General features: G+C 37.6%; 11 protein-coding genes across 31 annotated transcripts in view; 6 read left to right on the top strand and 5 right to left on the bottom strand.

Annotated features, from left to right (window-relative positions):
* The window catches only part of mtnr1c (melatonin receptor 1C), a 20,098-nt gene extending 19,571 nt beyond the window's left edge, over positions 1-527 (bottom strand). Inside the window, exons 1-2 of one of the 2 annotated variants that reach the window (XM_079606878.1) lie at positions 418-491; positions 1-122 (exon numbers count right to left, since the gene is read on the bottom strand). The exon at positions 1-122 is cut by the window's left edge and continues 123 nt beyond it. In XM_079606878.1, the coding sequence (XP_079463004.1) occupies positions 1-73 (73 nt within the window). In that variant the 5' untranslated portion in view covers positions 74-122; positions 418-491. The other variant, XM_079606877.1, reaches the window with a different exon arrangement.
* A 4,475-nt stretch (positions 528-5,002) lies between these two features.
* On the top strand, positions 5,003-11,296 carry LOC306995339 (uncharacterized protein). The gene is made up of 7 exons (XM_079606883.1): positions 5,003-5,094; positions 5,187-5,521; positions 7,628-7,786; positions 7,881-7,979; positions 9,432-9,502; positions 10,148-10,278; positions 10,531-11,296. Exons 2-7 carry the CDS (start codon positions 5,386-5,388, stop codon positions 10,763-10,765), a joined length of 831 nt encoding a protein of 276 aa, XP_079463009.1. The 5' UTR covers positions 5,003-5,094; positions 5,187-5,385; the 3' UTR covers positions 10,766-11,296.
* Positions 11,297-11,856: 560 nt separating this feature from the next.
* Positions 11,857-21,001, top strand: nono (non-POU domain containing, octamer-binding). Of its 2 annotated transcripts, none has more exons than XM_079606861.1 (10): positions 11,857-12,045; positions 12,797-12,944; positions 13,042-13,235; positions 14,095-14,396; positions 14,483-14,578; positions 15,051-15,247; positions 15,921-16,105; positions 19,991-20,021; positions 20,260-20,339; positions 20,434-21,001. In XM_079606861.1, exons 2-10 carry the CDS (start codon positions 12,797-12,799, stop codon positions 20,524-20,526), a joined length of 1,326 nt encoding a protein of 441 aa, XP_079462987.1. In that variant the 5' UTR covers positions 11,857-12,045; the 3' UTR covers positions 20,527-21,001. The 2 variants fall into 2 exon arrangements, with proteins under 2 accessions (XP_079462987.1, XP_079462988.1); XM_079606862.1 differs by having other exon boundaries at positions 11,916-12,045; positions 20,437-21,001.
* An 8,375-nt stretch (positions 21,002-29,376) lies between these two features.
* casp22 (caspase 22, apoptosis-related cysteine peptidase) lies at positions 29,377-32,417 on the top strand. Of its 4 annotated transcripts, none has more exons than XM_079606873.1 (7): positions 29,383-29,515; positions 29,874-30,194; positions 30,427-30,443; positions 30,572-30,680; positions 30,933-31,422; positions 31,511-31,664; positions 31,920-32,057. In XM_079606873.1, exons 1-7 carry the CDS (start codon positions 29,509-29,511, stop codon positions 31,935-31,937), a joined length of 1,116 nt encoding a protein of 371 aa, XP_079462999.1. In that variant the 5' UTR covers positions 29,383-29,508; the 3' UTR covers positions 31,938-32,057. The 4 variants fall into 4 exon arrangements, with proteins under 4 accessions (XP_079463001.1, XP_079462999.1, XP_079463002.1 ...); XM_079606874.1 differs by having other exon boundaries at positions 29,396-29,515; positions 29,877-30,194; XM_079606875.1 differs by lacking the exon at positions 30,427-30,443 and having other exon boundaries at positions 29,377-29,515; positions 29,874-30,199; positions 31,920-32,417.
* On the bottom strand, positions 32,398-35,271 carry tnfsf10l4 (tumor necrosis factor (ligand) superfamily, member 10 like 4). The gene is made up of 5 exons (XM_079606880.1): positions 34,870-35,271; positions 34,646-34,777; positions 34,483-34,528; positions 33,256-33,342; positions 32,398-32,832 (listed from the first exon to the last, which is right to left on the bottom strand). The coding sequence occupies exons 1-5, from the start codon at positions 35,041-35,043 to the stop codon at positions 32,429-32,431; spliced, it is 843 nt and encodes a 280-aa protein (XP_079463006.1). The 5' UTR covers positions 35,044-35,271; the 3' UTR covers positions 32,398-32,428.
* A 969-nt stretch (positions 35,272-36,240) lies between these two features.
* On the top strand, positions 36,241-53,843 carry aifm1 (apoptosis inducing factor mitochondrion associated 1). Of its 2 annotated transcripts, XM_079606839.1 has the most exons (19): positions 36,241-36,484; positions 38,233-38,357; positions 38,857-38,956; positions 39,154-39,180; positions 42,392-42,805; positions 42,914-42,979; positions 43,599-43,753; positions 45,350-45,480; positions 45,635-45,725; positions 45,873-45,957; positions 46,051-46,127; positions 46,933-47,041; positions 47,918-48,025; positions 48,148-48,236; positions 48,372-48,512; positions 48,707-48,849; positions 51,914-52,038; positions 52,220-52,410; positions 53,284-53,843. In XM_079606839.1, exons 1-19 carry the CDS (start codon positions 36,397-36,399, stop codon positions 53,353-53,355), a joined length of 2,337 nt encoding a protein of 778 aa, XP_079462965.1. In that variant the 5' UTR covers positions 36,241-36,396; the 3' UTR covers positions 53,356-53,843. The 2 variants fall into 2 exon arrangements, with proteins under 2 accessions (XP_079462965.1, XP_079462966.1); XM_079606840.1 differs by lacking the exons at positions 42,392-42,805; positions 42,914-42,979 and having other exon boundaries at positions 36,262-36,484.
* Positions 53,844-56,316: 2,473 nt separating this feature from the next.
* Positions 56,317-69,728, top strand: glra4b (glycine receptor, alpha 4b). Of its 2 annotated transcripts, none has more exons than XM_079606855.1 (10): positions 56,317-56,522; positions 57,868-57,995; positions 61,506-61,573; positions 62,220-62,443; positions 62,564-62,646; positions 62,733-62,870; positions 63,294-63,508; positions 65,980-66,138; positions 68,289-68,393; positions 69,117-69,728. In XM_079606855.1, exons 1-10 carry the CDS (start codon positions 56,452-56,454, stop codon positions 69,402-69,404), a joined length of 1,479 nt encoding a protein of 492 aa, XP_079462981.1. In that variant the 5' UTR covers positions 56,317-56,451; the 3' UTR covers positions 69,405-69,728. The 2 variants fall into 2 exon arrangements, with proteins under 2 accessions (XP_079462981.1, XP_079462982.1); XM_079606856.1 differs by having other exon boundaries at positions 56,317-56,537.
* Positions 69,729-70,379: 651 nt separating this feature from the next.
* rpl36a (ribosomal protein L36A) lies at positions 70,380-73,526 on the bottom strand. The gene is made up of 5 exons (XM_079606891.1): positions 73,242-73,526; positions 72,695-72,800; positions 72,539-72,606; positions 70,968-71,090; positions 70,380-70,461 (listed from the first exon to the last, which is right to left on the bottom strand). The coding sequence occupies exons 1-5, from the start codon at positions 73,296-73,298 to the stop codon at positions 70,441-70,443; spliced, it is 375 nt and encodes a 124-aa protein (XP_079463017.1). The 5' UTR covers positions 73,299-73,526; the 3' UTR covers positions 70,380-70,440.
* A 259-nt stretch (positions 73,527-73,785) lies between these two features.
* Positions 73,786-118,030, top strand: sptbn4a (spectrin, beta, non-erythrocytic 4a). 3 transcript variants are annotated; one of them, XM_079606833.1, is made up of 22 exons: positions 73,786-73,872; positions 74,946-74,982; positions 75,293-75,399; positions 93,163-93,313; positions 102,522-102,818; positions 102,907-103,110; positions 103,793-103,882; positions 104,901-105,179; positions 105,945-106,075; positions 106,672-106,876; positions 107,177-107,422; positions 107,513-107,647; positions 108,218-108,462; positions 108,625-108,763; positions 109,660-109,744; positions 109,837-110,027; positions 110,124-111,088; positions 111,802-111,862; positions 112,768-113,021; positions 113,678-113,848; positions 114,607-114,649; positions 114,740-118,030. In XM_079606833.1, exons 4-22 carry the CDS (start codon positions 93,191-93,193, stop codon positions 115,085-115,087), a joined length of 4,212 nt encoding a protein of 1,403 aa, XP_079462959.1. In that variant the 5' UTR covers positions 73,786-73,872; positions 74,946-74,982; positions 75,293-75,399; positions 93,163-93,190; the 3' UTR covers positions 115,088-118,030. The 3 variants fall into 3 exon arrangements, with proteins under 3 accessions (XP_079462959.1, XP_079462960.1, XP_079462958.1); XM_079606834.1 differs by lacking the exon at positions 74,946-74,982 and having other exon boundaries at positions 73,839-73,872; XM_079606832.1 differs by lacking the exons at positions 73,786-73,872; positions 74,946-74,982; positions 75,293-75,399 and adding an exon at positions 92,639-92,948.
* Positions 118,031-118,215: 185 nt separating this feature from the next.
* Positions 118,216-125,642, bottom strand: LOC306995325 (uncharacterized protein). 12 transcript variants are annotated; one of them, XM_079606850.1, is made up of 19 exons: positions 125,306-125,370; positions 123,666-123,692; positions 123,513-123,539; positions 123,338-123,364; positions 123,166-123,192; positions 122,755-123,051; positions 122,484-122,536; positions 121,718-121,808; positions 121,287-121,484; positions 120,595-120,795; positions 120,275-120,468; positions 120,142-120,175; positions 119,984-120,027; positions 119,837-119,888; positions 119,571-119,615; positions 119,412-119,441; positions 119,094-119,287; positions 118,965-119,001; positions 118,307-118,819 (listed from the first exon to the last, which is right to left on the bottom strand). In XM_079606850.1, exons 1-19 carry the CDS (start codon positions 125,307-125,309, stop codon positions 118,740-118,742), a joined length of 1,662 nt encoding a protein of 553 aa, XP_079462976.1. In that variant the 5' UTR covers positions 125,310-125,370; the 3' UTR covers positions 118,307-118,739. The 12 variants fall into 12 exon arrangements, with proteins under 12 accessions (XP_079462968.1, XP_079462972.1, XP_079462973.1 ...); XM_079606851.1 differs by lacking the exon at positions 123,666-123,692 and having other exon boundaries at positions 119,559-119,615; positions 125,306-125,642; XM_079606852.1 differs by lacking the exon at positions 123,666-123,692 and having other exon boundaries at positions 125,306-125,642.
* A 1,142-nt stretch (positions 125,643-126,784) lies between these two features.
* LOC306995331 (uncharacterized protein) lies at positions 126,785-132,633 on the bottom strand. The gene is made up of 7 exons (XM_079606863.1): positions 132,397-132,633; positions 130,091-130,118; positions 129,658-129,990; positions 129,463-129,542; positions 128,929-128,989; positions 127,868-128,311; positions 126,785-127,786 (listed from the first exon to the last, which is right to left on the bottom strand). Exons 2-7 carry the CDS (start codon positions 130,107-130,109, stop codon positions 127,470-127,472), a joined length of 1,254 nt encoding a protein of 417 aa, XP_079462989.1. The 5' UTR covers positions 130,110-130,118; positions 132,397-132,633; the 3' UTR covers positions 126,785-127,469.
* Between the last annotated feature and the right edge of the window lie 10,152 nt (positions 132,634-142,785).

The following is a 142,785-nucleotide window of genomic DNA, read 5'->3' as shown; positions in this document are numbered from 1 at the left end:
TCCTGGATGGGAGGCAGTTGTTTCCCCGGGATAAACTATCCAGACAGCTCAAGTTCGCCTTCATCATCGCCATTCTTAGGGACCGGTGTAATGACACATTAAAGTTTCTCCATTGAGGCACTCTTCAAGGAAAAAAACAAAACAAAAAACAAAGTTGGCGCGAACAGGTATTCTCGTACACGTTCCCGAAAATATAACCAACCCATTCCACTTATAAAATGTCACTGAGGACTTAAGAATCGAATGCAATGTAAAATCCCCTTTTTAACTTCCATCGCACGATAGGCTATATATGTCACAGAAGAATCCCTGTGAATTTCCCAGTAGCTCCCATTCAATTCAATTGCATGTTTGGTCGTCGGTGCATTGTCAGCCCCACAGTTATCTGGATTGTCACCTCGGATCACAGTGACTCACACACACACTCCGGGCTGTTTGCTCAGACGCCACACACATCACGGCACACAGACATCAGCGGCGGTCTGCGTCGCATCCCCGGCGCCCGGAGCCTCTAGTCTCAGTCAGCTGTTCAGAGCCAATCTGAGCAGCGATTAGCGTAACGAGTTGTGGATTCAGTCCAGAGTCAGACCACCACCTCTGCGAACCGTTAAAGCAGGTTTATAAATAGGGGATTTTAATATGCATAATTATGTAATAGCCTACTTGTAGCTATATTAAATACATTTATTTTGGTTATCCACCAGAAAAGATTGGCTAATTAACAATTAGTCACGGCGCATTTTTCCATCTGGGGCTAACGAAGCGAACTAAGGTCGCGACTGGCGCTGGCTTGAAGAGGTAACTATAGCAACAGGATGCAGTTTGAGCCATTTCAGAGGATGTGTATCATACATCGAAACTTATTGCCTTAACTGAGCACTTAATGTGTAAAAATAAATAGTTTAAGACGTTTGTCTAAAAAAGAGAACTTTTGGATAGCCACGCCAAAGGCCAGTTTAGACAAACCTCCACAGTCCACAGACACAGACTGTGCCCACAAAATTAGCCTACTTAAATTTTTGAATTAAAAAATTATACTTAAAACTGATAAAGTGGCAAAATAATGAGTGCAGATTTTTTTAAAGATCATGTTTAAAGTCACCATAACCAAAATTGACAAATTCTTTGATTATGCAATCCACCTTATTTTTCAGGTAAGAGCAGGCGCAGCCATTTGTAATTTTAATGTGTCTGGCTTATGGTTTCACTCACTTCCTGTTATTTTTAGCTGTAGCCAACAAAACAGCTCATTATGCTGCTTGGTAGCCTACTGCAAACTGGTATTTCTTAACATATTATTTTAATGTCGTGTCTTAATTAAACACGCTGGTTTGTAGTGCAAACAGTTTTACAGTTTACTGCACTTTGATATATTTTTCTTGTTATTTCCCTATAGCGGCTAATAAATTTAAAGTCTTGCCTTTTCAGACAAAACATTACTTCCGTGTTGAAAAATAAAGTGGAGAGTGGTGCAGGTATGATGTCACTTTGTAGGCCTAAATGCAGTTGCCAGAAGTAAAAAGCTAAAGGAAACGAACACCACGGTCCCACGACTTCAACATCACCACCACAATCTTCCGACAACTCTTTCAGTTGTTGTCTAAAAGCTTGAGTTAGAATAGTTTATAAGAGCACAATTATAAGCATAACAAGGCGGTAAAAGCAGACTGAGTTTACCTGTTCGGCATGATGACATAGGGGTGAATTCAGGTTATTGGGGACACTTTTTCCAAGTCATCTCACTGGGAAAAAAAGTGTCCTGACCACACTGAATTTATAATCTCCCTGACAGCCTCTGTAGTCCCATTTAGCCACTTGTTAGCAACTGCCTTTTTCAAGGCATGTAACAGCTTAAAAAAATCACAAGTGGGGTAATAATACTGATGTATTTTATGTCATAGAATAAAATGTGAAAGTATTTTGAGCTTGTGTTCACCACAGGCCTTATTTCAGCCATTTAACCAAAAACCCATTGACTTTGGGACGATGGAACCTGAAGTGCTAAAATGTGAACTTGTTTACGTATTTTAGCCTAAAAATGTATGCAAAACCTGTAATTAAGTTTACCCATAGGGATTTAAAAAAAAAATCCGTTAAAGAGTTATGCCATGAACCAAGAGAATCAGATATGAGGTGAATCACAACAAAAAAAGGTATTTGAAGGTCAGACAAAATAAGATAGCTGCTTTAGTGAGGGAAAGAACTGCTATCCCATTAAGCATTGTGAACAGCATATCAAATTAAAAATGGAGAAACATAAAACTACTCATTTACAAATGTTGATTTAATTTATTGCAAAATGCATACCTGTTTTTCTTCTTTCTCCTATTTGTTCTTATAGCTCCCATTCGCTGAGATGGAGCAGTGATGAAATGTTGTTGTTGTTGTTGTTGTTGTTGTTGTTTTTGAATGATGTCCAACAAAATAATCTGCTTCACACAAGTAATCAACCCTGAATCTCTACAACCAGCCACCCACACAAACACACACACACACAGTGACACACTTGCTGCTGCAGCATTTTAATAGGCTCATTGTTATGTGTTGATTTAACAAATTTACAGATGTGATTAATGAGAATGCAACAGCCAAGTCGACCAACAAGGGCATGCCACAAATAAACAGTGGCATCCTGACATGGGAGCGGGCACAGCTGAACACTAAACAATCTGTAGCTAAAAATAATCATCCACAGTCAATCACATGTATATTTACATTCACACTGCGGGGTAACAATGATGTCAGTGTACAATATGGTGAGTTAAAAAGAGTCTGAGCTTTATGGGTAATGGTTGAGAGAGGATATTCTCAATCACTGTAGTACCTTCTAGGAAAATAAAGTTAATTATTCTGTAATGCAAAAAAAGGCAGTGAAGCAGAGGACAGTCATCAACAGCCATGGGCTCATGCCTGTAGGTGTCTGGTGTCTTGTTTACAATCCTATGCCATACATTTCTGTCTTGTGCAAAGTGCCTTTACTGAAGGGATGTTCCATGGCAGTGTACAATGTCATCAGTCAATCCTCAATGGAGTTTTCCGGTTCTGTCAAACCAGCATTTTAGTCATCTTGCCATTCCTCATTCTGCAAATGTGTCAGAACAGTCTCAGCTTTCTTTGAATAAACTCTGATTTTTGTAATAAAGATCTTCATTTGTAAGTCAATTACCAGATTCTTCCTTTATCTGTTTCTTTCAGGTTGAATGCTATACTCTTGAATATGTTTTTATATTTTATGTTTCACACACACACACACACACACACACACACACACACACACACACACACACACACACACACACACACACACACACACACACACACACACACACACACACACACACACACACACACACACACACACACACACACACACACACACACTGTTAGAAAAAAACAGTTTATACCTTATTTACCCCTAAAAGGTTCAAAATCTGATGCACCTTTTACCGGTTTTAGGGGTTGTCTTTTTAAAGGTAACATTTTTGTTCATTTGTGGCAGTGTTCTAAATTCTAATATGTGTTTAGAACATCTAGTTCTGTCATGCAATAGAAAACACGAAATTCAGCAGAAATACATTAGTCTATTTAACGGAGGCCATGCTAAAGAGCTGTGCAGATAAACCTCACTCTCCTCCTGGCCACAGGAGGTGACTGATGCTTGAGGCAGGGGTTTTTAGCGTCCTTGTTCGAGCGCCCAGCTCCCATGCTGGAAACGCTGATTCGAATCCCACTTGGAGCGGTGCGAGTAGAACCAGGCGGGTTAAATTAGTGCCGTGACCTGAATGGGAGTGAGGTTTAGGGGGTAAGTGTAATTGAGGCCAGCTAGTAAAGAGCTGTGCAGATAAACCTCACTCCCTTGGTCTCTAGAAGCATGCCTCCCATGCTGGAAACGCCAGTTCGAATCCCGTCCTGGTTATCCATCAACAGAGATTTGATCAAACTTACCAAAGACTATAAAACTTTAAGCCCACCGAAACAAAGTGAAGAGACGATCAAAGGCCAACATCAGAAATACTGCCAAGTTTCCAAGTGTGAGGCATCCACTGCCTACGCTGTAAAAATAGTTGTATAGAAGTCTCTTTGAACAAGATACACAAATGTCATTTTAAATATAGAAGCAAGAAGGAAAAACAGCTTAGATAGATAGATAGATAGATAGATAGACAGACAGACAGACAGACAGACAGGCAGACAGACAGACAGACAGACAGACAGACAGACAGACAGACAGACAGACATGAATAGAACAGATTTTTAAAAATGACCACATTGGAAATGAACGTGAGACGAATTTCATAGTGAAAACTTTTGATCCTGCGGTCAAACAAAATCTTACTGAAAGCTCTTTTTCTTTTTTTTATTAGGCTCATTTTTTGAACACAACTTGTTTAGATTTATAGCTTTGATTTTCTCACAGTTTTCGAGTAAAATATGTTTTTGAAAATATATAATTATGTAGGCTAACTTTTTTAATGTTCACTTTTTAAATCTTCACATCAGCAATAATCTGCCAAGTGTCGTCTAGTTTGAAAAGAGATCAAACTTAAGTCTGTGCTCTAAAAAGCATTCAAGATTTACGACAGTTTAAGTTGGAAATTAAATGTTCAGGTCTATGCTCAAAAAATATAATTTAGCGTAAATATAATTTAGTAGCCTACCATATCTTTTAAAATGGAAAAAACATTATCGAACTAAAATATAGTACATTCATTTAATTGAAATAAAAATAATAATTTTGGTAATTTTTGACCGACATGCGAAGAGCACATAATAATAAACAAACATAAACAAAACAAAATATAGCCTAAACAAACAAACAAATTTATTAAAATAAATAAAACAATTACCAGAACATTTCCTGGTACATAAACCAAACGTTCAATATTACATTAATATTAAAATAATGTAATAAAATAAAATGTCGAATTTGAATTTTTAGAAAAACATTTATAATACGCATGCACGTGGTGAACGGCGCAGCGCTTCTGTATGGCTGAAGGAAATTGTAAATAATACATTTACAAACTATACAGACTAACATCCCGCATAGGTTAAATTAGTGTGTACTCCTTCTGAAGGATCACCTAAGATTCAGTATGCTCAAATTAATTAAGAAATAATATGCATTTACTCGCTTATGTTATGTTGTGTAGTGTTATATGCTAGCCCTACTGTATGTTATGCAGGCAAGCCTGTCCTGTGTGAGCATGCGCACTACACTGTGTTGCGTAAACGCGGAATCGGCTGTTGTCAAGAAACTGTTTAGATGAGTTATATACAGTCTTTGGTTAAGTCCTTGATCATTTTCTAAGCAAAGTGTCCTTGTGTCTACATAACCCAGTTCTCATCAAACCAATCTGATTCCGCTACGTTAAGCATTCAAATATGAGTGACGAGGATGAAAGAGCCAGTAAGATGAAACGAAAAACTGGTCCGGATGATTCAAAGGCGCCTGAGAAGAAGAGACAGAAAACAAAAGACAAAAACGAAGAAAAGAGCAGCGCAGTCCAGAAATCACGCGGTATCTATCTATCTATCTATCTATCTATCTATCTATCTATCTATCTATCTATCTATCTATCTATCTATCTATCTATCTATCTATCTATCTATCTATCTATCTATCTATCTATCTATCTATCTATCTATCTATCTATCTATCTATCTATCTATCTATCTATCTATCATCACACAGTGACAGTAGCGTTTGTGAAACTACGTTTATGAACTACGTTTTTACATCTTCCATGTTAATGAAACAATTTGCCTTACATTATTTTTGTGTTTATTAAAATACTATAGGCTACTTAGTGAAAAAACAAACGTCCTCGCACTTTCAACTGCTTACCCAACCAGCTACCATGTTTTTTCTTATTATGTATAGTTGACTGAGACAGAAACAGAACACATTTCACAAACATTTGACAAACAGAAATGAAATAATAAGTCCCTGAACACAGAGCAGGGTTCAGTATCAAAAGTTGCTGTGAGTAAGTAGTCAGTCAGTAGGTGGTGTTGTCCCAGCAAACATGCCAGTGTGGGCACTGTGGGTAAGTGTCGATTTTCTGTGGGATAGTGTGGCCAAGGGTAAACCCTTTTAGCTTGCCCACAGAAAACCCACACAGGCCCCCATGAAAACTCACTGTGGGGCCACCATGAGGGTTTACTACTGTGGGCAACCCACCATAACAGTTGTACATGAGTTACAACAGTTAAATCATTGTTTTAAGATTAGAAGCTCAGGTCAGGGTTAATCAAACTTTTTTAACGATCCCGTAAAATGTCATAAATGTCATTACATTCAACAGTACAAACTGCGCACAGTCAACAACAAGATGTAAAGACAGTACTTGTCTTGTTCTCCCAGACAGAATAAAGTCAGACAGACCAGTACATTGCATTAACACCATTAGACCTCAATAAATCACAGCACTTATATATTAATAAGTTCATAAATAACATTATATCAATGAAGCTTGCATCTTTAAAAATACATTCATGGAACCATAAAACTGACTATTTAATAATAAATCAGTGTATGATGGATAACGTGGCCACCAGCTGCTTTAGGTCGTACAGTGCATCTCATCTTCATGGACTGAGAAAGATTTGCCAGCTCTTGCTGTGAGATGCTTCCCCACTCTTCCACCGAGGCATTTGCAAGGATGATCAGCTGTCCTTCCTGTCTCCCTGTAGCACTGTCTTAGGCGTCTTACATTACGGACAATGACATTGCAGTTTGTTGCTCTGTTCACACCTGCAGTCCTCACGTCTCCCTGCAGCAGGAATATGGCATATTCACACAGGTGATCAGAGACCTTGGGCATCTTTCTCCTGGTGTTTTTCGGAGTCAGTAGAAAGGTCTCTTTGGTGTCGTAAGTTATTGGAACTTAATTAACATGAATTTTTTTCGCCTGTAAACTGTTAGTGTTTAAGGACTGTTCCACAGGTGTACATCTGTAAAGCTTATTTGGATTTTACAACATGATCTATAAAATACACAAAAGGGACTGAAAAAGAGTTTAATTTTGCAATTTAATAATAATAAAAAAGTTCAGTAGTTAGGCGACTTGGAAGTCTAGTAGCCCCTCTGTTTTTCAGTTCATTAAGTGCATCATCCGGGTATTTAAAGTGAAAATTTTATTTTGGGGGGAATTTTCAGTGTGAACACAACTCGCACTATTTATACCACAAAATGGCATAGAATAGTGCATACGTATGCAAACTGGGTTGCACCTAATGCCTCGCACTGAAACTTTACCAACTAGCTGTTGGACACTGTTACTTTGTGCAATATTTGATCTCATACCTAATATGCATTTTTTACTGACGATTATTTTCTCATTAAAAACCCTGGTCAGTGAGTTTTGGATTGTTTTATAGTCACAAAATAATGCTAAAACAGTGAATAAATTATATTTTGAAAATATACTTATATATATATATATAGGGTACTATTCTATGGATATTGAATATGTTATGTTCTTGACTAACTATTTTTGTATTTTTCTTTCTCATAATTTGCATATTTTACATGGCTGTTTCAGAGATCAAGGCTTTTTAGGTCAGCAACATTATTTCGTGTTGAGAGACTGTGTTTTGTAATGTGTTTTTCTCTGATCTTCAGCTCCCGATGGTAAAGCTGACTCTACAAAAACTAAAGTGAAGCTCTCTGGCAAAGACAAGGACAAAGAAAAGAAAAAGAAGGATGAGAAAAACAACTCAGATGATGGCAAAAATACTTCTGAAATAAAGAGAAATGAGAAAGGACAACTTGTGTTTGAAGGTGAAGTTAAGAATGTTTTGTAGTATAGTTTTGTCATTTATTCATTCATTCACTCATTTTTTTCCACTATCTTTTCATTTCTCTGTTGTTGCAGACTACCCAGAGTTCAAACCTAACATGACTCCCAAAGAGGTTTTACAGGCAGGCAGTTTTGGGGGTACCTATTTCAGGCCCATCTACTCCAGTATCACAAGTACGTCTCATAATGAATTAAGTTGGTTTAATTGAATTTCAAAACATGCACAGTTCCTTTAAAACATAATTATCCCTTTGTACTTTTTAATGATTTTTTTTTACTGTGTATACACAAGCCACTACAAAGGTAGATGGTCAAATAAATGCAGCAAACTGCTGGGAAAATACAGCTTTGCACATCTGGGCATATTCAAGAAAGATCCTAACTTTAGACTCCTATCTTATCTGTTTGGTAACCATGGCACTTTCAGTTTGAACCTCATTTAGGACAAAAGCTATTACAGAATGACATTTCTAAAGTGCTTAATCTTATCTTAACTATGGAAAGGAAAAGGGTATTACAGAAGCATCCCAACTAAAAAAATCATAAAAGCTTTCATTACACAAAAAAATCATAACTTCAATGGTGTCCTAACTTCAAAATAATTTGAAAGCCAACTTTAAAAATCACATAACAATAGCCATCTGGAATAGCCATTCCATTTCAATTTCTAGAGTTTACTTCTCAGCAGTTGTTTGTGCATCATTGGTTGCTTAGTAACAGACCTGAGAGTTAATTATTCGCGATTATTCGCGAGAGCGATTTAAGGTTTCCTAACTACAGATCAGATGAGATTTTGTAAGATAGGATAAGAATCCTAAATCAAGTTAAGATTTGCTTCTGTGATACGAATTTGTGAAAAATCCTAAATTAACTTAACTTAAGACTTAAGATAGAAAGTTTCTGTAATATGCCCTGGCCAATAGACTTTTGACCAATTTGTGATTGCAAAACCGCTTGAAGGAATAGTTCACCCAAAAATGAGAAGAAGGTGTTTTGAAGAATATAGGTAAGCAAACAGTTTATTGACTATCATAGTATGTTGGAAGAAATACTATGGAAGTCAATGGTGTCCCATAACTGTTTGGTTACCGAAAATCTTCAAAATACCTTTTTCTGTGTTCAGCCGAACAAATAAACTTATACATGTTTGGAAAAACTTGAGTGTGAGTAAATTATGCCATAGAAATCAATACAGATATTCCAGAAAATTAAAGATTTGGACTGACAGTGTGAACATAGCCTAAGTATTTACTTGGAATGATGGTGAATACTTACAGAAATGTATAATTTTTAACTCCAAATGCTTTTGACCAATTTGAAGAAATCAATTTTCACTTGGACATGATCAAATGTTAGATCAAGTAGAAATAGATCAAATTATTTACTGTGTACTTTCCTCTTAAAAAGTTTGTCACATTTACTTGTGACTTGATTCAGACTTGAGCAAGGGACACAAGAAAATACTTTTTTTTCTTCTTTTTTTACGTTTCTGATTGCAAAGGCACTCCACATGTCCTTTTGGAGGCAGTGAGGTTGGTTATGTACTCAAATGTGTCGCAATTATTATGCATTCAACTGTAAATGTTGAAGTATTGCCAGATGTTTTTTTTTTTTTTTTTTTTAAAGAGAAACATTACAAAGATGTTTGTCAGGAGCTTCCCGAAGACTGGTTGGATGGACTGAACATTTCTAAACAGGTGTTATTCTTTACGATTGCATTTTAAACGCTTTTGACAAAATTAACGAAGATTTTATTTTGAGTGTCTGTAGCAGATAAGAGCTGAATGTACTCCCTGTGTGTGTGTGTGTGTGTGTGTGTGTGTGTGTGTGTGTGTGTGTGTGTGTGTGTGTGTTTGTTTGTGTGTTTTATTCAGTTGACTAAATTTGCCCCAGATGGAGCTCTTTGTGATCAGTTCATGAACTGTTTTATAATACTGTATTAATACTTCTTTTTATAACTATCATTGATATCATTTTTACTGATCTACTGTTATTTTTTTTGCGGTAAGTGTCTTATGTTGTCTTAGCTGTGTATTATATTGTGTATTATCCCCTTAGATTGAAGCTCAGGGCTATGAGCATGTGATAAGAGATTCTCACGTAAAAGAGAAAACCATGAAATCTTATTTAGCCACAAGACCTCGCTTGCACTTGATAAAAATGAATGAATAGTTGATAACAGTTAGATTGCTACAAGCTAGCAAACGCCATTTATGATTTTCAAAAACAGCATATTCAACTTGGAGATACCTGTTGTATTTGAGATATAATTTAAACTTTTGTGTATATGTTGTGAGAAGTTTTGGTGTTGTTGTTTTTTAAACGATCTGGGTTTATTTCAGGTGGCTTCATCAACGTACAGGGAAAACGTGAACACCTATAAAGTAAAATGTGGAGGCAGTCTAGAGATGTGGGAAAGCAGTGGGTGGATCGTGACCCAGGATCCATACGGCTGGTTCCAGTGGTACTGCAGGCAAGAGCTGCTGCAACTCACTTTACACTACTGTGTGAATCCAAATACATGCATGTTGGGACCATTGAAGGGGTGACCACTATTAGAAGAAGACAGCACTAAAAGCTAAAAGTTGTCCTAAAATATATTCTTTACTTGAGCGGTTCCCCTCACCTTTAGTCTGCATAGGAAATATATTAAATCTTAAGATTCAAAGCTTTTATTTATTTATATCTTTATCTTTTACACATTCATGTTCTGTCTTCCCAGCAGGTTTTACCAGGGCAGACGAACAATGGATGATGCACGGCAGATCAGTCGCTGGGCCAAATGTGCAGGAATCAAAGGTCGGTGGCGGCAAAATCTCATCACAAAAGTGGTCCGGTCCGGTTGTGGTTATGACAACTCCAGTGTTTCCCCGGTGGTCAGACAGACTCTGCAGCACTGGGGCTACAAACTCACCCGGGAGGACTATAAGGAAGGAGCAAAGAGAGTTAAACTCAAATAAAATTAAGCGACTTTCAAATCGGCCTCATCCGATTTAACACAGTGCAGAATGGTGTGGATTTAGCTGGCTTTATTGCATGGGCATAAATTTACATATCTGATTAAATAATTGTTTAGGTTTTGTTGGACTGAGGGACTTGTTTAGCTGAGTAGACCTGTGGTAATATTACTGCTGTGTTTGGTTCCCATTGGACATGGTTTCTTTAAGCGGTTTTGGTAAATAGAAAGGTTGTAATTCTTTTCTTTTTTTTGGATCCAAAGTAAAAGCAGACGTTAATCCTTTTCCCCTGTGGCAGTTGTGTTCAGTTTTATACCAAATGTGTCCTGGAGGAATTTGAAGAATGGAGCTGCGATCGGATCTGGACATTTTTTAAATGAATTTATTGTGACAGTAATTTGTTTTTCTGGGTTTATTTTTAATATATGCTGTACATGCTTATGTGATGTTTCTTGAGAGTGTCATATAAAAACATATCTTTCCAGTTTGTCATATGTGAATGCAGTTTATTAAAGGAGCTTTTTTGTATCTGTTCTTTTTTCTCTCTTTTTTTGATGTCTCACTACACATTATATAGTTATGTTTGTAGAAGTAGCCAGGTGTATGTGGGTAATTTCTGTTATGCAGTACAATTTTATGTCCTCATCATATATGTATTGATATATTAGATATTAGTTGATGTAATAGATGGATATCATATTAGGTAGCTTTTCTTTTACCACAATATCTAAATTAAGTGAACATGATTTCACTACTTGTTATTTGATTCGGCTCACTTTCTGTCCTATTAGATAACATTTCAGAAATGTATATAATATTATGATAATCAAAAAAAAAAAATAGAAGGTTAACAAATATATGAAGCATTGTCAGTTAACGTCTTAGTGAATAAAAAATGTGTGCACTGGTTCATAAATATTTTTATGAAACCGACACTGGTTTTATTGATTGCGCTTTCTCAACACTGGGCGGCGCTAGCCACTTTCAATCAATGTTTTAATCTTTTATCAATCCACGCCGCTCACTAACTTGGTTTTTCCTCTCGTCATTTCCTACTGTTTAAAAACGACGACAACCAATGAAACATTTGTAACATGTAAACGTCATTTTCTTGACGTAAAATCGACCAATCGAAAGCAGCAAAGCCTGCGCCGGAAAACCCAGCGCCAGCCAATGAGCAGTTAGAGCAGTCAGCACGTTGAGGTGTACGGCGATCCGCCCTTCTCCTCTTTGTGATCAACGCTGCGTGTGTTACCGAAGCGGATTAAAAACACGTATTGAAGGTATTTAGACACTTATATTTCTCTGATATTATCTGCATATGATGCATGCTTTTATTCCCGAATGAATGTTAGTGCACATCAGCTGGAGATTAGCCCGTGCTATTCGTTGCGTTGAGTGTTTGGCCGGCTCAGGCTTCACTTTGAAAACCCATAAACGCTCATTAATAAAGAAACCAGATAAGTATTAATCATGTATACATGCATGCAGTAATTCACAGTCATTATTAAAAGTAATTCAATCTTAATTTATGAAATCTTAACAGCGAACAAAGAAGTCATTAGCGAAGAATCAAACAATTATTGAAAACAAAGACACCAAATTGCACCCGCAAATAGTGAAATCACACTCTTAATGAAAATGTCTATTAAAAAACAGTTATTAATTAAGATATTAACTATTAAATATACATGAATTAATAGTCAATTGAAATAACATGACCAATGATCAAGCCCTGTTTGTGTGATTTTTATTTTATTTTTTTAGATTATGTAATGTAATCAGATTAACTATTTGTTGTTTTTCATTGTCTCCTGTTTGTGTTCAGATTGTATGCCTAACGTAGATTAGTATGCCTAACATTTCACTGAATGATGCTAAAAGAATGAAAAGATACTGCAATATCAGTGAATCCTCTTTACATTAGCAGAACAACATCCATCATGGCTTTTAAACTTTTGAATGAGTATTGTTCTTATGTTTTGGAAATCATCTTCTTTAAAAGTTTGTATTGATGATCCCTGTTTTTAAAAGATGCAAGGAAACAGAGGACCACGTTCAGAGCAGCAGAATCATGGCCCACCCCGACAGCATCCCAACCCCCAACAAGAGCAGCAGAGGAAGCCCTCAGGAGCCGACAGCAATGGACAACACACTGATGCTGGAGAGCAGAGTAGCCCGAGTAAGCAACATTTTTACACAACACTGCCACAGCTTTATCATTCGCACAGATCTTTGGCTTTATATTGAAGTGCTGACTGAACTTTTCTCTCCTACAGATGATGCTTTCACTATAGACCTGCAGAACTTCAGGAAGCCAGGAGAGAAAACCTACACACAGAGGAGTCGGCTGTTTGTGGGGAACCTGCCCACTGGAACCACAGAGGATGATGTGGAAAAGCTCTTCTCCAAGTATGGCAAACCTTCTGAGATCTTCATCAACAAGGAACGAGGCTTTGGCTTCATCAGGCTGGTGAGTTTGACGAGCCATCACCCAGCCGTCTCACCTATCGTTAGAGGTTTTGCTAAATGTGTTATATTGATATGTAAATATATCCACGTAACAAAGTACTATTTAAAGTTATTGACACTTTAAAATAAAGTGTGGTTAAGTCCAGAAAGCTGCCTCTCAGCATGCAATCCAGAATTCAGTTCTCTTTCGTGGCTGATTGTTAAAATGTCTATCGTGTGGAGTATTTATGTAAACAGAACATAAACGGTTGGGTGAAATCCTGATATGTGTCAGTATGTTAGATCTATGCATCAGGTCTTAAAGTGACAGCAGCCTAATAAACCTGCTGCCGTTTGTCATTGTTAATCAAACAACAAAAGACAAAGAAAGTCGCTTGCTGCTCTTGACTGAATATTATTTCTAACTTCAGAAAACAAATTCTATTTAATTTATACATACTATGCAGTTTTATTCTTACTTTTTGATTATATAAATAAACCTACTGTACCTGAAAGTTTGATTGAATTGTACTATTGAATTTGTCCTGTTGTTTGTATTTTGCATCTTGGTTCTTATTTTTAATTTTTAAACCTACTCATTGTGAAATAAGATTTTGGTCGTATCACCCACCCCTAGAGACTGTTGTTTTTACTTTCAATAACCTTGACCTGACAAAATGTATTCATAACTAAAACTGCATTTTGCATGGTCAGTCAATTAACCATGTTTGATATTTTGTTTAGCTAATAAATTGACTTAAGATCATATTTCTATTATATAATAAGATCATACATTTTCCTTTTTTCAATGACGTATCAGTTCTCAGACAGCAAATAACCAATGCAACATTAACCCTGACTTTCTGCTTTCTGCTCATTAGGAAACGAAGACGCTTGCGGACATAGCAAAAGCAGAACTGGACGACACCGTCTTCCGTGGTCGTCAGGTCCGTGTGCGCTTTGCCACGCATGGCGCTGCACTGACGGTTAAGAACCTGCCTCAGTTTGTGTCCAATGAGCTTCTGGAGGAGGCCTTCTCCATGTTCGGTCCAATCGAACGGGCCATTGTCATTGTTGATGACCGTGGCAGGCCAACTGGGAAGGGCATTGTGGAGTTTGCCAACAAACCGTCCGCTAGAAAAGCTCTGGACCGTTGCGGAGATGGAGCCTTTCTTCTCACTGCGTGAGTCTGTTTCTACTGCTTATCATTAATACACTGCGTTAATGGTAGTTGGTTTACTTAAGTTTGACTTTCTTTCCCAAACTCAGATTCCCCCGGCCTGTTACCGTTGAGCCGATGGATCAGCTTGATGAGGATGAGGGACTTCCTGAGAGACTTATTAATAAAAACCCAATATTTCACAAGTGAGTTTGTTCGTTGTGTCATATGCATTGTATTTGTAAATGTTAATGCATCACCAGACTGTTCACTGCATCATTATCCATGTTTCCTATGAGCATGGAAGACTTGGAAATATTTAGCATAATGTATTTTTTCAGGCATGGAAAAAGTTATAGAAATTTACAAAGTAATGGAATATTTTATTTTTCTAGATGTTCTCAAAACTTGTGAGTACTACCTTTTAATTATTCACACAAAAAAAAAGTTTTAATCTGTATCATGTAAGTATGTAAATGTAAGGTAAGTGTTCAAAAGGGTGTGGGGATTTATGACTTTATAGTTTTACATTCTAATAAAAAAAAGTGTTAATCAGGGGAACAAAGCGAAAAGGTCTCTCCCTGTTATTTACTTGAGGTGATGACCAATGGACTGTGCATTATCCAGCTTATTACACAGTTTTAAAAATAAACGAACATGTATTTTTCTGTCCATTAGAGAGCGTGAGCAGCCGCCCCGGTTCGCCCAGCCAGGTTCGTTTGAGTACGAGTATGCGATGCGCTGGAAGGCCTTAATGGAAATGGAAAAGCAGCAGTTTGACCAGGTTGATCGAAACATCAAAGAGGCTCAAGAGAAGCTGGAGACCGAAATGGAAGCAGCACGTCATGAGCACCAAGTCATGCTGATGAGACAAGGTGAGCACACTCAGATTAACATCTTTTGGAGATAGCAAACCTAGTAAACTTTCGTCTTCAATCATCTTTCAGAACAGGTATGCCCAAACTTTTTTGACCTAAAATATTTACTTGAATTACCCTGTGATGTTTTAAGTTAACATATCAATCAAATTAACAACACATTTGCATGTTCATGGTTCTCTGGTGTTGGTTTAATGGTCACGTGACCTTTTTTTTTTTTTTCTTCATTTGATCTAGAAATTTTTATTATTTGTTTTTCGTCATCTTGCAAACCTCCTGCATTTCTCTCACGAATCCTCACATGTTTTTTCACCCCACTACATCACACTAACCCCCCACCCCTGTTTTTACGTTTGGCTTGAGGTCATGGTGCAAAGGACCCTAGGTTAAAATTACTCCGAACCATCCCTTTAAGCACTGATGATACCCATTCAGAAAAATGTCTTTGGCCATTGTGCCAGGTCTTGTCCTGCTTTTTGTGTGTCCCATCATGAGCGTTGTTAAAAATCACATCTCGAGACACCTTGCACTTCATCTCGCAGTTTGTGAAGCCTATTTAAATGGCTAGTATTTCAGGCAACCTACAGACAGACTGTTTTGAGAATGTAGATTTGCATATCCCTAGTCAGCAGTCACACTGCAGTTGGTTACGTCTCTCGCTCTGCTTCAGATCTCTTGCGCAGACAGGAAGAGTTGAGGAGAATGGAGGAGGCTCATAGCCAGGAGGTGCAGAAACGGAAACAGATGGAGCTGCGTCAGGAGGAGGAGCGACGGAGAAGAGAGGAGGAGCTCCGTGCCCACTCCGAGGAACTGATGAGGAGGCAGCAGGGGCAGGGAGGAAACTTCTCTGAGAAAGTGAGTCCGAATTTCCTGAGGTTTCCGCACAGTAGTGTCGTAACAATCAGTTTGATCAATTTCAGTAGTCGGTATCAATTTCTGTACCATAGCAAAAACTATTCTAACTATTTTAAATTAGTAGTTTATCTAACTATTTGAAAATAAAAATATTAAAATTAGTTAATTATTAGTGTTAAGTAAATAATGCATTTAAAAATTAGCATGTAGCCTTGAAATGTTTTAAAGGGTTAGTTCACTAAAAAAATGTTTTATTCTGTCATCATTTACTCACCTTCATGAAGACCAGATCTAGTTTTAGTTTAAAACCTATTTTAATCATTCTTTTTTAATCTCTTTCTTGTCATGAATATAGCCGGGGTAGCTGGCATGCCTATAAACAAACAAACTCACCCTCATGTCATTTCAAACTCGTAAGATTTTCGTTCATCTTTGGAACACAAATGAAGATTTTTTTTTTTTACAACACGTTTAACAAAAGAACATAACATACACTTAACAAACATAACATAACTTAGTCAAATCCCTCCCCCCTCACAATAACCCTGGCAGTTGGTAAAAAAGATAAAAAATAATGGTCTTTTCAATGAAATCTGAGAGATTTCTGTCCCTCCATTGGCAGTCTATGCAGCTACCACTTTCCAGAAAAGTAGTAAAATGTTAATGCAATCCATGTTACTTCAGTGATTTAACCTAAATTTTATGAAGCAACGTGAGCAGGGTATCTGCAAATTTTTTAAAGTCAAATTTAAGGCTTTTTAAGACTTTTTTAAGACCTGAAGAAATAAAAATTAATACCGTACATTAGGGGTTTGCAATATTAACAAAAATATATCTCGATATTTTCAAAGTTTTGTTGATAATAATCAGATGATATTTCACTGATTTTGTACTGGTACCATGGCTGGTTTAGGCCTGTTTTTGACAGCAGGACTCACAAAGATATTCATATTTAACATATTCTATCTATGCAGTGGTCAGTTCACAGTAGTGACTGAAATAAAAAAAATATTAAGGGGCAATATTTGCCACCTTAAATTGATTTCCAGGGGCATTTTCACCTAAATATGGAAATTATTTCTAAACGTATTTAGAGGTATGCATCACCTTTTATGTCAAATTCTAACATTCAAATTAAATTCTATTAGAATAAGACCGTACCACTGTCAAATTAAATAATTAAATTAAAAACCATCCTTGCAGTGCAGAGGTGACACAGAAGCGGCATCCGAACTGGCATTACTATATTTACACTTAATTTGCAATTGCATAAATAAAGCTATTCAATATTTAAATATGAAATATTTTATAATTTTAACATTTTAATTAAAGGGTAGCCTACTTTAAATATGCAACTAAACCCGCCAGTAGGTGGCAGTAAGTCACTGTCTTAATAAGCGAGTTGTTGGAGTCATATTCAACCGATTTGTTCAAACGGCCGATTCATTCATTGAATCAAATGATTCGTTCAAAACGCGGATTTCAGTTTTTTAAAAAGAATCGCTGTCTGTTGGACTACAGTTTCATTATAAAATTCTCGTCGGCGAAATAAAGGGGGAAACAAACAATATTGACAATATAAAAAGTAACACACAATGTTAACTTTATTGTTAATTTAACTGTTGTATAAAATAAATAGCACATTTGCAATTGAGCACAGGAAAACGGCACTCTTGCTCGTGATATTCTAATATAACAACATAATATAATAAGACAAAAACTAATTTGGGGACATACCTATAACTGCACTGACACATCACGCAGTGAAAGCAAGCATGAGAGACAAATACGATGTCAGCTCGAACTCGCGGTGCCTCGTACGTAACGTTATATCATCATAGTTCATAGACAATCCTAAGCACAAAGAATGAACTTACTATTGAACTGACATTTACTCGTTCTCTTATCCTCTCCTCTCGCGTGCAGGAGACAGACGCAGGCTAATACGCTGCCGTAAATGACGCGAATCGTCATGTGAACAAGCAAATCCACAAAGATAGAATAATAAAAAATAATACGTACGCTAATTAGATAGTTTTCATTTGGAAAGCATTTAGATACGTCGTCAAAGTGTAATCTAAAATTTAAGACCTTTCATAGGTAAAAATAAGACTTTTCATAAGTAAAAATAAGACTTTAAGACTTTTTAAGGCCTTAAATTTTAAATATCGAATTTAAGACTTTTTAATACTTTTTAAGGATCCGCGGGGACCCTGGTGAGCGTTTTGTTTGCACAAAAGAAAATATTCACCACTTCATTTACAAAATATTGACACGCATTGGAGATTAATATTTTGTACATAAAGTGGTAGTTTTTTTTGGGCACAATCAAAGCACTCGTGTCACTTCACAAAACTGAGGTTAAATCACTGCACGAAGATGAACGAAAGTCTTACGGGTTTGGAACAACATGAGGATAAGTAAATGATGACAATTTACATTTTTGGGTGAACTGTCCCTTTAAATAAAAAGATCAAATAAAAATCTTTATTGACATGTTTATTGTTTGGTTGTAATGACACATTTTGCGAGTGAAAAACGCTAAGCAAAACGTTGTTCACATGCTCAACAAACATATCTATGATTGGCTACAATTCTCAACGCTGTAAGAAGAAACCTGTGACGCTCTACACAGAGCTCTCACAAAATTGGATGGGAGCGTTTAAAGAAGCCACCTAACATGTTCTGGATTGACCCGGTATTCGGAACTACCAGTACTGTAGAAAGGCTGGATTTGTTACGTTTAACATTCAAGTATCGACTTCGTACCAAAGTACCGGTACTTTTGACAACCCTATGCCAGTTTGTCTGCATTTTAAGTTCATCAGGGTTCCCACGGGGTCTAAAATTCTGAACTTTAAATTTAAGGCCTTAACCTCTTAAAAACGGTCCGATTTTCATCCGAGGTCTAAAAAAGGTTTTACCCTCCTTCATTTCCAGAAACGCTGTTTATTACAAAGTAGAAAGTTATTTCCTATGGGGACAGCCAGTTTTCAAAGGCTCTCAGGACTTATTTTCACTTTAACCCCTGCGGCGCTCGCAAGCTAGCCTACCAGTAGCTCGTGGCCTGATTGGAGGTAGCTCGCCATGGGGCCGTTCACATATCGCGTCTTTTGCTCAAGTTCGTTATTTCAAATGTAGGCGTGCGGCAAGCGCGCTCATAATGGAAGCGATGCGGCTGTTTTTTCCAGGCGGAGCAAGATAAAAAAATCTCAACTTTTCAGGATTCCGTAAGCGCACCGCAGGTCATGTGACAAGAACCAACCAATCAGCTTCACCCTTTCCGTAACAACATTGAAAGCTCAGTCAACATGAAGGATCAAGGGTGCACGTGCACCCAAACACTACGGGTGTTTATCTCTTCTCCGTAAATAAATCTTGTAGCAGAGCTACAGCAAGCATTTATCGGTGGTGGAAATCCATTAGCTACTACAACTTTGTCGTTGTGGAGAGCGCAGTGCATGGTTGCACAGCAACTACAGACGCCACGGGAAAATTGGAATGAATTTAACTATTAATAATAAAAGATAAGCTAATGTGCATTGTAAATGTCAGTAATTTATCTTTTTTGACTCATTCTTTTATGAAAAAAAGGCTGAAATATGTAAGGTGAATTGTCAACTTTATTTGAACTTGTACATGTTAGTAGACAACATGTTGCAAGACACTTTAAAAAAAATCTGGTCATCGTTTTTAATGTTATTATTTTAACGTTTTTGTAAACAAAAAGTGCATATTGATGCTAATTTTATTTGCTGGTTGATGCGTCATGTAGGTCTTAAATTTCAATCTTTATGGTCTTAAAATGTCTTAAAAATGTCTTAAGTTTGACTTACTGAAACCTGCAAGAACCCTGATTCATGAACTGTATGTTTGCTGTTTCAGAGGGATCCAGACATGAGGATGCAAATGGGAGGTAAGAAATAGTCACTCTACACACATAAAAAAAAAAACATCTTTGAGTGTCATAGCAAGGGCTTAAAGATCCTGTTCTTTCACCCTACTTTAGACTTAGAGAATTTGTGTGGTAAATCCTTCCATGATTTGTCTTTTATTCATTTTTGTTACTATTGATAGATTCTCACTTTTTGTCAATATTTTTAATGAATTACCCATGTGAGCCTAACATTTCTCTTTCTCTCTTGGGCTGAAAGGTCAGGGAATGGCTATGAACAGGAGCCCGATGGGTGGAAATCCCACAGCAGCAGGAGCTGCCGGCATGGCTTCCAGTGAGGTACTACAGATCTCTCAACATACACACAGTGACAACTTTCAGGGCAGCATGCAAAGAGTGCAGTGTTGTAAGCTGCTTTCTCTCTCTCTTTCAGCAGGGGTCTGCCGGGAATCCAGGTGGTCTTCCTCTTCCTTTCCCTCGTTCTGGACCTATGGACTTTGGGCCCAACAAACGCCGCAGATTCTGAGAACACCAGCCAAATGTCTTTCCTTTTTTTTTTTTTTTTTTTTTACACACTGTAAAATATTTTTAAGTGCAGATTGTGGTTTTGTAGAGCCTGGGTATGCATTTCACTTTCACAAATGAGTTTGTGTAGGCTAATGTTTTAAACAGGTTAAAGTATAAGTTTTAAGTTGCTCTGTATGATCTCCCATCCCCAGCAGGAGCCTTAAGGGATGTTTCCAGAAACTGATTGAGCCCAGTTCTGGGATAAAAGACCTTTATGCTTATGATTTCTTGCTGAAGAGTCTTCATCTAGGATCAAGGGTTTATCTGTGCATGGAAACAACTCCAGGGTGGACATTCAGCTTTGTATAGCCCTATTTTCTTCTTTTTTATTATTAATTCCTTTTCTAAAGTAGAGATTAGCTTTTGTCCGTCTTGTCCTCTGCAACGCTTGCCTTTCTAGTCAACTTTAAATAAATTCACAACTACATGTTACATACATTCCAGTGTTACTGGCAGCATTCTTGGATTTGAATTTGTCTTTGTACATGAGAGATGTTACAAGGAAGAAATTGTAGTTTCAAAACGGATGTCACAAAAACACTCATTATGCATTTGCTACTACCAAGATTAAGAGGACAGGTTGCTGTGTGACCCTGAATACAGTTTACGACTTTCACTGAACTATTCATAGAACGGCTACCATTGGACTCGCTACTAAAAGTATTTGTCGGGTAGTGGCATGTCAATATTATGCATAGTATTACAAAAAATCACAAGAGCGCTTGATTAAAAATATATATATATATATATTTATTTTAGGTCATTTCTTTTAAAACACAACATTTCTAGTTGTTAAATATTAGAAGCTTTTGGATATTGTTCTTGATTTTAGAGGGTTTTGTTCCTCCCCAAAATGAAAATTGTAAATTTACTCTCCTGTTCCAAACCTGTATGATTAACTGACTTTTGTGGAACACTAAGGAGTGTTTTTAAAGATTTAACTGGTCTTTTTTTAATGACTGGAGCATTCTTATATGTATGCAAACGCACTACAAAAATAGTCCAGATACAGCTTTGTTCTCTATACAGTAGTGGTTGAAAGTGATGTCTGGAGGTGATTGGTTTGGGAATTTGTTTTTAATGACCCTACAAGTTTTATCAAACTATGAGGAAACTATTGTATATTTTTAAATATGAGGGAAGTTTATCATAAAAAGGAGGTGAACTACAGCAGCAGGTTTTAATTTTTTCAACTAAAAAAAAAAAAGGCTTTAAAAACAAAGCTCACATGAAAAAGCATACTTTGACTGCAGCCATACGTTTTTAAAGGTATAGTTCACCCCCCAAAAAATAATAATTTACACATTGACAGTTAAGCAAATTGTGAAAAGAAAAGCGAAAGAAACTGAAAATTCTCGGGACAGCAGCATGTGTCCAAATTTTAATCTTAACTGTTCTATTTCATCAGAAACAATCTGAAAACAGGGTTTTAAGTGTAAAATACCAAACTTTTAAGCATGTTTGCTTGACGTGCGAGAACCAATGAGGTTCATTCTGGTGTTATGCAGCACATTTGAGCTTCTGCAAGAACCAATGAGGTTCGTTCTCGTGTTTGACAGCAGTTTGATTTATTATCTCTTTATGAACTTTGTGAAGCATCAAAGTGGTAGTTGTAGCTCACTGATTCTTGAGAGTCGGGACAAAACACGTTTTAAAAAACTTTTTTTTTAAATACACACTATATCAATTATAGTTATACGTTTCTGCAGAGAAAGGTCTTAGCTATTTAACCATGTAAAGGAACAGGTTCTAAATAAAAACACATTTTAAACAAATTTACATGTTTCCCTTCAGAACTGGATTTGTGTCAACTCCGTCAGACACACTAAAAAGTAAACAATTTAAATTCTTCCAATCCAACAAGAATCTAAAGTTATGAAGTATATTGTAATAGTGTTTAGTTACTCTGATATGTAAACAAAATACAATATATAAACTTAAGTTGTGATTTCACACTATTCTGAAAACTCAGATTTCTAAATATTTGCATTTTCAAACTTTGATTTTAATTTCAATATTGTAAAAACAAATTCCTTAAATAAATAAAACCTAAGAGGATGTAGATCAGATGGTCCTTTATTACAAAAACAACACCAACTGAAGGAAGAATATTTTTTTCCCAAAAAAATTAACAAAAACATACATCCAAACGTCGAAGATCTGACGGTGTTGACGAAAAACTGACGGTGTTGACGAAAAACTGACGGTGTTGACACAAAATGTGTGCATTGCTGATTATTGAACAGATGTGCTCTTTAAACACTACTACTAAAACTACTCCTTGTTATTAGAGTATTGAACTTACTGTAAAGCAAACTATAATAAACATATTGCACATACACCGTTTCCAACTATTTTAAATTAAACCGTTTCCAACTATAAAAAACAAAAAAAAACAATAAGGGAAACCAGGGGCTACCCTCTGCCGTGATAATTTTTTTTGGCCATATCGCCCAGCCCTACACTGGCTTCTCATTTGTCTATCTGTCTCTATATATATAAATATATATATATTAAAGTGCTGGCAAAGTTACACGTTACACAATAATAAGCAGACCACTGCCTGCCCATTCTCTACAAGTCAGATGCGTATGGTTAAATAATGTAATGCATGCTATGTATGTGCATTTATGTGTAAATAAAACCCTGAAATAACAGTTTAACCCTTCACTATATTCACAAATAATATTATATTCGCACATTAAGAGGTTATTGGTGGATTTGTCAACTCCGTCATCGTACAGGTCAACTCCGTCAGACATAGAACCTGACGGAGTTGACGTCTGACGGAGTTGACGTTAGGGCATGTATTTTCCACCAAAACATGTATTGTACACTGCAGCTAGGTAGTTTTTCCTCAGTTGCTAGCTGTCCCAATAACCTCACTAAAATGCTTAAATTCAATCCACTCTGGTTTAAAAAAAGTATCTTAACAGAAAGATGGTATTGACATGGTGCAGCTGTGACCATAGGAATATTGACATTGTTTGTCTAAAATATAAAAAAATGTAAAACGTACTAGAGCATGTGTGGTGGTGCTGCATTCACCACAGGCAGGGAGATGAAAAGGGGTCCTCAGGAATATAGCTGACCATGCTATTTCCTGATTTAAAGAGCTTTATGAAAAAATCTGACGGAGTTGACAGAAACTGAGGACACAACTTTAATAGGCAGATTTCTATGGAAACTATTGTTTGATGTTCACTTCATGCATTGTTTTTTATATGTATACCCCTTATTTTGTATTTGATATATATGTTTTCACAATTGTAGAGCTTTTTTAAAGTTTTTTGGGATGGTTAATGTTGTGACCTCTTGCTGAGGACAAGTGCAATAACATGGACCTTCTACATGGACCTGTAGAAAACCTTCAAATTTTCCCCAAAAAGATAAAAAGTTTATTCTAAAAATCAGATAGGTATATACAAATCCTTTAGATTTAACTTTGTAACTATGCCAATCATGATGAATTTCTTAATTTTTGCTATAAATTAGACTTTTCTATGTGGGACATGTTTTGTCCCGACTCTCAAGAATCAGTGAGCTGCCAATGGAGGGACACAAATTGCTCAGATTTTATAAAAATATATATTTTTATAAATAATATATTTGTCCCGAAGATGGGTTTGCAACAACATGAGGGTGAGTAAATGAAGATATATTTTTTATTTTTGGGTGAACTAACTAACCCTTTAATATTTCGTTGGTACTCTTTTGAACGAGTTTATAATTTCTTTCTATGACCTGGGAAAAAAATATATCCGCATAATTTGGCATGTTTCATTATCACAAATAAAACAATTGACTCAAAGCACAACTACGCATACTAACTTTTACACATTTTTAATAATTTTGAATAAAGGCTGAAGATTTTAGTTGTGGCCACTATAGCCATGTGTTTTCTAAAGCAGTGATTCTCAATCCTTGAAGTGACATTAATAAACATTTAGTCACTCAGAGGTGTTGTAGCTGGTTAAGAAACGCACCCAGACTACTACCGGTTTTATCAACTTTATCACAAAGCTCGAAAAGGTCCTCTTAAATTCAGAGTTTCGATGCACAAGGACAATAAATCCCACAAGCTTTCGTCCACCTGCTCTGTCCTGAGACGGTCAAAAAAAAGTGTGTTCTCCATATCCCTCCTCCATTTCACCTGACTTCTAGAGTCTGGCTGCCTGTATACCTGTATACTAACTATAGGCCTACTACACACTCCACCCAGTGTCAAAAAATGTAATTACAACAAACATAACAGATCGGGGCGGGGCTGAACTTGTCGCCCTGCCCCATTCCTGGCTACTCGCCTACTCCGATTGGTTCAATCGTCTTTCACAGGCATACATGATAGAAAATGTGGTCTAGGAGTATGTCATTTAAAAATAGAAAATTTGTGCAGTTTCAGAAAGCATTCAAATGCACAATGTAACTAAGTCGCAAAAATTAAGATGGTCTTTAGGCTAACGCACTACTACGGCCTCACAACATTTTTAAAAATAAATTGGTTGTTGAATCAGTTGTTGTTGGACGAAAGTCTTTTTTTGAACGAAATGAGGGTGAGTAGCCTAATTAATGACAGAATTTGAATACAAAAATATTCAAATACCCCCTATAGGTTTACTTTCCACTCTGCTGTAATGCTGTACAATTTTGTTTTCAATTTATTTTAATTTACAGAAGTTATGTGTTAATGAATTAAAAGTTAAAGGGGTCATGACATGAGAAACCAAGTTTGCCTTGATCTTTTGGTATATAAGAGGTCTTGTACCATTAAAACGTCCTGCAAGTTTCATAGCTTAAGACGTCCTCCCCATTATAAACGAATCATTTATTTAATCAAGCTCTAAATATATGGAGTTTCCTTTGTGTCTTTATTATTCAATCAAACATACTGAGTTTGAGAGTAAAACGAATTATTTTGTAATTAAAAAAATTAAAAGATTGCAAAAAAGTCTTCTTAAGGCTCAAAAATAAATAAGTTGATAAAAGTATTTGCAGTGCATGTAAATCTTTGAAAACCTTTATTTTTCTTTGTTCATTTCGAACACTTTTCATCACAAATGCACACATTTTGCTCTCCTTTCTGTGGTCTTTTTTGCAGGTCTAAATCTTTTGCTTTCGCTGCCGAAAGATCCAGACGTCAGGGAAAAATAGATGCACTTTATATTTTGCGGACGTCCCAGTCACGGCAGTGTTGTTAATTTAAGCGTTTGTGATAATGACTGTTTTGAGAACAAATCCCAAAATGATGCTGGCTTTGCCAGAAAACTGTTGCTCAAATAAGTCCGTGCCGACTATTCTGGGCTCAACAACGACGACGCAACTTACTTTTTATCACTGGCTAATATAAACACATTTGTATAAGAGAATCTTGAAAATATGTCGCTTTTCTAGTAGGCCTACATGTGATAGAAAATTAAAAATGTTGCCTTTATCAATCTTCAAAGATGGCCTGTGCATGCATTTTTGTCCGTGGTACACCCTATCATTTAATTGAAATTAGTTAAATAATGTTAAACTGTTAGCATATTAAGCTATAGGATAATTATGCAACAAATCCGTTTTCAAGTGTCTCGGGTTACAATTTTGTTATGAATTCAAAATAGTTTCACGTTCCATGTGGACACGGGCTGATCCAGTCTTCGTTGTTGTGGTGATGGTTCATTTTCCTCTGATTCCTCATCTTGATTCTGGCTCAAACATATAAGGTTTTATCATTGCAAGAGCCATCGCTTCGCAGCATGCATCACCCGCTATTAAACAGTTGCGCCGAATCAGCAAATGTTCTGGCAGGGACGATAATAATTAATGCATAGGCACTGACATTAGCCAATCATAACAGTGGGCGTTAACACTGAACTCTTAAAGGGGAAACACCCCCAAAACAGACTGTTTGAATCAGAGGATGAGAAACAGGGTGGGAAAAGGTCATAAATCACTACATTTAAAAAAAAAATGTGTAAAAAAAAAACTATAGTAATACTATAATTTCACCTAAGGGAACATAATAAAAAAATTAAAAAAAACATGTCATGACCCCTTTAATATAATTATAATAAATAATAAAAAAAGATTCAAATTCCTGACGTTTTAAGAGCTAAATGTTCTACACAGATCTCACTCTTTTTAACTGGTATACATTTACATGACTTTTATAGTCATTTGTGATATAAGCCTATACTGGATAAGGATTTTTTTTACAAACATTTTACGTTAATAACTTACTACAATTATTTTCAATACCTTTAATAACAAATTGAACAAATATTTTATTGTAATTTCTCCCCAAGAGATTTTAGGGCTTGCTAATTAGAAAAAAAAAAATCTTTCAAAAAGGGTCATAGCGACCTCTCATTATAACAAACAGGCCTAGGCTATAGTAGGCCAATTCTAGATGAATTGGCCTTTGCAGCCCGATCTCATGAAAATGCGTATCTATACCACGAATGTTATTTTCTCGTGCCATTTATACGCCAAAAATAATTGTTGCGTGCATATGATACGCCCTTTTTATTGTGTGTAATACGCACGCACTCCACCCCTAATCCTACCCAAGGGTTTTCAGTGCAGCATATGCACGCAAAAACAAAAAAAACAAAAAACATTTTGGCGCATAAATGGCACGAGAAATAACATTCGTGGTATAGATAGGGTGAATTGCCCTAATGTGGGACACTGCCTAATGTGGGACACCTAAGCTCTAGTGTTTGTAGGTCCCACACAAATACATGAATGACAGTGAAACTATGGGTTAGAAAAAGCTGTGGTGTCATGTTATCAAAATCACATGACCTATCAAATGTCCAATCATATTTGAGGGTGGAGCAATCATCAAACAGGAGACACCTTGTGTGAAGACCATCCGAAGGTTAATGACATAGAGTTTTAACAAATTTGATATTAAGGAGTTAAATACATTTTAAACAAAGCAATCCTGCTACTTTTTAGCCTAATATGCTTATGAAATGTTTGTCCATCAAAAAATAGTGGAACTTTGTGTGCATAATCTATATATTTTATATTTTTATAAAATTTCCTAGTGTCCCACATTAGGAAATGTGGTTTCCAAATCCGGGACAGCATGATCAGCCTAATGTGGGACAGTACTTCAATGAGTCAAAAATGTGTGGTGGGGCATGATTTGTGGGACAAACATGGTAATTTACATGGTTTTAGTCTTGTAATGCAATATTTGAATACTGTTAATGCAGATTTGTACAGTCATGTTTATTTTTTTATTCTTTTTTCCTTTTTTTGTGTGTGTGTGTCTCTCGTCCTATCTCTCTCTCTCTCTCTCTCTCTCTGTGTGTGTGTGTGTGTGTGTGTGTGTGTGTGTGTGTGTGTGTGTGTGTGTGTGTGTGTGTGTGTGTGTGTGTGTGTGTGTGTGTGTGTGTGTGTGTGTGTAAAAGGTAGGTAGTTGACTTAAAAGGAAAAATAGCGCTGAATTTAATTTAAAAACGCAGTAGAAAACCAATAAAGCCATTCCACTTTATTTTATGCATCTGATTAATTCAATGAAATGTATTTCAGATCACAATGGCAAAGGTGAGAAAGACAGGGACAGATTGTCAGATGCAGAAAGAAAGGCAGAAGCAGGGAAAGGATAAGTTGTTAAGTAAACCGAACTAGATAATAAGATGTATTATCGGTCTGATGATGTTCAGTTATCCATGTTTCATCCATCCATAACCAAGAAAATTATTAACTAAGATTTAAGAGAGAATCTAAAATAAAATAAGATTTTACTATTCTACATATATCAATGTGATTTTTGGTCTTTTATCATAGATTTTTAAGTGTCCCATATTGGGGACACAACTGTCCCACATTACACTCTTAAAAATAAAGGTGCCAGGAAGAACCAAAAAGGAGGTTTCACAGCGATGCCATAGAAGAACCTTTATTGGTTCCTCAAAGAACTTTTCACTGAAAGGTTCCATGAAGAACCTATTTTTAAAATATATGCTGTAATCGTTTTGATGGTGATTGATGGTGAAGAACCCTTTAGCGCTACAAAGAACCTTTTTTGCAATGGAAAGGGTCCTTGGATGTTAAAGGTTCTTCATGGAACCATATACCCCAACAAAGAACCGTTTAAGAACCTTTATTTTTAAGAGTGTAGGAAAGCTGCAGATTGTCTCAGACGACTTGCAATAAGAGCACTAATATGTCTATAATTTCTCTTATGAATGGGTTATCTGAATTTTCTCTTTTGATTTGATTAGGAAACATACTGGGGTTTTTAAAAAAGTATTGGGTGTGGATTTAATGTTTTGGTTACACATCGCAATATGTCACAGAAGTCTGAAGTGCAGAAAATGTCCCACATTAGGGCAATTCACCCTACATAAGATCGTGTTCCGAATGGGATTTTCCATTCCACTGTGCTACTTGCGCTTCCATAAATTGTATTTTTTTTTTACAGTCTATGACTTAACACCATAGACTGTAAAAAAATAGGACGAGTCTCGAGCACAACTTGATGCTTATTGGCTACTTTCTGTTATAGCCTAGTGTCTGTTTGTTTTCGTCTGGAATGCGATATGCAACTGCAATCGCTCATGGACTGGGCAAGTGTCTACTGTCAATTTATTATGTATGAACTGACTGTTTGTTCTTTATTGTGCTTGGGGAAGGCCCTATATAAATTAAACCTATTATTATTATTATTATTTTTTTTACGTCTCTGGTAATGCACATTAATGCACATTAATGTGCATTAACCTGTGAAATAGCCAGGTTAACTATAGTAAAACACACACACACACACACACACACACACACACACACACACACACACACACACACACACACGTACGTTTTTTGCCTATATAGCAACAGCCACGTCATTTCCTCGCTACTTCACGAGTTCCTCGCTAAACTTCACGAGTTTCTCGCTACATAAAATAGTAGGCTATTAATACGACACATTTTATACGACAAAATGGCAGGTAAGATTAATATAAATAATGTATGTGTGTTTGAAAACTTAATTTGTTTGTTATAGGCGTATTTTTAAAGAAATCGCTGCACAAAAATGAAATGAAAAGTGAAAGTAAAAAGACAACGAATTGTTGTCAATTAAAGAAAACTCGAAGCCCGTTTCCAATTTATGTTCAGATTTAAGGTATTTAACAGACTACTATTCATAACAACTGAAAATAATTGTATGCAACAGATACAATATGACATTCAGAAATTTGAGAAAACATAGGCTATAATATACATTGTAGGCTATATGCGACAACAATTAGTCTATAATTTAATTTAATACAGAAACATTTTACTTAACAAAGTGCTTTCCTTTAGAAGAAGTCTTAGAAAACTGTCGGATTCAACTGAGGGATGGTTTGACCGAGGCTGTTATCAAAAGTTTGTTGGATGATCTTCGGGCAGAAAATGTGCTAGGCACTGAGGAGATTGAAGAAATATTGCAGAAGACCAAAACGCGAACTGATCAAGCTCGTGATCTGATTGACTCTGTGAAGAGAAAGGGGCGGAAAGCAAGTGAAATTCTGCTCAAATGCTTGGAGAAAAGAGACGAGCATTTATACAAGAGCTTAAACATAGACCGCCATTTAGCAATTCAAGAAACAGGAGCGACCTCTAGTCACATACCTATAACTACAGGTACGGTTTCATGAATTATTCAAAAAATGTATTTAGCCTTTACAAAAGTTGTCATGTTCTCTGTCCAATTTTACAATTTTAATGACGACTTTTTCATAATTAGTTTTTCTTAAAATATGTTTTATAGTCAAACTTTGTAGCAATGATTACCTTAAGTGAAGCATATGGAAATGAAAAATATTTAACTTTAAGATACTGACATATCTTACCCATACTCTCTCTCTCTCTCTAGATAAACCAAAAACGACGGTAATGAAGTGGAGCAAGCTATATGCAGCATTTTCCCTTGATTTAATTTTTTCCACAAATTATAACATTTTGAGACAGATTTTATTCTTGAATGTTGGATGTGCTCTGTAACACCTCTTTTGTTCTAGGATGATGTGTACAAAATGGACAGTAATCCACGTGGACTTTGCCTAATTATTAATAACAAGAACTTTGAAAACCCAAAACGAGAACGAAAAGGATCCCAAAAAGATGTTGGTAGGCAGTAAATAATTTTTCATGTTTGATGTTTATGAACCACAAAACACTTATTCACATATCCTTTTTAGAAGAGGCACTAGGAGATGCTTATTGGTTGTGTTTTTTTTTTGTCCTCTTCATTTTCTTTCTTTCATTTGTTTTTGTCATTGATCTGGTTCAATGTATGGTCATCTATTTTATTACCTTTACCATATACTTGTATGTCTTATACCATATACTTTTTTTGTCTTTCTTTTATGTATTTCTCAGATTCTCTGGGGAAATTGTTTAAAAAATTGGGCTTTCTGGTTGAAATCAAGGAAGATCAGACCGCATCTGAAATAAAACAGCTCATGATCGATTACAGTAAGGATGCCCGTCATGCAGACTGCTTTGTCTGTTGCGTGATGAGTCATGGAGATGAGACGGGTGTCGAGGGATATGATGAGCAAACATGTCCCCTGAATGACATCACCTCCCCATTTGATGGAGACAACTGCACCTCTCTTATTGGCAAACCTAAAGTCTTCTTTATACAAGCATGTAGAGGGCATGAGATGCAGAGTAAAGTGCTGGTTGCAGATGGTTCTAGTTCCAGTCGTATCCAGAAATCTGGTGAGATTTCATACAGCATTGCCAAAGATTCAGATTTTCTGATTGCCATGTCCACGGTGTATGGATATTTGTCGATTCGTGATTCATACAATGGATCATGGTTTATACAGTCCCTTTGCAAGCATTTAGAAGAGGGAAGTACACGGTAAGCTATCCACTACACTGGCCTTTTTTTCTATTTTAAGTCTGTTATCTGGGTTTATATGTTAAATTGTTTCTTCCTTCATTTTTAGAGACCAGGACATCTTGAGTATCCTCACTAAAGTAAATAATGAAGTAAGCCGTAAAGAGGGCATTATTAAAATCAACAACGATGAAATAGATGCAAAGATGACTCCGCAGCCCAGTTTCTCTCTGACAAAGCTTCTGGTTTTCAGAGCTCCCAAGGTCAGAACTTAATCCCGTTTTTTTTTTAATATCATAACAGACATCGGTTACAGTGTGCTGTGTAAATTCAAAATTGAATATTGTTCTGTTGATGCATATTCTTAAACTAGAATTCCATATGTTCAAAGTAGCCTTGTGGTTTCTGTGCATTGTTGTGGTGTGATATTTTTAAGTTCTATCTAAATTTGCATTGATCACCATTTAAAAATAAAAAATATTTATAAGATCGAGCTTTCTCTTCATTCCACATACCAGGCTGCTGCTTCTAAATAGAAGAGATCACCTTCATCTTTCAGCTGCAGAAGAAGAATACTAGCCATTGACATTCCAGAGAAATTCAATGACGTGGATAGAGAGAATTTCTACAGAAATCACCTTTGTTTTCCCATATTTGTTAAATGAGATTTTAAAAATGTTTTGTCATGTACCACATTTAACCATGTAAACAAAAATAAGTGAATGATTTTATTATTAAGTGTCAGGAATATGAGTAATATTATGCCTATAACTGAATTGATTACATCTAATTCTCACGCTTGAACTTTTCAACAGGACTGATTATAATTATTATGTAAGACTATAATATTACATGGTCTTTTATTTACAATAAACAATCTATTAAAACTTTTTTTAAACACCTTTATTTAACATTGATGTGGACAAAATAAACTGTTATGCATCTCTATAATATACATACATTTTTCATGGGAATCAGGGAATGGATAACATTAGCAATAAAGTAAATCAAAATGCTGCTGTTTCGCTTAGTTAATCATGAATGCCCCAAAGTAAGTGGCTTCTTGAGGGAAGCGCACATCGCTTATGTTCAGCACATACAAGGAGAGCCTGTCGCCTTTTTCTAAGCGGAACAGCGCCCCCTGGTGGTTGGAATAAAGCTGTACACCAGACTTTACACTCACACAAGGAGTCACTACGGCTTTTGCGAGCATCACTGGTCGTGGATAAGATGCTGTCTTCTTGTATAAGAATTGCGTAAAGTGCATACTCTGTCCTAATTGTGTTTCGAAATTAACCTGAGAGAAAACGAAGTAAATTCCGTCGTGTGGCACCACTATTTCTCCCTCGGGGCTCAAGCTCATTAACCCTTCCTGACTGAATTGGCCATTCATGTTGTCCCACTGGATACGATCCAGTGCAGGTCTTTCGTCTGCTGAAAGTAGAGAGAAGAATTTTGTGATAATTAGCCTATTAAACTTAAGCGCATTAGCCTATATTTGTTGTAGCCTAAAAAGTGATCAGTTGACTAAACTTAAAAAAGTGAGGAAACCCGCTGCTTTACTTATTATTAAGTAAATAAACTTCATGATTATAGAAAAAAAATAAGTCATGTAAACTTGACAATTCCACATAACTTAATTTTTTTTAAATTATGCATGAAATTAATTTACTTCATTTTAGTTGACTTAACTTTTTTTTTGATAGTAACTTTGAACTATATAAAAAAAAAACGCTTCAGTGCGTCTGCGCACTGGCTGAAGGTTAACAGGTTAAGTCAGCTGATCACTTTTTACAGTGTTATACAATCTTGTAAAGTGTAAACAATGGATTGTTACTCTGGGGAAGATCCTACCATTTTTATGAAGCCTTTGGTATTGTTTAAGCTCTTGTTTTGCCCCGACATGCACCGCTGGTTTGAAAATCTCAGTGATGTTGTGTTCTGTAAAGTCCAAGAACATACTCTCAATTAAATTAGTCACTTTGTCTGATTTCGAGGCAATTGAATCAGATCTCCTAGAAGTAGATGCCTCAATTCTTCTGGTTCCCAACCAGAATGTATAATGCAACCATATATGGTCCCACTAACCCAAATAATAAGAACCAAATTGCTTACCGCAGCTATGCAGATGACACCCAGATCTACTTAGCCCTATCGCCTAATACATTGATGAAATTAACAGTTAATTAACTTTTCAGTTAAAACAAAGACAGACTGAAGTCATTGCATGTGGAAACAAAGATGAAATTCTCAAGGTGAATTCATACCTTGACTCTAGGGGTCAAAAAACAAAGAAATCAAGTCAGGAATCTTGGTGTGATTTTGGACTTGGACCTTAGCTTCAGTAGTCATGTCAAAGCGATAACTAAATCAGATATCATCTCAAGAGGTAGATACTTAGGTTTTCAGTCAAGAAACTTGTTCATGCTTTCATCACCATGGGTGGACTATTGTAATGGACTCCTTAACGGCCTTCCCAAAAAGACCATAAGACAGTTGCAGCTCATACAGAACGCTGCTGCCAGGATTCTGAGCAGAACCAGAAAAACTGATCATATCACACCAGTCCTCAAGTCTTTACGCTTTACACAATTTTCCAAATGGACTTTTAAGTATTACTTGTTTATAAATCACTCAATGGCCTCAATACATTGTAGATATGCTCATTGCTCATCGAATATAAACCCAACAGATAACTCACATCATTAGGATCAAGTCAGTTAAATAACAAGGGTTCACGCAAAGCAAGGCGAGTCTACTTATGCCAGTTCTAGGAACCAGCTTCGATCAGAAGTGCTCCAACAGTAGCCATAGACTCAAAACACATCTGTGCATTTACTGAAAAACATTTTAAATCAATGTCTTTTTTTATTGTCTTTATATTTCCTACGCACTTGATTATTTCTTTGGCTATAGGGCTGGTTGGGAGAAAGGAGAGTGATTTGAGGATGCACACTCAGACGTGAGTGAAAAAAGACACCAGTACCAAGGTCGCAGGCTGGTGTGTAACAACAGCTGTTGTATGAGCATGCAATAATAGCAAACAACAATCATTTAAATAAGTCAATACATTTGTTTTACCTCTTAATGTTCCCAGTACATCATTTTGTATGTCTAGCAACAGCCTCTGTTCAAAAAGAAATTTAGACTCTTAGTATATAACATAGCCTAATGTAATAATCTTACATGTATATATTACTCCGTTTAAAAAAATGTATTCATGTTTTGAAGCTGTTTTAAATACCTGTCGTGCAGTTTGTGTCAGTTCTTGATTTAACAAGTCACAACTTGCGATTCCTGCTTGATCTGCTGGTTGGGTGACATCTGTGGAGAGACAGTGGATTGGATACCCTCCATCTCTGCCTGTTTCACGAGTCTTTAAAGTCAAACAAACAAAACTTACTAAACAAATATATATATTACAACATGTTTATAGGTAATAATTTAACGAAAAACGATTTAACTCACTCTGTGAATATCCTCGCAGAAGTCATAAAGAAGAAAAGCTGTGATAAACGTCTCGGTGCTTAATATTAAAGTCAAAATCAAGAAAAATATGTACTGCCCTTTTGCATTTTTCTTTTCAGATGTGTTTTCGTCCAGCTGGCAATAATTGGGACTGGTTGGTAGGTTTGATGTCATGTTCCGACAGCGTTTTACAGAATATTCGCATGACAGAAAGAGCAAGTAGCATTTCCTGTCGTTTCCTGAGGGAGTCAAAGGTCTTGGAGCTGTTCAGCGCTCTTCCGCATGAAAAGTGTGTTTTCCCTACTAGGCCTACTACTATATAAAAAAAATGTTTTCCCTGCTGGAAAGTCCCGCAGTCACAGCGCCGCCCCGCTTGATCAGCCTGATTGAACGAGGATCTGAAAACTGAGGTGAGTTTGCGATGATGTAGCCCTATAGGCTTGTTCGTGTTATTTTTCTTAATTTTTTAAGATTGCTACTAAATCTTTCCCCGCTATACAAATCCAGCTAACAAATATGTTCTGCAAGAACATTCTGCAAATAGGTTATGAAAACCTTATTTCTGAAAGTTTCTGAAAACGTTTCTTTAAAGAAAAAAACGTATTATTTTTTTCGGGGAGTTTGGGGTGTTATGCGAACCTTTTGAAGGTTTTATTGAAATTCTATTGAAATTCTTGAAACATTTAAAATACATTACACGACCGCCCACATAAAACGTAGGCTATCAGGGGAAAAAACGTTCAAATGAATGTATATATTATTTGTTCTAACATTATGAAAACATTATGGCCTAACGTTATATCAACGTTAAGAATGTTTGTTAACTGTGAGAAAACCTTCCCAGAACGTTCTCAGAACCCCTTTTAGCTGGGGATGCCTGCAACTGTGCGTGTTTCCAGTAGAGGACTTCCATTCACTGACTCACATGAGGTTTTTTTTTTTTTTTATCTATGGAGTAAACAAAAACAATAAAAGTCCTAAATACTACAAAAAAAGAAAGAAAAAAAGAAAGAAAAAAGAACTCCAATTACTGGACATGACAGCTTTCATATTTTGGGTGTTTAATGTCAGATTAATTATGTTCTGTTCGAATTTCAGGCTGTAGGGCAGGCTATACGTGATTTTTTTTATGTGATTTTTTTTGTTTTGACAAATGATTCAAAATCATTTAGAATCTATAAATGTCTGAAACGCTAGATAAATAATAGAACGTTTAAATAGAAAAACGCGTCGTTAAGGCGTACCTTACAAATAGCCAATCGTCTCACGCTGAGGGCTTAGCCATTGAGAGCGCTGGAGTGACGCTATGAAATTTTACTAGACAGAAACACTGACCAATTACTTAATTATTCGTCAGTACTACAGCCAATCAGTGCAGAGAGGGGGCGGGACGTGAGCGGAAACCGGAAGCGCTTGCTGGAGCTGTGTGACCTGAGAAGGTCTCCGGCCTTGTGCAAAAGTTGCACGGTGAGCGTGTGGCTTTGAACCTCTCCAGGCTGTCTTATTGAAAAGCACAGCAGAGCCGCGATGTTTAAGTGCAAGGCAGTGTGGAATAAGCTGGCTCCGCTGGCCCGGCCCTCATCTTCTTTGTGTCTGCAGAATGCGCGGAAATCAGGCAAGTTGAGATAAACGGAAGAAGTCTGTGGCTCAGCAAATCACCTGTGAACCTCATTTCAGTCTAGCAGACCAACGGCTTTCACAATTTCTATGGAAACACAAGTCTAGGCACCGGTAGGATAAGCGTTTATTTCACCGTGTGGATAAGCGTTTATTTCACCGTGTGGATAGTCAAACCAATAACGTTAAATCACACTGAGTTTAATTGAATAATGTTAGATAAACAAAACAAGAAGTGTAATTTAGTGCTATCTGCGGTCACACACAGCGCATATGTTCAAACACAGTTTCAGCAAAACTCTATGCGGCCATTCTGTAAAAATTATTATTTGGCACGAAAATACTTTATGGGTCAATGCAGAAGAGCAAGTCTTGCCGTAATTTTTGGCCCAAGGTCGTTGAACGTCAAAGTCTGCCTCTCATACATTTTTGGCTCTGACAATGACATCTCCATTCCGCTGTCATTCAACTTGTGAATTGTAACTTACTGCAGCAGTATTATGGTTATGAAGATCTTTGTGATGAAATCTGAGAGCTTTCTATGCCTCCATTGACAGCTACGTAACTGACACTTTGACGCTTCAAAAAGTTCATAAAGAGATCGTAAAACTAATCCATATTAACATCAATAAAATTTTATGAAGAGACTCAATCGCTTTAGATGATGAACAGATTTAATTTAGGCTTTTATTCACATAATCATTGATTGATTAGCGAACATGAACATAAGCTCAACTCAACCGTGCCTGCTTGACACACGAAAATAAACTTCATTGGTTTTTGCTGAAGTCCAACACCTTACTGGTCCTCGCAGGTCAAGCAAACATGAATGAGCTTCCGTCTACCGCACAACTGATGTGTCAGTTGATGAATGCTTATATGAATAAAAGCCTAAATTCACTCTGGTCATCATATAAAGTGATTGTGTCTCCTCAGAAAATGTTAGACTAGACCACTCAATTCATATGGGTCAGTTTTATGATCTCTGTATGAAGTTTTTAAAGCGTCAAAGTTTCAGTTGCGTAGCTGTCAATTGAGGGACAGAAAGCTCTCAGATTTCATCAAAAAGATCTTGATTTATGGTATGTTCCGAAGATGAACGAAAGTCTTATGGGTTTGTAATTGGAACTACATGATTAATTGATTGAACTACATGAGTAATTAATGACATCATTTTCTATTTTTGGGTGAACTATCCCTTTAAGATAATGCTGACTGTATACTACTATCCTGCATATTACACGGATACTTATCAACTAAATAAATTAGTTTTATTTGGTTTTAAATATAGTTTTTTTTTAAGAAAAGAGATGAATAGTCCCTATTCCACATTAAAATATATAGGCTAGTGTCCGCTGATGTTTTTTAAAAGACATCAAAGAAAAACTGGGCAAAGTGGGCATCATACACTAGACTAAATGACTGAGAATCATACACTGAAGGCTGTTACACAACTTTTGCCCTTGTTTAATAATTTAAGGCATTTTAAAGTTTTCATCGGCCGTGCGTCAAGGAACAAGGCACATGTGAGTTTGTTGTGTTCCGAACGACTTAAAAAGTCTGTCTGTGCGTGTTCCTCAGTCGTTAAGCTCTATGGGAATAGTAAAAATGGCTTCCTATGCGTGTGAAGATATTTTTATTCTGGAGTTCGTGAAGATATGGATAACCATATGTATATTTGATTTAAGTGTTACATCAGTACAAGGAGTTTGAGCAGAATTTTTGTTTTTACGATTGACTTTTCAGTGCTGAGACATGGCAGAAGGCTGGAAATGGTTCAAAAAGCCCAGATGTCATCAGGGCCAACAGGAGGGGAAAACACTCTGTATTACGTCCTGTTTGGAGCAACATTTCTTGGGGCGGGAGTTTATGTAAGTACCCATTTATTATTGGATTCTTTATTGACAATATAACGAAAATTTATTTCTAGCTTAATTGTTTAAATTTTTACTGATATTCAAATCGGTACTGTTCTTGTGTGGGTTGTGGTTAGTTTGTAAATTGTAATTTTTTTATTAAGTATTTTCCAAAGTATGCTCAAGATAATTGATATACAGATATAAATAGCATTTCTTTGCTATGCTCCACCAGTTAAACTACATTCAGTTGTTTTAATCTGATTTTAGAGGTGTGCCATGAATATAACTGGTAATCATTTACATGTAGCAGACTTTATCACACAAGATACTGATGCGAACTGCACTTTTTTCTTCATTGTAGTAAATAATGTTGTCATTTCAATCATAAACGTTCTCACATTTTTTTTTTGTCCTCACAGCTTTTGTTTTCCAAATGTTTGTATATATGATGTTGATTCTCATATTTGCAGAGTTCAAAATGAGTGTTGTTTATTTGTTTGTGTGTTTGAAGACATACCGCACTATCTCAGGGGACAAGGAAAGATATAACGAGCGTATGTCAGAAATTGCCAGTAGGCATAAACAAGAGCCACAAGCAGCTGAGGCTGTAGGTAAGTCATTACACTAATCACATGTAGACATGAATCACTGGTCTCATTTAATTAGCAGTTATCAGTTGTTTTTCAATTCATATATTTTCATCTTAAAGAGTTCTTGATGTGTGCCTGGTCTATAGTCAACTTATTTCTTAACATATAAAAAATGTTTTTTTGCTTTTAGTTTAATTCAGTGGTATGTTGTCTTTCAGCTGAAGTTGTGGCAGAATCAAAAGAAGGTGAGAGGTTATTTCTATACACTGCTGTATGTGCACATTCACACACAGCCTTGCACACAGAGCACTACAGTCCATTACTGAAGCTTTAGCTTAAATATGTCAGTTATCGGATTACTTTCTTATTTGAAAGTTTTTAAAATTCTAATTTTGATTGGAAAACAGATGAAAACTTGAGAGAACCAATACTGTTGTGCTCTGAGGTATCATGGCTCTGGGTTGTATTTGTCTATGTTACTGGGGCACACATGGGAATTAACATGCACACAATGTCCTGTTCATGCATGATGACACAACACTTCCATTAGGAAATGTGACTTGGGAATTCTTAACTCTGTTTAGTCTGAAAAATTGATTAACAACCTGAACATATTAAATGGTATATTATATTCTATTATGTACAATGATCAAGTCAGCTCCTGGTTGCATGTTTAGTGTCTTCATTTTGGTATGTGCATAGCATAACATAATATTGCTTAACTATCTTGGTTTTATCCGAGTAAAATCAGTCGATTCAGTAAAAATAATATAATCTGAAAGAGGTCATATCAAACATTTTATTGTTTTATAATTTTTTCTGCACTTCAGTTCCACTTATAATTTTAGTCAAGGTTTGTTTAGGTAACATCATTCCTAATTTAGTTTTTCCAATTTCCTTTTTTACTCCAAACATAAAATGTTGAATATTGCTATTTGAAATTATTTAAAACATGAAAAGATATTTTAAATGTGAAATTAAACAGCCAGTAGGTGGCAGCAAGTCACTTAATGAGTGAGTCCATTGAGTTTCAACCGATACCCTCATTCACTATTCCCTACATTACTCCACTAATATAGTCCAATTGTGGGGGTGAATGAAAACGAGTGAGTGAATTCGGACACTGAGTGCCACTTTTTCATAGTTTGTGCTTGCTGTTTAATAATTAATTGAAACATTGCACTGGCAGCTCCAGTAGTAATAAAAAGATTTAAAGCAACAATTATGATATTATCGCAGACGAAATATATTGCGCACCCCTATTCTCTAAGGACTCTGTAATGTTGTGAAACATAATATTCACGTGGCAGCAGTAGTGATGAGAGAACACGCTTGAGAAACACTTTAGAGAGGAGAAATCAATCTACATATAAAATATTGGAAACAAATTATTGGTCACTTTCTAAATAATAAAAGTATAGCGCATCTACTAATAATTATATACTGTATAAAAAAGTTTTTGACCAATGCAAATATGTATGCATTGCGATACAAATGCCAACTTGTGTCCAATATCGATGCATCACATCATTAACTTTTTTTTGCCCATGCACTGATGCGAATCGATGAATCTTACCATCCCTAATGCATATACACTACCATTCAAGTAAGATTTGTTTTTTAAGTAATTTTTAATTGACAGTAAAGAATTTTACATTGTTACATTTCCATATTAGGCAGCACAACTGTTTTAACACTAATAATAATAATAATAAGTGTCTTCATAATAGAATGATTTCTGAAGGATCACGTAACATTGAAGACTGGAATAATGATGCTGAAAATTCAGCTTTGTATCACAGGAATAAAAAATTAAAAAGTAAAAAAACAAAGACTTATTTTAAATTGTAGTAATATTTCACAATATTACTGTTGTTACCGCATTTCATATAAATTCAATATCAAATAAATGCATCCTTGGTGAACATAAGACTGGTAAAATGTACGTGAATTGTCACTTTCAGTTATGCATGCTTGGGACACTGCATACTGCATGTGACTGTCTGTTTAATGTTCCTATTAACTGTCTTTTTACTTGTGTAAATGTCATCTTTAGCTCTCCTAATATTTCTGCATCATATATGCACCTGCCTCCAAATAACCTTAAATAAACTCTAAATAAGCATCTGCCAGGAATGGTAAATGTAAACTGTTAGCTATCTTTAGAATTGTCACCGTGACCTTCCACCTCTGCTCATACATGGTGAACTGTCTCCTCTATATCAAGTGTTTGACTCTGAGCATTTGTTTTTGTGTGACTGCCATGTGGGTAACTCCATTGACGTTCCTCACCCAACCAATTGACTATCCATTGTTTTTATTCTAAATTTCATTACTGTGCTTTTTCGATTTGAGAGGTTAAAATTGTACAAAATGTATCCGTTTTCTTTCTGCCGTTGGGCCAAGATTGGTTGGATTGAGGTGATGTTCTATGAAGTTCTTTCATCCTTGATGGATATGCCTGAGGCTCTTCTTCATCGTGTCTTTCACTTGTCAGTGGTGTATTTTGCTTCACACAATGTCTGTCACCAACCAAACATTTCCACCACAAGAACACCACTATCTTTGTCTTCCTTTTTTGTTCGTCCTACTAACTCTTAGATGTTTTGAAGAGAGCTGTTCTGTCTTGCTTTAACTACTTTATTCCTGTTAAAATAGTTGGAACGATTTTTAGATGGCTTGACTATATCCATTTGTCTGGATTGTCTGTCTTGTCCTCTGCTGGCACAATAAAGCTGAAGTTTTGGAGAAACTCATCTTCTGGAACTTGTTTTGAAAAAAAATCTGTTAATGCGCATGTTCCTCATAAGTTTCTGTTGGACTTTTTGATTGGCATCGACAAATTGACCCAGCCTCAGAATCAACTATCAGCTACAAGTGTTAAAAGAAAAATGGCAAAGAGGAGCTTTGAGTTTTTTTGGAATAATAATCTTGGAATGAGTTTAATGTAAAGATAATGAAGTCTGAGAGAAGATTCCTGAGATTGGATGCACCTAATGGTAACATGGTAGTCCTCCATAACACGTGAGGATCCTGTCATGGAATGTCACACAGAAAATTTTCCAACTAAGGAAGGAAGTGGATGAAGACTCGTGACACCTTCATGTTCACCCATAACTATTGTCCTTTTCCTTATGTTTTAACCCTCTTCTGACAAATTCATTCCTGATCCTGGATCCTTCATTTTTCCTTTTTCACCAGAAGAACTGTACTCGTACAACCTATCAAAGCTTGAAAGTGTTAGGATTCAGAGCAATGAAAAATGCTAGTTTTTTAAGTCCGTTATCTACTCATAATCCTGCTTTAGATGTTGTAGCACCTCTGGAATCCATCCCAGAACCATCTCCAGAGCCAGTTTTAAGTAGTAAGAGCTGAGGAAGATGGAGTGGAGGATTGTTTTAGTGCATCTTCTGTCTCAGTCAAACAATCTTGTGTTTTGCTCGTCTGTGGCATTAGCGCCTGTTGCTGAAGAACCAACTCCAATAGAACCTTCTGTTGAAGAACCTCCGGTAACCGAAGCTATTGTGGAGACCCCTGAAGCTGAACCGGTTGCAGAAGCTCCCATCACTGAGCCTGTTGTGGAAGAACCTGTAACCGAACCCATTGTAGAAGCTTCTATTCCGGAACCCATCGTAGAAGCTCCAGTAACGGAACCTGTTGAAGCCTCTGTAGCGGAACCAGTCATTGAAGACCTTGTAACGGAACCTGTTGAAGCCTCTGTAGCGGAGTCGGTCATAGAAGTCCCTGTAACAGAACCTGTTGAAGCCTCTGTAGCGGAGTCGGTCATAGAAGTCCCTGTAACAGAACCTGTTGAAGAAGCTCCAGCAGTTCTACAGAGTGAAGAGCCCTTGGCTCCTGTAGTTGACAGTGGTAAGATTGACACATCTGCATGGAAATCCCGGATTTTTTTAAGGAGGAAAATGTATTATTTGGATATTGAGGTTAACATCTTTCCTCTCCTCTAACATCGTGATTAAGAAATCGAGCCCACACCTGTAATCATCGCTGAGCATGTTCCAGAGGCTTCATCTGTTTCTCAGAGTGGTAAGAGAGTCCAGTTTTGACTGGATGGGAATCAGTTCTGCAGTATAAACATGTTACCGATAAAATATACTGACAATTACTTCATTGACACATATGGACACCTATTCAAAACTTTCTATTACAACACCTTTTTATGGCTACATATGATCTTTTTTGAGGAGTTTGACTAGATCGTGTCTTGGTCTGTCTTTGGTTGGTTATTTCCATTATCAATGAGGATCATTTGTTTTTCTTGTCTATATAAACCACATTGTCCTCACTTCTTTTCAAGGCCTTATCTTTTTTTTTCCCCACTCAGCCCATTTCATGCTTTGAACGTTTGTTGTGTCAAAGTGTGACTGATTTAATGCTAATGGCTAATGCTAATTGTACTAGGTCACACACTTATGACCAATTTGCAGCTGTGTTTCCAGATTATTCAAGGTATCGTTTGCACTAATATTACTATAAAAATGCTAATCTCTCCCCTCATCTAGCCCTGTGTTCCTGAGATCACTCACGTATTATTGTACAGATAATGTTAAGCGCACTCACATGGCTAATTCACGATTCTTGTCAAGTTATTCATAAACGCTTGTTTGTGTATGTGTTTGTACTAAATTTGTTTTTCTTTAACCAGCCGCAGATCTTGAGCCAGCTTCTGCTGCTGTGTCCCTTGAACCCACTGCTGCTCACTTAGATGTCCCTGAACACGCTCCCTATCTGCTGATTGGTGGAGGCACAGCTTCATTTGCTGCAGCTCGGTCCATTCGGGCACGTGACCCTGGTGCCAGGGTGAGTCTGTCAGTTTAGTAGTAGTTTGGCAGCATTAACTCTCAAGTATTGTAATCATAAATACTTCATCAATACAATCACTTAAACGGGTTTGCCAAGAACCCCCAAATATAAGGATGAGGGACCTTGTGTGAGGCTTCCTTTCTTAAATATAAAGACACATTTTCCTGTATTAATAGCAGTAATATAGAAAATGTGATATGTAAAGACAACAAAATTAAACCATCGTTTTCAAAATTGAATAAAATGCTTTTATATTGTCATTGTACTAAAGAAATCTGTTAAAATATCTGGAAAATATTGACTTTTTATCCTTTTAAGGTGTCAGCGTGTCTTAGATGAACTTTAAAAAAAAAAAAAAACTAGTGATGGCAGTAGAATAATCACAATGAATCAGTTAATCTGACCAGTATTTGGAAAGCAGAAAGGGTAATATAATCAAATGGTGAATAATAGAAGCATCAAGTTTCATTAAATGTATTTAAAGGGGTCATGACATGAGAAACCAAATTTGCCTTGATCTTTTGGTATATAAGAGGTCTTTGTACCATTAAAACATCCTGCAAGTTTCATAGCTTAAGACTTCCTCCCCATTATAAACGAATCATTTATTTAATCAAGCTCTAAATACAGCTCGTTCTGGATACATGGTAAGAAGTGACGTCACGGTACGAAGTGACGTACCAGCGTTTGCATATGACCGCCTCCAGCCCAAGACAACTACGCTTTAAGTGCAAGACAACTACGCTCATTTCGTATCATTGTCGCGCCCGCGCGCTGCGTGCCTCACAAGTGTTCAGTCGACGGACAGCGAGTGGGTCTGTGTACAGGGAAATTACGATGCCACGCAGATGTGCTGTTCCTGGCTGTGGACAAACAACATCTTTGAATACGCTGCGAAAGATCCAGACGTCAGGGAAAAATGGATGCCCTTTTTTTTTTTGCGGACGTCTCAGTCACGGCAGTTTGTTCTATACATTTGAAGGATGACTGTTTTGAGACTTTGTTTTGAGAACAAATCCCAAAATGATGCTGGGTTTGCCAGAAAACTGTTGCTCAAAGATAAGTCCGTGCCGACTATTCTGGGCTCAACAACGACGACGCAAACTGTAAGTAATGTATTTAAAACTTTAAACTACTTTTTAAATACGCGGAATCCGCAAATGTTCTGGCTGGGGGCGTTAATAATTGATGCATAGGCACTGACGTTAGCCAATCATAACAGTGGGCGTTAACACTGAACTCTTAAAGGGGAAACACCCCCAAAACAGACTGTTTGAATCAGAGGATGAGAAACGGGGTGGGAAAAGGTCATAAATCACTACATTTTAAAATACTATAATACTATAATTGCACCTAAGGGAACATAATAATAAATTTAAAAAAAACATGTCATGACCCCTTTAACTAATATCTTCGGTGCACAAGTTTACATACATTTTAAGAGCCCTAAAAATACATTTTGTGGATTCTTTTATTTTTCTTCCAATTTTAAAAATAATAATTACCGGTATAAACCACAGATGTGCACATTCTAATTCCCATCTGCAAAACATATGTATTAAAGTGTGTGTGTCCTGTGTGTGTGTTATAAAGGTGTTGATTGTAACAGAGGAGTCTGAAAATCCCTACATGAGACCCCCTCTCTCTAAGGAACTCTGGTTCTCTGATGACCCCAAGGTCACTGAAACACTGCGCTTCAAACAATGGAACGGCAAAGAGAGGAGGTGTGTGACTAGAGTGTTCCAGACCACTTAAACCAGACCTAACACTGATACACTGACTTTTTTGTCGAAGGGTCATAATTGCATCATATTTCTGATTTTTTTGATCAGTCTGTTTGCATATATCATGATATTAATTTATTTATTTGTGTTGTAGTATTTACTTCCAGCCTCCCTCGTTCTACATCAGTCCCGCGGATCTTGCTAAAGTTGAGAATGGGGGTGTGGCTGTGCTCACGGGCCGTAAGGTGAGAAACTCTGACATAATTATGTCCACTTGAACAAGTCTGAAAAATGCTGAAGTTGCAGAAGAGGAGGAAATGTTTTATGGATTACTAAATGTTTGAATGAGTTGTCCTCATAACCCTGTGTGTGTTTTTGTGCCTATGGTGTAGGTGGTACACATGGATGTCAGAGAAAATAAAGTCAAACTGAGTGATGGTGCAGAGATCTCGTATGAAAAGTGCTTGATCGCCACAGGTAAAACACATATAATATGCACATGAACACATACGCAGGGGTGTAAAATCTATTGCTGACTGTCCTGTAAATGAATATGTGTATGTGTATAAGGTGGGGTGCCTAGGAACCTGCAAGTAATCGACAGGGCAGGGCAGGAGGTGACGAAGAGGACAACCCTCTTTAGGAAAGTATGTCTTGCTTCACATATTTTGGGCAGAGTGGAGCAGTAGTGTTCAAATCAAATCCCCAATTAATATGTTTGTCAACATGAAATCAATATTGTTCCCATATTGGTTCTGAATAGAATACATGTTCCTGGTATTATTGTGCACAGTTCATTGGTACATGTTATTCTAAAGAAAAAAAGTTTTTTTTTTTTATCAACATGCAATAAATCACTCAAAACTGACACTGGAAGCTTTTCTTTTCAGAAGATGATTGAAAAATCATGTCTTGCCCCATTTTTTTCCCTTGCTGAATAACTATCCAATTTCACTCAAACAATGCACATTAAATGGGTTGTGAATGCAGTTTCATTTTGACTTTAATATTTGTCAACTGACTGAAATGCACTTGATTCAGGATCAGATTATACCAAAATCTACAGTGTCGGTACAGTTAGAACCAAAATGACATGCTTCTTTAGATTAGCTCTTTTACTAAGTGCATATGCTCATCATCTCATGAGATGCCAAATTCATAAATGTAAATGTGCAGAACACCACTGGAGGGCACCCTTATGTTAATAATGTCGCTGTAGCATTTTGCACACCACCATAAATTGCAAGAGTATGCATTTTTTTTCTTGTTAATCTGAGGACTAATTTACTTTTTTTTTTTTAAGCCTTGTGTTCAATTTTACAAACATTACTGTTGGGTGAATATTTTCCTTGATATACATTCTCCTTACTACTTTTTTTATCGTTATACTATAAATCCTAAAAATATGTAATAACTGGAAAACTAATGGAAATTTGTTGGTCTTTTTGGTAGATTGAAGATTTTAGATCTCTAGAGAAGATCAGCAGAGAGGTGAAGTCCATTACCATCATCGGCGGAGGTTTCCTCGGTAGCGAGCTAGCGTGTGCCATGGGTCGCAGATGTGAGTCCGATGTGGATTTGCACACACAGAACAGCTTCTAGTCTATAATTACATGTAAAATGGAGAGGCCAGGCCACATAGCATATGACCACAGGAGCATTTTCTCAACGCTGCATACCTAATCAACTCCTGACTAACACATTTTAATTATTATTTGAATTATCACTCAGTGAGTCATGTAACATTGTATTACTACTGTATGTCTTTAAAAGGCTGGTGGCTTTGGATTTTTTTTTCCAGCAGAACCTCTTTGAATTACCTTAGCCCCTGAAAATTTAAGTTAAAAGTTAAGGCTTTCATTTAACAATACATTTGCATGTCCGCAATTTTATTATGTTGTTAATGGTCACACTTTTTTTTTAAATCTTTGTTAAAGTGTTTTAAATGGATTGTTTTTATTGTAAAATTATAAAATAACCCCATACAGTTCCTTCACAAACCTCAGTTCAGGAAACCCTGATGTAATGTGATGTGATGTTTATGTGATCATCATGTTGACAAAAATGGAATATATTTTCTTTCTCTTTGGATTGTATATAAATATGGTACTTTCCAAAGACGTTCCTCTTCAAATCAATATGATAAATCAGTTCAAAAGTTATCTAAGTAATCAAAAAGTAGTCGGATTATAGTATATTAGAATGTGTCATGTAATAGATGACATTATAGAACACATTGTTAATCACAAGTTTGGTCATATCATTTGAAATCAATATCTGACTGCAATTGTGTTTGTGTTATCTTGTTATAAGGGTTGGGGTTGGCTTTCATATAAATATGGATGTCTTTTTTTAATTAATTTTTTTATGAAACAAACTACTGAATTTTGCTCTCCTTGTTTTTGACGTCACTTTCTTTTTCTTTCCCTCTTTTTAGCTGCGGACCCTGGTTTAGAGGTGATCCAGATGTTCCCAGAGAAGGGCAACATGGGAAAAGTACTGCCTGAATACTTGAGTAACTGGACCACTGAGAAAGTCCGGAAAGGTAAGAGAATGAATAAAGGACCCTGGAATTGCTTCCTTGAACTTTTAATGTCCAAATTAAAAATATAGACATTTTGAAAAGTTTGAAAGACAAAATTTGACTAACCTTTTGACCATTCATAGAGGGTGTGAACGTTATCCCGGATGCTCTAGTGAAAAATGTGAGCTACAAAAATGATAAATTGGAGATCAAACTAAAGGATGGACGAGTGGTGGGTCTGCTTTTCCGTCAGCCAATCATAGCATGGCCTGATCATCTGTTTGCTAATTACACTGTTTTATGGTTATACAGTATTGGTACTATTTATGGTAGATAAAAACAATGAGTTTTTCTTATGATGTTTTAGGTGAAGACGGACCACATTGTGGCAGCAGTTGGTTTGGAGCCCAGTGTGGAACTTGCCAAATCAGGCGGGCTGGAGGTGGACTCTGATTTCGGAGGGTACCGTGTTAACGCTGAGCTCCAGGCTCGCTCCAACATTTGGGTGGTACGTAGGACTGAGGTTTTTTCATCGAAACTTACGAAAGGGCAGAGAGGAGGATCTTATACTACTAAAGTGTCGGTATTAAGACACGAATGTCCTACAGAACGAAGGAGATGAATGGTTTTCATAGGAACTGTACTAGTTCTGAATCTCAATTTTGACATGATAATCAAGGTTCCTCTTTGTTTGTGTTCTAGGCAGGGGATGCTGCATGTTTTTATGACATCAGACTGGGCCGCCGGCGTGTGGAGCACCATGATCACGCGGTGGTCAGCGGCAGACTGGCTGGAGAGAACATGACTGGAGCCAACAAACCCTATTGGCATCAGTCTATGTTCTGGTAACCACACATCTTCAACAAACTCACCTTTTAAAGGATTAGTTCACTTTTAAAGGGGTCATGACATGGTTTTTTTTATTTTATTATTATGTTCCCTTAGGTGCAATTATAGTATTACTATAGTTTTTTTTACAAAAAACTTTTAAAATGTAGTGATTTATGAACTTTTCCCACCCTGTTTCTCATCCTCTGATTCAAACAGTCTGTTTTGGGGGTGTTTCTCCTTTAAGAGTTCAGTGTTAACGCCCACTGTTATGATTGGCTAACGTCAGTGCCTATGCATCAATTATTAACGCCCCCAGCCAGAACATTTGCGGATTCGGCGCAACTGTTTAGTAGCGGGTGATGCATGCGAAGCGATGGCTCTTGCAATGATAAAACCTTATTATGTTTGAGCCGGAATCAGAGAAAAATGAACCATCACCACAACAACAAAGACTGGATCAGCCCGTGTCCACATGAAAAGTGAAACTATTTTGAATTAATAAAAAAAAATTGTAACCCGAGACACTTGAAAACGGATTATTGTTGCATATTATCCTATAGCTTAATTTGCTAACAGTTTAACATTATTTAACTAATTCCAATGAAATGATAGGGTGTACCACGGACAAAAATGCATGCACAGACAGGCCATCTTTGAAGATGCAGCATTGATAAAGGCAACATTTTTAATTTTCTATCACATGTAGGCCTACTAGAAAGGCGACATATTTTCAAGATTCTCTTATACAAATGTGTTTATATTAGCCATGGTAAAAAGTAAGTTTGCGTCGTCGTTATTGAGCCCAGAATAGTCGGCACGGACTTATCGTTGAGCAACAGTTTTCTGGCAAAGCCAAGCATCATATTGGGATTTTTTCCTCAAAACAGTCATCCTTAAAATGTATAGAACACTGCCGTGACTGGGACGTCCGCAAAAAATAAAGTGCATCCATTTTTCCCTGACGACTGGATCTTTCAGCGTATTTAGAAAGTAGTTTAAAGTTTTAAATACATTACTTACAGTTTGCGTCGTCGATGTTGAGCCCAGAATAGTCGGCACGGACTTATCTTTGAGCAACAGTTTTCTGGCAAAGCTCAAAACAGTCATCCTTAAAATGTATAGAACAAACGCTTAAACTAACACTGCCGTGACTGAGACGTCCGCAAAAAAATAAAGTGCATCCATTTTTCCCTGACGTCTGGATCTTTCGCAGCGTATTCAAAGATGTTGTTTGTCCACAGCCAGGAACAGCACATCTGCGGCATCGTAATTTCCCTGTACACAGACCCACTCGCTGTCCGGCGACTGAACACTTGTGAGGCGCGCAGCGCGCGGGCGCGACAATGATACGAAATGAGCGTAGTTGCCTTGCGCTTAAAGCGTAGTTGTCTTGTGCTGGAGGCGGTCATATGCAAACGCTGGTACGTCACTTCGTACCGTGACGTCACTTCTTACCATGGATCCAGAACGAGCTGTATTTAGAGCTTGATTAAATAAATGATTCGTTTATAATGGGGAGGACGTCTTAAGCTATGAAACTTGCAGGACGTTTTAATGGTACAAAGACCTCTTATATACCAAAAGATCAAGGCAAATTTGGTTTCTCATGTCATGACCCCTTTAAAGTGAAAATTCTGTCATCATATAGTCACCCTTAAGTTGTTTCAAACCTGTATGAATTTCTTTCCTCTGCTGAACACAAAGGAAGATATTTAGAAGAATGTCAGTAACCAGACAGTTTTTGGTTCCCAATGACTGCCATAGTAGGAAAAAAATACTATGGCAGTCATTGGGAACCAAAAACTGTCTGGTTACTGACATTCTTCTAAATATCTTCCTTTGTGTTCAGCAGAAGAAAGAAATTCATACAGTTTTGAAACAACTTAAGGGTGAGTATATGATGACAGAATTTTCATTTTAAAAGTGAACTAATCCTTTAATATGCGTTTTTAATAGCATCAGGGTTTCTTGAAAATACTTCAATTTCAGACACATGGTTTCAAGGACTAGAAAGTTTCCGAAACATAAGAAAGTGCTTGAATTAAACATGAACTAAATTAGCTTATTATAAAATAGGTCTTTATGCACTGCCAAAGCCAGAAAGAAACATCGCTACCGAATTGGGGGGGAAAGTAGGAAAAACCTGAAAAAATGCAGCGTGAGCGTAGATGAGAGGCGTAGATTTGTTTAACTAGCTCAATATCAGAGAAGTGCAAATTAAGTGTGGCTTAGCTCAGTACTGAGCTACATAAAACTGGGCTATTCAAAATTCCAATGAATAATGCTTAATAAAGTGTTGTCAATTACAGAGGTAACTGGGGAAACCAATATATTTCTGCGGTTCCGTAAGCGCCATCTACTGTCAGTGATTGTAATTCGATTCAAATTCAATTCTGCTATTTTTGTTCAGACCAATCTACGAAGAATGATCCATATTCTTACACTTATATGCAGTGTTGTCAATGTTAACTGGTGGATTGATAGAAAGATAATGTGCTTTAACATATGTAGAATAATAAGGTATCTAGAATATTGTATATAATCATATTTTAAATTAATATGTATAATCTTTTAGCATTTTGACAAATTTTCGTAATTTTTCTCAGTTTGTCCCTTTTCTTAAAAAATGGTTTAAAGAATGGTTTCTTTTAAATAATTTATATATATTTTTTTTATAAAACTTGTTTTTGTCAAAACGTGTTGTTTGGATCATAAAAATTAATAAGAATGAATAAGAAAGCGGCAATCTACATGTCTCATCTCTCACCCCGCTCGCTCTCTCGTACACTGTACTAGCCCTCTCTCCTCATTGGATTTTAAAAAGGTCATATGCCACTTAAATTAGATTTTAGTTGTCAGTGTATGGCTTAACATTGCTGCAGTAATGAATAACACAGGTACAGTAGCCTGTAGGTCTTTGAAACTGTCCAGATTGGCAGTAACAAACCCTCCTTTACTGTCTTTATTGTGCTTGATATAAAATAAAAGGTGATTTTTAAAAGTCCTTGAATCTGGTGTTCATGAAAGAGTGGGAACCCTGAAGCATAATGGAGCACTCACAATATGTCCTGTCTTCAGGAGTGATCTAGGACCAGATGTTGGATATGAAGCCATCGGTATAGTGGACAGCAGTCTGCCCACCGTGGGAGTGTTTGCTAAAGCCACGGCCAAGGACACACCAAAAGCTGCAACCGAACAATCAGGTACACAAACATTTGCTAACATGTTTGCTATTACTCTATTTTGTTATTGTATCCTTTTGTGGTATATTGTGACCTTTTGTGGTACTGGATGCCTTGAATTTTTTGAATTGGATTAATAAAGTATCAATCATCATCATTTGCATTCAATAGCAGAGTGCAAACAAGTTTTCTCTGTTTACAGGGACCGGAATCCGTTCCGAGAGTGAGACGGAGGAGGTTGCCGGGGCGTTTGAGGCAGGAACAGCGGCCCCTCCACCTCCTCTCCAGCAGAAGGAGGATTATGGGAAGGGAGTGATATTTTACCTGAGGGAGAAAGTGGTGGTCGGGATCGTTCTGTGGAATGTCTTCAACAGAATGCCCATCGCAAGGAAGGTGAGCAGAGATATCATTCCCTTTCTCCATTCATCTTCATTTCAGTGTTTCTTATGAAGGTAATATGATGCCATAAAGAATCAAGATTTGTGAAAGTGTACATACGTTTGCAAGCGTAAATTAGATTTGCATGCGCAAGAGATTTGTAAAGGTGTAAATCGCCTCTCAAGTGCAAGTAAAAAATATTTGCAGCATTTTACTGTTATTTGTAAGTCTAGTTCATGTATTGTGAAGCTGCAGCTTAACGCTAACGCAAAATAAATAAGGATCTGTATTCCTCTGACTTCCATTTTTGGCATTGCAGGTGATAAATGGTGCATAATTTAAAGATGCCCTTAAAATACAATGGGTAAAAATATTATTATAATTCATTTTAGTAAAATAATAATTCTGGAATCGCCCATGATTAATTGACAGGTGAAATTATGCATGCAGTAGTGCATATACTAAGCCTTAAGCAATCATGATTTATTTATTTATTTGACATAAGTACCATTTCGGCAACGCGAACGTTTCTGAGGCAAATGAAGATAAAGATGTGTTCTGGCGACTGGCGTGTTTATTGAACCAATCAGATAAGAGTGAATTGAGAGTCAGCGAGAAGCTCATTGGATTGGCTACATGAAGAAGGTGCACCCGGCCTCTTCTTCGCGCTTGGAAAACTCAGTGAGTGAGAGAATCGTGCCAAAACTGTAAGCGCAGGTAAAAAGAAAAACGCAACTGTACAAATTTTTATTTCAGTTTTTTCCGGAATTTTTTTGCCCCATGCACACAACAAAAAGCTGCAGCCTCACAATACATGCTTGGCATCATATTACCTTCATAGTTTCTCTGATAAAGATTGTTAATTTGTTGTTTTGTCTTTATTTGTAGATAATCAAAGATGGAGAGGAACATACAGATCTGAATGAGGTGGCCAAGCTTTTCAACATCCACGAGGACTGAATAATCTTTCGTTTTCTCTGTTCTCTGTCCATATCTTTGTGGAGTGAACTTGGGAAAAGACATACACATACAGGCTTACAACAGCCTTTCATCTGTCATTTTGACCTTGAACTCTCTGAGATCCGACATGCAATATGCTGCCTCTGGGCCTGTGATTTCAGTCTGCTCATGGATTGGTTCAAACTGTATCACTTAATTTTCTACTGAGGGAGATCTATACCTGTTGTTTGTTTTAAAAAGTGCTGTGTTTTTTTCCCTGTTGTGGTCAGTAAATTTTCATCTCACTTCTTGAATGCATCCCTTCTGAACACCTCCTCCAAAGCCTGACGGGATAACCACTTTTGTTGAATATTGCAATAAAATTGCATTTTGAATCAAACAATACCAGATGAAAGACATTCCTCTGACACCTGGTAGCACAATGTTTTCTGTCTGCACGATCAAAGCAGCTGGTACAAATGAAACTAAATAAAAGTAAATTATTTTTATTTATGCCTCATGTTTCATTTGAATTATTTCTAACTTGGTTTTTCTAACATTTGTAGACGCACCGTACAGTGATTGTTTGGCCTTTCCAGAAGTCTTTCCAGGAACTTGCCAACCATCTGCAAGTGCAAGTAATTGAAAAGTTGTGCAGTCGAATGCCTGTCTCGATATGGGTGTGACCCTGAGGGTTTTGAGATGCGTGGAGAAGATGCAATATGTTAAGGCTCATTAAACCTATGATTGCCTGCAAACATGTTCCCTAACATAGCCTTGACCTATTTTCTTATGCACCAGCGCTCTGATATACAGGTCCTAGTAATTGAAAATTGCTCATTCTTTCTGCAGAGTGATGGGGCATGGGGAAAAAATACAGTTTGAGAATTATGAAATTTTGATGGTTAATTAAATGTTTTGACGTGTCCAAATGTTATTTGGATGTTTTTTTTTCATACAGCGCTCAACTTTAATCTGCATTGAATTGGCTGCTAGGTACAGCTTGCAGATTTACTTTAATTTAATATTATATCTACGTCTTTTTTGCAGAATATTTTTTTCTTCTTCAAAACAGAGGATCAAACGTGCCCTGGATTTTAAGAGTTTCAAAATGTAGCTAGTAGATATACCAGGATTGGATAGTGATTTCAGGTTCAGATTATGGTGTATTTCAGCTAAATTGTTTAAATGTGAAATTATCTCTCCACTAATGCTATACAAATGATTTGTTTGTGATTTGGACTACATTGCGTTGTGTTGTTTTTCATGTGTAGACAGCTTAACGGAAAGTCACTTGTAATTATTTCGCTGTATGGTCTTTGTTGCATCACATTCACAACTCGGGTAAAATAGCTACTATTTCCTTCCTATCAGCGGGGAGTGCATTTAACTGTGTGTGTGTGTGTGTGTGTGTGTGTGCATTTTGTAGTAAATCTGAGCTCCAGCCTCCACAAAATCATGATCAGATGTTTCTGAGATAAAGTTCCTTAGGACTGCTATATTCTCTAAAGCATATGAACAGGGTGGATGTCGCTGACCCGAACATACAGAGGCCGACACACACACACACACACAAGTTTCTGCTTCCACGCCAGTTAATCTGGGGTCAGCCAGGAATTCTCAGTTCAGAATGCCTGAGTACATTTAACCCCTGAGGAGACTGAAAAATTTAGTTTCAAATTTTATGACTCATTGGTTAATAACTATTTTCAGACGTGTTAATGATTAGAAGTCAGTGGTGTGTGTGTATTTGGAGGGTCTTGGATAATTGTGTTGGCTGAGAGCATAAGTGTGTGTGCGTAATGTGGTTTAAGCATGTGCTCCAATTCCTCCAGAGGTCAAGGCAATGTTTCAATCATGGATATGAACACTGAGTGTGTGTGATTTCAGAGGAAAACTGGGTCTGTTATTCTTTAGTTTGGTTCACTCTGCAGTGAAGATACATTAAAATTAACACTGGCCTAGTTATCCACTGTGACTCAACACACAGAGCCCAGTAGGATTTCTCTTTGTTTCAGTTGTTTTTCTTACACCCACTCTAAATTCTTGTCTTATTTTTTTCTCTTTTACTCCACGTCTTTGTCCTATAGAGTGTCCGTTTCATGTAAAGCAATATGATGGAGGGGGGAAGTGACGGAAACTGAGTTCCTGCACATTCTGCTTTCAAAAACACATGTTCAGCTTTCAATATATAGTATATATATGGAAAATATATAGCCTATATGTTCCACACAAATAAATATATAGAGAGAGGCATTTACAGCATTACAAAAGATTTCAAAAAGATTTTAAATTCATGCTGTTCTTTTGAACCTCATTAAAGAATAATAAAAAAAAAAGGTTTTATTTTTTCATGATACATTTTTGTTAATATTAATGTTGATAATAATATGAAGTTTATAATGAGAAATTTAAAAAATCGTTCCTACCCAAAACTTTTGAACAGTAGTGTGTATATTACATTTCATATTTACTAAGAGACTACATGCAGTATTTGTAACGTTAAAAATTAATTTGTCGCACCACATGACTTTTGAAGTAAACTGCCAGGCACAAAGGTGATTGAAAACGGTGGGAAATTCCAAATAAATGGTGACCAGTCTCAGAACCTACAATCTAAACGGTCTCTAATACATCATTTGAACCTAAATTCTTACTGTAAATTAACAGGAACATGTTTTGTGTCATCTACTCAAGAATATAGATATCAGAAGAGATGGATGGATGGATGTTTGTCCTCTGCTGCAGTGCGTCTTGGGATGTGGATCTGGACCCCTCAGGTGGAGTCGTGTCACAATTGTTTATTCTGATAAAAGTCTATAAACGCATCGTACGCCCTGTTGCCTTCTCTTTTCTCTATGGAAGAACTGCACCTCAGGCTAACATGTGGACTGAGAGAGAAAGAAAGAGCAGAAGACCCCCTGTACACACACACACACACACACACACACATATCTTAGTGTGCCCGTCTCGGGATGCGGTGCTCAGTCAGATGGCAGTGGAGGAGAGACCAGAGTGCATCGGAATGGGCGTCCTGCCCCTCCATAACACATCTGCTTATTGAGATTTAGCCACGGGACACCAGCGAGGAAAAGAGAGCAGCTGAATAGTGAAAGGATGTTTTCTGTGTTCTGGAGGATCCTGCTGGAGCTCTTACTGGTTTGGTGGATGTTTGAAGGGGTCATCAGGTGAGTTTTTCACAGGTGTGCCATCATTCCTCACTGGTTTCACCATGTCATTCATTAAAACACTTGTAGAGGCTTTTTGTGAAGATCCAAATATAGTTTCAAAATGTCTTCAGAAGAACTCAGGTGTGTCTGCGTAATAGGTTAAAATGACCAGTTTCTTCCTTAATACATATTTTTTTTCATACTTGTGTGTGTTTGCGTGCTCGGTCGTCTGTATTTGGCTTGTGTGCTCAGTTCAGAAGTCTTCATGGGTGATAGGTTTATTTTAATCCCGGGGAGCATTCTTATGTTTCCGAGTGTGTGTTTGTGTGTGTGTTTGTTGGCTTTGTGTATCTGGGTCTCTGAAGTATGAGGCTGACACATAGAGACAGCTCTGTCTGAAGTCATTTTCACTGTTACCGAAATTACAGATTTATTGAAGTTCACATAATGAGATTGAACTATTCTTGTCCTCTCTGGAACAAGACATTTCTTGTTCTTCACTCACCTGAGGATGCATTCGTTGTGTGTTTATTTCCATTCCCTGTACGCTGTCTGAAACGGACTTTATACTTTCACAAATCGAATTTGCCACAGCTCTGCTTACAAACAGACAGCGAAATTGAAGAGGAACTGGACCAGAAAATTTCTCTAAATATGGAATAAGATTCAAAGTGTGTGTGAGAAAGAACTGTCTTTTTCCCTACTTGGACTTCCACTTAACTCTTTCGTAATAAAATATTAACACCTTCAACAAACTGCAATTAGGTCCAAGGCAATAAAAATGCCAATGCTGTTTTATTTTGTACTGCAGCCACAAAGAGAAACAGACAGGATGTGTCCAGTGGAGGGGTTTTTAATAAAACATGGGGCAGATGTTCTGATGTGCTCATTTAAAGTCTTATTAAAGGCTTTAAGTTGGAAAGCAGATTAACTTTTCAAATTGGCATACATTATTAACAAAGCATTCAGTCAATAATGGAATGATAATAAAGCCCTTTGGCACCAGTGAATGCTTAAATGAACAACAGAAAGAGCTCATAGTGAGTATACTTATTAAACCACACACATATACAGTCCAAAAGTCTGACACCACAATGGGATTCTGGTCATTTAAAATCCCAATTAGACTGAAAAATTGAAGTTCATGAAGACAAAGAGGAAGAGATGAATGCAAAGCACATCAGTTGTTCAATATAAATGGTTGAGGGAAATCTGATTCAGAAGGATTTTGAAAAATGCAAAAGCGATTTCATTGGTCTCAGAATTTGGACCCCACTGAAAAACAAACCGCTCTTTAATATGATGATTCTGTTGGAGGTGGGTGCAGATCTGATGTGAATGATTATTATTTCATCTCTCTCAGGTGTGTGTTTAGTAAGGAGCTGAAATCTCCCAGCAGTAGGGTGAAGCCCATGTCACCGTCTGATTTTCTGGATAAACTAATGGGGAAAACATCTGGATATGATGCTCGGATCAGGCCCAACTTTAAAGGTACTCCACTCCATTCTACTGTTGCATAATTTAGATATTTAGATTTTTTAATTTCTGTTAAAGGAACAGTTCACACACAAAAAAAAAATTCACATTATATGATAAATGGTTTTCTCCAAAACACATGAGCCACAATTATTGGCACCCTTTTAAACTCCTTATCAAGCGCCCCCCTTTTTTTGAATATACATGAAAATGCACATTCCGAACTTAAATGGTTGTAATTCAAGAATGCTTTGGAGTATAGATGTAAGATTGGTCTTGTTTTTAAGAAGACATTTGGCAGATTTTTGTAGAAGAGAAATAAATAAAGAAAGTTAAACAGAAAAAAAGTTATAGAAGTTTGAGTTTATGAAAATGTACAACGTTAAAAATTTAATTATTCATATTTTATATAAAATATATATTTTCAAAACCTGGAGGACTCTAAAAATGCAAAAAAATCAAAGGCAAAAATCTGAACAAGTTGTGTTTAAAATTTTAGGTTGATATCTCAAAAAATAAGCTTTCAGTGAGATTTTGTTTGGGCGCAGTACCAAACTTTTTCACTAGTTGACATTACTGCCCATATAAGGGCGCCTCCATTTCCATATGTTGTTTGAGGGATCTGAACCATTATTTTTACAATTTTCATACAATTTATGAAGTAGAAATCCTATTCAGAAGTAGTGTTGGAAGTTTGGCAGATTTTTAAATGAATTCAACCTCTAAGAAACACAAAAAGAACACGTATGTGCATTATAGCTCGCTGCCACGAATGGTGAATCACAAATGGTAAATCTATAATTTTTTTATTTATATTTAAAACATTTTCAGACCTTTTTTTCTAAAACAATTGAATGGATGCTATCTTTTGAACTCTTGGCATGAAAACAAACTGAGGTTTCTACCATTCTTTCATGATTTTTCATGTTCATCACTATTTCAAAATAAAGGTCTGAACACGCCTTAGGAGTATGAAAATATTCTTGTTGCAAATTGATAAATTACGGCTCCTCTGTAATGTATTTTAAAAATCAGTCACCACAAATGAAAACTAGAGATTTTAAGCTTTCAAATGACATATAGTTTGTCAAGATTGGTTTAGGTTTAGTATAGGATATTATACTACGGGCCGGTGCCAATATAAATACTTTTTGCAATCTCCTTTTGACAAGATAACAGCTCCGAGTCTTCTCATATAATGCCTGATGAGTTTGGAGAACCTGACAAGAGATCAGAGACAATTCCTCCATACAGAATCCCTCCAGATCCTTCAGATTCCCAGATCCATGTTGGTGCTTCTTCTCTTCAGTTCCCTGAACTCATCAGGTCAGGGAACTTGGATGGTCATGGCAGAAGCTTCATTTTGTGCCCCGTAAAAAAATTGAAAAATTCTGAAAAAATTGAAAAAAATTGATTTTGATGTTTGTTTTCGATCGTTGCCCTGATGGAAGATTCAACCAAGGCCCATTATAAGATTTCTAGCAGAAGCCGTCAGGTTTTGATTTTTTTAATCTGTTGATATTTGATAGAATGGTGCCATGTACCGTATCTGAACAAGAAGTCCAGGACCTCCAACAGAAAAATATGCCCACAACATCATAGATCCAACGGTATATTAAATTGTACACATGGGGTACTTTTTATGTGTGCACCAAACCCATAGCGTGTTTGCTGCCACAGAACCCTGTGCCGTTTGAAGATCTAGTCGTGTCTGACAACTGAATTTCTTTGGTTTTTGGATGAGCGAGGAGGATTTTTCTTGAAACCCTCCCAAACAACATGTGGTGATGTATGGGTTGTTTGATTTTTTTTAAAATAGGCTTTCTGACCCCAAGACTCAACTAATCTCTGCAATTCTCCATCTGTGATCCTTGAAGACTCTTTGGCCATCCATTAAGGCAATATAAACACACGTCCTCTTCCTGGCAGATTCGTAACATCTTAAGTTGATTATAACTTCTTAATTATTGTCATTCTTTTCATTATAATGCAGATAGAAATATAAGTATTAATTTCATTGAGAAAAAAAACCTTTTGAATGTTAGTGAATATGGTGATTTTATTTACTGTATATAAAAGCAATTGTAGACCACTGAACAAAATCACACTCACTGTACATTTGACTGACACACCACCAAAGCAATAGTTTAGTGTTGAATCTCCATTGTACTATTTTGTACTCTGCTAAATCTTGCTGATGGACAGACACATAAGGCTGGAAGGACTTTAGGAGTGAGTCTACTATGGTCTTTGTCACTCACTCTCTCTTCTTTAAATTCCTTTCAATGATAGCCTGGTCATTTTTAAACATCACATAAGGCAACACAGAAGTAAGTAAAACTGCTGTTGCAGCTTAATCTCTTGTACATAGATTGTTTTGGCAGGAAAATGTGATGTGGTCAGCAAAGAATATATTTACATTCTCTCTGAGCCTTGCATGTGAAAAAGTGCTGCAGCCCGAAAACACAGAGCAACATAAGATCTCATTAAACTATGTGCCCCCCCCCATGGGTTCTCTGGTCTATTTTTTCCCTTCCCCACCTCACACAGACTCCCAGTGACCATTCAACCAGAGAAACCCACAGGCGAAAACCGACAGAATACGAGACTTTCAGCCCCAGTCGATGAGAATGATTTCAGAAACATGCAGGATACGGCTGTCAGCTCACGCTAGATTTCTCTCCGTAAAAAGTGTCACAACAGCTTCTGTGAGGATTTGTGAGGGCCACTTTCTCCGTTGGCATTAGGGCCATTTAGTTTGCCACGCTGTCCACTCGAGTGCATGTTAACCCACAGACCTAAATAAGTCTTTTCCATTCCTTCTCTTGCTTATGTTTTTAAAAACTGGAATTTATTTTTTTATTTATACCTCTTTCCTCTTTTTTTCTCATGATCTCTCTCTTGCATTCTCTCTGTGGGCGTCTCTGAGCTCGTGTATATTTCATATCTGTTCTACATCTCGGAGATGCGGTTGTCAGCGTGTGTGGGGGGGAATGTCCCCTCTGATAAGCTATATATATCGCTAATGTCATGAACGTTAAATCAATAAATAAAATGCCGCAATCAAATATTTAGAGCAACCGAGTGCTTATTAAACTTATCGGCTAAATCAGCATGGCCAGCCGTTCATGAATGAGGCATTTTACAGTTGTCTGGTTCGCTATGGGCTTTTCATGTTCATGAAAATGCTTCATCACTTGTAAATTGATTTAACAGTCTTGGACAACCTCTTCAGTATTTTGTCTGTTGCTATCTGTTGCTATTTGCTGTTTGAGGATTTTTTTTAAATTCAAGACACTGAAGCTGACACCAGAAGGCCAATTCTGCTTGAATTATTTATCTAATCTAACATGTTAAAATTGTTTTCAATATTTTTCTTTCGGCCATGATGGACATGAATCACATCTTTAGTCGGCTGTTATTCCTGCTGAAAAAAAGAAGCAGTGAAGCATTTTGGGCTGGTTTAAGTTTTGAGAGAGATGCTTATGAATGTTTCTTACGATGTTCTCTTTTTTTTTTTTTCAGGTCCTCCTGTAAATGTCACCTGCAACATTTTTATCAACAGCTTTGGGTCCATCACAGAGACCACCATGGTACACACACACACACACACACACACACACACACACACACACACACACACACACACACACACACACACACACACACACACACACGTTGGTGCAACTACATTATGAGGACTCTCCATAGGCGTAATGGTTTTTATACTGTACAAACTGTATATTGCCCATCACAGGAAACATTCTGCATTTTTACATTTTTAATAAAACATTGTTTTTTAAGTTTTTTAAGCTATTTGAATTATGAGGACTATAAACCACATATCCTCATAAACCACGTTTAAGTTGTAATACCAGTGTAAAACACATGTCATTATACAAATTTGTGTCCTCATAAATCACATAAACAAGAGCATACACATACACGTGCGCTCGCGCGCGCGCGCACACACACACACACACACACACACACACACACACACACACACACGTATATACATACATTATGTAGTGTATGAAATTAGATAGATAGATAGATAGATAGATAGATAGATAGATAGATAGATAGATAGATAGATAGATAGATAGATAGATAGATAGATAGATAGATAGATAGATAGATAGATAGATAGATAGATAGATAGATAGTATTTCAATATTTATGTATTTTACTCTGCTGCTTTGTCATCTGATCAATTTCTAAACACTAACTCGTCAGGATTATCGGCTGAACGTTTTTCTACGGCAACAGTGGAATGATCCACGGCTGGCTTATAAAGAGTATCCAGATGATTCCCTGGATCTGGATCCATCCATGCTGGACTCCATCTGGAAGCCAGACTTGTTCTTCGCCAATGAGAAAGGTGCCAACTTTCATGAGGTCACCACGGACAACAAGCTGCTGAGGATTTTCCAGAACGGAAATGTGCTGTATAGCATCAGGTGCGATATCACCCCCTATAGGTATAAAAAATAATTCCAAACTTTTACATGAAATATAATCAGAAATCTCTCTCTCTCTCTCTCTCTCTCTCTCTCTCTCTCTCTCTCTCTCTCTCTCAGACTCACTCTAATTCTGTCGTGTCCTATGGATCTGAAGAATTTTCCAATGGACATACAGATTTGTACTATGCAGTTAGAGAGCTGTAAGACTCGGCATCATCAACTAATCTCATTTTTATCTCATTTCTCTTTTATATGGCTATTATTCTCTCTGTCTCTCTCTCTCTAGTTGGCTACACTATGAATGATCTGATATTTCAGTGGTTGGATGAAGGCCCAGTGCAAGTGGCTGATGACCTTATGCTGCCCCAGTTTGTCCTGAAAGAGGAGAAAGACCTGGGATACTGTACAAAACACTACAACACTGGTACAGCACTAAATACCGCAGAACTGAAATACAGCACTATTGCGCACTGTGCCATTGCAATTCTACCATTATAATTTATTTATTAATAAGTATTTAAACATTTCATAAGTGCTTAGATAATAAATGTTATGAGGAATAATAATGGTAAATATGTTTTTAGAAGTATTAATTGATGCGTGTCCGTACAAAACGTTTCACTATGATGACCTATTCTAAGTGTGTTCTTACAATGTTGCCATGGTGATTTGAGTGGTTGAGTGTTTGTGTTTGCTGAGGTGTTGTCAGTGGTTGTTATTACATTACCCTGCTGCAAGGGTGTTCAGGGTGGTTGCCAGGGGGTTGCTATGTGTTTGGTTAGTATAAGAAACTGTAAATCAGGCTCATTTATTTTTTGTGTCTAACATGAGTGTGTGTTTCACCCAGGTAAGTTCACTTGTATAGAGGTGAAGTTTCATCTGGAGAGGCAGATGGGTTATTACCTGATCCAGATGTACATTCCCAGCCTCTTAACTGTCATCCTGTCGTGGGTCTCCTTCTGGATCAACATGGATGCTGCCCCGGCCCGAGTTGGGCTAGGCATCACTACAGTTCTCACCATGACAACACAGAGCTCTGGATCCAGAGCATCACTGCCTAAGGTGGGAGAGAATCTACTTTATCCATCCATTCATCCACTATCAGTCATTACTTACTCACACTAATTTTATCCCAAACCTGTATAACTTGTTAAAACTATAGATACATCGATGTATCGGCCATCGATATATTCATCTGCCAGTTTTTGATCAGTTATGGTTTATTAATTTAACTGTGTGAAGGCACTGAGTTGCATGATATCTGTTGTATTATCCTGGGTCAAATTTTCTCTGGGTAAAATAATTAAATATCCACTGAAGTGCCTTGAAACATGCAGCATTATTCAGTGTGTTGACGTAATTTCCACTAAAACAGGAAGGCAGGACGGAACATTTCGAACAGCTCCTCCCCTTTTTTTAAATAGCCAATAGCGTTTAGTTTAAACCAGAGCTCGGCCAGAGCCGTTGAGCTCGGCATAGCCGCAGTTTTCTCCTAAGCTCTAACCGACCCGTTTCTCCTCCTAATCTCCTCCATATCGCTTTAAAATACACCATTCTGTGCAGATTTCAAATGGGTCCGTTACGTTTTGGGGTATGTGCCACATACGATCCTCTCTGTCCTATCTTTTCTCTGGACCGGACCAGACAGTGTGCGCGCTGCGGCGGTTCAAGCGACACTAATGATTCGCCTCAATGGAAAGTATATTTACACTGTCTGAATCGTTCCTTATCCCCATATATAGTGCACTATGTGCCATTCACCATGTAGAAAATAATAATTGTGTGAATAATTTGACTGTCAAGACTTGCGAAGCAACTATGGGACGCAATGTAGTCAATCAAAAATCACAGCCAATCAGAAGAGCGTGAGTGAGTGGGTTCTCTTGGCACTCTCAACTAAATGGATAAGTAGGCTACATAATCAAATTCATGAATATTACACCATTTTAACACTATTACAAAATACATACTGAGTTATTGAAGCAATCGTTGTCATAGAATACACTTGTCTGTTAACAATGAGTTGACAGTTTGAACGTTCTTGTTCACTTTTATTTATTTAGAAGATCTGAGGTTAATTGTTGCTTTCAATAAGGCTATAAAAGATACAAAATGATATGCAAACACACACATACGCTTTTAACATTAAATAAAGTAAATAAACAGTAGCCTACCTGAGATTAGCATACTTTCTGTTCTCCGCGATGTCGCAGAAATAGGAAGCGCACGTCCGGAAAGCCTCGTTGATTTGAGTTCTCTTTTAGTTTTAATTCACACCAAATTATATCAAAATCCCCGTCTTGGCAAATATCTTTGTAAACATAGTCGGCTATGCCTTAAAGGGGTGGTATAATGCCCTTTTCACATGATGTAAAATAAGTCTTTGATGTCCTCAGAGTGTGTATGTGAAGTTTTAGCTCAAAATACCCCACAGATATTTTTATATAGCATGTTAAAGTTGTCACTTTTTGATGGTGAGCAAAAACACACCGTTTTTGTGTCTGTCCCTTTAAATGCAAATGAGCTGCTGCTCCCGCCACAGAGGGCTTTTACCTCACACAGACATGCACTGGGAATTTCAAAAACGTTTAGCCTTTTACGTTCAAACCGAAGTCAGAAAGATTGAGAGACACAAGAAGAAGTGACAACAAGACAACATTTCTGAATGGTTAGTTGGTGAATGTAGCTTATGTGTAGTTATCTAGTCAGCATATTCTCTTGATAATCTATAAATCACATTACCGGGGGCGGGTTTATGTAAATTTTAGGGTTGGTGATGTCACTAACCCGGGTGGAATGTGATGTAGTCCATACCAGCCGTTTGTTGTAGTCCTTAAAAAGCAATTTCTTTAAAAGAAAATATCTCCCTTTGCTTTGAACTTTGAGCGGTGTTGCCTACCTTTGCAGATGTTGTTTATCAAACAGCAACATTACACACTAACTAAAGTTAGAAAAGTTAAATCATATTCAACCACCTCTTTAAATGCATGTAAACAGTTTAGAAATAAAATGCTTGTGTACCAGTATATTGGATCCATGAAGCTCTTACAGTGGCGGCTTACAGTTTCTGCTGCGCTGCTGTTTTGATGTTAATCAAACAACAACAAAAATAATCGCTCACAACTGTCGACTAAATAACTTTTGTAACTTTAATAAGGATTATTCTAGCCTATATTTAATTTGTACAGTGAAGAATATATTTTACATTTGATTATTTTATTTCTGGACCTGAAAACTTTGACCTAGCCTACAGTATACTGAAAAGCACTGTTTATTTCATATGTATCTTTGTATCTGTTGTATTTATGTTGGCTTGTTGAATGTTAAATGGATCCAATCCATGTTAGTTGTTTGTTAAAATCAGTATCAGCCAAAAAAAAAAAAAAAAAAAAAGGAAAAAAAGAATCTGTGCATCCCTAGTTAAAACAGTTTTTTTCTGTTAATCAACAGCATTTGACAGTCTGTTGAATCCAGAATATTCTTTTAATATAGACTGTGTTTGCATTAACTACGCTGTGTGTGCATATGTACAGGTGTCCTATGTGAAAGCCATTGACATCTGGATGGCAGTGTGCTTGCTGTTTGTCTTTGCTGCTTTGCTGGAGTACGCAGCAGTTAACTTTGTATCTCGGCAACACAAGGAATTCTTCAAACTGCGGAGAAAGCTACGGGAGGAACAACGCTACAGATCTGTGAGTGGCAGTCAGAAACTCTCCTCTGTCGTACACGCGCGACATGCATTTAGTTCCCCTTAAGATACTGTACAACCACTGTGTCCCTTTGATGTTTCATGAGCAGCCGACTGGCCCCCTCCAGAGCAGAGAGGGAAGGTCAGTGATGGCATAAAAAGTATGTCATGAATATTGCACAGAGTAATACTATTATTTCCACATAAAAATATGGGACAACACGAAAGGGAAGAAAGTGAAAGAGCTGCAGGATTTTAAATATGGAGAATATCGCCGTGATGCCGAATACGAAATGCTTAGCTGAACTGATAAATTAAACATAATTTCTCTTTTAAAGTTGAAATGTGTAATTTCTGGGCTATCAGCTCCACCAAATGGATTTGCTCAAATAATAATGGTATTCAAACAGTTTTTCTGAATTTTAATCTACTATTTGTTGGTGAGACGGATAGTCCCGCCCCAAGCTCACGCCATTGGTTGATCCATTGTTTATGGTTAAGCTCAAATAAACAAAGCAGTATTTTAATAGCACCAAAGACAGAGCAAATGTTTAGTGTTTTAAGTACAAATGGCTTTCTTATAGTTTCTAAATATTAAGCTAACACATATATTAAGGCGACAGTATTTTAACATTGAAAATGTTCTTAATTTTTAAGCTCTAAACATGTATTTTGTGTTATACTCAATGACAGTGGCTACAAAGGTGAATCTCTTGAATCCTGTCAAGAACATGTGTTTTATGTTTTTTTAAGTGAAAGTAATATATAATTTGCTTTTTAAAAATATGTGAAATGAGTAAAAACATACAAACAAACCCTTAAGCAAAACATCCAGATGCATTACGCTAATGAGAATGGGGTGGGGGGGTAATTGTGCTTTTAATGGAAAATCTCGCAATGCACTTTTAATGGTCCTAAAAGTAGGCTTAATTTTCTTTATGCTACATATAATTACTTGTTTTGTCTTTAGATTTTTAAAGGTGTATTATGACCCAGACATGCCCTTTGTCTGCCTGGAATAGGAGGCTATTCCCAGACTCCTCTCAGGAGTTTTAGTCTGCAAAGATTGCAGTTATTTCCATTTCTTTGTTACTCTGCTCTTAACCAGCTAGTTGAAAGAACTTCGTGGCTTTCTTTTGGACACAGCAGACACTGTCCTGCTACAAAGAGCAGAGAGAATAAATATTACACTATCCTCTCCTTTTCTATTCCTCCTCCATATTCCCTCTATCGCCCTGCAGGGCAGGTTGCGTGTGTGTGTGTGTGTGTGTGTGTGTGTGTGTGTGTGTGTGTGTGTGTGTGTGTGTGTGTGTGTGTGTGTGTGTGTGTGTGTGTGTGTGTGTGTGACCCAGTGGGTGAGTTGGTGGCGCTATGCCCCCTCATTTGCCTTAGGGACGCTGTTAGGCACATAACATGCAAACAAGCATACACACTACTGCACTCAAGCTTTTAGGCGTACTGCACATACAGTATAAAAACACACACCATTGTGAATTGCCACATACATACTAAAACACAAATACACACACACTCTGTCTGGCGGTTGCAGCAGCACGGTGCAATAGGCTGTCTGATCTTATGTGCGCCAAGTCACCCAAAGCAGCGACCTGAACACAACATGATTCAACACAAACGCACAAACTGACTGGATCTCATACTCAAAAAAAAGCATCCTTTCCCAAAGGAACATACACTGTCATTGTTGATCTCTCTCTCACACACAGAAATACATTGAAGATAACACCAAGAATAAATAACCTCCTCTAAAAGAAAAGAGAAAACTTGAGGAAAGCCAAAGAAAGCTGGCACAAAAAAGAGAAAAAGCCAAGGAAGATTGCTGCAACTGACAAAACATATTTAGATTAAAAAACTAGAAAATGCATGCATCTTAGAGAGTAAATGCCTTGTTTAAAACACTAAATGGTTCAGAGTGGAATCTGCTCCCTGGCTTAGTTACGTCTTGACAAATTAAAGATATAACTGTAGAAATGTTCATGCCCACCAGAGATTTTTAAGGTACATTGTGACCCTGTTTCATATTTCTAATGCATGGTTACGGAGAAGCCAGGGAGGTCTGTTGAAGAAGGAGAGAATATTTTATTGTTTGAATAAATGATGAATCCGGTTTTAAATGTGTCTTTGTATTGTCTTCAGGCCTCTGGTCAGGCTGGAGGAGCAGAGACGAAGAACAAAAGCAACAACGTCACAGGGAGCACACCAAGCAAAAGCGCACAACGCAAATGCAGTGCCTGCGCACGGGTATATATGCACCCACAAACTATGTATTTGCTTATAAACACTCTTCACTATTGAATACTTGATTCTGATTGGTCAATTGTTACATTGAGCTGTCCAATATCTTTATGTAGACCATGATCAAGGGCAACGTAATGGTGCTACTTTCATGTGTCCCATATTACTCTGCTGTCTTTCCCGTTTCATAAAAATGCAAGTTCTAAAATAACAAAGAGGATATAAAAAAATAGAAAAAAGTATTCTGCCCCTCATGTTTCTCACACTTTCATATACTACTGTTTTGTGACAGTAAGATTTTGTTTTTAAAGAAAGGAATGCGTTTATTCAGCAAGGATGCATTCAATTGATCAAAAGACAAATACATTTATAATGTTACAAAAAAAAATCTATTCATTAAAATCCTGAAAACAAATGTATCACAGTTTCGACAAAAATATTAAGCGGTACTGGTAATAATAAGAAATATTTCTTGAGTACCAAATCAGATTATAAGAATGCTTTCTGAAGGATCATGTGACACTGAAGACTGGAGTAATGATGCTGAAAATGCAGCGTTGCTATATCTGGATTAATATATTTTAAAATGTATCAAAACAGAAAACTTATTTTAAATTGTAACAGGATTACTGTTTTTATTGTAATTTTGATCAAACAAATGCAGCCTAGGTGAGTTTTTAAATAAACAAGTGTATATTGGATTTTTTTCATTTTTATGTTTTTCTTCAGGAAGAGCAGTTAGCCTCACAGAATCAGGACCTGTACTTCACGGGATACGAGATGGACACCTGTCTGTCTGGGGACGGGCCTCTCTCTGAAGCTGCTGCCATGTTCGCGGGTCTGCCGCCTGGCCACATTCTGTTTGACATCCGCCGGCGCTTCGTGGAACGAGCTAAACGGATCGACACCATCTCACGAGCCGCCTTCCCCCTCAGCTTCCTTGTTTTCAATGTACTCTACTGGTTCACGTACAAAGTGCTTAGAAATGAAGACATTATCCCTGTACTGCGACCCTGATTGCCTTTACGACTTAAGAACTTCCCAGTATCCCATTTTGTGAGCCAGTTAAAATCCAGTGTGAGGATGAGATCAAGGACATTGAAAATCAACATGTTCTCTCTGCATGAGTGAGCTACAGTATATGCATGTGTCTAAGAACACAAGAGCTAAATAAACCTTTAGTTTATATGCAGAATGACTCAGATGAAAGTCTTTTTTGCACTGAGCACATTTGTTTGTCTGTTCAAAATAAATGGTATAAATTAATTCTTCCTCATGGCTGTTGACATAGACCTTAATGCTGCTTCATGGATTAAAAAACTATTAGCAAATAAGCACTTAGACCAGATTATTTTCAGTGCAAAGGAAAGCATAAGAAGTTTGACTGTGGTCATAGCAAGTGGTGGTGATCACAAGGTGGTCACGAAGAAAGGCTTGTTTGGCATCCATTTTCTAGTCATGCATGTACAGATATATACATAAGAAAGCACCAAAATCAATACAAGTTTTCATTTTTAATGACAGGCATCAACTTTGGTTATAAAAACCGACAAAAATGCAATGGTACATTTTTTACTCTGCTCATGCATATTTTTTTCAGGTCGATCTAACAATGTGCCTGTACTTACTAGAGGAAAAAGACCAGACAATGAATGCCTTTAAGACACATCTTTTCCTCTAGCTGTCAAGTTGAAGTGTTACAATTTTTAACATTAATTTTTTACCATGTGGCATGTTCCCTCCTTCCGCCTCTTAACTACACACAAAACTGAGTGAGAGTCTGAGTAAAGATCCATCTTTCACTGCAGGATGCTTAATCTGCTTTACCCCAACAGCTGCATGAGACTCATAACAGATCTGCTGTTAGAGTAACACTTTTGTGAGCATTTACGGAAGCAAAGCTGCCTTTGTTACCCTATGGTGCACTTGGTGTGGGACTTTACTTGAAAACAAAATTGTATACTGATGTTGAATGAAAGGCAAAAGTCAGCATAACTGTATACAACTTTTATTGACAGCGATGGTAAACCACAAAAAAAGCACTTGGCCCAACTCAGAACTGGATGACCTGGCCCTGGAAGAGAGAGGAGTAGAAATCATACGTTAATACTTGGTCTGAAATAGTTTTACAGTTTTTAATAGTTCTGTCCTGATGCCAATATACAGTGTTAATGTGTTCAGTCACCCTTTCCAATACACCGGATTATGAACTGGTTTGACTTCTCAATACTTTAACTGAATTTCCGTAACTCGTTTAGTATTTTTCTAACTATCCACTTTTAAAATTCATGCAATCATTTTACAAAGATTATCATAGAGTTTTCTAGCTGATGAAATCTTTAAGAGAGAATAACCACAAATCTTTGTTCACTTTATATCTTTCAAAATAAATTTCCATGCACATAAATTACAGATCAAATATTACAAGTTTTCTCCATGATAGCGAAAACCCTTAAGACAATTAATAACTAATATAAAGCCTTCAAACCACCGTTTCACTTGTTCCCCATGTTTAATCATCAGTACAAATAGTATCAAAATTGCCTTTTAACTTGATCTTTAACCAGCTGATGCGCTTACCTTTCTCTTTTTGTCTCCTCCCAGCTCAAAATGTTTGCATCTCTTAATGGCCAACATCCTCTTTGAGCGGCAGTTGGGCTCCACGCACTCCAGCCTCAGCACAATCTTCTTTGTGGTTTTAGCCTAAAGCAAAAAGAGGGACAATCACACCTGATGTAAACATTCATATGATGAACAATGAATATTTAGGGCAACATTAGTTTCTCCACACACAACAGATAACTAAAGCCAATTTTATGTAGCTCTGAACCCTTCACATTCTATAATACTTGCATACACTTTTATCGGAGTTTGTTAAGTAACTCTGTAAACAGAATGATTTAAAATAATAATTTAGATAGAGATTAAACATTTTTAGATTTTTTTTTTGTCTATGAAAAATATACTGTATTAACATCCTAAACATGTTTACCTTATAGGCAAAATTGCATACATTTGATTGTTTTTAAATATTAAAAATATTATTTGGCCAGTAGAAAAGAATGAGGATAACTTCTCTGAAAAGTATTTTATACATTTAAACTTTATCGAGATTGATAGACTATTTATTCAAAAACATAAGGGTACTACTAAATTATTTTTAACAACGTAACGTGACTGCACAAATGGCATTTATAATCCAGATCTCATTTCCTAATGTTGTACCGTTAAACATGGTATCACGTGGATGGGAATATGCATATGAATAGTAAAGCTAGGCATTGCAAGCTCTATATACGGTTATTTCATAGAGTTAGGGTGGATATGCATGAACGCACAATCTTCCACTGACTTGGTTTAATAAAGGGAATTGTGCAGGTTCTGGCATTCGCATAGTTGTGCATACACAAAATCTAGATTTTAGGATGAAATCTACGTAAAGTTTAATATACGAGGCCCCTAGTGTTAAGATCTGGTGAGCCTATTGGAAATGGTCAGGCAAAACAGAAGATTGTTTACACCTGGTGGTAACCTACAACTTCAATGCATGTCCTGTGACCAGTTGAGATGCTTACACCATAAATGCGATGTTGAAAACATGTGACCACTACATCCAAATTAGAAGTGCATCAAAAAAATCAGTTCTCATTCATTTGCATTTAGTACTGCCCAATTTTTATAACCTAAAATTGATAAGATCACATGTAAATTTAAGGCTTAATGTTATCTAGTCAAATGCCAAATAAAGGCATTTAAACATTAACCCAAATACACTTTAAACCATGTATACCCATCAAGATTCAACCTTATTCTACACCAGGGAGTCATTTTTGTCAAGATACTTTTAAAAACTTAAAGCATATTTTTCCATTTTAGTTTTGTATACTGATATAATGAACTATTTACTGAAATATTAAACAGAACGGACTTCACTAGGTCTTCATTGTTCATTTAAAGTATCTAATCTTTGTTGCAACAATACCTGGTACTTAAATAGAAAACAGCTTCAAACAGCCAAATAAAATCAGATAGATGTAAAATAAATAACAGCAGTAGTGGTTTGCAACAATATTGAAGATATTTTGACTTTTGAGACCACATGCCCACTCTGGCATCCATATTTTGGCAGCCATCTCCAAGACCCAACATACCTTTTTCCGGAAAATAGGCTTGGTTTGTCCTCCATAACCACTCTGCTTTCTGTCGTAACGCCTCTTCCCTAGAAGGAACAGTTAAACAAATGCAGTTAATTCTTCAGTCAGTGAAAACTACACTGTTCAACGACCCAGCCAGTTCGCAGGACTTACCCTGGGCGTACAAAGAGTCTTTGCCCTTCTTGTACTGGGTCACTTTATGTGGCTGGTGCTTCTTGCATTTTTTGCAGTAAGTCCTGCGGGTCTTCGGTACGTTTACCTACGGAACAACACATCTCGTCAGTGAAATCTCATGCAGTCCGAGTTCATTAGCAGCTACCGCGGCGCTGAAAACCAGCAAGCGACAAACTAGCACTCGAGCTAATCGGTATTTTCACTAAATGTACACAAAATTCCGTAACCTCATATGTGTGAATAATGCATTCGGATATACGAAGACTAATAACAAGCGTTTAATTAAGCTTATTTCAAATACCAATCAAAAGCTGCTACAATTGAAACATCTACATTACTATTCGAGAAGTCGACAAGTAAAGGAGAATAATCATCTCATTCGTCAAATAAACAACCCAATATAACATTTTATATAATGCCAATGCTGTATACATTCACATTGTGCAGTTTGTTTAGGGCTAAATTGTTCACATATTTAGGATTAAAACAGATTTTGGATGAAAGTCCACAGGAAGACATTACGCACCATGGTTGCCCTCGCGGAGCAGGAGCAAAGAGGAAGTAGAGACGTCACTCCGAGCATTAATACCGGGTCGCACCCGTGAGGTCTCGCGCTGTTTGCTCTTGCACGATACTACCACCTAACGGTCGAGATACTAAGCATATATATTAATACCAATATTATTATAAGTATTTTAATTACTAATGTTAATAAAGCCACCGACAACGTAGAAGTTGATAGTGTTCAGATAATCTGTAAAGACTCAATTTATTTCTACTTATCGCGATATTTTGTCGAAACGTGTCGCGCACGCCAATCCCAAAAAACACCGTTCCTTTTTATATCTCCTCAGAAACGACGATAAGAGCAACTCATAATAACAAACATTGTTTTTGATACATGATCAAATGTCATAAAATTGCTGAAAATGCGACTCATAGTATCACATAATAAAATCCCAGTTAAATTATTCTAAAATAATTATTCTTCCACAATTGTTTGCTGGACAAAAATATTATTATACTGTGTACTCATAACGAAAAAAAAAATCTATACAGTAGTTTTGCACAATTTTAGAGATGAAGCCACATGATTGAAGAAGATTGTTTTCATAATAAGGAAAAGGGGGAGTGAAGAGCTTCAAAGACCAGGGAAAGTAAGTATACAGTGTTGTAAATTGTCTACAGTGGTACAATGTTTGTGTTTCAGTTTTTAGTTTATAGAATCATTTATGTTGAGGTAATTTATGTAGATTGTTGTTTTATTACTATTGTATAGTGATATAAGTGATAAACATGGTAATATTTTAAAAACAACAACGTTTTTTATTGATGTTCCTCATTTGTTATAATATGAGTATAGAAAACAATTATGGCCAGTCGAAAATAAAAAAACTGCATGTGCTTCATGTGCCCACTGGCTGTCTGAGATGTTGATATGGACTGGCACATGCAGCATGCTGCTGGATGCCAGTATCACCATGGCGACACTGACTAGGTCATTCCCTGATGAGCAGTAATAACATCTGCCTGACCCAATGACTTCAAGGTGCATTTTGTAGTGCATGCTGCACATTATACAGGCCTGCTAGATGTTACTGGAAATTCATGCCTGCTCACACATTCACGGTTATCTTGACATGCCTACTAAACAAAACCACCCTCACACACACACACACACACACACACACACACACACACACACACACACACACACACACACACACACACACACACACACACACACACACACACACACACACTGCATGTCCTGGAGCTTTGATTAATAACACCTGATTGTACATGTTCGTCTTTAGCTCCCTTCATGCAGATTAACAAGGTTAATTAAAGTGAAATAATTTGAAAAGACAAAGAACAAACCATTGCTTGTGTGTGGGGATGTTGCTCTGTTTTTAAAAGGCCAGTGATTGAGAAAAATTTGTCTGATTTGCAAACATAGAAAAAAAAATTTTTTTCATCATTGTCTAATGCAATTAAAAAATTGTGACTCAAGTTTTGTGGCAATGTCATGTTTAAGGATCCTTGGCGATTCTCACTTCTACATTGACACATCTCACGACACAACATTGGCCTTTGTTGCTCTTGAAGAGAGCCAATAATGTTAGTGCAACATTAACATTACACAATATTTTGCTATGGAAGTCAATAGGGTCCCAACAAATGTTTGGTTACCCATATTCTTCTAAATATCTTCTTTTGTGTTCAGCAGAAGACAGAAATTCATACAGATTTAGAATCACTTGAGGGTGAGTAAATGATCACAATATTTTCATTTTTGGGTGAACTATCCCTTTAAACAAAACAAAACAAAAAACAAAACAAAAAAGGAATCAAAACTCCTACACTCATTTGTATTTGTATTGGTAACCATTTTTTGTGTGTGACAATTTAATATATAAATATAATATGTATGCATGATGTGATATCATTGTTCATATATACAAACAACTGTGTTTACACTGGTTTCATATAAATGCTTCCAAACATTTCACATGAACATTTTATTCGCATTTTGTTCTTTATTGTTTGTAATATTTGTCTCTTGTTGGGTTTTAGAACCGGTTGTCCACAGGGGGGCGCCAAACGGCTGAAGGCCTGTTTTTAAACATGGACAGGAGACAAGTTTATGCATTGCTGACATCCAACGAATTACGAAAACTAAGGTGAATAATTTTAAGATGTTACCCTTTTTTATGCTCATATATGGTCCGGGTATCATTCGTTCATTTGTTTTTGCTTTCACATATAAAAACGGAAAAACGAGAAAACAGCTCCTTTTTCCGTTTTTCCGTTTTTATAGAAAAACGAAAAAACGAAATTATGACTTGATTTTTTATTTACCCGTTCTTGCACGGAACTCAGAAAAAACACTTGATATTCCGATTTTCCCCTGTGGGTGGTGCTAAATCTGATTGGCAGGAAATGCATTAATTATTTTTCAAACTAAGAGTTTACCCACATAAAATTAATAGTCTATATGCATGCTATTTATTACCCAATTATTTGGCTTAACTGACTGAAAAAATCTATTGAAATAGCCTAAATGTAAACATGTTCACGCATTGACAGTTGTCAGACAAAAGGCTATTTGTTATTTATGACCCATTTGATCTAAGCTTAGGCTATACATCTTGAATTCGATGTTAAAAAACATAATTGCTGGATAATTTTTACTATAATAAATAAGCAGATTTTATCTGTCATTTTGGAGAAAGAGAGAGATTTTGAGAAAACGTTCGCGTAGTAAAATTTATATTTTATGTTCTGTGGAGAGCCGACCCTTCTTCATCCGGGAGTACCCTTCTTCATAATTCACTGAATTAGCCTACTAAAAATATTTAGATTTTTTTTGTCAGGTCACATTTGTCACCCATGTAGCATGTGTATGTCCCTTATATTAAATATAAAACTATATTCAAAAATTATATTCAATCCTGGGCTATAGTCTATTCCGCGCTCAAGCGCATGCATAAAACTTGCCGCAAAGCACCAGGAAAAGTAGACTAATGATAATAAATGTGTCTGAAAAAAATAACGAAGCATTTTAATTGTTTATTAATAAACCATTTTTTTTCTAAATCAGTGTAGGCTGCCTGCAAACATATCTCCATACATCTCCGCTGTAATGTAACCTAGATGCGCCTTATACGGACAGGATTACATAATCAGATGGTACCGTACGTATTTGCTTTCGAATGCATTTTTTCCGTTGGTGGACATTTTTTATAAGCTATATAGATAGGCCCTAGCTATATTTCTCATGTCTGTGAGGCTTGTCTAGGCAGTTTTTCAGTTAATTTTTGAGACGCACTCCAATTCACAGAGATCATGAAAGCGCACCCTGTTCGTTTTCTTTTATTTTACAAAAGCACAACGTTTTCTTGTTGTGAGCTTACACAAATAAAAGTAGTTGCGACTGATGTATTATTCTTTTATGTAGTATTTTAAGTTGTTTCCACCGTTGATAGGAAAATGAGAGTGAAGGCACCGGCGCCTCCATGTCATGCAGTGCGCGCTCCACACAAACACTCGGAAATGCGCTTAATAACAGCAAATATTTATCCAGGTAACGTTAGAGCGATCGGCCATGCCAGACGGATAAGTCCTCTTCATGTTTAACAAATCAAATTCTGTTGCATTTTCTTGCGCCATTTTGAAAAGGGCGGCTGAAACATTAAGCCTATAAACGCCCAACGCTGGTGTTTTTCTTTTAATACATTCGTCTAGGCTTTAAAATAAATATTGTTTGTGGGCTAATTATTTATTTTATTGGCTACTTATATTTTTCATTTTTGTTTTGCATTGAATAGGCTACCATTTAAAGGATTTGCTGTGCACCGCAATGTCATCCTCATAGAAAGCCACGTTAAGAGCCACCTTTATTTGCCTTATAATAAAGGGTTTCTATGGGAAGAAAACGCTTAACGTGTGATTAAATGCGTTGCGTTCATATTTTTGGTTCATCTGCTTCTCTGTAGGATAGTTTATTAATAAGGTGTGTACAGCATTTGATCTTTATCACTGAAGTAGCCTAAGCCACATTAAGCTTTGTCTTTATTATAAGGGTTTTCTATGGGAGGAAACGCTATTGTGCAATTAAAAACAATGTTCGTATTGGGCTCATCTGCTAATCTGTATACATGCTTTATTAATAAGTGTGTACAGAATTTGATATTTTAACATGAATGTCCATTGGGGGGCTGCTTCAGCTTTTTGAGCGTAGAAGTGTGATAAAGACATGATTGGCTATCATTTTAATGGATAAAGGCATATTTTGTACATGACTACCTACACTCTAAAAAATGCTGGGTTGTTTCAACCCAATTTTGGGTCAAATATGGACAAACCCAAACGTTGGGTTAAAAATTTAATTAAAAAATTTAACCCAACGGCTGGGTTTGTCCATATTTGACCCAGCATTTTTTAGAGTGACATTTTATTTTACTGTCTATCTATGGTCTATATAAGGCCAAGAAAATATGTCGTTTTAACTACTGTAGAGTAATATAACCCTGTGTTGTAGCCTAGTCATTAAAAACGATTTAGTTTCATATTCATGTTTTAATAAAATAATATATATTTTTAAATTTCATCTATGTTGATTATATGAAAAGTGAAAAGCATGAATAGGATAAGATGATTCCGAAAATGTCGGGAGACAAATGTAGTTGGGCAGACATGATTTTGACCACTTCATTAAGTTTGCTTTTGTAGAAAGCCTGTCTTTAAAGATAATTTCGTTTTGTATTAATTGTATCTTAATTTAAATCAATGTTTCATCAACCAATTTCCTGGGTTTAATAGCCTAAATAAGAGGTAAGCAAGCAATATAATCAGGACACGGAGGCGCCGGAACTGGAGCTCCTCTCTTAAACCGAAACTCAGAATATAAGCTACTTGCCTCACAGTCACAGACCTGAGAAATATATCTAGCCTATAAAAAGTTTGAAATGAGCAGGCTACTTTTATTATTATAATTTTTTTTAATCAAAATCTCTATTTATTAGGGCCCAAGCCTTGAAAAGGCGAAGGCCCTATTGTTTTTCTTGGGATTATTATTTATTCTTCTTCTTCTTTATTATTATTATATTACTACCTTTTGGTCACTTTTGGGGGCCTTAACGTGCTCAAAAACTCTTGAAACTTTGCACAAATGTCAGAACCTGCGGCCATCAGGGCCCGACTGAAGCTGGGACCCGGGCGTGGCAGGGGGGCTCGCCAGCGCCCCCTGGAATGGGATTCAAAAACATGTCCATATATCAAACACGCTTGCATGTAATAATATGAAACTCGGTACACATATAGATCTCATCGGGCCGAACAACTTTCGTGCTCTAAGTTTTACGCCAGTCCAACAGGAAGTCGGTTATTATGGGTTGTATGGAAACGCATGTTCTGGCATTTGAAACACTTCTCCTAGAGAATTCATCGGATGACCACGAAACTCGGTGTGCATGAAGCCAAGACATGGAGGATGATAAATTGCGAGGGGATTTTTGATATCTCGAACGGTTTGGCCGTGGCGAGGAAACAAATTTATGGCGAATATTGGAAACAGGAAGTGTGTTATAACGTCTTCATACATTAATTGATCTTGATGAAACTTCAGCAGTGTGTTTGCTGTAAGAGGCCGATCACATGGATGTGACTATTGTGAGTCAAAGTTATAGCGCCACCAACTGGCAGCAGGAAGTGTGTCACTTTCAAGATACTTTTGACCCAAGAGGGGGGGTTAGTTTTACCTACAGTCACAAAAATCTATATATGTATTCTTCTCCTTGAGCCGGACAACTTTCTAATTTACAGTCATTAGCTCAGACCAACAGAATAGGGCTATTTAATAAAAATCAAGTCATACATAGGGCTATACTGCCCTCTAGTGATGTATGACAGTCAATGCCAGCATGTAAGGTCTAAATGAGATCAAAATAGTTCAGACATAAATATATATTTATTAGGGTGACTGTGTGAGGATATTTTCCCACCGGTTAATCGAAGTGTGACACCGGCGGGAGCTTTTAAATCGCTAACTTAAAAGCGAAAGTAAGTACTGGACGTCCAGTAGGAATGAACTAAAACACATTCACTCTGTTCTGCTCGTTCCTCGCAGTGAACGCGTTATTGCTTGAATTGCGAGTTCAATAGCCTATTATTCTTAATGGAAAACAATAAAACAGTACAATGACAGATTCGCTTAAATAGTCGTTTTTACACAAAATATTCCGTCATCATCTTTTTAGTCAGCTCTTCACCCATGATGATTAATGAAATTGGACTGATCTTTGCTGCGACTCTCGTTCAACTCACGATTTATTAAGCGGACACGTTCAGGTTTTAATAGGTTAGTGCCCGTTCTCTAACTAAACTAAATTATTTTAACACACACACACACACACACACACACACACACACACACCCACACACGTGCATTGCAATCTCAAATCGACGGTGGAGCGCGATGATATATTTAAATCTGTATATTGTAGCCTAATATCTGTACCTAGTCACACCCCTACTCTTATTAAATGTATGCTTCATATTTCATTTTTAATTTCTAAATTTGATCAATAAATTAAATTTTTTAGAATAATAAGACACTATAGGGACACCCTGTGGCTGATCAAATTAAATATTTTAAACTGAAAAATAACAATGCATTAAATAATGTTGTGAGATTGTTTTAAATATAAGTTAATTAACGATCGTTGGAAAGAATGATAGGCTATACTTTTGAACATAACACTAAACCTCCTTTAAGTGTCGCAAGGCGACCGTCTTAATGAGCGAGTCATTGATTCATTCGTTCAAACGAGTCGTTTGAACGACTGAGTCATTAATGAATGAGACAGTTGTCTATTGATTGATAATTGAATCTTTGAGTCAAGCGATTCTTTCAAAAAGCGGAATCATTCACTAATGAATAAACACTGTGAGATGCGCGATGGTTCTGCTGTGATCTTTGTTGAACTATTTTCGCTGCTGAAACAGAACAAAAACAGGAACATTGCATCTAAAGTGTAAGTGACTCATTTTATGCATTTATTGAACTGTTGTATGAAATCAATGTCAATTTTTCAATTGTGATGGTGGTATTCATGAAAAGAGGACTCGTCGTGTGAGGTTGCTTAACTGTATCATGTTAGAAAATATGAAAACGCCCCATTTTTTAATTGTTCACTGTGATTATTTTGTGAGTGCTTCGCAACATTGTTACCGTGAGTAATGTATTTATAATGCACTATCGATAGCAGCTTACAATAAATGTTATAATCAGGATTTTGTTTCTTTTTTCCCCATGTTCTAATCAGGTTGGGCAAGTAAAATTATCTTTGTCTCAACCATGCGCTTTTTAGTTTCATGATTTGGCTCTATAGTTCGGGGTGGATTGCTTGAATTGTGAGTTCAATAGCCTATTGTTCTTACAGTAAATGAAATCGGACTCCTGCTGCTGATCTTTGCTGCTTAAAATAAACAGATTACTGCTCTGTTTGAGGACAAGAAATTAAAACCAATGCAATATGATGAATGTCCAAAAGATGGCACCGACAGACTGTTTTTAAATGAGGTTGGATACATTTTTTTTGCTTTTAAACTGTGTGTGTGTGTGTGTGTGTGTGTGTGTGTGTGTGTGTGTGTGTGTGTGTGTGTGTGTGTGTGTGTGTGTGTGTGTGTGTGTGTGTGTGTGTGTGTGTGTGAGAGAGAGAGAGAGATTTTGGTTGGGTGACAGTTGTAGGTTACAGTTTGACAAGAGTTTATAGTTTAACAAAAGCCCAATGTGTTTTATTGCGAGTGTACACAAATATAAGGAAACACTTGCAGTTTGAATGATGTCTTGTATGAACAAAACAACACACACACACACACACACACACATACACACACACACACACACACACACACACACACACACACACACACACACGTGCATTGCAATCTTGACATCGCAGTATGTTCATTATAGCCTTAATATAATAGTCAACCTAACATATAAAAATTACACTGCTCTGTTTAAATAGTCAGTTGTACAGTTCCTACTGTTCACAGTAAGCACCGCTCCACTGTGATGTTTCCAAGCACATTTTTGCGTATTTGAAGAGGATCATTTTTCAATATTGGAACGTGAGTGAAATACAAAGCCTATAATAAAGAATAGTTTAGCATCCAAACATTTTAATAATATATATATATATATAATAATATACATGTTAAAAACAGGGGGGGGGGGGGGGGGGGAATATACACACATACCGGTATATATTTATATGTATATATACAATTTTTTTTCTTATATGTGCCCTCGATGCGCACTTTTGTAGAACCCACACTGATGCAAGCTCTAAAGCAGACTTCTTCTCGACAGTCAAAGCGGAGTTACGTTATTGCCCGTCGTGCACAGGAACCCGAAAGGCACCGGGGTGGCGTTTTATATATATATATATATATATATATATATATATATATATATAAATAAATATAGCTGCAAGCAGCGATGGAGGGCCCAAGCCGGTGGCACCGCCACCTCGGTGCCTTTAGTGCAACTAAAGGCACCGGGGTGGTGGTGCCACCGGCTTGGGCCCGTAATCGCTGCTTGCAGCTATATTTTATTTTTACTTTTTTAAACTCTTTAACTGGCACCATTTCTGGAAAACTGTCAGTGAAGTCCCGATATGCACATTTGTTTACATTCATACATATAATCACCTTGACCAAAGTTGTACTTAATTTTTCACACTGAATCTTGAAAAAAAAAAAAAATAGACCTACCTACCGACAATTTTTTTTTTTTTTTTTTTTTTTTTTGCTGTTAAGGCAAATCAAAATATTTTTAAGGATGGCCTGAGCAAGAGTATATCCGGAAGATATAAAGGGATAACAAAATCTATTGGCAAGGGAATGCAAAAGAAACCTATATTGCGAGGAATGCACTAAGAATGGCCTTTCCATTCTGCCTTTTGTCTGATAACCATGTTTTACATTTAGGCTATTTCAATAGGTTTTTTCAGTCAGTTAAGGCAAATAATTGGGTAATAAATAGCATGCATATAGACTATTAATTTTATAGGCTAACAGATACAGTGTGGGTAAACTCTTAATTTGAAAAATAATTAATGCATTTCCTGCCAATCAGATTTAGCACCACCCACAGGGAAAAATCGGAATATCAAGTGTTTTTTCTGAGTTCCGTGCAAGAACGGGTAAATAAAAAATCAAGTCATAATTTCATTTTTTCGTTTTTCAAAAAAACCCCGCAAAAACGGAAAAAGGAGCTGTTTTCTCGTTTTTCCGTTTTTATATGTGAAAGCAAAAACAAATGAACGAATGATACCCGGACCATATATGTTGCTTTTTAATGTGGTAATTGTTCAAATCTGTAATCTTTGACTGGGCACACTGGGTTGCAGAGAATTATTTAAAAAAAATAAGTTAAATGGAAAAACAAACAATCAAAAAGCTAATGGACGTGCTTCAGTTGCTAATGAACACAATATTAGTAATTAGTTTATGTAAGTAATGCCTAGTAAAACATTTAGTTTTATGCCCAGTAAAACTACAGCGTGTACAGTATGACAAAAGCAATTAATGAGGCGAAGACCAGGCAACTCAGTGTATCTTCAGCAGAATTCTTTATTGAGAAACGGGCTGTTTGGGAGCTGCAGTCAAGTCTAACAAGCTTTACAGTACATTGTAGTTTTATACACATTTTAGGGCAGTCCTTACATGTGAAGACAAATCACTCAGGTCACAATCTTAAACAAAGTATGCAAAAGATATAATTATTAGCCCAGACTTTGGAGTTTTATGAAACCCAGTCCAATCAGCATAACTGCACCATGCAGGGCAATTGTACCAAGATTGGGGCAGTGGAAACAAAAGCCATTACAGACAAAAGGTGATAGCCTCAAGCTGCTTCTTTAACTACCAATATGGAGATCAGGAACTGTCAGAAACCTCCTAGAACCTTTGCTTAATAATCATTCATCTGATGTATCACATCCTCACCTTAAATGGCAAATACAATGTATATCCCTTTAGTTTTTTCGTGATGTTATGTCAGGACGTATAGGATCAGCAGATCCTAAACAGATTCTTAAATTTGTAATCCCACAGAGGACATGTTTCATTTCAGTTTTAAGGATTTCTCACCACCACCGTCTCACCTGCCAGAATGGGATGCTGATGAAGGCATTCCTTTTGAATGCATATATCACTACAAATACTTATTTCATCAAATGTACTTTAATTTGTATATATATTTCCTATATATTACCTTTATTGTTTATCATTTATAAATATAAATATATAGGTCAAATATTAATTTAGTTTTACACACACACACACACACACACACACACACACACACACACACACACACACACACACACACACACACACACACACACACACACACACACACACACACACACACACACACACACACACACACACACACTAAAAAGTGTGGGGTCAGTAAGATTTTTTTATAAATACATTAAAACTGTTATTCAGCAGGTATGCATTCAATTGATCAAAAGTGTAAGTAGAGACATTTTGAATGTTCCAAAATATTTATTTTTAAATGCTGCTGAACTTTGACAAAACTTGAAAAACTATCACGGTTTCCACAAAAATGTTAAGTAGCACAACTGTTTTCAACATTGATAATAATAAATGTTTCTTGAGCACCAAATCAGCTTATTAGAATGATTTCTGAAGGATCATGTGACACTGAGTTATGTCTGCTGAAAATTCAGTGTTGCCATTACAGGAGTAAATTGTATTTTAAAATAGAAAATAGATGTTTTGAATTGGAATAATATTTCACAATATTACTGTATATTTGATCAAATAAATGCAGCCTTGGTGAGCAGTAAAAAAAGCTTACCGACCCCAAACTTTTGAATGTGTGTGTGTATATATATATATAAGCCTGGGACTAACAATATCAAGGAGCAACACTGTTCATGCAAAGCTTGGAAGGTCTCTATACACTTATAATCGTTATTACAAAGCAAACGGACGACGCAAGTATAAAGTTGTATTTATTAGCAGCGTGTGCTAGCATATCAACAATTAGGGAAGAGAACCGAAATCATAACCTAAAACTGTCTAACTAGTACGGTATAACTTCACAGTAAGGTTAAAAGCAAAATGTATCTTAGAGCACACAAAAGTGTGCTTGTTGATCCTTGAGGGGTTTAGCTGACTGTGAAGACGTCCACACAGTTTAATCCAAAAACGACACTTGTCAGGATTTGACTTCGGTTTTGGGAAGGGAAAAAAACGGACACCCCCCTCCAACCTCTCTGGGAAACACGTATCTGTGTTACAAATGCCCCAGGCACAATGTTTAACCATATTTTTGATAAAACTACGACGGTAATATCCTGCCGAGACCAAAAATATGAGACGCCTGTGTTACGTAAAGTCAATGGAGCGCTGTGAAAAAGTGTCGGACCTCTGTGGGAGCTCGTTCTTGGCTGCGCTGTGATTGGTCAATCTACATTCTAGGGCGTGGCTTAGCCAAAGGCGAATTACAGCCTCAAGTCTTTTTGAGTATGATGTTACAACCTTGGGACACCTATTTTTGGGCAGTTTCTCCCATTCTTCTTTGCAGAACTTCTCAAGCTCCATCAGGTTGAATAGGGCACACAGCCATTCTCAGATCTCTCCAGAGATGTTCAATCGGGTTCAAGTCTGGGCTCTGGCTGGGCCGCTCAAGGACATTCACAGAGTTGTCCCGTAGCCACTCCTTTGTTATCTTGGCCGTATGCTTAATGTCGTTGTCCTGTTGGAAGATGAGCCGTCGCCCCAGTCTGAGGTCCAAAATGCTCTGGAGCAGGTTTTCATCAAGGATGTCTCTGTACATTGCTGCATTCATCTTTCTCTCGATCCTGACTAGTCTCCCAGTTCCTGCCGCTGAAAAATATCCCCACAGCATGATGCTGCCACCATTATGCTTCACTGTAGGGATGGTATTGACCAGGTGATGATCAGCGCCTGGTTTCCTCCAGACATGACGCTTGCCATTCAGGCCAAAGAGTTCAATATTTGTTTAATCAGACCAGATAATTTTGTTTCTCATGGTCTGAGAGTCCTTCAGGTGCCTTTTGGCAAACTCCAGGCGGGATTTCATGTGCCTTTTTACTGAGGAGTGGGGTCCGTCTGGCCACTCTACCATACAGGCCTGATTGGTGGAGTGCTGCAGAGATGATTGTTCTTCTGGAAGGTTCTCCTCTCTCCACAGAGAATCGCTGGAGCTCTGTCAGAGAGACTATCGGGTTCTTGGTCACCTCCCCGACTAAGGCCCTTCTCCCCCGATCGCTCAGTTTGGCTGGGCGGCCAGCTCTAGGAAGAGTCATGGTGGTTCCAAACTTCTTCCATTTATGGATGGAGGCCACTGTGCTCATTGGGACCTTCAAAGCTGCAGACATTTTTCTATACCCTTCCCCAGATCTGTGCCTCGATACAATCATGTCTAGTCTCGGAGGTCTACAGACAATTCTTTGGACTTTTTGTGCTCTGACATGCACTGTTAACTGTGGAAGTCAACGACCTTATATAGACAGGTGTGTGCCTTTCCAAATCATGTCCAATCAACTGAATTTACCACTGGTGGTAAATTTGTTTTTTATTTTTTAATAAATTAGCAAAGATTTCAAACAAAATGTCTTTTACGTTGTTATTATCTGGTATTGTTTGTAGAATTTTGAGTAAAATAATGAATTTAATCTATTTTGGAATAAGGCTGTAACATAACAAAATGTGGAAAAAGTTAAGCGCTGTAAATACTTTCCGGATGCACTGAATATATGTAGTCATGCATGGGTGTAAAGAAGTGCACGACGAAGGAACCTTGGAAATCCAGAGTTCTCGCGAGAGCACAAATTGAATTTGCTCAGCGAGTTACTCTGAGCTGCACCAATCACATCGGGTTATCTGATATAGGTGGGCCAGAGGCGAGATGACGACACTGCTGTGACATCGAAGTCATTAGTAAACATTGCAAGATGACTATGGATGAAGACCAGTTGTTTGAAACGTCTTTGGCCGCTTCAATGAACGAGTTAGACTTGGCTTTTTATCTAAAAGAGGAACAGAAGACGGCGCTCGAATCGCTCCTTTGCAAGAAGGACGTTTTTGCTGTTTTGCTGACCGGATATGGCAAGAGTCTAATCTACCAGTAAGCTCTGCTGGTAGCTAAGCGTATGCGGCTTAGACTGTGTATTGTTGTGATTGGTCGTAGTTAGGGCTGCACGATATTGGGAAAAAATTACATTGCGATATTTTTTTCCCCAACGATATATATTGCGATATTGAGAGCCATAACTCCAGGCTAAAGTCAATAATTACCATTCCATGATATTAATAATTTCACTAATATGCAAGCTTCATTACAAGTGACAAAAAGGTCACTTAATATTTTATTCCAAAATTAGAACATTTCTGTAAACACAAAAGCAGAACACATTTTTAAATAAAACAGCAGCTTTACACCAACCCCCCTGATTGGTTTACAACAATATAACTTAAAATAAATATATTTTTTTATAAAACAACATAAGCATTTTGGTTCACAATCTTTTAAGTCAACTTTTCTTAGCCAAAGTGCCAAAGTAAAACAGTGTTGGTATTTTGGTCGTCATCATAATCATATGAAATAAACAAAATGAAATAAAACTTTAATATATTTAATTTGTATTAAATCTTCTAAACAGATTAGAGAACATGTTTCTGTAAACAGAAAAGCCGAACACATTTAAACAGGAGCTTTACCGCCAGCGCACCAAGGGACCTGATATTGTTAGTCCCACCAAGAGCTGAGCCTAATGAAAAATCAATAACTATAATGCCGATATTATTTCAGTATAGAAATACAGACATCCCAAGTCTCCCGGAAGTTCCGGGAGTCTCCCGCATATTGATAGCGGCTGATGCCCGCGAATTAGTTAAAATCTCCGGAATCTAGAGCGAGCGCGCCGGCGAGACAGAGACAGTGCTCCAAACCGCGCAGCGCGTGCACGGCAGAGAGAGCAAGAGACCGCGCGCGTGCCTCATGAAGAGCATGTAATATCTCCCCCTCGTGCTACTGTGCTACTACCCTTCACATCGCATGTTTCGGCGATGTGACTATCGCTCACCCTTGCACCATAAAAATCCAACTGAGGAGGAAGGTAGGGGGCTCTGGTGGAGGATGCAGAGTAGTTGGCGAGCAGGAGACCAGGGGAGATGACATAAGGAGAGACCAGGGTGGGGGTGTCCCAGAGAGCAGCTAGGGCGATAGTCCACAGCTGAGTCGATGCAGGAAGGAGCCACGGTGGAAAATTGGCTGACGACACCTGGGGGATAAGTGACAGAAATGAAGCCGATGGGAATGGAGCGTATTCGTGCAGTGAGGTGATGGCTGGCAGGGTTTTAGATCCGACGTGGGGCTTGGAAAGTCCTCCTCTGGGCCGATGGTGAATGCAGGTCCATTGCTTACCAGCACCCACTCAACAAAAGCGCTGAAATCCTCTCGAGGACCGGTCTCTAGGAGACACGCCAAAGCCAAAAAATCTCTGGTGTGGTCCTCCAGAGAACGGTCCTTCTGCTCCAGGCAGAGCATATATATATACATTCACTATTATTGGCAAAAGTTTTGGGATGTCTGCTGCCTTTACATGCACATGAACTTTAATGATATCCCATTCTTAATCCGTAGGGTTTCATGTGAACTTGGCTCACCCTTTGCAGCTATAACAGCTTCAACTCTTCTGGGAAGGCTTTCCTCAAGGTTTAGGAGTGTGTTTATGGGAATTTTTGACCATTCTTCTAGAAGCGTATTTGTGAGGTCAGGCACTGATGTTGGACGAGTAGGCCTGGCTTGCAGTCTTCGCTCTAATTCATCCCAAAGGTGTTCTATTGGGTTGAGATCAGGATTCTGTGCAGGCCAGTCAATTTCCTCCACACCAAACTCACTCATCCATGTCTTTATGAACCTTGCTTTGTGCACTGGTGTGCAGTCATGTTGGAACAGGAAGGGGTCATCCTCAAACTGTTCCCTCAAAGTTGATCCCTGTTCCCTCATAACCCAGACTTATCAATCGGATTGCCAGACAGAGAAGCGTGATTCGTCACTCCAGAGAACACGTTTTACTGCTCTAGAGTCCAGTGGTGGTGTGCTTTAAGCCTGGAACACACCAAGCCGACAGTTGGCCGTCGCCCGTCGGGCAGTTTTTGTGCGTCAGCCGACTAAGTTTCTCAGTGTGTTCCGCACCGTCGGCTGAAATTGGTCCTCGTCGGCTTTGTTTTGGCCGATTTGACATATTGAATGCGTCGGGCCGTCGGTGAAAGAGGGAACTCTGATTGGCTGTTCAGCTTACTGAACGAGTCAGTCCCCGAGAATAATAGCAAAACAGCCAGCAAAGAAGTCAAAACGGTACAGATACAAGACTGTTCTAATGTTACGTCATCTTACCTGAATGTTCCTTGGTGAATATTTCAATATCAACATGAGCGGAGTAGAATAAAGAAAGTATGTAGCAGGATTGATATTCAAAACGGTAAGCACGGATTGCTTTGTTTACAGTTTGTGTATCTGCAGCCTGCAGCGTCAGTTTCCCTTTTTGAATGACGGATATAGACGAATATATCTGCAGAAATAGACAGTTGTCACATTTACACGCAGACGCAGAACGCGCATTCTAGCTGACAGTCGGCTGTAGTTCTCTTCAATTGACATAGAGGCACATACCTCCTGCGCTTTCCCAACCAACTTGCACTGAAGTAGAAGCGGCCAGATTTCCCTAGGCCAATGCAAGGCGGCAGCTATACGTTCAAACGCGTTAAAATAAGAGTCAACCTCGGATTCTCTAAACGTAGGAACCAATCGAATTTGTCTGCTAATGTCAAATTCATTTGAATTTGCAAAAGGTGACACATGAGAATCAACAGTAGGCCTATCAGGTGATACAGGAACTTTAAAAGTACTCACCGGCAAACGACGCGCGCCTTGGCTTTCCAGCTCGTACTGCTTCATCTTCAAAAGCTGTGTGTTATGCTCCTGCCGTTTAACTTCTAGATCAAGTTCTTTGAGCCTAACTGCCAATTTAAGATCCTCTGTGTTCAAACCTACAAGCGGATTAGCAGTAGCGTTTCCATCAACAGATTCCTCAAAAGTAGCTTCCGGACCCTGCACACCCGCTTCGGCATTTCTTAACTCTGGACTGGATTCAACTCCTAAAATTCCAATCCTCACTAATTTTTCACGCAACGCTTCTCGAATTACCTCCTTTGTCCCAGCTCTTTGAATAGGTATATTTAAAAAAATCAGCCACCAAAAACAAGTCAGCTTTACGACATTTCTCCAATGCTTCAAAAGTAGGTGAAAGTCTAAAGGATTCAATGCTAAACTCCATCATATAACTATTTCCAACCCCTTTACACAAGTAAAAACTGCCAATCAGAAACAACAATAAATGCATTTAGCAAATAGTGTACTCACCAGCAAGATATTCTAACAAATTTTCCCCGGAGACAGAAGAAAAAAAAAAAAAAGAAGAAAACATCAAATGAGCAAACAAAATATGGCCTAAAGAACAAACAAAAAAAAATGAATAAAAAGCAGCGGACGAGCCCCCATTTATTACGATCTGTCTAGGTTAAATCGTAAAAAGAATAATAGACATGACTCCCACTCCCAGTCGTCAGACCAAAAGAAACCAATGAGTCCGAAGTTTCGGTAAGAAAAACGATAAACGTTTTATTAGAAAAAAATATGAAAAAACAAACACACGTAAAATGTAAATATCTCCAAAGTAACAAACCAGTGGGTGTAAAATCTTCAGGAAGACCCAAGGCCCAAAATAACAAACAAAACGGATAATAAACAAAATATCAAAACTAACTTCCCTCAAAGTATCCAAAATCAAAATCCAACGAATTTCCCTAAATACACTAACAAAACAGAACGAACGGGATTTCAAAGAAAAGGGCAGGTCAACCCTACAAAAACACCATCACTGAAAATAACAGAAACATAACATAAGCTAACTCAGGAAAAATGATCTGACGGCTGGAGAGGAGACAGGAGAAGTGCGACCGGCCCGGAATCGCAACAGCTCGCCTTCAGAAGCCGGAAGCATTCTTTTAAGCCCGCGTTAACCAAAGGGTGGAGCCATCTCACAGCTGATCAGGATTATCCTGCAAGGAACAAATGAAAGAAAAACGAAAGAGACAAAAAACACAACAGAGTATACAAACAATATACAATCAAAACAGTATACGGAGTTACATAATTCCGTAACAGTGTTCAAGTGCAGCTTTTTACCCCGATGCGAGGCGACAACACAGTCGGCTTTCATCAGCGCTAGTTCGTCGGCGTCGGCTTGGTGTGTTCCAGACTTTACACCACTGCATCCGATGCTTTGCATTGCACTTGGTGATGTAAGGCTTGGATGCAGCTGCTCGGCCATGGAAACCCATTCCATGAAGCTCTCTACACACTGTTCTTAAACTAATCTGAAGGCCACACGAAGAAAGTTGGTGACTTCTGTGCACTTTGCGCCTCAGCATGCGCTGACCCCACTCTGTGATTTTACGTGGCCTACCACTCCGTGGCTGAGTTGCTGTGGTTCCTAATTACTTCCACTTTGTTATAATACCACTAACAGTTGGCCGTGGAATATTTACTATGGATATACTATCAAGGTACCACACTTGAATTCACTGAGCTCCTGAGAGCAACCAATTCTTTCACAAATGTTTGTAGAAGCAGTCTGCATTCCTAGGTGCTTGATTTTATACAACTGTGGCCATGAAAGGGATTGGAACACCGGAATTCAATGATTTGGAGGGGTGTCCCAAGTTGTACAGTATGTATGTGTGTGTTTGTATTATTATACTGTATTTTTTTACTGTCAAATTTCCTGCGACCCCCAGTTTGAAAACCCCTGCATCAGGCTAGCATATCTCAAATATAACATTTAAAGCTACAAAGCTCTTTTTTACCATGGTTTTGATACCATGCAGTTTAATTTCATTCTTGTGCAAACCATTGGCCCAGGTTATCATTCAGATTCCAATATTCGCATTGTACAATCCTTGCCTCTAGTTTCCTCTTAAACCAAACCCTGCCGTTAATTTTAAGGCTTAATTGCTTCAATTGTTTCTGAAAGATCTGTCAGTTTCTTCAGAAATATTCCAGTCCAATCCTCTATTTTCTGGGTGTGTGCATTTCTAAAACATGTGCCTGTCCCTTTAAATCGGAAGCAGCTATGCTACAGTGACACGTGTGTGTCCTTTCCTCTGCTCTCACTCAGCTGTTTGAAATGATGACAGATGCCTTATAGACACACAGTCAAGATATCTCCCATTGAACCTTCAGGTTTCCCTTTTGACCTTTGTAATGACACAATCCACCTCTCAAATTAATCTGGGCAGTATGTTTCACAGTGCACATGTAACATACATACGTCTTCCTTTCTGAATGTCCTTACACACACACACAAACACACACACACACACACACACATACACACACACACATTGTGTGGCATCTGCCCAACACTACTGCTGAGACTGTGACCTCCAATGCCTCAGCATCCCTGTGGTTGTTTTCTAAACCAATCTGTTCTCTTTTCCTTACTGTCCCCTAACACACACACACACACACACACACACACACAGACCCACACCCTCCTGCCCCCCCGGTGCAGCTAAACGTCCCTAGTGACACTGAAAGATGTCGCCTCTTTTTCTTTCCTTTCCTTTACACCTGTCACTCCCTTTCTCTTTTTCCTTGCCCTTTACGAGGTGTGTTTCTCCTACAGTATTTCTATCTCCCTTTGTAGCCAACATTCCATCCTTATGCCTCGTCTTTTCCTTTCTCTCTCTCTCTCCTCCGTCTCTGCCACCCCCCTTTGCCTTCATCATCTACCACCCCCTCCCTTTTTTCCCTGTCTCTCTCTCGTTCTCACTGCCTCTCCCTCTTTCTTGTTCTCACTCCCTCCCTCACTCTGAGGCACTGCAGTAAAGTGTGTTGATAGGATTGAGGTGGTTTTCTCTGCGCTGAGAGAGAGAGAGAGAGAGAGAGAGAGAGAGAAAGAGAGAGACTGCAGCATGCTGCATTGCAATCACACTAGAGCACATGAGAATTTGCCCACAAAAGCACATGTGTGTATCCATTCAGCCGTCGGATCCTCCGCAGCACGATGTTTGTGAGTGCGTGAGCTCATTCAAAGAGGGTAACTTGTGTCTTTACGTGTCTAAATCTGCTATCCGCCACCCCCCCCCACCCCTCTCAACATACACGCACATCGGCAACTCCTCCCACTCCTCCGACGAACCCCCATCCACCCAGGTCGACAGCAGGACGGCGTAGCGATTCTGGACGCAGCGCTGAAACCAGAGCTTCGCCCTGACGTGGACGTATACAGGCAGGCAAAGACGCGGCATTTGGTCCTTGTCTCGCCTGAGGGATTATCATGCAGTGTTTTTTTGCAGGAAACTGCTGGAGTCATTGCCGCTGAAGATTCTCTAGGAGACTGAACGCATTTGGTGGGTGTCTGTCCTGCGTGTGTGTGCGTACCGGTTGTTTTTTCTGAGCCGTTGGACTGACGCACGGATACTGCAGCAGAACTGCAGGGGCCTGGACGCTAACCTGGAGGACATGAAGACCCAGTGGATCCCCCACCCCTGAGCACCAGATCCCACTGCTGCTGCACATTCTGCTGAGGTGCTGCTCTCTCCTCTGCTCTGGAGATTTTTGGGAAGTGTGTGTGTTGGTGGTGGAGGGGAAGAGGTTTTTCGTGGTGCTGCAATGTTGCATTGCTATTGAATATATGGGGCCTAGTGCTGTGTGTGTGTAAATGATGGCTAAAAGATTGTGACAGAGTGTGTCTGTGTCGTAGCTGTCTGCTGACTGCTCTGTGCATGTGTGTATGGTATAGCTGAGCAGAGCTCCCAGAGGCCGATAGGATGCTGACAGCTCGCGATGGAGCTCGAGATGAAGCTCAGAAGCTGCACAGGAAATGGATGAAGCACCAGGCCTTCATGGCTGAACTGGCCCGCAACAAAGAATGGCTTGCCAAGATTGAACAGGTGAGTCACAAGGGCTGAAATTAAAGAAATGTGATGGGGAGAGAGGAGGATTTTTTTTCTTTTTTTTCTTCTCAGGTAGATGCTACTTACTCAAGCTGCTTTTCAGGTCCAACTCCATGGGCTCCAATACTTTTCAACACATTGGCTAGTTTATACATGACCACAGTTTGATTGAAAATTTATATAAATATAATATAAGAATCAAAATATAAGGACGTGTATATACTACCATTCAAAGGTTTAGGGTCAGTAAGGTTTAAACAAAGAAAAAAATAAATGTAAACTTTTATTCTGCAAGGATGCATTAAATTGATCAAAAGTAGCAGTAAAGACACAAAATATTTATTTTCAAATAAATGCTGTTCTTTTAAACTTTCTATTCATCAAAGATTTGTTTTTAAAGTGTATCACGGTTTCCACAAAAATATCAAGCAGCACTCAATATCAATTGTTTTCAACACTGATATAAAAAATAAAAATATACATAATTTTTTATCATGCACCAAATCAGCTTGTTTGAATGATTTCTGAAGGATCACGTGACTGAAAATTCAGCTTTGCCATCACAGGAATAAATTATATTTAAAAATATATTGAAACAGATAAGTTGTAATACTATTTCACAATATTAGTTTTTAATATTTTGATCAAATAAATGCAGACTTAATGAGCATAAGAAAATTAGATTACAATATTTAGATAATAAATGTAAATGCTTGTCAGACCTTTACTCTGGGATGTATGGAAATGAATACAGAGCCAAGAGGGATTGTGGGTAAAAAGCAGATTGCATAAGAAGTATGACAGAAAAAATAAGACTCAGTTGTGTTAAGGATGAGTGAAGATTTATTGAGGATAGATTCAGGATTTGCTAAGATTGGGTTAAGGACAGATTGAGGATCTGTTAAGGACATATTCAGGAATGGTTGAGAATAAATTGAGGAAAGATTCGGTATTGTTTGTGGATAGGTCGAGGACAGATTTAACATTGGTTGTGGATTAGTTGAGGGCATTTGGTCCTGATTGAGGATGTATTGAGAAAAGATTATTTGATTCAAGATGAGCTGAAGACAGCACAATTTCTTGAAGGGCATTTTCTCACCTTCATTATAGAAAATGTCTTAATCTTTAAATTAATGGTTATCTATATTTCATACTGTAAATTATAATGTTGTGATGCTTCTTACATTCACTTAAGCATTTGACATTGAAAACGACTGTTCATTTTAGCTTTTAGCATCAAGCTCAAGCTGATCACAAAAAAACCTTAGTGGTGTAAACGAGAAGAAACATTGGTGGTGATAATGGTCAAGGAATGCTTGATAGTGGAAATGAAGAGCAGTAGTAGATAGACAAGGCCGGTGAAAAAGAAGGATCCTCTGCTGTCCTTAATATCATTATGCAACCACACTGTCTTTACATCTACATGTACATTTTTGTTATTTTTAATATCAGTTGCCATTAAATGCTGTATGGCATGTTAAATTACATGCTCTGTTTCAGTTAGTCTATGGTGCTTTATGATGCCCTGCAATACAATATTTGATCCCAGATGACCTGTTCTTATCTGGTACATGCTGTCCTGAAAGATTGCTTATCATGACCTGATACACAACAGTACATCCTGGTGCATCTGATGTGTCACGGTTGGGTTTTAAATGGCACTGTGAAGTGTCTGAAACCATACGGCATCTTGTGGGATGGCGGGGACTTTAATATGATTAGCATGTAAATCAGTCTAAAGGTATAAGAGGTATTAGTTAGATATCTCCTAGTATTGCTGATTACAGAAAATAGCAAGGAACCATGTGACATGGTGCATCGTGTGTTGCTGTATGACTGCATAGATGCTGCTACTGCTACTTCGTTTTTCATGCTGACAGTGGGTGAAAAGCTGATATGCAGGCATGAGCTGAATGTTTCCCAAATGATACATTGTCTCAAAAGTATGTACAAAACCAATATTTACCAAAATATGAATCCATTAAGTTCTGATATTTCAGGTCCATGGTTTGGCGTGTGTGTTTTTGTGGTAGATGTACATGCTGTGTGGACAAAGATGCAAGCATGTAGTGTCGGTCAAAGCAAGGTTCTAAACATAAGTGAAGATGCTTTGCTACAAAGGTTTTTCTGTCTTGATTGAATAGTGTGTTTGTATGTGGTAAACAATCCAACTATGCCCAAATATTTCAGATGCGTTTTGCTGCATTGATGATTTGATGAATAATAACTCAAATGCCTTGTTGATTCTTCACTGTGTGCTTGTGGTTGATTTGTGTCACATGTTTGAATGACAGGACTCTGAATAGTTTATTAGATGTTGTGGTGGGCCTGCTATATTTCTGTTTTGGCCTTGTTTTCTCTTCTCATATTTCTTTCCATTTATTACTATTGAAGTTTGCTGCTATTTACAGTTCACCAAGGAATAGATGATGTAAGATGCTAAACTCTGTAGCCTTTAGGCTGACTGTACTACTTTGTAATAATTAAGCTAATCTTTATTCAAGCTGATTTTAAATGTCACTTGTTTTTTTTTTTTGATACTTCTGTGTCAGAGCTTGCCTAGAGGAGCAGCCCCTTTACAGGAATTATTAAAGTCAACAATCAGTTTTCAGGCAGCAATCAGACTGGTTTATGCCCTTACAAATCTTTTCATGTGGCAAGAAAAACTTGTTCTGTTAATTGAGATTTTTTTTTATGTATTGGACATATGACTGGGAAATATAGCCAAAAATGTGACATCTAATATGACAATATATAATATATATAATATATAATATTACATTAAAAATATTCAACGAAATGAATGCAGCATCCGTTTTTTTTCCTGTCATCCTTCGGCTGCGCTACAGTAGGCTACATGATCACGGTATCTTTCATTCAAGTGCTATTAAACCATTCAAGTAAGTGTGATAAGACGCGCTGTCTGTGAAGCGGCTTTCTGTGAACAAACAAACGGAACACGCACACTGAATGCCGCTTCAGACAGCGTGCCTGTGCCACTTTAAGTTCTCTTTCGCGCTCGAACGGACAAAAACACACAAAGTTATGTTAAAATTCCCGTTTGTCGAGTATCCTCATAAGCACAGTCTTAAATGAGTAGAAAACACCCATATATATATATATATATAAGGCACAGCTAAATTAGACATTTATTACAATTGGTGTACAATTTATGTGAAGACAAAAAATTTTTATTATAGTAAATGTATAGTTTTTTTTAAAGCCTATTTAATGTTAAAATTGATAGCTTTCAGTTACTGTAATGTTGAATGGCTTTAATGAATGGCTAAAAATGAGGTTAAAATCCATTTAATAGAGACATCAGTGTCAGTACTTGGAGATTCAATGTGAAAGGAATACAATATAAAAATATATAAAAAAAACTTTAATGTTAGGTGCCGGTAATTACAGAAAAGTATGCAATTCATTTGTTAATTTTTTTTAACTGATTGACAGCACTACTTTATGACCTTGTATAAAACACAAATATAATATTACATATAATAAATATTACATGTTAATGTTTGTTAAAAAATTTATACTGCACTTTTCTAATCAAATACAATCAGATTTAAAAGGATAGTTCACCCATGATTTACTCCTCAAGCCATCCTAGGTGTTTATGACTATCTTCTTTCAGACGAACACAATCGAAGTTATATAAAAAAATGTCCTGATTTTGAACTCAAAAAAGTGCATCCATCCATCATAAAAGTAATCCATTCGACTGTATGGATTAATAAAGGCCTTCTGAAGCAAAGCGATGGTTTTTGTTAGAAAAATATCCATATTTTAAACTTGGATATCACCTAAAATAACTGGCTTCCGGCAGATTGCCTACGCAAGTCGACTTATGCCTAAAGAGTAACCACTGATGCGATGTAGGATGTAGGAGTATCGTAAGCTTTGACGCCTCTTGCGATTCAAACAAATAGGGCTGGCCAACAAACTTAAAAGTTGTATCAGCGATTTTAGGCCCAAAAATAATTGATCACATTCATCTAATCTTTCCTAATGATCCGCTAGGTGTTGTGAGGTTTTGCGCTCGTGCACGGCTGCACGCGAAGTCGGAGCTGAAGAAGAAGCCAGCGTCTATCAATGAACAAGAGAAATTGAACATGGCTGAGTCAATCCCCAAGAGGAGGATTAGGGAGAGGGAATACCAAAGTGTTTATTCCAAGACACGGCTTCTTCTTCAGCTCCGACTTCGCGTGTAGCCGCGCACAAGCGCAAAACCTCACAACACCCAGCCCCTGTCGGTGATTGGTTGGAACACTATTTATTTTGGTTTTTAGTGGTTGGTGAAACCAATTGTTTTTGTGTGCAGATCTCAGAGCCCAGGCTGCCTACAGAGATGCTTTTTTTTGACGGCCTGCTTATGGGGCGGGCAGCTAGCGGATCATTAGGAAAGATTAGATGAATGTGATTATTTATTTTTGGGCCTGAAATCGCTGATACAACATTTAAGCTCCTCTTCTCTTAAACTGAAATCCTCCAACATTTCTCTTTAAAAATTCTCATTTTAGATTTCTAATTTGTGACTGGTGTCTTGTTTTGCTCTGTCCTCAATGTGTCAGGTCAGAGGTCACTATTTCTCTATAAATTGATGTGTTTGGCCGTCAGTCGGAAGCTAGTTATTTTAGTATATAAAGTTTAAAATATGGATATTTTTCTCACACAAATGCATCGCTTTGCTTCAGAACGCCTTTATTAACCCCCCGAAGCCGTGTGGAGTACTTTTTTATGATGGATGTATGGATGCACTTTTTTGGACTTCAAAATCAGGACAGCCATTCACTGCCATTTTAAAGCTTGGAAGAGCAATGATATATTTTTAATATAAATCCGATTGTATTTGTCTGAAAGAAAGATTTTTGGGTGTATTATCCCTTTAAGTGAACATTGCTATTAAAACATCTTTGTCTTAACTCTCCTTACTCGCAAGAAAGGATTGCTAGTCTAGACACTTTCTGTAAGAAATGTAATTTGCAAATAAAAAGCACATTAAAATCCTCACTCTATTCACTGTTTCTATGTCATGTAATTGTTATCAATAGCAAAGTCATTGTGAATATACTGTGAATATTCAATGGGTCACCCAGCCCTAATGTAATCTGGATCTGTGTCATATCATGGGTTGCGAAAGCTAATGTCATAGTATGACATAATATCTTCAATTATAATAAATGGCATGGTTCTTTCTGCTCTTGATCCGTAAATGCCAGTGGAAATCAGTAGCTTCTTGGCTACATGTGGGTGTGAGTCACTCACATGTATCTCCAGGCCTTTTGTGAAACTTGTGATTAATGTTGTTCTGGTACTGCCAACGTTTTCAAAGCTTTGTTCGGACGATTTCAGTGGACCATATCAAACAGGCAAACCTATCTCATGAGTGAAATAGCTTTTTATAATCTGAATTCTGCAGTGAATTAGATTCACCAGCAGATGCAAGGGAATACGTATATATGTTGAATAATCTGTGTTGCTGTGTAGAAAATAGTTTTCTGCTTCACTGAGTCAAGTCAAAGTTTTTGTCTAAACGCATTGTGCATTTGACTTTGAATTGTCAGACGTTTGCTTGTTCTGTTCAATTTGAAGACGGAGAGTCTAATTCTGCTTTCTGTGCAATCTGGAACATGCTTCCTTTTCTCTCTCTGTTCTTCAGGATTTTGTTTCAGGACTACAGCTGTGTCAGAACTCTTGCATCTATTTTACAGTTAAACAGGTCATTTTAGAATTTAGAATTCTGCCATTTTATTCTGTAATTTATGGATGTCTCATTTTAATAATGATCCAATGTTTTTGAAAAATTAACAATAAATCTAAAAGGAATATGATTGGTTCAAATAAAAAAATCATATTCGATGATGTTGAAATTTTTCATTAATATTCAACAAATCAATTGCTGTTTGAGCTGTGTGAGTTGAAGCTAAAGTGTGAATGAACAACGATAAACTTAAGCGCTGTCTATATATTATATATATATATATCAGTGTTTCCAACAGGATTTTGTGAAACTGTGGTGGGTGGATCTCGGTCCCTCTAAGGGGGTCCGGGGGCATGCCTCCTCATAAGAACATTTTGTACTTTTCAGTACAAAAGTTTTACTGTGTGTGTATATACATACATACATACATACATATATATGTAATGGTACACAGAAGTCAGGGTTCGGTACGTACCTCGGTTTTGGGGTCATGGTTTGATTCAAGTTCGGTACATTTACATGTCCGGCACAGGCTTCCCATTTCCAGGACACGCATATTTCATTACTGGACTGTTGTGAGACTTCCACGACATAAATCAGCACAATGCCAAATGATTTTGTCTCGTTATAATAGCAGAAACAACTTAAAATACTCCGTCATTTATTGTCATACGCGCAAGACATCATTCAAAACTGTAAAGGTTTTTATTTGTGTGCACTCACAATAAAAACAAAACATTGTATTTTGTAAAATAAAGAAAACAAACAGGACGCCGCTTTCTGCCGCCCCAGTTTCCTTTTCGTGAAGCTTGTGGAGCGCGTCAAAAAATAATCGCAACTTAGCATATAGACCTTATTCAGAGCAGCGCCATGACAGGTATTAAAGCTACAATATGTATTTTTTAGCCGCTAGGGTCGCTAACCTCTTACAATAACAATGGCGTAGGTTGATGGTGCAAAATTTCCTCCGGAATTATGGAACTTGCCATCAAGCCGATGGATGTAATAATGTTTATGGATGAGTGAATACATTGATGTTTTTATCATGACTGTGGTATGAAGCAGGGCGTGATTGCTAATAAGAGACAAATATCAGCGCCACACACGAATCCCGCAAGTCCCGCGGATATAAATGGTAGAATTTTAGTTCTCCTTTTTCCCCAAACTCTGCTTGCCATGGTCCATAATGTTTGAATAAAACAACAACAGCATTCAGCTAGACGTTACGCACTACGCAGTTGTCCACGTCTGTCGCCATGGTTACTATGGCAGTAGTACGAGCGGAAACCAGGGGTAATGCGGATATTGTCATTGACAGGCGACAAGTGAACAGGTTTTCCGGGACGGACAATTATTTAAAATTGGAATTTCTCTGAAATTAAAAATCTTTGGGAACTTTTGGGATATTGTAAGTACACAACTGCAGGAAATATATCACACTGTGCAAGTGATTTGTGGATATTTTATTACAAAATTCTTACATATTGTACCTTTAAGGAAATATATTTTTGCAGTGTTCAAAAACACATAAAAAAAAATACAACCCACTGAAGAGATATATGTCTATCCCTCACAGATGGCACTGCTGTGAATAAGGCCTATAGGCTACTAGCAAGCTCTTAGACTTAGACTTCCTTTATTAATCCCCGAGGGGAATTTAAGGTGTTACAGCAGCAACAGAAATCAAGACAACATGCATAACAAAAATAGACAATACAATCAATCAATAATCTCAATAATCTGATTATCTATTAATTACAAATAGATATGGTTTGCCATACAATGACCTACTTAACATAATAAATGCCATCTTGCATGCCATCTGAACTGTTTTGGGTTGGTGGTGCATAGATTGTCTCTTCAAGAATACAGTGACTGACTGTATTCGTCGTCTGACTGTATGCACTGCACCGTGATGTCCACACCGTGGCGATTCGGGATGAATGCATGTACTGTTGCACCCCATATACAGTATACATAATAAACTCAATATTACAAATTACATTTGCACAGATTAGCTTGACTGTGCAAGTCAGAATTTGCAACTCCCATTGTAAATGCGCTCTTACCAAAAACTGTGCAAAAAGGGCAACTGAAGCACAAATAATCTACAAAATTATAATACAAGAATGTTCTGATTATACTGTTATGTATATGACAGACTGGCACGGCTTGCACTTTATTGTATTTTCATTAATAAACTTTTTTTTTTTTTTTTGTCACCCGATCATCGTTTTTTATGATCAATCACTGCTGTCACTTTCAAGTAGTTGGGTACATGTGGCCATACCTAAACCAAATGTTTTGACTCTTTACTATTGTATTGTGAGCTAAATCCACAGAATTTCTGAAACATAAGATAACATAAGCTTAATTATCTCAAATTTGTAAGTTTCACTTGTTCTCCGTCCCGCTGTGATTAGAGAACTTTTTTAGGAAAAGATCCCGCCCCCTCCCCCACTTCCAAACTCACTCAGCTCAACATCCTCAATGACAGACAGGCGGCTGGACCAATCACGGGACATGATGATGTCCTTAGAGCATCTGTCTGTCTGCAACCAGTCAGACCTCCCCAGCAACCAGCTCAATCAGCCAGTGCTGATCCCCTGCAACGCTTAGCAATCAGCTAGAAAATTCTAGCAGCCTGCTAAGACACCCTAGCAATGCCTAGCAACCAGCCAGAACACCTTAGCAGCTCCCAGCAACCAGCTAGAACAATCTAGCAATGCTTAGCAATAGTCAGAACTCCCCAGCAACCAGCTCAAACACCTTAGCAACCAGCCAGATCACCTTAGCAACACTTAGCAACCAGCCAGAAAATTCGAACAGCCAGCTAAGACACCCTAGCAATACTTAAAAACCAGTCAGAATACCTTAGCATCCAGCTAGAACCATCTATTTAGTTTTTCATTCCATCTTCATACTCATTACCTTCTCCTTCATCTTTTTTATTTCCATCCAAACATCCCCTTTTTCCTGTTTCTTTCTCCGCTCCCTCTCTCTTTTTGTTTCTACCGTTTCTATCTGTCTTTGTATTTCTCCGTCTGTTTCTCTGCCTTCTCTCTCCTTCTCTTACACACACTGCAGTACAGGGGAGCAGGCGACTTGTGCCAAAAGGAGAACTGCTGCACTGCATTACGAAACAAATGCACACACATATGGACATGCACACGTGTACACACACACACACACACACACACACAGTGACGACTCTGTGACGGAAAGAGGGATGTAGATCAGATTCAGGAGTGAATTTAATTTCATGTGTCTCTGCAGGGAAGAATGAACCTTTACACACTGATGCGGAGAGAGAGAGAGTGTGTGTGTGTGTGTGTGTGTGTGTGCCCGCCCTATTTTAAGAGGCTGGACTTCAGCCATGGCGACAGATTCTCTCTTTACTTTGATCTCTTTCCATACACACACACACTCAGGCAAGGCTGGTGGTTGAGGGCCAGAGCAGTAACAAGTCCATGGATTATGTTACATTTGTGTGTGTAGGAGGGCGAGGAGCTGATCCAGGAACAGCCTGAGTTGCGATCGGTGGTGGAGGTAAAGTTGAAGGAAATCAGAGAGTGCTGGTCTCACCTGGAGAACACCACCAAAGTCAAGGCTCGCCAGCTCTTTGAAACCCAGAACCACCGCACTATCGAGCTCCCCACCAACAACCTCAGCGACCTGGACCAGCATCTCAACGTCATACAGGAGCAGCCGCCCACACTAAGCTCCGCCCACACCACTCAACCCACCCTCCTTCAGCCCCGCCCCACTTTCAGCCAGCAACTCCAGAGGATACAAGTGAGACTAGAAACAGCCACTAAATTATATTTCTTGATTTGGCAAATTGCATGTCCCTTTGTAATTTCACTTTATCCTCATCTCTTAGTCGTTGGAAGCCCAAATGCAGCTTTATCACGGTGTTGGTGAAGTCAGGGGCAATGCTGATCCCCGGATACCAGACATAGAAGAGCAAGGAGGTGTGGTGGAGACCCGAATTGTGCGTCTTATTGAGCCTCTGAAGGAAAGGAGGCGGATCCTTCTTGCCTCAAAAGAAATGCACCAAGTCACCCAGGACCTGGAGGAAGAAATTGTGAGTGTTTCTTTCTTTTCTCCATTTAGTTTGTGGTGCTTCTTATTACTATTTGCTCATTGCTCATTTAAGTATTAAAATTTGGACATAATGCATATCTTAAAGTATTCTGCTTGTTAAGGAGTGAAGTTATTACTTTTCTAAGCAATAGAAGAGCAGAAAAAGGTTTTAAAAAATCCAGTTTACAGTAATAATCACTTAGTTACTCCCTAGAAAGTTAGCAATTAACGCTCAAATCCTTGCAATTGCATAAGGACATCCTAAACAAACTTAAGAAGATAGGGCTGCACGATTTGGGGAAACATCAAATTGTGATTTTTCTGAAAAAAATTGTGATCGCGATTTTTAACAATTTTTAAAAAGTTCCAAGTTTGCTGTGCTTGTTTTTACTTTGGCTGTGAATATATATTTCACTGTTAAATAAAAAAAAATATTATTTAAGAAAAATATAATAATTTTAGCTGTAAAATTATGTCTATTTTCATTTATAATTTTTCAAACGTTAAACGGCTAAGCTTTTATTTAGGGGGAAAAGTGTTTTTTATTTCAGTTTAATTATACAACCCTATCAGAAAACAATAACAACTGCATAGTTACTACCCACAAGTTCATGAAAAAATGTGTATGTACTTTTACTATACCTAAAGCCCTCTATTTCTCTATTTTATTTTATTTTTTGTAGATATGGATTCAGGAGCGGTTACATTTGGCCTCATCTACAGAATATGGGACCAATCTACAGAGTGTCCAGCATTTATTCAAAAACCATGAGGTGGGAGTTACAAACCTGTTGTCAGTAAAACTATTGTCTCCTTTTCTGAACTCTGATGTTGGACACAATTCTGGGACATTATCAGACAGGTAGTAGTGTTTCTGTGATAAAGAATAAAGACAATCACTGTGGGATATGCTCCGTTTTTACAATTAGTCACACTACAATAATGTGTTAAATTAACAGCTTTAATTTTAAGCCTTAAGTCATTATAAATGCCAAAGAATGGACGCAAAATTTCAATCACCTAACCACATTTTTTGGGGGGAAAAGTGTCCATCTAAACAATTTGAAAGTTTAGCTTTGATCACAGTAATTAAACAGTCAATGCTGCTCTTTCCTTTGATACTTTTTGCCTCGTTTTGGGATACCAACTTCTGTAACTTCTACATTGAACAATCATGTATGTTATTTGTACATTCATAAAATGATGTAAGAGGATATTTTACATATATATTTTATATATACATTCCATAACTAGAAGACTATAAAAGAGAGAGGAAGCAGAATGAATAAGATCAAATAAATAAGAGGTCTGGGAATTTAATCTCAGTGATGTGTTGTTGGCGAACAGCCAAATAATATTCAAATGGCTTGTGGAGTCTGTCAGTCAATTTGGATCGATTATCAGCTACATTTATAAAGGACCATTTACACCAAGGACGATAACTGTACTGATAACTATGAGTTTTAATAATATTTCTAATTCTATGAGAACAGGGATGCCCACAGCAGACAAGATAACTGCAGCATGTGCTTATAATAAACAGAATGTTATATTTTGTTGGTATGGATGCTAATATGGTTATTGTTATAGCTATCTTTATAGTAATCATTCTTGAACTTGCATTAAAAGCCAAAATATTATTACTACCTTCTTCTTGTTTTTTGATACATCATTAGTCATTTTGCAGATTTCTGGATATTGTTGTGGTTTAAGACTGAGGATATGGTCTGGTTCTCATGGCTTCCAGTGATGTATTTTGATGTTTCACTTGTGTGAATAATTGGATTGTAGGCACTGCAGATGGAGATGCAGACTCGGAGAGGGCGGGTCGAGGAGGTGCTGGACAGGGCAGAGGCCGTTGCTGCCCTGAGGACCCCAGAGGTGGAGCTTGTGCGGGAGGGGGCGGGGCACGTGAGGCAGCTGTGGGAGGTGCTCCAGGTAGAGATGGAACGGCGCACAGTGATGCTGGATGCTGTGAGTCACGCCCAGCAGTACTATACCCAGGCAGCGAAGGCCGAGTCTTGGCTCAGTGGACAGAAGCTCCAGGTCCTCAATGAGGAAAACGGAAACGTATGTACTGTACCTACAACTCAATCCATCTATCACTTAAATCAGGGGTTTTCAAAGTGGGGTCCGGGAACTCCCAGGGGGCCGCAAGGGAGTGCTAGGGGGATCTGTGGATATTAAAAAAAAGAAGAATAATAAAAAATATAAATTATTTAAAAAATAAATAAAAGTTTGATTACAATAAATAAGTAAATAAAAAATATATTTTTGGTAAAAATTCTAATAATAATAAAGAAAATAATTGAGCAAATAAATAAATAATGCATCTAACAATATAGTGCTGAGTAAAAAAAAGTAATAATTAACTTAATAGAAAATTAACTTTTTTAAAATAATATTTAGACATTTATTGCATACATTTTTCGCAATATAAATTGGGCCTTTATGCAAGAAACTAAATAGATGCCTTTACAATTTTAGGATGGGGGACCCTCTCCTGACTTAATTTATGCTGTTTTTCATGTCATTACCCAGCATTATTTAGATAATTTATTACAGTGTGTCAATACACTGACATGTGTATGTGTGTGTTTATTAAAATAGAGACTATAGCAGGGTTGTAAACTGTAGTTAATACAGGTCTGTTTGTCTCTCCCTCTCCCTCTCCCTCTCCCTCTCCTTCTCCCTCTCCCTCTCCCTCTCCCTCTCCCTCTCCCTCTCCCTCTCCCTCTCTCTCTCTCTCTCTCTCTCTCTCTCTCTCTCTCTCTCTCTCTCTCTCTCTCTCTCTCTCTCTCTCTCTCTCTCTCTCTCTCTCTCTCCTCTTTGTAGGACGAGACCAGCACTCTTAGGTTACTGAAAGAGCAGTTGGCTTTAGAGCAAACAGTAGAGAATTATGCAGAGACAGTGGGCTCACTGTCCCAGCAGTGCCGTCGAATGCTTGAGTTGGGACATCCAGACAGGTAAATATAAATGTCTCATTTACACCAAGTCCAAATCAGGCACACTGCAACAAATCTCTTCCATGTTAATCTGAGTTTTTGGTCTAACTAACCACGACAGTGGCAGGCTCTACATTTTGTCGGTTTCTTGGTTTCTATTTCTGTTGTACTGTTCTGTGTAGCCTGTTCATCAAAGAATTCTGAAAAAGAATGTATAATGGTTAATACAAAAATATTTATGAAAATTGATGATAATAAGAAATGTTTCTTGAGCACCAAATCAGCTTATTAGAATGATTTGTGACACTGAAGACTGGAGGAATGGCTGTTGAAAATTCAGCTTTGCCATTACAGGAATAAATTGCATTTTAAAATATATTCAAATAAAAAACAGTTTGACATTTTTATAATGATTTACAATATTACTGTGTTATTACTGTTTTTGATTTTTTTTTAAAGCTACCTTGATGAGCATAAGACACATGAAAAAAACATGAAAAAACAACTGACCACAAACTTTTAAATGGTAGATTTATTGATTTGCAATAAATGGAGTGTGGCCCTCTCTCAGAATTTAATCTCTGTCTATCTTTTTCTTTCTCTTGCTTCCATCTCAGTGAGCAAATCACCAAACAGCAGGCTCACATAGACCGGCTGTATGTGTCTCTGAAAGACCTGGTGGAACAGAGAAAAACTAAGCTGGAGCAGCAGTACTGGTTGTATCAGTTGAAGCGAGAGGTGGAGGCACTGGAGAAATGGATCTCTGAGAGGGAGGCGGTTGCCAGCTCCACTGAGTTAGGCCAGGACCTGGAGCATGTTACGGTATCACCAGCTCACACTTAACTCAGGGATGTAATATACTGACTTCCAGTTAAGATGAAATCAAAATGAACCCAAAATGAATTTGCTATTCCACTGAAAGAATTTTCCTTTCCTGCTGACGTCCCTTAGACAGGAAATAATATTAACCAATAAACAAAGGGCTGTTTAGGCAGTGTTTTAAGCTACTATTTAAAAAAAGTCCCATCTTTCCCCATTGAATATTTTGTTTCACTCAGAAATCTCTCAGCTTCTTTGAGCTCATCTCTGACATGTTGTTTTTGTGTTATTTAATCTTCCCAGGTTCTGCAGGGCAGCTTTACTCGGTTCTCCACTGAGACACGTGCAGTGGGTCAGAAACAGATGGATTCTGTCAATAAGATGGTGAATGAGATGATTGACTGCAGTCACTCTGATGCTGCCACCATCGCCGAGTGGAAGGACGGACTGAACGAGTCCTGGGCGGATCTTCTGGAGCTCATGGAGACCAGAGCGCAGATGCTCGCAGCTTCGTACCAGTTGCACAAGTTCTTCACTGACTGTCAGGAGGTATACAAGCACACATACAACCATAAAGCATGTTTTTTAAACACATTCACAGTTAATTGACATTGATGTGTCTGTGTTTGTGTTTTGTAGGTGCTGGTCCAGATTGAGGGAAAGATGAGACAGCTGCCAGAGGTGAGGTCCTGTCAGGTGAGCTCGGCCAACCCTGGCACACTGCAGAGACTTCTGCACTCTTTCGAGCATTCCCTGCAGCTGCTGGTCTCGCAGGTAAGACTCACACTCACACACACTCACACAAAACAACAACACCTGTTCTGACCAGGTGCAGCCGCCACGATAAATAAGTGTTTAGGCTGGTTCGTCCTCCTGACCCAGCAAGGGGTGGTTCCCATTTCTGCCGATGAGCACAATAACACTCAGAAACACAGTTACAACCATCACACAGTGCTGAATACTTTAAAGTCGGCATGAAACGGAGTGAAACGGCTTCTCGAACCAGAACAAATGTAGGATGGGATTTCATATTGTCTATTGGGAATTGATTGGATTGTTGTAGTTTGCTATTGCTGTCATCTCATGTGAGTGACAGGTTGTCTCGCTCTCATGCCAGTAAACAAGTAATCAACGGAGGAGAGAAGAGGGAGAGGGAAGTTATTTTGATTAAAGATTATGAAGGCACATGATTTAAAAAATATATATGTGTAAACCAATCAGAATAAGTTAAGAGGGAAACAAGTAGCTTTTAATTAAATTAAATTTAAATGATGGTTAGTTTTAGTTTTAAGTCAAGTTATAATAAAAGCATTTGCTTAATATCAAATACCTTTGCCCCCTCAGGTGCGCCAACTACAAGAAAATGCAGCTCAGCTGCGTGCAATTTACGCCGGGGAGAAGGCAGATGCCATTTTTTGCCGTGAGCAGGAAGTAATGCAGGCCTGGAAAGAGCTCCTCGTTGCATGTGAGGGCAGCCGTGTGCAGGTTACCACAGTAACCGATAAGATCCAGTTCTTTGCTGTGGTGCGAGAACTGAGCATGTGGATGGATGGAATCATGGGACAGATTGGCTCGAATGACGATGCCAGGTACCAGATCATTTATAGAACTATCGGAATCAATATACTGTTGTATTTAAATTTGAAACCAATCACAATAGACAATGTTCATCAGGATAATGTGTGTGCATGTTTCTTGTTTGTGTCTGGGCGTGGGTTTCGGTGTTGGGTGGGTCCTTGTGTACGTGTCAGGGACCTCTCTGTGCTGGAAGGCATGATGTCCCAACATCAGATTTTGAAGAGTAAGATAGATAACAAGAGCAAGAACTTTGTGCATTGCGTGGAGATGGGAAAGATGCTGCTCGCTGCACGCAACCCTGCAGCTGAAGAGGTAGACACATTCTCAAACACTGAACCATTTATGTGCACACTTTAAAGGGATAGTTCACCCCAAAAAATAATTTACTCACCCTCATGTTGTTCCAAACCTCTATGAATTTCTTTGTGAAGAATGAAGATATTTTGAAGAATGTTTGTAACCAACAAATGTTTGGTTACAAACATTCTTCAAAATATATTCATTTGTGTTAAGCAGAACAAAGAAACTCATACAGTTTTGGAACAACATGAGGGTGATTAAATAATGACAGAATTTTCATTTTTGGGTGATCTCTCTTTAAAACATACAAACACATACATAAAACCAGAGAAAACCAAAGAAGTACCAAAAACTTTACTGTGTTTTAATCACTATGTATTTTAAAACTTCATTGTTAAAAATATTTAGTCAGTTGATCCTTCAGAAATAATTTTAATATGCTGATTTGGTCCACAATAATAATTATTCTCTTTTATCAATATTAAAAACTGTTCTGCTGCAATATGTTTTCATTAAAACTGTGATACATTTTTTTCAGGAGTTTTTGATGAATAGAAAAATCTCAATCTTTGATAACTGTAAATATAAATTTTTGGTCAATATAATGCATCCTTATTAAATAAAAGTATAGCCCCCCCACCCCACCAAAAAAATAATTATGACCCCAAACTTTTGAACAGTAGTGTAAAGATCTAAGGATATATTTTTCTTCTTTTTGTTATGTGACAGTCACATTAAATATGTTTTGAAAGACATGGTTTTAAAAAAAGCCATTGTTTTGGTACTATTCATTCGTGGCACACCTTTGCATTAAATACACCCATTTTGTGCCCCTTCATAAAACATGGATAATTTGCCATACGTGTTCTGCTCATAAATCATTACAATATCTATACCATCTGATCCAGGTAAAGGAAAAGCTGGAATATGTCATGGCAAAGCAGAAAGACCTGAATGAGCGATGGGAACAGCACTGGGAGAAGCTTCAGCAAGGTCAGTGATAACTTGGTTGTAACATCATGTCAAATGTCTGCCAATGTATTCCTCCTTCAGAGTTATCCATAAGCTCTATTTGTGCCCTCCAGCCCAGCAGAGGCTGCAGTCTACCCAGCCAGGATTGGCAGAGCAGTCCTGGCTCACAATCAAAGAACCAATCACTCCAAACACTCGTGAGACAGGGGGCGGGACAGACGAGGTAGAGGAGCTGATTCGCCGGCATGAAGCATTCAGGAAGGCCGCAGCCACATGGAAGGACCATTTCAGCTCATTACGACAGGTCATTATGGGAACAAAGACTTATAAATAACATAAAATGAAGAACTAAACACTCATTGACTCTTTGTTTAACATTCTCTTTCTCCTCCATCTGCAGGCAGAGAAGATGAAGGAGGAACTGAACAAGCCACCTTCTACCTCCTCTCTCCTCAGCAGACAGATGTTCCCTCTCTCCTGTCTTGTGCCCAGCTCCTCTTCCTCGTCCTCGTCCTCCTCTCTTTTCCGTAACCCTCTTCAGGACTCACTTCTGGAGTCCAAGCCTGGGCCGGACCTCATGCACGCCACAGAACACATGGTGGCACACACACTCGCTCAGCGGCTCGGGTCCACCCTGAACCCCTACACGCCCATTATGAATGGCTCCTCCTTCCACGGGCTAAACCAGCCATCAGGGGTTGTGGCGGAGGGTCTTTTCTACCATGGGCTAAAACAACAGGGTGTTTCAGGGTTGGATAATTCCAGCTATCAGGGGTTAAACCAACAAGTTGGTGTCTTGGGGGTGAATAGCTCCAGCTACACTGGACTAAACCAACAGGGTGTTTTAGGAGAGGATGGCTCCAGCTACCATAGCCTGAACCATTTAGGTGCTGTGGGGGTGGTAGAGCCCAAAATAGGATATGCTTGGCAGCACCTGAAAGCTGACTGCTTTCAGCCCAAAATCAACCACATTCACAAAGCTGTTCCACCTTTACTGGAGGCTCACCGAGCTCAGCTCGCCAGTGGAGGAGCAGGCGTCCCAGCTCCTCCTATGGGCCTGGACCCCTCCCTGGAGATGATCCACAGCCGTTTACAAAGAGACCCCCGGGGAAGCCGCTCCGACCCGCAGATGGATCACCTGAGACGGGAGAGAGAGTACCGGCTTGGCCGACAGACCTCCAGCGAGCAGGAGATCCAGGCGCGACTTAACGAGCTCCCGATGATTGTTAGGCAGGAGCGTTACCGTCGAAGACTGGAGAGACAGTCGTCCAGTGAGCAGGAGGCCAGTGGTAGGCAGAGAGTACAGAAACATGACTCCAGCGATGCAGAATCTGGGAAAGAGCCGTCCGACAAGAAAACAGCTGGGTGAGTGTGTGTATATGTGTTTGTTTGGCTATAGTTTGGACCAAAACCTCCTTTCTGTGATGTCCTTAAAGATAAAAAAATAATTCATAAATTAAGTAAAGGAAGTGTATATTTTTAAAATTCTAAAATGCATTAGCTTTTAGAGGTGTGTTTAGGGTTTGGGTTAATGTTAAAGATCCCCATGAGGAGAGTAAAACCTGAAGTCAGCCAACAGTTTCAATGAAGCTTAATAAACATACTAAGTAATGAGCAGTGCTGTAATTGTTAACTAAAACTATTAAAAATATTTTTTGTTAATTGAAATATAGTGGGAACAAAGTAAAGTATATAAATATTAGATGGAAAACTAAAATTAGAAATGTTTTCTTGGCAAATTAACTGAAACAAAATAAAAAAACTAATAAAACTGGCAAAAGCACAAAACATAATTACAAAAAACTATAAAAACACGCTAAACCAAATATACATATTTCTATAAAAATGTGTATACTGAATAATGAAATATAAATGATAATGAAAATATAAAAATGCTGAAAGTTTGTAGTGAGGGTTATGACTATGGTTAAGATTTAGAAACTATAATTAGTTCAATATAAAAGCATAGAAGTCTAAAGAAAGTCCCTACCATGAAAAAATTACAAATCTGTGTATGTGTGTGTTCTTATCTGTATATGGGTATCTAACTTCTAAGTTGGCTTTCTCATCTTTTTTAGGGAGAAGCGTTCCACTATGGCTGAGATTGTTGAGCAAGTGCAGGAGAGAGAAGCTTGCCATGTATGTGTCATGTGTCTGTACTGAATTTAATATTTGTCATAAATTTAATTCACATCATACATCACATTCCCCATCACCATTTTAATGCGTCCTCTAAACAATTAGTAATACACTACGTTCAAAAGTTTGGGGTTGGTCAGATTTGTTATTTTTTGAAAGAAGTCTTTTCCAAGGCTTACCTTTGAATATATTTTCAAAAGGTAAATTAATTATTTAATGGCAAATCTGATTTTATTAGCAACCGTTACTCCAGTCTTCCGTGTCACATGATCCTTCAGAAATCAATTCTAATATTCTGATTTGGTGCTCAAGAAATAATTCTCAATATTATCAATGTTGAAGACTTGCTTAAATATTATTGTGTAAACGTGATACATTTTTGGATTCAGGATTCTTTGATGTATGGAACGTTTTTTTTGTAACCATGTTAAAGTCTTTACTGTTATTAATTGGTTTATAAAAAACTTGCTGACCCCAAACTGATTGGTAGTGTATGTTCAGGTGATTCTCTTTACTTTTAAATCAGTCCACACACCACTGATTTAAAGGTTTAGGATTTTTGTGCCATTTGTATCATTCAAAGTCGAAATAAGAGTAGACTCACACAGTGCCTCTGGAGTATCCCGGTCTTGCTCAAGGGCACAGTGGTGATAGAGCAGAATTGTGATCTCAGCTCAGACTCTTAAGTATCTTTATACATTTAATTAGATAGGTAAGATTGATCTTATGCAAACTTTGATTTAGCTGTATGCAGATATAAGTGAAAGTGTGATACAGTATGTGCATATATTTTTATAAGCAAAGAAAGCACTTGAATGTCATGCAGAACACATCTAATCTTCATATACACACATTCAGTATCAACAAACGGTTCGTACATGCACAAAGAATATCTTCTTTTTCAGGCGAAGGGAGAGGCGTACAGACCATCCAGTAGCCTCTCTGCACCAGGGAGCCGTCTGGATCGCCCTCGAGCTCGTGACCGCCCCAAACCACGGCGAAGACCTCGTCCAAAAGAACCCGAAGAGCCACGGAGGTCCCGTTCTGCGCCCGCTCAGGGTGGCCCATCCACACCTCAGCCTCCTACCCACACTGTCCATCACGAGGGCTTCTTGTACAGGAAACACGAAGAGGAGGGGAAAGAGAGAAGCCCAAACAGGTTTGTTTCTTACTAGCTGCTAATAACTAGCAATTGATTGCAATGTCCTGGAATGATCTTTAGCTTTATTCATGATTTTTTTCTGATCATTATAATCTTATGAATAATCTAAATGCTTTTCATCGCTACTGCTAATACACTAGAAATCATGTTACCTAGCTATTAGCTAATTATGTTAATTTTATCCACAAATACCACTGTGTTCAGAATAGCATGCATATTGTTAGATAGTAAACAAACACAGTCTGCAAGTATAAATTACATTAATTGATGTCCATTAAATTGTTGCTGCATGACCTACAACCTGCAACTTTAAAAACTAGAGGTAGATTACATTCTGGTAGTGGTACAGTAAATGATGTACATTAAATGAGCTCTCTGAATATGATGCATTCAGTGTGATATTAACCCTTTTTACATACTTAAAATATACTACGTGCAGTATAGGGTTAAGTTTATACACGGCATACTGAGGTTCATTTCAAATGTAATATGAATAGTCAAAGATGTAGTATTCAAGATTGTGGGACCAAGTAATGAATAGTACCGGTAGTAATGCTGTTCTGAGTGTGCTTGTCTGATAATAACAATACTAAATGCCTTGGTATGGCCTAATAACTCACAAAGTTATTTCTAACCTTTTGCACCTCCTGCAGCAAGTCGTGGGTTAATATGTTCTGCGTACTCAAACAAGGGGAGATCGGGTTCTACAAGGACGCACGACACAAGACCACACCCTTCAACGATGAGCCACTTCTCAACCTGGCCATCTGCGAATTTGACACTACCAACGGATACAAAAAGAAGAAGAATGTCTTCATTCTCAGGTACAACTGATCTTTAATAATGCTGCTTTGCCTGCTAATCTACAAAAAACAATGGCAAACAACTATGCAGGAAATGCACTTTCAGTAAACATTAAAGATTAAAGACCTGATGCTTTTTGAAGTTTTTGTGTTGATTTATTTTCTATTCAAACAGAAAGATATGGAGCAGGACATAAGGATTGACTTAATGTTTTCTTTTATATTACACTACTTTTCAGTAAGAATCTTTTTAAAACAAATTAATACTTTATTTTAGCAAGGATGCATTAAATTGATTAAAAGTGACAGTAAATACATTTATATTTTTACCAATAATTTCTATTTCAAATAAATGCTGTTCTTTTGAACTTTTTATTCTTTCTACAGAATCTTGGGGAAAATGTAGCACAGTTTACACAAAAATATTAAGTAACAATTGTTTTCAACATTGATAATAATCATAAGAAATGTTTATTGAGCAGCAAATCAGCATTTTATAATGATTTCTGAATAATCATGTGACACTGAAGACTGGAGTAATGATTATGATACATTCAGCTTTGTATTACAGGAATAAATTACATTTTAAAATATAATAAAATAGATAAGAAACTTACAAACCAAACATTTACAAATCTAACCGACTCCAAACTTTTGGACGGTAGTGTACAGCACCGTGTGTCAAAGCCACAAACTCTTGACTTCATATGATCTTCCCCTTTTAACACCTTTTCCATATATATTTATGTGTTTCTAATTTATGTGTTTCTTATTTTCAGGACCACTGCTGAAGGGGACTACATCTTTCTGGCTAAGGATGAGGTAAAGACAAAGCCCCATCTGAGTGAAAAAGATCAGAGTATTTTGTCTATTGTGGCCCTATTACAAGTGTGTGTATGTTCTGTCTCGCAGGAGGATCTGAAAGGTTGGGTCAACAGTATCAACGCAAGCCTGAAAGAGATCGAGGACATTGCCAAGTGGGAGAAAGCCACAAACTCCTCAACTGACCCTGACAAATCAGAGCGCAAGGAGCGTTCTGAAGGGGCGGAGCCATTGGAGGGGGCGGAGAGATCAGAGAGGTCAGAGAAGTCTGAGCATTCAGACCGATCAGATAAAATAGAGGCATCGGACAAAAGCTCAGAAAAGAGGGACGCATCTGGGAAAGAGAGAGGAGATAGAGGTGAAAGGGAGGAAAGAGAGAGGGGCAAAGGAGGAGACCGGGGTTCCAGGGGTTCCAGCACTTCGGGAAAAAGCAAATGACTCATCTCTCGACACGTTTATTTACTCATCCATCCCTCCATCTTTCCAGAGAGAAGACAGGACTTGCATTTCTCGGTCTCTGTCGCTCTGTTTGTCCTGACAGCCTGATTCCAGGACAGATGTAATTGATTATGTCCCTTGAATGTGTCGATGTGTGTCTGTGTGCGTGTGCCAATGTGTTGAAGAGAACGTCTGTGAAAGAATCAGTATATGAACGTATCCCAGCATCAGAGGGCCCGTTCAGCCGCCCTGCTCGACTCTCACAGAAAAGGCACTTTAGATTATTGAGGATGACTATAGCCCTTAATATTTTAGAAGCGTTTTCTTGAAGCAATATATTGTATGTAGTAACCGATGCCGCTTGTTTTAGCTGCTCTGCTCTGCTCTTCCAAGCGAGAGAGAGAGAGAGAGAGAGAGAGAGAGAGAGAGAGAGAGAGAGAGAGAGAGAGAGAGAGAAGTGACAGAGGACTTTCCGAGAGAGAAATCTGGTGCGGTATTAGGAGCGACATCCTTACACAGCCCCACACATGCATATGCACACGCACGGTGCATTATGGGAAAATGTTCGGTATGGAACACCATTTTCTCACCCGAGGCCGCACACGTCTTCCACCTGCTGCTCGTAGTAATGGTTTTAATCATGTGAGACGCTTCACAGTGCTGAGGTGAGCGTGATTCAGTCCAAACTACACTCGACGAAGTCTCAGTCACAATACGTGAATATAATGTGGCAGTGTGTGTGTGTGTGAATACAGCTCCATCCAGAAGGAGCACAAATGTACTATGTATAATCTCATTGATCGTATTTATTAGGTTATCGTGATACGAATTTAAAGTGCAAGGTTATTCTTCCCTGAACTAAGAGGAAGTACGGTCAAACACCCCCCAGTACGTGTACAAATATGCTGCTTTTTATCATCTCTGCCCCCTTACATCACTCTTTGATTGTAAAATTAGTACACATAAAATAGGGTGTCTGTGATTTTGTCATGCTATAAAGAAAAAGATTGTATATATATATATTTGTATATATACTAGTAAACAAGATTTACTTCTATGAACTGCAGCGTCTAATTACAAAAAAAATATATCATTTTTATCAACTTATGAAAATGTAACAAGTTAAAAGTTGTTTTAAGGTGCCCCTGGCTGAATTTAGACGGTAAACATGCGCGTTAGCCGCCTTTTCCGAGATCTCTTGCATATGGAAACGCAACTTTTACTGTTTACGGTTTGTTTTTTGGCCAGGGCGAAAGATCAGGATTCTTGTAAAAAGAAATCACCATTAAAATACTCATCCGAAACTGTTTTGTGTTTAATTTAGATGTTTGGAGAACTGTCTCTTGACAGCAGTTGCAATTAATATTGACAAAGACAATGATATTCCCCCTAAAATAGTTACAATATATATATGTGCAAATTATATTTACACAGATATGATACAAATAAAAATATCAAAGTAAACAAATAATTTTGGTGAGGTCAAGCTTTTCCTCTCTGGCTCTGTTTTCACCACACAAATCTTATCTTCTGAGTTTAAACTCTAACTGACCTTTACAGTCTATGCAACAAACTAGTCCTGTGAATCTAAATATGTGAAAAAATCACATTCATAATCCAACACTGTCGACAAACCTCTGCTTGGAAGATCAACAACATTAGGACTCATCTTGTGACAGTTTTTTCTCACTGTGGGTGCCTTATGAATGCATGTATAAGAAGATGCAGGCACTTCCTCCAGTATTATGTTCCAGATAAAACATGCATTTATGAATTAAATTTGTTTTAATCACAGAAAGCATTGCTTACAGACACTTACCCTCTGATCAGATCCAGTTACACATGCAATATTGCTGCACAAAACAGCCCCTTACGACAGCAGAAAACAGCCATGCCCACTCCAGACTGGCTTAGACTTAGTGCGATGGAGTCAAATCTGGTTCTGATTGGATGCATCTTTGATTATAATGTCATAGAAACTGCATAAATGGGGACTACACTTGTTTTGCACTATGTATCCGTGACTGATAAATGTGATTGAATGAATGTCTGTATGTCTCCGTCTTATCTTTGCTGAAGCAAACTCACTCCTGACAACCAGTCAACCAACTCTCCCTCCCAAAGCATATAGCCAAAAACTATTTAAAATCATCTGACTTCACTTTCGGACTCTTTTATTATCCAACATTTGTTTCAGAGTGACCTTGACTATGGTCTACCTGCAAAAAGCACAATTTCTCCCCAAACAACAATCTGGAGTATTAAAAAAAGACATTGGATGCTGTCCTACACTTTGACCCCTGCATTTCCTAAAGTTGCCACATGAGGTCAATGTTGCAAAGTCATTGCAGTGCTAAAATAACTTTTATTTGAACTCAACTTGAAACGTAGACAGACAAGAGTCATTACACTGCATATTTGTCTGTGATTTTTAGACCATGTGGTCAGTTTTTGGTTTGCTAAGCCTTTCTTTTTTCCTTTAGCAGTGCCACTCACTTATCTCCCCAGCTTGACCTCACCAGCAAGTCTATATTTTAATTCATTTCTGAAAGAATGAAAACAAAAACAAATCAAGCCCTAAAATAGACAGAGATTGTGGGTTGCCCTTCTTTATTCAAAGTCAGTTGTTTCACACATTAAATTAAAGAAAAACTATTAAGTTGCATGAAAGAGAATATAGAGGTGATTTCTATGCAACAGCTGTGCATGTTTATCAAAAGGGTTTCAATCTTCAGCAAAGCACTGGGTTTGGATGATGATGATGATGGAGATGGAGAAATGAGTGGAATGAGCAGATCACTTGTATAGCTGAAATGAGACATTAAATCATTTATGTACTGATATCTGCACTACTTCATAAATACAGGTTGTATATATCAGTGTGCTGTGGCGTTTTGATTTTGGTGACTGTGTCTTATTTACAGGTGTGTTTAAATAATATTTTTTCATTATACAAATTGAACTGCAAAAATTGGCCCTTTACTAATGATTAATTTACAGTCCACTTTTAAAGTACCGTTACACTTAAATAAGAATTAAAAAAAAAAGAAAAACTCAGATAACGGTAAAAGAAACTTCTTTAAAAGACATGACTGTGAGGTATAGGCCTACAGACACAGAGAGAATGTAAGAGAGAATGCATTTTATTAAAGAGACACCGTCTCCAAGTTACATTTTAAAGCTAACATCTAGCCACGGTTTAACTTCTCAAATGATTTCACTTTCTGACTTCTATATTGTCAGCATTTACCATATTCAAGTTAGCATCCATCTACAAAAGCTGTAGTTAGAAAGCTGAAGCAAAAGCGGTCTATGAAAAATACAAAAGTAAAAGTCTGGAGTCACAATGGTCATGAAAATGTATGTATTTTGAAGTAGTGGAACAATTTTGACCACTGTAGGCAAAAAAGCAATAAAACATCCATTTCATACTTATACACCCCATTTATTGATATAAGAATGTGCAGATACATAATTAATCTGTACTTAACATGACATCTATAGAGTAGACTGTTACTTCATTCATCATTCATATCACATAAATGGTTTATTATAATCAGATTATAAATGATTATAATTAAACCTATATTCACACTTAATAGCTAATAATCATTTAGCGTTGCAGTAAGCAGTGGTGGACTGATCCTCAGTGTTATTTCGTTTTTTTTAAAAAAGGTATACTCGGGAGTTTCCCAAAAAAACCCGTTTGATTTGCTTCATCGGCTTCATTGTCTGTTCAAAAGAAAAGAAAATTTACATTTTAACGTGTGTTACTGAGCATTAGAACATATGCAAACAGAAATCATATGCATTCATTTTTTTTCATGCAGAACATGTTTTATTTACTTTATCTAGATGATAGTTAATCTATACGTACTCTGTCGTGGAGATATTTTGACACCTTTTGTCCCCCCCTGTAAGAGAATGATTATACATGAGCTTACGAGTGAGTGACATGTTTTTCAAATGATACATTTAATGGCAGCTTTCATATCTTGTTAAATACCTGCTCTATGAACCATTTCACAGCTTGGTCAAATGCCTCTGAATTCTTCTGACACTCCAGTAATCCTGTATCCTCATAGAACAGACAGTCCACAGTGAGTATGTCTTTCCTGTTGACACATCTGCTGCTGTCTGGTACGGTTTTCTCTGGGTCAAACGTGTGATGAAGCACCACTAGAACAACCAGCTTGGAGTCTGTTCAAGGACATAGACAAATTTACTGAAGATGAATTCATCTGAAATACTTAGAAATGTATCACCTTGAGTCAAAATACTCTGAGAAAAAAAAAAAGTTAAAATAATGTGATGATCAAATAACCTGTAGAGCGATTGAGTTTGGTCAGTGCAGCTTCAATGTCAGTTCCAGTTCGAGAAACAATAGGACAGAAAATCAAAATAATGTCACTCTCCTCCGCACTACTACCTTCCCTCAGATTCTGAATTCGGTTTTTCAGAATTTCAATACATTTCTTCTCACAGTCATTTGTCTTTCCAGCCAAGATGGAGAACACTTTGACACGCTCTGGAAAATGAATTGGGATAAATCAAGTAAAACAGGGGAATGTACAAATAAGATCGTAAAAAAAAAATGGATGCAAGATAATAAAGACAGTTTTAAAAATGAATTCCATTCTCTGGAATGGTGTCCTGAAAGAGGAGTTATTCTGATCCATCATCAAAAAGTCAAGAATGTAATGTGTGACTATAAGCAGTTGTGTAATCCATCATAAGATAAAAACTTACTTTTACTACATCTGGAGTCCTCCTTAACCACTTGCTGTGGTTCACGTTTATGCTACAGACACAATTTATGTTGAAATATAGTCACAGTATCTGGATAAAAACTGTATAAAATGTTTACCAGAGAAAATGTAACAATTTAAAATGTACCTTATTTGATTTGATCCTTGCTTGATTTTGGTTTTGTTCCGACACTGGTTTTGTAAAACATTGAGGTAAAATCAGTATAAAATAGGGTAAAATGATTAGCAACATAAATAATACAGATTAAATAATATATTTGCTGTTAGAAAGTGACTTTAACCTACTTTGATGTGATATTTTAGCAGGTGCCGTCAACCCCTGCAGAGAACGATTACAACATGAGCTTGCTGAGAAAACAGTGAAATGTTTTTCAAATTAAATTTATCAGCATATTTTACGGAGCATGTTGTTAAATACCTGCTCTATTAACCAGTTCACAGCTTTGTCAATTGCATCTGAATTCTTCGGACACTCCAGTAATCCTGTATCCTCATAGAACAGACAGTCCACAGTGAGTATGTCTTTCCTGTTGACACATCTGCTGCTGTCTGGTAAGGTTTTCTCTTTCTCAAACGTGTGATGAAGCACCACTAGAACAACCGGTTTAGAGTCTGTTCAGGAAATAGACAAATTTGTTGAATGACCTCACCATAAAAACCTTCATGTACTCCAGAATATTCTGAATAATAAAAACATTTTTTATTACTTAAAATAGAGGGAAAATATACTCAATCAACCTGTCTTGCCATTCAATCTTTTAAGAGCTTCGTCAATATCAGTTCCAGTTCGGGAAACAGCAGTACAGAAAAGCAAAATAAAGTTACTCTCTTCCGCTGTTTTAACTTCCCTCAGATTCGGAATTTGGCTTTTCAATTTGTCAGTAAATTTCCCATCACCGCCATTTGGTTTTCCAGTCCGATATATGCACACTTTTACATCTGGGAAATATAATAGCATAGTAAAAAAAAAAAAAAAGAAAAAAAAAAGAGAGAGACGAAAATCACATGTTATGGATACGCAGTTCATGTCTATTCTGACTTTAACAAAAACGTTTTCACCCAAATGTACAGTGTATCAGCCTTTTAACCTTATATTATGACATACATTGCAATATTACAGTTTCTGTTCTTTCTTTCCCATGAAAATGACATTACATAACTAGCTAATCTGTGTCTGTTAACATGTGGGAAGAAAGACTGAAGACATCTGTAACATTGTCTTTCTATCATTTACTCTAATGATTGCTCTTAAAATGACAGTATGTTTCTAGCAGATATGATTAATACATTCTAGAATGTGTGATACATTGCAACTTTGTTTGTCATCAACTCATGTGGATATGCATGTTCATGTAAAGATTTAACTGGAATACACAAAAAAATGTCTTTGGATGTATCCTGACAAACTATCAAATGTGACAAACACCCACCATTGTCCAGTAATATCGGATTTGAACATGACGCTTTCTGATCTGTTATTTTATTTTCTGGTTTGGTTTCCTGTTCCTCTGGTTTACTGGTGTCCATCATTTTCGTTTTTTTCTCTGGGACTCTCTCACTGTCATTCTCCTCAGTCGGTGTCTGCAGATCTTCTTTCGGTGCATCTCTTTTTTCTAGATTACTGAAAACTATAAACACAATTCCCGATTTAAAAAAAAAAAAAAAATCAAGCATATTATATTGCTTATCCTTAATAAGCGTTCATATATACAAGATAACCACATTTGATTTTTTTTGTATTGAATAAATCAAATGCCCTGTTTTCAAACTACTTTAAGCTTTGTTATTGTTTTTCAGATGGAGTCTAATGAGTTTCTTGTGTCTGTCACAAACATTTGATACGAGTCCCAACAGATCTTACCTGCCAATAAAGCAGAACGTTCCATTTTTATTCTCTCCTCATCAGTCCATTTTTTGTCGCTTAGTTGAAGAGAAGAACATTGTCCACCAACCTTTTATAAAATATAAACTGTGTGAAATACTCATATGACAGTTTAGGTTGATGATACACATATTGTTTAATATAGTAAGAATATAATCTGACAACTATACAAGTGAGTAATCAAATTCCACTTGGCTTGATAATCCAACACTCAGAAAAAAATGTGCAATGATGTTACCTTCAGGGGTACAACAGCGTGTCAAAGGGGCAATACCCTTAAAGATACATCTTTGTACCTGCTTTACCCCTCAAAGGCTCATGGCGTACCATTACTCTACTTATATGCATCTTTTAGGTGTAGATAAGGTACAAAGTTGCCCCTTTAAGGGTACTGCCCTATAGTGGCAAGCTGTAACTGCAAATGTTTTTGACAGTAATCTAAGAAGACAAAATTGGACAACAACAATGTTCTACCTTGCTCTGGGTGATTATAAACAATAAAACAAGATTAAAGAAATCTTTACTGAATGAGAGTGTGGACCATTTGAGGTTTTGCATTAAGAAATGTTTTTTTTTTTTTTTTTTACAAAGACAGTTGGAAAGAAAATTATTTAAATTATTATTGGAGCTACAAAATATAATTTCAATAATTTACATTTATTTCATATAGAGACATAAATCTGTATATGTATACAAATATTGTAATAAAAAATACTGTAAAGTAAAATGTATATTTTTCTGTTACCTTTTCGGACCCTCTGGTTGTTTGTAGCAGCGCAGTCGGATCTTCAGGAGTCACTGTGAAATCACAATGAAACATTTAAAGTAATAGATTAATCAGGGGGGAAAAATTTGGTTTATTAATTAGTTGTTTTTTGGCACATTGGTCTTAAAGATTGGATCAATAGGTCTCATTTCTCAGTTCAGTGACAAACCAACACTTGGCAATCCTCTAGATTTCAGTTCATTCTGACAGATTAGAGCTGATGTAGAATGAGGTTATATGAAACACTCACTTTTTCTTACTGTTATCTCCGCTCTACGGACTTCACTGATGATCATCTGACACAGGTAATCACCAGAATCTAATGTCTTTAGTTGTAAAGACACATTTCCTCTCTTCATCTCCTTAGGTAGGCTCACTCTGCCCTCATAGCCCACCCCATCTATCAACCATCCATTCTTATAGAAACAAACACAGTCTGTCTCCTTAAACCATCTGATCTCCTTGTCAACAGCACTGATTTCAGGAGACAGATGACACGGGATGGTGTCATCTTGAGCTGCCTCAGACAAAACGATCTTGAACGCATCTGTGTTGAGAAAAAAGAGAGAAAACTGTGGACTTTAATGAAGTCATATTTATATCATATTAATTGTATTTTCTTATTATGAAGGAAAATAAAATTAATGTTAACAGAACTTACTGTTGCTTTCAACTTCCATTTGTTCTCCTAAAGAGAAACATGACACACAAAGCGACACAGAATGAGAGAAAAAAAGAGAAAAATGTGGACTTTAATAAAGTCATATTTATATCATATTAATTGTATTTTTTTATTATGAAGGAAAATAAAATAAAATGTTAACAGAACTTACTGTTGCTTTCAACTTCCATTTGTTCTCCTAAAGAGAAACATGACACACAAAGCGACACAGAATGAGAGAAAAAAAGAGAAAAATGTGGACTTTAATAAAGTCATATTTATATCATATTAATTGTATTTTTTTTTTTTATGAAGGAAAATAAAATAAAAGGGTTAACAGAACTTACTGTTGCTATCAACTTCCATTTTGTCTCCTAAAGAGAAACATGAGAAGAAAAAAAAGAGAAAAATGTGGACTTTAATAAAGTCATATTTATATCATATTAATTTTATTTTATTTTCCTTCATAATAAAAAAAAATACGTGTAAACAGAACTTAATGTTGCTATCAACTTCCATTTTTTCTCCTAAAGATGTTATGTGGATAGCAGATGAACCCAAGCGCAGACAGTATGTAACACACAAAGTTTAATTAAAGAAAAAAACTGGGAAAACAAAACCCACGAGGGGGCAAAACATAGACTGGACAAGGGTGACTAAACTTGACTAGGACTTTACAGATTACAAGACAACAAACAAACAGCAAATACAGAAACAGAACTTTCACTCAACAATAAGCTTGACAGAATACTCACTAGGTATCACAACGTCAAATAATGAACCGGCACAGGACAGCAAACACATGGGGATAATATAGGGAGACACTAATGACAAGAACAGGTGAAGCTGACTAGACAATAATGAAGGCTAACGAGGAGAACAAGGGGGCAGGGTTAAGTGACGAGACAACGCAAGCACATGGCCCAAACAGGCCATGTGCTTGCACACAAAACATGGGTCTGTCATGATCCTGCCTCAAGACTAGAGAAAATCAAGGACATGAGGGCAGAATCATGACAAAAGAGAAACACAAAGTGACACAGAATGAGCAAAGTGCCATGAAGGGTAATGATAAGAGGTGGAAAGCCCTGATTTCTAACATGAGTAGGCCTATATTGATTTGGCATTTCAGTTTCAATTTCAGTATAATTTAACATATTTTACTCTCATTATCTGTAGATCGCCTGACGTTGAAGGACGCTCAGATCGCCCAGAGCCTCACGGAGAAGCTGCAGCACTGTATTCTAATTCTAAAAAGGCACCTCTCGCTGTTACACAGATTGAACAATCAAAATAGTCGGTACCAGTTCACACTGTGAGTCAAACAATGTGAACTTGTGACAGATACAACTTTGCCTACTCTAATTTTTCAAAGGACAGACAATAGCCTATACGTTTTTTTTTTTTTTTTTTTGCAGAATTGTACAGCAAGTTATTTTCAGTCAGACCCCTCATCTGACCTATAACAAATACATGCAATAAGAGATGGAATTGTGGTTTATCTCTGATGATTGACAATTAGGCTAGGCAGCATACAGTGATAAAGGACTTGATGATGATAAATAATTATTTTTGTTTGATATTGAAAGCTGTTTGGGGGGTTATTTTATGTGGACAATATACAGTCGGTTTCAAATATCAACAGTCGACTGCACCTTTAAACCACACCCAGAGACCTGGCTTGTTCACTGTTGAGTTGTTGACGACTGGCGACGCTCTCGTAATATTCGAGAATAATTCAGCGAAGCGTTCAGACAGATTTTGTGAATCGGTCAAACGATTAATCTAAACGATTTGACATTGCTAATCGAAAATCGAAAGTAACTAGACCTTTGTTATAGCCCATATATTGCCAGCCATATATAGACCTAGGCAGCTACATATGAGGCTGTTGATAGATAGAGCTATGCATTTTGTCCATAAAGAGGACGGTCTTCTCTAACCGACCAAACCTTCAGTGGGTGATGCAGCCACTGCCAGCCCGCTTGAAACTGTGCCAGATGTAAGGTAGGCCTATTTTAAAATCGTCACACCAGTTGATGAAACGAAAATAAATTACAATAAATGTTACCTTGTAGATTTCGGTTCGTTAATTGACATGTTGTTTAGCCTATGGTTAGCATTTATGTTAGTCTCTTACCCATCTTCAAATCTTCTGCCTCAGCCGAAGTGCAGCGCAGAAGTGATTCTGAGCGGAACCCGTCACACTGGAAAATTCTTTCACTTTCACTTTCTCGTCTGCAGTTCAACACCTCTGCACGCTCTATTTCAATTGCAAACCGACACGTAGCTTTTGCTTTTTATATCAACACAACGGCTTTTTTTACCCTGGGTGGGTGTTTCTATTAGATTGTCATGACTCCAGCACACCATATTTGCATTTTAAAATGAACTATTAAGACTAAACAAATTGGGCATAGAGAGAGGAATATTTAATATGAATAATAAAGCACAGGCCTAGATGTTGCCATCTGTTATGGAATAAATTAAACTAAAACAAATTAACTTGGTCCAAAGAATTACCCTTCGGTTTTGCATTTTTGGTTTCATCCTTGTATAGTAGCCTACCTGACCCTGCAAGTAGGATAAAAACAGACTCATGCATTTAATAACATTATTTTTGACAACTACTAGGCTACATTCTGCCAATAACATCTAGACATATTATCACTATCATATAATGATTTGAAAATAAAATATGAATTTATTTATTTATTTGGATCGCCTTTGATTTCATTTTCCTCTAAATGATGGTACAAAAACTTGACCGCAGCACTTTCCAAAACATCCGTTTTTAATATTTGGTGTTTTAAAAAATGTTCTAGATTTAAGTCAAATGAGAATTGCTAAAATTATTGAATATATTTTGAGACAAAGGTCTTAATGATTTTCAGTTTTGTTCAAAGTAATTAACAGTTGTTCAGTAACAGAAGAATATGTTAAAGGCTTACATAGTAACTGGGGTAAAACGCACCCCTGCTGTTGGTTCGAAGGGCACAATAATCAACATGATAATAAATAGCTGGTTGACTTTTCCATTTGTTGACATGACATGGTTAGATTGAGATGGTAAATAATATATAATATATTAAGTTGGTGTCCACCTTAGAGATAATCACCATTTACAATGAAACCATATAATATATATTTAAAAAAGGATATTGATCATCATATAATAAAATATAATTTATTGTTACTAGGCTACTGTAAATCTATATTAAATTATTATGGGATCTCCTTTCAGAACCTTTAAAATAATGTTGTTTCTGAATTTTTTTAATATATTTTTATATTAACATATTTAATGACAGTAGGCATATATTTGTTGAACAAAAATTAATTGTTTTATTTGTCAAAATAAACAGAAAATAGTACAAACTTTGCAAAAGTGATTGTTTTGAACAAGTATTAACTTCAGACACTAAAACATATTGTTTTAGCTGAAGTATTTGTATCAATACTGTGTGCCTTTTGACCCATGCTGGTGAGCCCCCGTAGCCACCTCATACATTTATAAAAATTGTAAACAAAATAAATCACTTTTAGGGGTTATTTGCACACAAAATATGTTGCTCCATAAATGTTCAATACAAACTTTTTTTTTTTTTTTTTTTTTTTTGCAATCACACACTATGTGTAAAGCAAGTTTGCAGTGAAAAGCAAAAAAAAATTAAATTAAGGTTTGCCTTAGCCCTGTTGTACCCTAAATGTTAAACTGTGCAAGCTACAACCAGTGATACAGTAAGTGCTATCAATTAAAAATGCTTAGTTATTAATTTTCATCGGGTTCGCCCTAAAAACGCTTGGCAAAAATTATTATTTCATTAAACTTAGGGTTCAGCCTATTTTCAAAGGGCAGTTTTTGTTGCTTTTTGCATAGCCAACTTCTGGGTCAACTATTAAACTAGTTAACAAGTAATCTAAACAGCTGCTACACCATTTACACAACCAGTGACTTGCAGGAATGCCCTGAACTCAGGAATGTCATCTGACCCTGTTACAAGTACAAAAGTAAAATAAAAGGAGACGCACCACTGTCATTTACCGTATAGATCAGTGGGAGACACACACACATTTACGATTATACTGTACACCACATTAACTGAGATTTTTTGGGAAAGGCGCAGATAAACAACCCACAAATGAAATACACATAACACCAAAATAAACACAACCAGAAACATTGCAATTATTGCCATTATTTTAAAAAGCAAATGCATGTCCTTAAAATGAAGCTGCCACCATAGTTTTTTTTAAAAAAATCTGTCTCAAACACTCAACTGTTATTTCTCCAGATGTGTGCTTTAAGTTTCCTGTTCCTCTGGTTGACATTTACTAGCTTCCAGATCTTTCGATTTGTTCTCTGGGCGTCTCATTTTTTCACTCATCATTTTGTGCATATTCTCCAGTTGTGTGTGTTTCCCCTGAAGCTGATTCTGTTTCTTTTCAACCTCTCTGACTGTTTGCATCAGTTTGGCGTTAATGTCCTTAAGACGTCTGTCTTTGTCTTGAAGTTCTTCATCAAGTCTGTCTTTCTCTTTCTCCAGATCTTTAATCTTTCCATCTCTCTCTTCTAGAAGAGATTTTGTTTCTTCAAGACATTTGGATTTTTCAATCAACTCTGAAAGAAAGAAGCATAAACACAATCCCAGATGTTAGATCAAAAAGGTTATATTGATATGTTCTTGATCAAATTTCTTACCTGAAATCCTCAACTGTTCTTTCTTCACCAGCATTTCCTGCTGTCTCATTTGCTCCTGTCTCAGTGTCTGTAGTTGTTGTTTACTGGTTTCCATCTCTTTGATTGTGCTCTCCAGCAGTTTCTCTTTCCCGCTTATCTGTTTGCTCATATCCTCCAGTTGTGTGTTTTTCTCCTCAAGCTGATTCTGTTTCTCTTCAATGTATTTGGTTATTTGTAGCAGTTGTTTTTCTATTTGTTGCATCTGTGATTCTTTCATATCAAGGTCTTTTTTATTTTCCAGGAGACCAGATTTTTCTCGAATTGTTTCTAATTGCTGTAAGACTCTTTCCAAGTCAGCCTTGGATGCCTTCAACTGTAGTTCAGTTTGTTCCAGTTTTTTCCCTTGATTTTTGAAAACCTTGAATATCGTTTGGTGAAGGACCTTCACATAATTCACTTCAAGCTCTGAAAATGGAAATCACATAATGTCTATTTATCTACCAGATGGTATTTAATCTCCCTGATACACTTTATTATTAAATGTATATGTGACTGCTTCAGGCAATGTCAAAGAAAAAAACAAAGCGTGAAAGAAATAGAGTGTGTTTTGCACACACCTTGTAGTGAGAAGGGTGCCTGTTTATCTGATTATTTTTTTTACCATACTTTCTCCAGTTTTGTGGTTAGCCAGCGAGACAAGCAGGTTGTTTATTTTAATTTTCTTTCTCATATGTGTAGTAAAGATGTGTAACCATAGTTACCTGGCTACTTTAGTTTTTTGTTTAGGCCTTTCCCTCTTCAGAAGCTTTTCCGTTTGATCTCCTAATCAAGTTACCGCGGTATGTTTAAATAAACATATTCTTTAATTGTACTTCTTGGCTGGGTTTTTTATATATATGAGTTATAAATAAGTTTCAGAGTGGGAGATAAGACTCTGTCTTGAGGTGTTCTATCTTCTAATCCCAAATTAATGTTTTATTTCTTTGAGAGCTGTGGTGGAGCAGCACTGTCAGACCTTGTAACACTCCCTAATGTGTCTGTCCTGATTTATAACACACAAACATAGTAAACTTTAACAACACCTGTCATTAAAGCGGATTCCTCCATTTTCATTCTCTGATTCTCCCCACATGTTCTGTTTGACTGTGGAAGTAAATAAAAAGATTCTGTTATGTTTCTACAGTTACGGATGGAATCAGTAAAACAAAAATGTATTTTCTAAAGCTATGACCATATAGAGCTGATGTTACAGATTTTAGACTCACTTCTGATTAGAGCTGATTCCGTATTGCTTTTGGTACTTTAGACAATCATGTCAAACAATCATGTCTTATATCTGTTTGCATCCATTTTCTAATCACATTTATGACCTTACACTGGCTTACAATATAAAGTGTATGTAAATACTGGGCATATACAATTAAATAAAAAGTCTGGACAGCAAAACAGCTGCTTATAATGAATCCTGCTGTGGGATTTGGGATCCCTGTGCATAATGATTAAATCAAACCAAGTGATAAAAAAAACTGAGTAAGTCTGGGAAACAGTAATGCATTAAAGCAATTACATTACGTTAATGGTTAATGTACAGTAGTTAACCATTCAACTTAGCCTACCTCATGAAGTGTCAGATAAACTTGTCTACCTTGAATCTTTGATGGCTGGTTTACTGGTTGGCCATCAGTATCTTCCCTTGCTGAGGGAACAAGACACAATTTAAAGCATGAGCATGTGTTTTATTGGATTTGTTGTATCAGTTCACCATTCATCTCTTTCTAGGAGACTGTTGAGGACATTGAGCTGATGCTCACCTTCTAACTCTATTGTTATTTCCTCTGTTCTGTCTTTACTGATGACCTGACACAGGTAAACCCCTATGTCTGATTCTCTGAACTCTCTGAAGTTCAAGGAAACATTTCCTCTGTTTAGCTCTTTAGTGGACAGACCTGTTCTGCCCTCGTAGCTCCTTCCTTCTATCACCTCTCTGTTCTTATAGAGACAAGCACAGTCTGTCTCCTTAAACCATCTGATCTCCATGTCAAAAGCACTGATTTCAGGAGACAGATGACACGGTACGGTGACATCAGACCCCAGTTTGACCTCAGCACTCTGAGAATCATTAGGGACAATAAGATGAAACTCGTCTGTGAATGAAGAGAGAAACACATGGACTTGTGTACATGACCGAAATTATGCTATATTTGATAATGAAATAATATCATGTGACAGAATTTTAAGCCTTACTGCTGCTTGCAGATGCCATTATTCTCTCCTAAATATAGGGAGAAAAAAACATTTCCATCTAACCACTTTTGACAAAAAATTTCTCCATATTTCATTTTGATATGAATACTGACATTTGTTGAATTAATCATACAACTAGTAATAAAATCAGTTAATTGTCTGCTTATGACCTGTTTTGTACTTATTAGTCTTTAAGTATTGAAATGTCATTGTCACAGTAACACAATAAGTCTTATTATTGTTACAGCAGAATGTTTGTTTCATGAATCATCTGGACAGAATTGTTTTTTTGTCTCACACAATAACGCCACATTTTAAGATGATGCTACTTTTAAAGACTTTTCATTCACATTTTAAACGAAGAAGTGTGTGTGTGTGTGTGTGTGTGTGTGTGTGTGTGTGTGTGTGTGTGTGTGTGTGTGTGTGTGTGTGTGTGTGTGTGTGTGTGTGTGTGTGTGTGTGTGTGTGTGTGTGTGTGTGTGTGTGTGTGTGTGTGTGTGTGTGTGTGTGTGTGTGTGTGTGTGTGTGTGTGTGTGTGTGTGTGTGTGTGTGTGTGTGTGTGTGTGTGTGTGTGTGTGTGTGTGTGTGTGTGTGTGTGTGTGTGTGTGTGTGTGTGTGTGTGTGTGTGTGTGTGTGTGTGTGTGTGTGTGTGTGTGTGTGTGTGTGTGTGTGTGTGTGTGTGTGTGTGTGTGTGTGTGTGTGTGTGTGTGTGTGTGTGTGTGTGTGTGTGTGTGTGTGTGTGTGTGTGTGTGTGTGTGTGTGTGTGTGTGTGTGTGTGTGTGTGTGTGTGTGTGTGTGTGTGTGTGTGTGTGTGTGTGTGTGTGTGTGTGTGTGTGTGTGTGTGTGTGTGTGTGTGTGTGTGTGTGTGTGTGTGTGTGTGTGTGTGTGTGTGTGTGTGTGTGTGTGTGTGTGTGTGTGTGTGTGTGTGTGTGTGTGTGTGTGTGTGTGTGTGTGTGTGTGTGTGTGTGTGTGTGTGTGTGTGTGTGTGTGTGTGTGTGTGTGTGTGTGTGTGTGTGTGTGTGTGTGTGTGTGTGTGTGTGTGTGTGTGTGTGTGTGTGTGTGTGTGTGTGTGTGTGTGTGTGTGTGTGTGTGTGTGTGTGTGTGTGTGTGTGTGTGTGTGTGTGTGTGTGTGTGTGTGTGTGTGTGTGTGTGTGTGTGTGTGTGTGTGTGTGTGTGTGTGTGTGTGTGTGTGTGTGTGTGTGTGTGTGTGTGTGTGTGTGTGTGTGTGTGTGTGTGTGTGTGTGTGTGTGTGTGTGTGTGTGTGTGTGTGTGTGTGTGTGTGTGTGTGTGTGTGTGTGTGTGTGTGTGTGTGTGTGTGTGTGTGTGTGTGTGTGTGTGTGTGTGTGTGTGTGTGTGTGTGTGTGTGTGTGTGTGTGTGTGTGTGTGTGTGTGTGTGTGTGTGTGTGTGTGTGTGTGTGTGTGTGTGTGTGTGTGTGTGTGTGTGTGTGTGTGTGTGTGTGTGTGTGTGTGTGTGTGTGTGTGTGTGTGTGTGTGTGTGTGTGTGTGTGTGTGTGTGTGTGTGTGTGTGTGTGTGTGTGTGTGTGTGTGTGTGTGTGTGTGTGTGTGTGTGTGTGTGTGTGTGTGTGTGTGTGTGTGTGTGTGTGTGTGTGTGTGTGTGTGTGTGTGTGTGTGTGTGTGTGTGTGTGTGTGTGTGTGTGTGTGTGTGTGTGTGTGTGTGTGTGTGTGTGTGTGTGTGTGTGTGTGTGTGTGTGTGTGTGTGTGTGTGTGTGTGTGTGTGTGTGTGTGTGTGTGTGTGTGTGTGTGTGTGTGTGTGTGTGTGTGTGTGTGTGTGTGTGTGTGTGTGTGTGTGTGTGTGTGTGTGTGTGTGTGTGTGTGTGTGTGTGTGTGTGTGTGTGTGTGTGTGTGTGTGTGTGTGTGTGTGTGTGTGTGTGTGTGTGTGTGTGTGTGTGTGTGTGTGTGTGTGTGTGTGTGTGTGTGTGTGTGTGTGTGTGTGTGTGTGTGTGTGTGTGTGTGTGTGTGTGTGTGTGTGTGTGTGTGTGTGTGTGTGTGTGTGTGTGTGTGTGTGTGTGTGTGTGTGTGTGTGTGTGTGTGTGTGTGTGTGTGTGTGTGTGTGTGTGTGTGTGTGTGTGTGTGTGTGTGTGTGTGTGTGTGTGTGTGTGTGTGTGTGTGTGTGTGTGTGTGTGTGTGTGTGTGTGTGTGTGTGTGTGTGTGTGTGTGTGTGTGTGTGTGTGTGTGTGTGTGTGTGTGTGTGTGTGTGTGTGTGTGTGTGTGTGTGTGTGTGTGTGTGTGTGTGTGTGTGTGTGTGTGTGTGTGTGTGTGAACAGACCCAGGGCTTGTTGTTTTACCTTTTCTGTCGAAATATATCCAGTCTGAGTTGAAGAATGTGCAGAGGACCTGAAGCTCTCACAAGTTTTGTGTCAAAAAAAACTTTGAGTTTTGTTCATATAATTATGTGATTTTGTTGAAATTGTTCAGAGTAGTCTTCGCCTTTCCTGTTGTTGACTGTGAACCCTGTCACACTAAGCATTCAAATCTCTTTCACTTTTACTGAAAGCACACTTACTTTCACTTGCACTCAAAGAATATAAAAGAGCATTAAGCTTCTTCTTAAGAGAAATAGATTTTCTATTTCTCTGTGTTTTTTTATCAGGTTATTTGGATGTCCTTCATCAGAATGAAAGGTGTTTTGTTAGCCAACTCAAAATTGATTGTGATGCCTGTTTTGATATGCTGCTTAATCTCCAGTGTGCTTGCCTTGTTGGATATTTACGTTTCAGAAACTGTTTTGTGGATTGAACTTGAAAAAACTTCAAAGTTTACCTATAGGCTAATCTGTGTATGACTTCTATACATCCAACATCCATGTCCTATCTCTCCACTCTGCCCAACCCACAACATAAGGTATTTGTCAACTGATTAGGCCCATGAGATTTGTCACCTAAAAATGTGAACATTGCCAAAAAATGCAGCAAAGCACATTCGTGTCATTGCTTTTGAACCACCAGGAACAAAGTAAAAGGTTAAAAATACAGATGTAGTGAAATTTAGACCTGTCAAACACGTCTCATCCTTTTCCTGCATGGCTATGTTCCAATGATTTCAGAGTATTTTTTACACTGAAGAAAAAAAAAAAGCCAGATGCTGCCTGAAGCACTCAAGCGCCTGCAGCTGGGCATCTTTAGCTGAGCACCTGACGTTTTTCAGTTGCTGAGAAACACTTCGGTGAACACTCGGCCTAAAACGTCGAAACACGTCAATTTAGCGTCTATACATAGAAAAACAATGGAATGGAAAACGTGTTCTCTCTGTGTGAAAGACCTCTAATCGTTACAGTTTGCATGTTACCGAAAAAAATCAGTTGCAATTATGGGTTTAAAGCAATGAGGAAGAAATTGTGCTTCCTTGTACTTTGTCAATCAATGACTGTGTTTGTGTGTTTTTTGCGCTATAGTATTTTATAATATGTAGCTCCTTCCTTATCACCTCTCTGTTCTTATAGAGACAAGCACAGTCTGTCTCCTTAAACCATCTGATCTCCATGTCAAAAGCACTGATTTCAGAAGAGAGATGACACGGTACGGTGACATCAGACCCCAGTTTGACCTCAGCACTCTGAGAATCATTAGGGACAATAAGATGAAACTCGTCTGTGAAGGAAGAGAGAAACACATGACCGAAATTATGCTATATTTTGTGTGTTAATGAAATAATATCATGTGACAGAATTTTAAGCCTTACTGCTGCTTGCAGATGCCATTATTCTCTCCTAAATATAGGGAGAACAAAACTGTTGAAGAAATAAAACATTTCCATTTAACCACTTTTGATTTTGATCTCCATATTTCATTATGATATGAATACTGACATTTGTTGAATTAATCATACAACTATAGTAATAAAATCAGTTAATTGTCTGCTTATGACCTGTTTTGTATACAGTCTTTAAGTATTGAAATGTACGTCATTAATAAGATGTTGCATAGTGTCTACTTTTAAAGACTTTTCCCATGTGTATGACTTCTATACATCCAACATCTATGTCCTTTCTCTCCACTCTGCCCAAATAAGGTACTTGTCAACTGATTAGGCCTATGAGATTTGTCATAACCTAAAAATGTGAACAATGCCAAAAAATGTAGCAAAGCACATTCCTGTCTTTTGAAACACCAGGAACAAAATAAAAGGTAAAAAATACAGATGTAGTGAAATTTATCTATCTAGACCTGTCAAACACACTTCTCATCCTTTTCCTGCATGGCTATCATATGTTCCAATGATTACAGAGTGTTTTTTAGAGTGTTACTGTCACTAACTCTTTGACCCTTTTTGCAAAAAGACATCAAACTGAGGCAATTCAGGCAGGATTATCTTATTTTATTTATTCAGAGTAATTGTGTAAATAAAATGTTTGTTATTATTGAGTCATGTTATTATTATGTAATTTAGTCCAGGATTTCCTGACTTCACATTGTAAATACAGTGGATGGACATCAAGTTGATTATTTTGACAGTAACATACATTAATATGATAAGCCACGGATGCTGGAGGCTTTATCTTAGCCTACTGAGAACAGCATATTATTTATCGCAATCAATAATAATTTATGTGGCATCTGCTGTCACAACTAGCCATAGCCTATACATATGTGGCACACCACCTGTTTAATTTAGCTGACCAACTCTTGAAATATGTGTATCAAAACTGCGCGACACACTGGACAGTGCAGAGAGAATGTATTAACATTGTAGTGAAGTTCATAGCAGCAGTCCTACTGTTGTTTTGAGCAATACCGGTACACTGAGTTTATTTCATTAACACTGAGTATTAACATTAATGTCACTTAAAATAATACTTTTTTTTTTTTTTGCATGTATGAAGCAATGATTGAAACCAAATAAAATACAAATAAACATACTGGTGGTGGTTTTGCAATACCAATCCATAGAGGTGATCATTCACAAAGAATTTGGTTTACTTTATGCTTTCCCACTCCACTAGATGGCAGTACAGACCAGGTATGCTCACATAGAAACCAGGTAGGAGTCTGATACATGCGAAGAGCAGCAGAAATTAATTGTGCTATTAAGCACCCTCCCCAAAATAACCAGAAATCAATAAACACCCTCAAGTGCTAGAGTGGTGCATTTAGAGAGCAATAAGCTGTTATGGGTTTATTTGTGTGGAGCATCCTATTTGGCAGATCACTCGAATGCAGCCGATTATAAACAAACTGGAATGCAGAGACCATAGCCTATATGTGCGCTAAAGAACGCCACGGTGGCGCTGTCACAAAAAACTAGGGTCCTAGAACTGCGGTCCTGAAACTGCAGCCCCCGGTTGTGCAGGAATATAGCCTACTGGAAGTTTCCGCTGCTCTAAATGATGACTATAACCGAGCGCATCCATTGTCATCTTCGACAGACAGGGACAAGAAATCCAGAGAAGTCTGTCATATAAATGCAATGCATATTTTAAATGGTGTGAGTGATTATTGCAATCACTCACACTCATCTGCGAGAAAATATGTTTTATGATGACCTGCATAATTCATTTGGTTTTTGACTGTGATTGCCACAGTCAAAAACCAAATGAATTATGCAGGTCATCATAAAACATATTTTCTCGCAGAAATACTTTTAGGTTTAAATTATTCGTTTCACTCGTAGTTTATGCGTGGCTGTTAGAAAATGTAAGATGGACTGAATGATCCTGGTAGTCATTTCCTGCTGAGTCTGACTGGGAGAAAACAGCCTGAGCAGTCATGAGTCATGTCCATTAACATCCAACACTGCACTGCTGCGAACACCTGACAGCACTGCTCGTGCTGAACCCTCAGAGGTGCTGCTTAACCTGTCTAATCTCATTTCAACGGGACATACACTCACATCACTAAATGAAACATGCAATCTGACCATAGACTGAATCAGATGTTCAGGTCTTCAGATGTTAAAGTGCTTATATATTGTGGATTTCGCCCACTAACTCTCTTGAAAGTGCTCGTCGCGTGAGTCGCGTCTTTACCATAGACAGTATATAAACTGGACACAGCGACCACATAGGTTTCAACGGAGAAAAGTGAAGTCAATTAGAAGCGCTCACTTCCTGATCGCCAGGCGAACTGCGCAAGCTCAAACTGAGCTTGACGACGTAGATGTGAAGTGAGCAACCTGTAAGTCTTCTAGTAGCTGTGCCGAGAGAAATCTGAATCATTCCCTTCCGAATCTCGCAGAGACGGAGAGCGTGAGTATTTGCTGTCCATGAGCTGGCAGCAGGATCAACTTTATGACTCTCGATGGGCTTCTCTCTTGACTTAATGACGTCCCCCCGATTACTTGCGAGCTTCTCCGCCGGTCTATACGGTAATTTCTCGGCTTGTGCGACAGAGGTTATGACGCAATCGGTAATGACGCAATCGTTAGCCTATTTTTACAAAAACTGCTTCTACGGGGCCATAATGTAAGATAAAAGGTAATGGAGCCTTTTATACATTTTCGTGTTTCTTTAGAAATAAACAATGGACAAATGGAGTCTTTAAACGCCTCAGATGTAAAGTTATTGGAGTCAATGGAATGCTAATAACAGGTGGGGGTCCGCTAGCCAATGGCGGCGCCCGGGGAAGCTTCATAGACAGTATATAAGATGGACACAGCGACCCCATAGATTTCAACGGAGAAAAGTGAAGCCCATTTGAAGCACTCACTTCCTGATCGCCAGGCGTACTGCGCAGGCTCAAACTGAGCTTGGTGACGCGAGCATCGTGTCTGACAGCTGTCAGTCTTCTAGTAGCTGTGCCGAGAGAAATCTGAATCATTCCCTTACGAATCTCGCAGAGACGGAGAGCGTGAGTATTAGCTATCCATGAGCTAGCAGCAGGATCAACTTTATCACTCTCTGTGGGCTACTCCCTTGACTTTATCGGACTTTATGCCTTCACGTCCCCCCGATTGCTTGCGAGCTTCTCCGCCGGTCTATACGGTAATTTCTTTACAGTGCGACAGAGAGTCGCTTGGTTATGACGCAATCGTTTGCCTATTTTTACAAAATCGGCTTCTACAGGGCCATAACGTAAGGTACAAGGTAATGAAGCCTTTTATACATTGTCGAGTTTCTTTAGAAATAAATAATGGGCAAATGGAGTCTTTGGACGCCTCAGATGTAAAGTTATTCGCTGTCAAAGTGACGCAAAAATGAATGGGAGTCAATAATGCTAACAGCAGGTGAAGTTCTGCTACAATGGCGGCGCCCGGGAAGGCTTCAGTTTCCGGCGGATGGATTACCGCCTTGGGAAGCTTCAATGGTCTTTACAGCCCGCCATACTGTTTGTTTTGTTGCCACACAACCACTCGCGCATGCGTACAAAGATGTCAACAAAGATCCTCCAAACAGAGGGATGTTCCGCGTGACGTCACGCCATTTGGAGCAGCCATCTTGACGGAATAGAAAATGCTAAACCGGCGGTGATACTACAGCTCGTCGCAAAATATTCCTATCATGCCCGAGCGATGCTGTACAGTTAGATGCGATCAGATATGTGATCATACAAAAGGAATATCTTTATACCGTATCCCAAAAGAAACAAAACGGAGAAACAAGTGGTTGGCGGCAATAAACAGGTGATTTTGTTTTGTGTTTTTACCTGTAAACTCAAGTTTAAAAATTATTACAGGTACTATAATTGCTAACGTTAAGCTTTTGTATGCTTTTAATGAAGCTCCGGTGTAGCGTGATGGGAAGTGAGTAGCTGTAAATATTACCGAACTCAATGTCAGGAAGTTTTTCTACACATTTAATGCCTGTAAAAAGAACTTGTGGTGCTCCATATGGATCATAATTCCTTTATCTTTCTCTTGTATATATCTTTTTGTGATGCTAATAAGTGCGATGACATGACGTGAAGAGTTAGCTGACGGCCGCTGCTCTAATAATAGATAACAGTTAGTGGTGGGGGAGAAAAACGATTCTGTTCAATATCGAGATATTTTGCGCACGCAATTATATATCAATACTGTAGTGCAAAGTATTGCAATATTCAGACTAATTATAAAATAATTATACCTATTAATATTACCTATATAATAATATTATATATTACCCACCCCTAATAATAGATCCATTGCCACTGAGTAGCTGACGGATCTATTCCGTCAAAATGCCTGAAACGCGGTTAGGGGTCACGTGACTGGGAGATCCCTATTAGGGGAAAAACCTTTAAGTAAAATAATCAGCTAACTTAAAGGTATACGTGTAGGCAATTCAGGAGAGGCTATAATGTCAGCTTTGAAAGCATTAGATCCCACCCTCCCTTCAGAGCGTCTCCAAAGCCACGCCTCCTTCCAAATACATGAGGCACACAGCCAGAGCAGATTCTGCAAAGCGTCACTAGAGATGGTATTAAAAAACCTCATGTCTCAAAGCACATAAAATTACAATAATAATGAAGGTAAACATCTTACAGAGCTCAGACTTGTACCACCTGACTGCTGCAGTTTCATCTCAGTGTTGATAGTGTTGCCAGAGAAATACATAAATCCCAGTCTAGGACAAACATTGCAGGTTGCTATCTTGTAACTGACATGGCGTGAATGCAGCTTGTTGTTTTGCTTCAGGGGGAGCTGTTAAAGGTGGCTGCTGTTTGTTTGCGTGTTGCACAGATGACTGTCTTGCTCCGTCTCAATTCGCCTAAGTTACTTATACTACGCCCTAAATGTACTCTTTTTTTTTTTTTTAAGTAAAAGTGCATACTTTTGAGTGTGTAGCAGAAAAGTATAGACAAGCTTTGGGATATACTATCACGTCATACAATTGCGTCTTTAACGCTCTCTGTCGCTTAGTTACACGCATCCTGTCACGCAAACTGACCTGTCAATCATCTTGTCAAAGATAACATCCTCCACATTTCATTTCCTACCGGATCGGAGATAAATGCAGAAGCACTTAGATCAGCAGAGAACTCGCCTCATATTAATGCATAATGATGCATTTAAAAGGTAATGGCCAAATGGATTTTTATAAAAGTCCACATTGTTATTACAGATGAAATTTAACACGGATGACATTAAATTCATATTTTTCTATCTGGTTAAACTTTGATTAGTCACCCAAACCTTCATCTAAACCTCTCACCGTTGGTCGCGCATATCCACCATGTGTTGTAGTTTTTTAACACTTTTCAATCGTTTTTATAGTTCCTCCTCCAGAGCACAATGGGTTGTGGGCAATATTAGCCTATAGAGTGTGCACTGGTCCACACTTCGAAAATCCTCGAAGAATAGTAGACCATCCGGGAACTTCTGGCATACTCTTTTCAACATACTATACTTTGGGGGACACTCATTTTAATCTCACATATGTTTAGGATGATAGTATGAACATTGAGACGCAGGGTCTGTCTACAACTAGACGTGCTGATGACGTGTGATGTCTGTGCGAGCTTGGGTGCGTGAAAAATATGGGATAAGTGAATATGATGACAGGATTTAGACCGAATCCAATGATTGGACAAACATTTTTTGGTCCTGAAAATTCTACAGAATGTAGCCTTTTTATATGACCACTTCTATTATTGAGTTTCAACCAGAATAACAAAAAACGATTTATGAAAAATTGCTAATAACACCTTTTAGCTTTTAGTCGACCACATCTCTGTAAGCACACATATCTATAAATGGCATAGTAAGACATTGTTGTCTTTTGTGCACATACTTTCTCATTCACACCATGTTGTTCATGTATACAAATTTAGTCCTTCTTGTACACTGTAAAAAAAAAAATCCAGTGAAATTTACAGTAAAAAAACTGGCAGATGTGGTGGCCAGAAATTTACTGGAAAAAAATTACAGATTTAACTTAAATTTACAGTAAAACTAAACGTAAAAGTATGTTTACTATTAAGTAAGGTTTTAGTTACAACAGTTAAAAGCACATTGCTTGAGGCTAAAACTATGACATGGCAACATTTACATACTGTACATAAAGCAGCAATTTTCAAAAGTGCACAAAGAGAGATGTAACACGTTGGTGTCTCAACATGCAGTAAGCATCAGCACTTGACCTTAAAATAGGCAATGTATCAACAACTAAAAATCCTTTAAAAGCATTGCAGTATTAAATATCAAGAATCAAATAATATCAATGATAAAGTTCAAATTCATCCCTTTCACAGAAAGCACACATCCACCACACTGCCAACAACCTGGAGAGACTGAAGGCACAAACACATGACCGAGAAAACAAAATCATATGTTGATGGCGAATATTTCTGTTTAAATAGTCCAGGTGAGATGCTTAATTACAGACATTTACTACAGCTTTTATGAAAGTGTTGTGCAAATAAAGATATGTCTCTGTACAGCAAACATAACTGATGTCTTTTGAGAAAGGGTTCATAAACTAAGATACTCAGAGAGTATGCCCTTGATGAACAGATTGCCAGCTTATCTGCATTTTTTTAGGCTTAATTAATCCAGATAATGACTGTAAATGAAAGTAGTTAAGACAATCATTTCCAAGCAGGTTCTTTGTGTTAAGGGCTGACTGAGTGCACTTTTAAGCAGCACCTGTACCTGTTGCCATTGGTAGAATTCAGATACAAAAAAAGAATGGGCCTTGATAGACAAGAATATTGTTGGACATGTCAAAAACCTTGAACAGATTACACTTATCAAACCTTCATTTAGCATTTCATGGGAATGGCTTGGCTGGTGTTCTCTGGTTGATGATGGAGCTGTGAAAATCGTTCCATCTGCTGAATTCAAAATATTTATGCACTTACTGGCCAATCCCATGACCATTTTCATGACCCTGATTTAAAGGCCTGTCTTTCACCAGCCAGAGAGGAAGCTTTTCAAACAAGGTTTCATTATACCAGTCACTTCAGCAGGACATACAGAAATGATAAAAAACACAAAAGGAAACATGCAATCTGACTGTCTCCATACCGAATGAGAACACCTATTATTAACATATTATAATTAATAATAATTAATAATCATAACTTTATTTTACAGAACAATACAATTAGAGTACTCATATTTATGGTATTGAAAAGTCTTCTTTGTTTTCAAATGTTGAACAATAGAGCTTTTATTTAGTCAGAAAACATAATTAAATCACAATTTGTTTTCTCATGTAAAGGACAGTACACAAACAGTATTTAGAGAAGCTGTGTTACAACCCAAACACAATTTTTTTTTTTTAATTGTTTACCATACAACGGTACAAATAGTAAAACTTATACACTAAAATATAAATATCATGAAAAATATTGTCTGTGACCCTTTTGAATCCTGATTCACCATGTTAGATCAAGCATTCAAATCAAATCAAACAAGTGTTGCATTTTGTTTAGTAAATCTTTAAGAGACTGATCTGTGGAATTATGAATTATGTTTCTGGGAATTTTATTGTGAAAAGACTATCTCACCCACACAGTTCAAATGAGGCTTTAGGGGTTATTTTAAATTTCAATATTTAATCTCTTTTTTGAGGCATTGAATGCACTAAAGTCTACCAGTAGCTTTGGTCAGTAAGCCAAATAAATCCATTTATGGATGCAAAGGTGAGGCTGATAATTCCTGAAAAGACTGACATTTATTCAAGACAATAGCGGCTTTGAGTCAGATGGCTCTCTCTCCCTGAATTAAAGCATGTGCAATCTACAGTATGGCTAGCAAACTGTCTTTTCTGATAGATAAAAAAAAAAGAAAAAAAGGAAGAGCTGGATTTAGAAATGTTCAAAGGTTCTAAATAATTATCAAAGAACAAAACCTTCTCCTCATGCCTGCCTTGTGAAAATTTCTAAAATAAAAAGAGGTTCATCTCATTATGAAAAAATTGTAAACTATATTGTTCACTCTTAATTTGTTGTTTTTAAAATATTTTATTTAAGTGTTTTATTTCTTTCTAACAGGTTTTTGCTTTAGATGTGTTAAGAGTCTTTCTGAAAACATTGATTTACTGCAGACGGTTTTCTTCAGATCATATTCTTGCATATATGGATCGTTTTTTTCATGTGTTTATGTGTTTGAAAAGCAAAGATGATTGCATGCCTCTCACAATCTTTTCAAGTTCTATAAAATTCCTTTGTCTCTGATTTCTATGTTTGCCTCTCTGCCTCCAATCAAACACATCATTCAGTATGGCCTGTAATTCAAGCTAATAATTATATATCTGTGTGACAGAACAATAACCACCAATACCCAGGTCTTCTATAAGAGATGACCAAACCACCAAGTGAATTCTAGCATAAACTGATGTAAAGAAAGAAAACCTTATCAATGATGTTCATGTCTAAATGGAGGGTGCATCACTGTTAAAACTCCCATAGTTTTTACACAGATAGTATTAAAATACACTGATTAAAGTTTAAATGTTTATAAACCAACACATATTTCTCAATACTATTTTTTATAATATAATTAATATACAATTTGATAATATAATAATTAATTTCCACCAGTTTATCTTGCTTTGAAGTGTTGACAAATACAGATAAAACATGCTGCCATATATAATACAATTGAATAATATGGAGGAAGGAAACCGTGAGAATGAGTGGATTGACTCTCAGCCTAAAGCAAAAACATTTATCCTCACCTATATTCATTTTTCAAAGTAATGTCATGAAGGAGAAAATGGGTGTGTAAATATAGAAGAGTTTTCATCTAGTCACCTGTGCAATGATTCGGATTATGCTAGTGGCTCATGCAGGATTTTATAGGCTAGTGCTCCCTCT

Source organism: Phoxinus phoxinus, assembly GCF_949152265.1.
Source record: "Phoxinus phoxinus genome assembly, chromosome: 3".
In the NCBI taxonomy this organism is placed as follows: Eukaryota; Metazoa; Chordata; class Actinopteri; order Cypriniformes; family Leuciscidae; genus Phoxinus; species Phoxinus phoxinus.
The sequence above is the reverse complement of the archived record's forward strand: the minus strand, read 5'-3'. Positions and strand labels throughout refer to the sequence as shown.

Coding starts and splice junctions, on each gene's coding strand:
- LOC306995339 (XM_079606883.1), top strand. CDS start 5,386: ATGAGTGACGAGGATGAAAGAGCCAGTAAGATGAAACGAAAAACTGGT. Junction 5,522..7,627: donor CGCAGTCCAGAAATCACGCG/GTATCTATCTAT, acceptor TCTGATCTTCAG/CTCCCGATGGTAAAGCTGAC. Junction 10,279..10,530: donor TGGTTCCAGTGGTACTGCAG/GCAAGAGCTGCT, acceptor TCTTCCCAGCAG/GTTTTACCAGGGCAGACGAA.
- nono (XM_079606861.1), top strand. CDS start 12,797: ATGCAAGGAAACAGAGGACCACGTTCAGAGCAGCAGAATCATGGCCCA. Junction 14,397..14,482: donor GGAGCCTTTCTTCTCACTGC/GTGAGTCTGTTT, acceptor TCCCAAACTCAG/ATTCCCCCGGCCTGTTACCG. Junction 20,340..20,433: donor CCGGCATGGCTTCCAGTGAG/GTACTACAGATC, acceptor TCTCTCTTTCAG/CAGGGGTCTGCCGGGAATCC.
- casp22 (XM_079606873.1), top strand. Junction 30,681..30,932: donor AGGATCCCAAAAAGATGTTG/GTAGGCAGTAAA, acceptor TGTATTTCTCAG/ATTCTCTGGGGAAATTGTTT. Junction 31,423..31,510: donor TTAGAAGAGGGAAGTACACG/GTAAGCTATCCA, acceptor CTTCATTTTTAG/AGACCAGGACATCTTGAGTA.
- tnfsf10l4 (XM_079606880.1), bottom strand. CDS start 35,043: ATGACATCAAACCTACCAACCAGTCCCAATTATTGCCAGCTGGACGAA. Junction 34,778..34,869: donor TCTGCGAGGATATTCACAGA/GTGAGTTAAATC, acceptor TTGACTTTAAAG/ACTCGTGAAACAGGCAGAGA. Junction 33,343..34,482: donor TGTACTGGGAACATTAAGAG/GTAAAACAAATG, acceptor TGGACTTTACAG/AACACAACATCACTGAGATT.
- aifm1 (XM_079606839.1), top strand. CDS start 36,397: ATGTTTAAGTGCAAGGCAGTGTGGAATAAGCTGGCTCCGCTGGCCCGG. Junction 45,726..45,872: donor CTGTGCTCACGGGCCGTAAG/GTGAGAAACTCT, acceptor CCTATGGTGTAG/GTGGTACACATGGATGTCAG. Junction 46,128..46,932: donor GGACAACCCTCTTTAGGAAA/GTATGTCTTGCT, acceptor TCTTTTTGGTAG/ATTGAAGATTTTAGATCTCT.
- glra4b (XM_079606855.1), top strand. CDS start 56,452: ATGTTTTCTGTGTTCTGGAGGATCCTGCTGGAGCTCTTACTGGTTTGG. Junction 56,523..57,867: donor ATGTTTGAAGGGGTCATCAG/GTGAGTTTTTCA, acceptor CATCTCTCTCAG/GTGTGTGTTTAGTAAGGAGC. Junction 62,647..62,732: donor TACTATGCAGTTAGAGAGCT/GTAAGACTCGGC, acceptor CTCTCTCTCTAG/TTGGCTACACTATGAATGAT.
- rpl36a (XM_079606891.1), bottom strand. CDS start 73,298: ATGCTCGGAGTGACGTCTCTACTTCCTCTTTGCTCCTGCTCCGCGAGG. Junction 72,607..72,694: donor AGACTCTTTGTACGCCCAGG/GTAAGTCCTGCG, acceptor TGTTCCTTCTAG/GGAAGAGGCGTTACGACAGA. Junction 71,091..72,538: donor AGCCTATTTTCCGGAAAAAG/GTATGTTGGGTC, acceptor TTTTTGCTTTAG/GCTAAAACCACAAAGAAGAT.
- sptbn4a (XM_079606833.1), top strand. CDS start 93,191: ATGCTGACAGCTCGCGATGGAGCTCGAGATGAAGCTCAGAAGCTGCAC. Junction 102,819..102,906: donor AGCAACTCCAGAGGATACAA/GTGAGACTAGAA, acceptor CTCATCTCTTAG/TCGTTGGAAGCCCAAATGCA. Junction 103,883..104,900: donor ATTTATTCAAAAACCATGAG/GTGGGAGTTACA, acceptor ATTGGATTGTAG/GCACTGCAGATGGAGATGCA.
- LOC306995325 (XM_079606842.1), bottom strand. Junction 123,365..123,512: donor AATGGAAGTTGATAGCAACA/GTAAGTTCTGTT, acceptor GTTTCTCTTTAG/GAGAACAAATGGAAGTTGAA. Junction 120,469..120,594: donor AAGATTGAATGGCAAGACAG/GTTGATTGAGTA, acceptor TTTCCTGAACAG/ACTCTAAACCGGTTGTTCTA.
- LOC306995331 (XM_079606863.1), bottom strand. Junction 128,312..128,928: donor GGAATCCGCTTTAATGACAG/GTGTTGTTAAAG, acceptor TTCCATTTTCAG/AGCTTGAAGTGAATTATGTG. Junction 127,787..127,867: donor AGAACAGTTGAGGATTTCAG/GTAAGAAATTTG, acceptor TCTTTCTTTCAG/AGTTGATTGAAAAATCCAAA.